We start from the raw sequence: 144,179 nt of genomic DNA on the forward strand, positions 1-144,179 counted from the left end.
CTATTTTAATTAAAATGCCATAGGAGGTTCTCAGGCTGTGCAGCCACTTGTCAACTTCAAGGGGGAAAAGATCAAAAAGAGTCTGGATAAACCCCACCCTGTATTCCAGACAAAGCTTTACAATCCCAGAGCCCTTCACAAGTTATTGAATGCTAGCCAACTGGGGTCTCAGTTTACAAGGCATCCATTGTTATTTGACTTTGTCATTCTCTTCCTTGTCATTCAACTATTTGGTGGCTGGAGCATATCAGACTCAAAAAGGCCTCCATGTTCAAAAAGTCAGGAGCCCTGATCTACCAGGTCAATAAAATCATAAAAAATAAAATGCAACATGTCATCCTCCTTTTTTATATGCCCAACAAAATTAGCTTTCCAGCCCACCCACTCACCCCACCAAAAAGAAAAAAAGAATTTTAAGCTACATTGAGAAGGGCACATGATTTGGAAGTCTGCTCTGGTAACCCAATATCTAGAGTGTTGTATTTAATTCTAGGTATCACATTTTAGGAGGGGTATGGATAAATGGAAAAAATATGCAGAGGTACATGAGGATCCGATCAGTTGAAGAAATAGATATATTTAGCCTGAGAAAGAAAAGGTTTTGGGGTAAGGGGAAAAGCAGATATGATGGTGGTCTCTATGTGCTTGAAAAACTCTTGAGAAAAAGGCATTAAAATTGTTCTGTTTAGCCTTAGATGAGTAGAACTAAGAGTAATTCATGGAAGTTCTAGAGAGTCAGATTCAGACTTGATGAAAGGGAATCCTAACATGAATATATCTCACTTTATTGCATTTCACTATATTTGCTTCACACATAGTGTGTTTCTTACAATCTGAAAGTTTGTGGCAACCCTTCAGTGAGTCCATTGACACATTTTTTTTTTCCAACAGTGTGTGCTCATATCATGTCTCTGGGACATGGGTAATTCTCATTATATTTCAAATTTTTTCATTATTATTATATCTGTTATGGTGATCCGTGACCAATGAACTTTGATATTACTATTATAATTGTTTTGAGGAGCCACTTTGTGTATTCTGACTATTCCACTGGTCACAGTTCCCATCTTTCTCCCTCTCTTCTGGCTTCCCTATTCCCTGAGACACAACAGTATTGAAATTAGGCCAATTAATAACCCTAAAATGGCCTCTAAGGCTTCTAATGAAAGGAAAAGTCAATCAATGAGGTAAACTTCATATTTGTCTTATTTTAAGAAATTGTCATAGCCACCTAAACCTTGAGCACCACCACCCTGATCAATCAGCAACTATCAACAGAGGCAAGATCTTCCCACCAACAAAAAGATCATAACCCTCAAGTCTCAAGGTGTGGTTAAGATTTTTTTAGAAATGTTTTAAAATTTAGGTATGGACATTGGGGTTTTTATAGACATAATACTACTAAACACTTACTAGGCTACACTATAGTGTAAATATAATTTTTATGTGTACTGGGAAACCAAAAAGTGTCTGTGATTGACTTTATTGCAGTAATCTGGAATTAAACCTGCAATATCTCCAAAGTATGTCTACGGTTAAGAGCTATCTAAAAGTGGGAATGGATTATCTTGGGAGGTAGTTGAATCTCACCTAGGCAGGTAGGTGGTATAGTGCAAAGCTTCTTAAATTGTGGATCAAGACTATATGAGGTCATGTAACTGAATTTGGGGATTGCAAAAAATTTGACAACAATAACAGTAAAAGATATCAAATATCCCACCAAAACTTAATTCTTTAGGTAAAAATAAACAAGCACATTCATCTGGTTAGCAAGCAAATTTGCTTTCATCTTTAATAAATGGTAAAATTATTAGTATACCAAAGAATTATTTTATAATAAATTTCTTTATGATATATTATCAGCAAATGTTTGATTTACATACTCCATTTTATATACCAGTATACCCAGAGTTGCATAGAAATTTCTCTGGGAAAAAATGGGACACAGATAGAGAACTATTCCGGAATGAGAAAGACGAGTTAAAATCTGGCTTCAGATACTTACTGGATGGGTGACCCTGAGCAAGAGTCATTTTACCTTTGCCATTGTAAGATAAGGGTTATATAATAATAGCACTGATGTTCCAGAGTTTTTCTGAAGACAAAGTGAGATAATTTGTAGAGTGCTAAGCACATAATAGGCATGATACAAATGTTTATTTCTTTCCTTTCACCTTCTTTTGCAATTAGTCTTCAATAATAAAAACTGAGCTGTCACAGTAAGAACAATAGCTGAAAATTCCCTCCTTTTACCTGGGTTACACTATCCCATGAACATACGATATGAATGGAAAGAATGGACACATACTGGTACAGAATACACTTATTGTGGGGCATATATGTCAGATGGACAAAGCAATCCACAAGTCCAAATATCCATCTCTGCAAAGGCTGTTCCCTTGGTACAGCATCTCTGCCTAGCAAGCCAGTAGCTAGGAACCCTAGTCAGACTTGTGGCTGCCAGGAAGCTTGACTTCTCTTGAATCCAGCGCTGTTTTTTTTCTGCAGTTAAGGATTGGGTGCTTTGTTGATCTCTCCAGTGACTTTCTCAGTTCTCCTAAGGACACCAGGGATGTGATCCATCTTGACCCACCCAATAGCAAGCTGCACTCCGTTCCATTAGGAAAAACTTCACACTTCATAAAGGAGCTCTTAATGCTTATTGTCTCTCTCTGTCCCTTCTGTACATTCACCTACTGGATTAGAATTAATCAATTGATCAGAGGGGCCCTGACTAACTCTTCCTATCTATGAATAAATAAATGCAAAATCCTTTAGGGAAGGGGTTGGGGAAGATGCAACTAATTGGAAGGACCAAGAAAGGCTTCATGGTAAGATGGCACTTGAAGGAAAGGAAGTTGTGAAGGAAACTAGGGGGTTCTAGAAGCTGGGAAATGAGTAGAGAGCAAATTCCAGGCATGGGAGACAGCCTACTTTCCTTCAAAACACCCCAAGCATGACATTTCACATAAAGCATTTCTTACTTCTCCTTCATCTACCTGTGGCTCCCTATAAAATATAATCAACTTCATTCAAGAATTGTGTCAATCTTTGCCTTTGTTTCTGGTACCTAGAACTTGAGGGCTTCATAAATGCTTACTGATTGCTGAATGGTAGGGAGTTCTTTTTTATTCATGTTACATCTTGGAGCAACTAGGTAACATAGTGGATAGACTAGAAGCCTGGAATCAAGAAGATCTGAGTTCAAATACCATCTCAGACATTTACTTTCTGTGTGACCCTGGGCAAGTCATTGAACTTATTTTCCTCAATTTCCTTATCTGTAAAAGGAGTTGGAGTAGGAAATGGCAAACCATTCTAGTATCTTTGCCTTCAATGGGGTCTTGAAGATTCTGACCCAAGTGAACAATAACTGGGACTATGGCTTTCATGCTTATATCCATGCAATGGAAAGACCACAAACCTTCATATTTTTCCTCTAATATTTACTCCCCATTTGTGATTTTGGACAATTCACTTAATCTCTCAGTCCCTGTTTATTCAACTACACAAAAAGGGGATTGGTCTAGTTGACTTTTGAGATCTTTCAACTCTAGCTCTATGATCTTAAAATAATGAGTTGCATATATTAACTAGACTCTTAGAAAATGTCCATTGATTTGAATTCTAGGTATTGAAGTGTAATGCCAGAGAAACTGAGGCAGGAGAGAGATTAGAGAGTTTTCAATATTTTATTAATTGGAGAGTATAATTGACTGGACAGGACTCGCGTCTCAAATTATCCAGTCAGATAAAGATATACTGGGACCACGGAATCCATGTTGGTCCCAGGGCTGGAGGAGACTGTCATAGCCAGTAGCCAGCCTCCAGCAATGAATAGGAGAAACCCAATTTCTTAAATACCTTTTAGAAACAAAGAATAAAAAGGGCGGGAAAGTTACTGTCAGGATAGGGGAGGCCATAAATCCTAAAACCCAGAGACAGGATGTCTGAATACACAGAGATAAAGATGTCAGTGAGGTCTTGAGGGATATTGTAAATTCTTGAGGACAGGGAAAAGTCAGGAGGTCTGCTCTCTTGTTTATCTTGCTAACAATTTATAACCTTGGAGTAAACGGTTCCCAAACTTAATGGACCAGAAGGGGTTTTTACAGTTTTAAGGAATTGAGACAAAGGAAACTAGTGCAGGGAAACCAAGTCAGAACAATTAAAGAGAATATGGCATAACAGAAGTATTCAATATTCCAAGAAAATAATTTTATGATCAGCAGGCTGATTTCAGAAAGGCCTGGAGAGACTTACATGAACTAATGCTAAGTGAAGAAAGTAGAACCAAGAGAACATTGTACACAGCAACAAGAAGATTGTGTGATGATGGACTCTGATATTTGTGGCTCTTCAACAATGAGGTGATTCAGAGTAATTCCAATGGTCTTGTGATGGAGAGTGCCACCTGCATACAGAGACAGGACTATGTGAACTGAGTGTGAATCACAACATAGTATTTTCATCTTTTTGTTGTTGTTGTTGTTGTTTGCTTATTTGCATTTTTCTTATTTTTTCCCTTTTTGAATTGATTTTTCTTGTGCAACATGATAAATGTGGAAATATGTTTAGAAGAATTGCACGAATTTAAGCTATGTTAGATGACTTGCTATCTAGAAAAGGAGGTGGAAAGGAGGGAGGGAGAAAAATTTGGAACATGGAGTTTTGCAAGAGTGAATGTTGAAAACTATTTTTGCATGTATTCTAAAAAATAAAAGGCTATAAAAAATTTTAAAAGAAAACAATTTAAAAAAAAACTATGCAACAAGATAGCAATGTATAGTGGAATGCACATTGGCCATGGATCCAAATACCTGGATTTAAGTCCCAGCTCTAATAGCTGTGTGAGCTTGGGCAAGTTCTTTAACTTTTGAGAACCAACGTGTACTATCTATAAACTAGGTATAATGCTTGCATTACCTTCCTCAGGGGATTGTTATAAGGTTAGAATGAGATAACACATGTAAAGTACATTGCAAACTATGCTCTATAAATGTCAGCTACTATAATTAAAACCAGCCTTCTTCCTCCTCCCCTCCCTCAGGCCCCTAGCCACCACTCTAAGCTGCCTGAAATTGGTATTCTAAGCAGATGCAGCCAGCTGTAGGATGCTGTTATCTGATGGTAGAATCTGGGGAAGGAAGCAGCAAGAGGAAAGCTGCATTTCTGAGACTTATTTTTCCCCTCCCCAGGTTAGCAGAAGAAAATAATGGAATTCAGATTGGAATGACTCTGAGATTGAGCTCCTGCCCATCAGGTGTTTATCCTAGCTCATGAAAACTCTTTTTGAAGTAATGAAAAAACACTCCCTGTTGGGAACAAATGGAAACCACTTGTTTCTGGTTCCATTTGAGGGAAAGTGACAAAATCATATAGTGACCCAAGAAGGGGAGAACATGCAAAAATAGTGATATTCATACAAACAAAATTTAAGTTATCCAACAAACATTTATTAAATGCTTACTATTGGCCAGAAGGCACAGGACATAGAGTACCAAGCCTAAAGTGAGAAAGATTCATCTTCATGAGTTCAAATCCAGACTTAAATACTGCCTAGCTGTGTGACCCTGGGGCAAGTCACTTAACCATGTTTGCCTCAGTTTCCTCATCTGTAAAATGAGCTGGAAAAGGAAATGGCAAACCACTTCAGTATCTTTGCCAAGAAAACCCCCAAATGGAGTCACAAAGAGTCCTAGAGAACTGACAAAATAATGGGCAAGGCACTGTGCTAAATCCTAGGAACACAAAGAAAGGCAAAATCCCTCACACATTCTAATGGGTAAGAAAAAATGCATGCAACTGTCATTCAATCAACAAGCATTTATTAATTTATTACCATACGCCAAACACATACTAAGTGTTGAAAATACAAAAAGCAAAAAAAGACAGTCCCTGGCTTCAAAGAGCTTATATTTAAATGAAGTAGATCCCCCACTACCAACACAATCACACACACACACACACACACACACACACACACGAAAGAAAATGAAAAGGTAGAGAGGGAAAAAGTTTCTGGCACTGGGTCTTTATGGAGGAATCCAGAGTACAGCCTGGTAATAAGTGAATTATGAGCATATAAGATTTAAAAAGAATAAATATAATATGATCTCAGAACAAAGGAACCAGCACATATAGACAGAGGTACATACATCAATACATATAAACATGTATAACAAGAAAATCTATATGTAAGCCTTAGATTTGGAGACAGAGGGCTTGGGTTTAACTCAACCTTGGACAAAACAACTTTACCAGACTGTCCCTCAGTTTCCTTCTAGGGTAATTACAGGAATTCCTTGATTAATTTGTTGATAAATGTGATGCTTTAAAAGTTCAAAAGATATAATTTCTGGGTAATTGATTGTTTGATAAATAATGCTAGCATATTACCAATAAAATGGGTCAGTGATAACTCTCAAATGCCAAAGGTCCCTCATGATGATGGGCTCACAAAATAAAAGGCCTTTATATGCCCTTAGAATAATGGACGCTCTTGAGAATGGCAATCAACTCTGGTTAACATTGAGAGAATATATATTATAAAATAGAGAGAATAGTATAAATAGAAGACCTATTCTAATGAGGAGTTAGGGGACATGCATTTACTTCGAAGTCTTCCCCAGCCTCAGCAAATCTAAATTAAAAAGCTTTATCTCCCCACCCAAATCTAAATAGAACACAATAGACTAGGAGTTTCACCTTAAATTCCTTGAAAGGTTGGGTGAGGTAGTAAATACCTAGATTGAGGAGAATGTTAATCCTACTGAACTTCATCAAGCCTATCCTTTCAAGACTAAGACTTGAAATGAAGGCTTTAGAAAAAGGAGAGACTTCTGGATCTATCCAAATCATTGGTTATTACAATCATTTTTCTCAGAATCTTTGTCAGGGGTAGGGAACATCTGGCCCTCAGGCCATATAAAGCCCTCAAAATAATTTGCTATGGCAGCTGCAAATTATGATGGTCTGAAAGCTAGGTACAACAACTTCCCACTTTTTGAGTTCTATAATTTGATAATCTTGAATGGCCTGTGAATGATGTTATAAATATCCAAATGGCCATTGGTTTATGTCTTTGGAAATATTTTGTCATTTAGGAATGATTTGGCTAACTTGAGCTACTGTAGATCTATGGAGATAAATTGATTGGCTCATTTCATTAATGATGACTCATACCAAAGTTGTACAGAGTCAGCCCTTCAATACCTCCAATTTTTTTTTCTTTCTTTTTTTTTTTTTTAAATTTAATAGCCTTTTATTTACAGGTTATATGCATGGGTAACTTTACAGCATTAACAATTGCCAAACCTCTTGTTCCAATTTTTCACCTCTTACCCCCCCCCTCCCCTAGATGGCAGGATGACCAGTAGATGTTAAATATATTAAAATATAAATTAGATACACAATAAGTATACATGACCAAAACGTTATTTTGCTGTACAAAAAGAATCAGACTCTGAAATATTGTACAATTAGCTTGTGAAGGAAATCAAAAATGCAGGTGTGCATAAATATAGGGATTGGGAATTCAATGTAATGGTTTTTAGTCATCTCCCAGAGTTCTTTTTCTGGGTATAGCTAGTTCAGTTCATTACTGCTCCATTAGAAATGATTTGGTTGATCTCGTTGCTGAGGATGGCCAGGTCCATCAGAACTGGTCATCATATAGTATTGTTGTTGAAGTATATAATGATCTCCTGGTCCTGCTCATTTCACTCAGCATCAGTTCGTGTAAGTCTCTCCAGGCCTTTCTGAAATCATCCTGTTGGTCATTTCTTACAGAACAGTAATATTCCATAATATTCATATACCACAATTTATTCAGCCATTCTCCAACTGATGGACATCCATTCAGTTTCCAGTTTCTAGCCACTACAAAAAGGGCTGCCACAAACATTCGTGCACATACAGGTCCCTTTCCCTTCTTTATAATCTCTTTGGGATATAATCCCAGTAGTAACACTGCTGGATCAAAGGGTATGCACAGTTTGATAACTTTTTGAGCATAGTTCCAAACTACTCTCCAAAATGGTTGGATTCGTTCACAACTCCACCAACAATGCATCAATGTCCCAGTTTTCCCACATCCCCTCCAACAATCATCATTATTTTTTCCTGTCATCTTAGCCAATCTGACAGGTGTGTAGTAATACCTCCAATTTTGAAGAAGAGCCCAAAGAACAACAAAGAACTACCCAAAGGGACAAGTAAAAGCCTCTGCATGACAAATACACATAGAAATTGTGAGGTTCAGACAGCATTTAATTAAAAAAAAGCTGGAGAGATATCTAGAAGTAAAGCAAAATTGATTATATGTTCTCGTGAGAATCGGGCATCCCACCCATCCGAGCAGACAATTGAAGGGAGGAGGCACCTTCGGGGGCAGGGTCAACACTTTTTATCCCTAACGCAAATACCCCCTCCCACCACTGATCCTCATCCTTATTGGCTGAGGATCTTACATTCTAAACAACCAAAAGAAATTGAACTTGACCAATAAGCCCATAGTTGCCCATATTTGACTTAAACAGAAAGACACTGATGTCATAGGAGGATAACTAAGGGGATGCCCTTAGGAGGATAGCATAGAGGGGACTTAAGTATGCCTTTGACTGAATGCTTAAAGTCCTTCAGGCCTACTCAAACTTTGAAATGGATGAAGCCTTACTCGATTTTCACAACTGTCTTGAAAGATCTCACCTCATTATATGTGTCTATACTTTAACATATTTAACATGTATGGGACTACCTGCCATCTAGGGGAAGAAGAAGAGGGAAGGAGGGGAAAAGTTGGAACAGAAGTTTTTGCAAGGATCAGTGTTGAAAAATTATCCATGCATACGTTTTGTCAATAATAAGCTATAATAAAAAAAAAGAAATTCTATGTGTCTTCAACTACATGCCAAATTATAGAATACAGGTATCCAGAAAGATAAGGGGAAGTTTCTAGGCAATGCCAGCTGAGAATTTTTCTTTATAGCAACATCCCCCCCCAACTCACCCATGCCATCCCAGTTCTTGAGTTCTGTTATTCATCGCTCTATAGAGAGAAGAGGAAGATTTGGGGGTGGGGGGCAGTATCCATCTCTTAGAGAGAAATTAATGTTAGGTGGCCTTTAGAATTTAAAAATTGACCTGTTCCAAGACTTAGGCGCAGAATGGGGAAGTCAAAGAACTAAAATTTTCACTCTATTAGCATGAGTTATTTAGACAAAGTAGATCCAAAAGGCAAGAAGGAAGGCTTTCTAAAAACACGGAAAGCAAGTCCTTGAGGAAATGCCATAAAAGTAGATGTCTATATAATAGATGCCTGAAGTAAAAAATGGGGACTCACTGGAATGTTTTCCTCTGGGAATCCTAAATTCATTTACCTTCCAAGGAGAATCCAAGATCCAAAATGGTGCTATGAGTCTGGAGGACTGCATAGGACTCCAGGGAAAAGTAGTATTCATCAGAGAGGAAGAAGAATCATATCAGTTGTTTAGAGGCTACTCAGAGACCATTATGCATTTTCCATGGAACAAATTAAAAACTTTCCTATACTTAATATATGTTTAGCATTATGACCTGTTTTTATTTAGGAAAATTTTATAACTATAGAGAGTTAAATATAAACTATATTTTTATCATTTGCTAAGATGTCCCAAAGGGAACTTGGGGGTGAGAGCATAAAGAGCCAGAATTATAATTCAAAGGAGATGTTCCATCATTAGACACTATCTTTGTTAGTCTAGAGTTTGAAATCCTAAACCACAAGTGCAAGATAAAAGAGAAGATTGGACAAGAAGACCAGATCTAAATCTGGTCCCAAGATCCTAAACACCATCAAGCATTTTTAATACATGCACCTTGAAATGCTCCTCCAAGCAGGTAGTATTTTCCAGATAAAGCTACATGAGGAAGGATAAATTGAACGGATCCCTTAGTAGGTCCATGATTCCGGTGCTAGGGACTGGGGAGGAAATTGAAGAGAGCAGCTATATCACCATAGGCTTCTCTTGGCACTAGGCTATTCCTCAGTTCTGTAGAGAGCTATACCTTTCCCACTTCACAATCAAGTAAACTGATATATAGAATCCTTCCCACAGCAAAAAGCAAAGTTAAATATTGCCGCTAGGACTTGAGGCTAGGGACAGAAGTCCATAGTTGTAAAGTTGACATCAGGGATCCTTTATAGGAAACCCAAAATCTGGGAGTATCAATGTCTTGCTTCTTTGATCATACCAGAAAGTCATTCTAGTCAACTCAGACAGCCACAATTTTTTATATGGAGAGGAGGAAAGCTGCTAATACCAGTCTCCTTCAAAGGGCCATTTATAGGGAAACTGCCTAGAAATGACAGTGTAGCTATAATCAGGCCATTATCTTTCCCTACAAATATTTCACTCCTCTTGTGAGCAACAATGATCCATTCAGCAAACTGTGTGGCTACTTCAGCTGTAATAACAGAGCAGGAGAAACATATAATTGGCTTTCATCAACTAGAGACTATAGGGCAGACTGGCAGATCAAGAATTCAGTCTCTGGCACCATCACCTGCCTATTGTTTGCTCTGCAGGGTCAGACTGAGGTAGGAGTAGGGGGAGGAAATGGGTCCACCTTCAGGGACTGCCCTCTTGGAAGTAGTAATATTAGTAAGACTTACTGATGTTAATATAGTGGTGTAAAATTTGCTGGATCTTTTACACATATTATCTCACTTGAACTTAACAACAACCCTTGAGGTAGGTATTATGTCTGTTTTAGAGATGAAAAAACAGGATAAAGTTACCTGAGATTAAGTCACTTACCCATAATCACTCCACAGTTCAGAGAACAAGGCTACCTAAGAATAAAGGCAACTGAAGAAAAAGAAAGGAATAATTGGAGAAAAGAGGAGCTAGGAGCTGACCTTTGGTGATCCCTTGCAAACAAGTAAAAAATCATTACAAGTCAGTGTCCATCAAGATTGGTTACACTTGAAGTTAAAATAGATGACATCAGATAATTTCACAGATTAATCAGCTCACCTAGATGTCATAACAGAAGGTGCTTATCTTGGTTATTTTCAAAGCTATATTGAAAAGGAAATCCTCACTAATGGCCAATTCTTCCTTACCACTGCCCATGAACTATGAAGCATTTCTATAAGGTCCCGGGGTATTTTAGTGAATAATTTTCCAAGAGTGGGAAAGAAGCTATTGTGGTTCAAAGTTTTAGTTCACTCAATATGAGTGAAGAATGTGATGTGACGCCAAAACATTCATGGAGGTTTGGAGCTACATTTTCTTTTAATAAAGGCGTAGCTTCCAGGAATAAGGAGATAATGAACCCAATGCTCATTTCTAATCAGATCCCAGGTGTGTACTATGTTCAGACCTGTTCATTTACACTTAGGAAGGACTTTGACGAGCTAGAAAATGTCTAAGACAGGGTGGCCAGATTGATGGAGACCCTTGAGTCCATTCCATATAATGATCAACTAAAGAAACTGGGAAGGGAGGGTGGGGAAGAGAGGGAAGCTTGGGGAAGAGAGGGAAGCTTGGGGAAGAGAACATCTGTGGTGGGGACCTAATACCTGTCTTCAAATATTTGAAAGGCTATCATGTAAAATGGGAGTTGATTTGTTTTGCTTGGCCCCAAAAGGCAGAACTTAAAATAATGTGTGAATCCTAGGAAGAGTCAAAAAAATTTAAGTTTTTTTGAAGGAAAAACTACCTAACAGTTATCCAAAAAGTGAGGTGGGCTGCCTTAAGAAGTAATGGGCACCCTGTCTCTAGAAAATTTTGAGCAAAAGCTGGGTGACCATTTGTTAGGTGTATGGTAAGGGAATTTCCTCCTTTCTTTCTTTCTTCTTTTCTTTCTTTTTTTGTACTGGTTGAATTAGATGATCTGTTTGGTCTAAAAAGCTCTTGCAAACATAAGATGCCGTGATCCAGTGGTTTTAGCAATCTGGGAATGTGTTTAACTTTGGAGGAGCTTTCTACTCCACATACACTTTCCTCTTTCCCCATACTCACCAGTCCTCATATACCTAACTAGACATGGAACCATGACTAGAATGGAATCATCACCACAACCAAGTTTCAGGTGGCTTTTTTCCCCTAGGATACTGCTATGGCAATGGGGGAGAGGGAGAGAGGAAGGAGAAGCTTATATACATATATATATATATATATATATATATATATATATATATATATATATATACTCATACCCAGTCTCATATACTTCACTAGCTATGTGACCCTAGGTAAGTCACAACCCTATTTGTTTCAGTTCCCCATCTATAAAATGAATAGAAAAAAAAAAAAAATGGCTAGTCATTCCAGTATCTTTGCCAAGAAAACTCCAAATGGGGGGAGTCAATTTGCAACATATGTGCCACACTAAATGTTAGAAATATAAATATAAAAAAGAAAGATTTTTCTACTTTCAAGGAACTCACACTAAACTGGGGGGAAGAGAAAAAAGGAGAGAGAAATTTGGGGGATGGGACAGTTTGGATATATCCAAGAAGTACAGAGATCCAGAGTACATGTGGAATAATGTGGCGAGTAATGTGGAGACCTGCTTCCAGATAAGATAAGGTAGAAACTCACTAATCAAAGCCTAGAAGTTTACAGGGTCAAATTTAAGGTTTCAGTGGGAGGAGTTTGAGGTGATAAGTAGACATTAGAAACATCAATGAAACCCAGCCTTGGAAGGCTTCAGCTCCATTCCCAACTTCTGAATTAGCTCCAGGTACTAGAATTCCCACTTATGATTCTGAAAGGGATGTAAAATCTAAGATGTGTCTCCGCCGCCCTTAACATTTTAGGTTTTCCCCATAACAACCTTGTGAGTTGGGTAATGCAAGTATGTTTATCCCCACTTTATAGACAGAAAACTAAGACCTAGAGAGACTAAATGAACACATAGCTGCTAAATGTCTGAGTCAAGGCTCTCTGTTGCTCTCATTGCCAGAATCAGATTCTATTTATTTTCTCAGTTTTAGTCCTTACCTCCTTCCAAAAACATTCCTTTTCTCCTCTTTTCCTTCCTCCCTTAAAAAATTACTAACTTCTCTATAAGGCTTAATGAGACAGAAGAAATTAACTTTGATTTCACAATCCCTTGGACCAGACAAAAGACATCTTCCTCCCACATAGAGCCCTCCAGACTTATCCTCCCTGATCATGTGCCTTTTAATTATGGCACAGCCATCCCACACTGGCTGGAAGGGACTAGGGATTAGTGCCTCAGGCCAGCTTGGTTGGATTGTGAGCTTATAAAGCCTGCAGAATAGTCCTCTTCCCAGAAAAGGGAAATTAAACAAGTCAATGGTAGAGAATGAGTCTGACTAGAGGGGAAAAGCACATCTGGTTGCCGGGAAACTGCAGTGTTCAGTATTAAGCACAAGAGGGAGTAGGAGGCATATACAAACAAACAGATATTCTTACACTTGGAGAATGTACACAGTTACAGTTACCTTGCTCTGAAACCAAAGATATTCCCTTTGTGGTCTGCGTCCTGAAAGTGACCCTACCTTTCCCAGGACAAAAGGAGCCTGATTTTCTGGCCTCTGGTTTAGTTGTTTGAATTGTATCCAACTACTCTTGAGCCCATTTGGGGTTTTCTTAACAAGGATACTGCAGTGATTTCCCATTTCCTTCTCCAGCTCATTTTACAGATGAGGAAAATGAGGCAAACAGTTACGTGACTTGCTCAGGATTGAACTTAGGTTTTTTCTGACTCAGACCCTACAACTCTATCCCTTGTGATACCTCAATGCCCAACTCTCTACAGGAGCTCAGAGTAGGTGAGAGTGATTTAAGAAAAATGTAGGACCAGAAAAGGCAGATAAAGGTGAATAAGTAGAAGAGCTGATACTTGAACCTTCAAAAAGAATATCTTTTCCATTCTACCAAGACAAGAATTAAAGGTGCTAATTATAAGGAGCTTTTTTTTAAGCTTTGTAATTTATAAATGTAGAAGAGATATGAAAATAAGTCTGACTGACTTAAGGTGTTATTGTGCTGTTTATACTACATGTACTTATTTGCATTTGTTTCTAAATTTATTGACAAAGTTCTTTTGTAGGGTCCCATTATTCCCATAAAACTGGGTGTTCCTAAGAGCCCAAGTACTTTCTGCTGTTTTTCCTCCCCTAAGGCATAAAACTGAGGTTATAAGATGGAGTATACTATCCCTACTCACTTACTATCCCCTGGAGTGATAAATTAAAAGAGTAACCAGAAAACACCAAGCAGAGTTGATATCATTCATGTTGGGTTCTCCCACACAAGTCCAGGAGGAGACAAGAAGGGAACTCATTGCATAGTCTGGGAAGATTTTGCTTGTTGCTACAAAGGAAACAAGCCCCAGAACTGAACTCCCACTCACTACTTTCAGTGGAGCAAAGGTTGGGTGGAGAGAGGTCTAAGGCAACCAGTGGGGAGGAAAGACTGATTCACCAGGCAGGCTCTCCTGATGATTCAGGAATAGGCAGAAAATAGCCAGGGCTTCTCCCTATTGTCAAGGGATGAGGCACTTCCTCATTCCGCTGCAGAGCAAAATGGGAGGAGAAGGAAATGGAACTTATTTGTATGTAGGCCTATAGATGTACTAATACCTAACCTTACTTATACAAGAAGTCCCCAAAACCTTTTCAGTTTTAAAAACTTTAAACTAAAACATTCCGAACATCCTGTATTTGGACATTTCAATCATTTATTTTTCCCCTTCTTTCTTACTAAACTCTAAGTTTCCTAAAGGCAGGACCATAATATTCATTTTTATATTCCCAATGGCCCCTAGTACAGTATACCTGAGGCTCCAGTCCCTTCTCTGGACCTTCTAACCAGCATGCAAATAGCAAACTAAAGGGTAGAGACGGGTGGCCTCTAATTCTGTCATTCTTCCTTTACCAATTGTACTGCATCCAGAAACATCGAAGAATTAGATAATGAGCAAATGAATTTGCTGTCACCATTAGTCCACCACAAACAAGTTGGCTGTCATGATGCTGAGTAGTTGTTTTGTTTAGTCCTATTAGGTTTACACTAATACTTTCTTTGATGGTCAATAGCATAGACAGGTGAAACACATTTGATGATATAATTTTCCACCATGGAATCTTGAGACTCTGACTTCCATTGTACCTCACTCGTAAAAACAATCTCACTCAAGAAATCTTTCCTCCATTACACAATGTTATTCTTCCAAGCAAGGATTGTGCTGTAGTAGTCCATAAAAAGAAAGGTATACAAATCATTTCTAATGGAGCAGTAATGAACTGAACCAGCTATGCCCAGAGAAAGAACTCTGGGAGATGACTAAAAACCATTACATTGAATTCCCAATCCCTATATTTATGCACACCTGCATTTTTGATTTCCTTCACAAGCTAATTGTACAATATTTCAGAGTCTGATTCTTTTTGTACAGCAAAATAACGTTTTGGTCATGTATACTTATTGTGTATCTAATTTATATTTTAATGTACTTATCATCTACTGGTCATCCTGCCATCTGGGGGAGGGGGTGGAGGGTAAGAGGTGAAAAATTGGAACAAGAGGTTTGGCAATTGTTAATGCTGTAAAGTTACCCATGCATATATCCTGTAAATAAAAGGCTATTAAATAAAAAAAAAAAGAAAGAAAGAAAGAAAGGTATATTGAAGCCTTTGGAGGGCTGATACTATGGAAAAGTGATATGATTTTAAAGGACATCTAAGGTCTTTTTGATCTACAGGTTCCTTAGCATAGCTTCAAGGGGGAGGAGTTAGAATGGTAAAAGTCTAGGAGAGGCAAATTTCAAGATATGGAAATTTATCATAAGGATAGATAAGAGCTAGAAGGAACAATACAGATCATCCAATACATTTCTCCCACTTTAAAAGTGAAGAAACCAGAAGTCATCCTCCTCCATGTCCAAACTGTTGCCAAGGCTTGTCAGTTTTACTTTTGCCATGTCTTTCAGATTCACCTCCTTCTCTCACTGATGCTGCTATTTGGTCATTATTTTCCAGTCACTTCCTACTTCTCATGACCCTGTTTGGGATTTTCTCGACAAAGATACTGGGAGTGATGCACCATTTTCTTCTACAACTCATTTTTACAATAAAGAAACTGAGGCAAATTGGATTAAGTGACTTGCCCTGGATGGTAGAACTACTAAGTGTCAGAAGTCAAATTCGAACTTCTTAAAAGCAGTTTTCCAGACTCCAGGTACTCTATTTTGTCACCTAGCCACCATTGCAACTTATGCCTGGACTATTGAAATACCCTGATGGTGAGTCAGCCTACCTCTTTTCTCCCTCTCCCATCTGTCTAAAGTTCATCTGCTAAAGTACATTTCTTTAAGAAAATTGTATTGTATGCCTATGCATCTCATTGTCCAAAAGAGTTTGGTAAGATGTGTCATTAAATTTTGAGTTCCAGAAGGAAGAAAAAAAGGGGGTATCAAGGTGACTCTCAATATTGAAATTTTTCTGCAAGTGGGGGGTATGAAATTGGTATGTATTTATATTATAGATTGTAGGTTGAGCTTGGTTCATGAGGAAAGTCTACTGTTGGAATCTGTTCCTACTAACATGACTGTTAAATTTTCAATGTGAACATTAATACCTCAGAAATCAGTAAATTTTTAGAAATCAAAAAAAAAAAAAAAAAAAGAAAATTGTATTGTAACAGTTCCAATTGATCAGTAATGAACAGAACCAGCTACACCAAGCAAAAAAACACTGGGAAATGGGTGTGGACCACAACATTGCATTTACACTCTTTCTGCTATTGCTTGCTTGCATTTTTGTTTTTCTTCCCAGGTTATTTTTACCTTCTTCCTAAATCCGATTTTTTTTTGTGCAACAAGATAACTATAAATATGTATACATATATTGCATTCAACATATACTTTAACATATTTAACATGTATGGGACTACTTGCCATCTAGGGGAGGGGTGGAGGGAAGGAGGGGAAAAGTTGGAACAGAAGTTTTTGCAAGGGTCAATGTTAAAAAAAATTACCCATGCCTATGTTTTATCAATAAAAAGATATAATTTAAAAAAAGGAAATTGTATTTTAAATACAATTCTAATCATATCATTCACCTACTCAATTAACTACAGTGGTTTTCTATTACCTGTAGAGTCAAATTCAAAATCTTCTGTCTGGCATTCAAAATCCTTTATAACCTACATCCCCGCTCCCATACACATATATATACAAACACACCCTTCCAATCTTCTTACAACTTGTAACTCCTCTTTGTACTTTCCTTTCTAGTGACTGTTCTCTGATTCTTCCAAAAGGCATTCAATTCCTTAACTCAGAATTTTCACTGGCTGTCCCCCATGCCCAAAAGTTCTCCCTCTTCATTTCTGCCTCCTGGCTTCCCTGCTGGCTAAAATCACACTTTCTACAGGGAACCTTTCCCAATCCTTCTTAATTCTTAGTCTTCCCTCTATTGGTTAATTCCTATTCACCATACCATGTGTATACATACACACATGTGTATGCATATATATGACCTGTACATATATCTTGTTCTTGCATCGTTGCTAGCAGTTTGCACCTATGGCATTGAGTTCCACATTGGGATGAGTAAAAAGGTTTCAGCGACGTTGTTTCTGGGTACTTTGATCATTTTACTAATAAGGCCTGTAGTGTTACTAATGAATAAAAAGATCATTTGACTGTGGCTCTTAGAACAAAGACAGTGATGAAGGAGGGCTCATGATTTAGATACCTTTTCCAAGAGTAGGTGCTCAGGGAGTGGCTGGTGGGAGAAACTCTCTCCGTACTCAGACCACCCCCAGCCTTGGGCTATCTAGACAAGGATCAAGCTTGAGCAGAACATAAAAGGAAGGTTTCCCCTTCTCAGTTTAAGTTCCTTATAATTTTGGGTTGGGAGTCTGATCCAGATCAAGGAGAGCCAATTCAATCTGATTAGGATTCAGGAGAATGTCTTTAAAACCAGGACTGTGGAAGTAGAGTTTCCCCAAGATATTGGGGGAAACGGCCCCCAACACATAACAGCTATAGTGTGATTCCATGTACCCCTGCACACAGACGTGTGTAAGACACACAGGCTCGCACTCTGCACACGCCATCCCGTCAGAGCTTGGGCTCAAGAGCAGGGATCGCTTCTGCGTCCCTGCTGTCTGACCCAGCGCCCGGCACAGAGTTGGCATCTGATCAGCGGCTCCCACTGACTACTTGCAAACCTGAGCGCCCCCCCCCCCCCCGGGGGCTTGCTCGCCGGCAAGGTGCGTTTCACTAGACGGCGGCCGCCGGGCTGCAGGCCCGCCCCACGGTGACCCGTTTCCTCACGCGTGGGGACGGGTCGGAGCAGGTGATCGGGGCCAGGAGAGAAGGGCCGTCGGTGGGCCAGCGCCCCGCCCCCCGGGGAGCCAGGGACAAAGAGGGCTCCTCGTTTGTGACCGAGCACTACGGGGTCCCAAACGGGACGGAACGTCAGCGGACTCGGCGACGGGACACAGATTCTAAAGCCCGGCCCGCACGGGCAGAACGAGAGCCGCAGTGCGCCGTCCCGGGACGGACGCCCACGGCGCCGGCTCGCCGAGCACCGGACGGAGGCATTCACGCCGAGCCGCCAGCGGGCCAGCGGGCCAGCAGCAGGAGCCCGGCAGGATCCGGGCGCGAGAGCGGACCCGCGCGCCAGGCGGGGAGGACTTCCCGCCGGAAGTGACGCGAGCTCAATCCCAGCCCGGCTCTCCCCAAACAAAAGGGATCTTGGGGCCCCGGGAGGAGCCTGAATGACATTGGAGAAGCCCCGCCTTCCGGCGGCGCTGATTGGCCAGAGAGCCGCGAGGCTGAAGTGACAATTGGCTCGGAAGGCTGTCAGGGCACGGACCCGGCGGGGGAGGAGGAGAAGAGGCTCGAGCCTGTGGATGGGGAGCGGGAGGCGGAGGCGGCGGCGGGGAGCGGAGCCCGGAGCGCCGGGAAAAGGTAGGAGCGGCTGGGCCGGGAACTCGGGGACTGTTTACGGGGAGACCGGGGTCTCGGAGAAAGGTGAGGGCGGGACTGCCGACCGCCCCCGAGGTCCCCGGCACCCTCTTCCCCGAGGGGGCGGGGCCCCTCCTCCTCCTCCTCCTCCTCCGCTGCCCGTGCCCCCTATTCCCGGAGGAGGCGGCGCCCCAACCTTTGAGGGGATCCCGGGTCCCGCCCCAACTCCGGTTGGGCCGCAGACCCCTTCCCCCGCGCCCCACCCACCCGCCGAGGAAACCCTCCCCTCCGCGCCCCCCTTGTGGAGAGGGGCTCCCCCCGTCCCCGCCCCTCGCCCCCTTCGGCCTCTACAGCTCCCCCTCCCTCCCCGCCACCTGCCCCGTCTCGCTGGGACTGCGCTGGAGGGGTGGCTCGGTTTCTATTGCCGGGGCTTCTCTCGGTGCCCCCTCCCCATTCCCATTGGTACGCTCACACCCCCTAGCATCCCTAAATGAAAGGGCCTCCGGGTCCGGTCCCAGCTCCTTCCCACTCCCCGCGCCTCCCCCATAGTCGGCCCCGGACGCCTCTGGTCTTCCTCCCCTTTCTGCGAGAGCCGCGAGGCTGGACCGTGGAGGAAGCCCATCTGGCTGGCTTGCACCAGCAGACAGACGGTCTCCCCTGCTTCAGCGCCGGCCTCTCTACCCCGTTCTCAGGTTTGGGGGAGCCCGGCTTGGTCCCTAGGGTACGCTTTTGTACGACTCGCTTCTTTCGCCAGCAGCCCTGCTCTCTCCCCGACTCCCCGGGGAACTTGAGATTTGGCTCCCGTTTCTGAGAACCTGACTGCTGCCCAAGTTGGCTAATTGATGAACTTGACCGAGTGTGTAGAATATAAACAGGCAATGAATAACTTAGGATCCTTCGGGGGGGATGCTCCATAGAAATGTAAATAAGGAGCATTAATCTAGTGACCGTAGGTTGGCTGGTTGGCTGGTTACTCTGGGAGACTTGAATAACCTTGAAAGGTGTAAATCTTAAAATAAGAGGCAGGAAGTGTTTGAAGGAAATCCCGGGTCCCTTAGTCGGTGGGTTTATGATTAATCTGGTTTAATGGCTTTTCGTTCCTTTCTTCTCAGTCCACTCCCCACTATAAAATGCTGTAGGTCTTTGCTATAGTTTAAAATATTAGTAGGTAAACTACTTGCAGTTTTGGTTTTTACAGGAATAGTAACATCTGCAGAATCGAGAAGGCAAAGTAGTTGACTAAGGTAAAACTGCATGGGCCACAGCTGTAACTAAGCTGGAGGATATTCCTCGTATAAGGAAGCAAGCATTTATTTATTAAGCAGGTACTCTATGCCAGCAAGCACTGTGCTAAACAATTTACAATTATCTTTCTCACAAAGATCTAGAAGGGAAGTGCTATTATTATTCCCTTCTTACATTTGAGGAAATTGAGGGGTAGACAGTGATGAAGTGATTTACTTAAAATCACTGAGCTAGTATTTATTTGTCAAAAGGATTTTCTGAATTGAAGTCTTTTAGACTTCAAATTCAAATTCACTTGCCAGCCCCTATTTCCTTGCATATTAGCTTTGGGAGGATCCTTAAGAGATTTCCTAGTATGATCCCTCATTTTACTGTGTGGTTCAGTGACTTCTCTATAATAGAACATAGCTTAAATGACTCAATTTCAGGCCTTTTCACTACTAATTCAGTGTTCTCCATTCACTGTATTCGAATTAGCATGAATGCCATTGAATTGCCAATAAACGTCCAGTGGTGTAATACTTTATTTATATAAAAATTCTTCATATGTTTTAATAACACTTCCTTCATTCTCATTAAATCATCCTTAATGTTGATGTAGTATTGAAGTGGTGTTCATTGTGACAAAATGCTTAGAATTAGTCATCAAGGGTGTACATTCTAAGGAGATATAAACTATTGCTTTTACTTCCAAGTCGATAAGCATTATTAAGTACCTAGTAGATGTTAATAATGGGCAGCTATGTGTGGAAATGGATTGAGTGCCAAGTTTGAAATCGTGAAGATCAGAATTCAAATGTGACCTCACACACTAGCCCCATTTGCCTCAGTTTCCTTATCTGTAAAATGAGCTAGAAAAGGAAATAGCAAACTACTCCAGTATCTTTGCCCAAAAAACCCGAAATGGGATCACAAAGAGTAAGGCACAACTGAACAACAAGTAACAATAGCAAGCAATTCTATGGCACCTAAAGATTGACAAAAACACATTACAGGTGTTATCTTTTGACCCTCACTGCAAATTGTTCCTGTAGGTGCTATTATTATGCCCATTTTACAGATGAGAAAACATACAAAGCAAAGTTTTGGAGATACTAAGAAAGGCAGTTTCAATTACAAAGTATATCTCTAAGTCCCCAAGGGTAATGATTTGTAAATTGTAGATCTGGATCTTTTCATCCTTCCACTGAGATCTTTTTAAAGGTCATTTTCCTGGAAGACCAAAAAGAATCGAGACCGTTGGAAGAACTTGGAGGGTTATATACTATCTATATGGAGCTATTAACCCGTAGTCTCCTCAACCAGAACTACAAAAACTAAAAGAGAATGGTTAGGATGGAGAACGGAATATAAAGTTAACTTAAATATAACCAAAGAAATTAATTGCCAAGCCCCATCTTCTCTCCATGATATCTTATTTGAGCAAAGTAAATTAAACTGGCCTTTCATGTAGCTTGGTCATCATTACAGCACCAGTTTGAGCTTGTTAATCTCAGAGCAAGATTGTGAAGCTGTTACCTTGGTGTAGACCTACAAAGATAACTCTTTGATAAGACCAGGCCTATCATGATGCTATAAACAACTCAGTCCTCCCATTACCCAACATTTACTTTTACTTTCCTTATCTGGTCTGCCTAAAGGAACTTGTTGGTCCTAATCACCACAGGTGATTGAGATATCCACAAAAACATTTTTTGCTTGTCAGAGTGTCTCAGTTTTCTCTATGTATGTATTTCTGTCTCTCTGTCTCTCTGTGTGTGTGTCTCTTTAAACTAAATATAATTATATCTCAGAACCTGGGAAGAACTTAAAAATATAAACCATTGCTAATCATTTCAGGATTTCCTTTCACTTTTCTGAGAATCTGATGTGATTATGAATTTAGAAAAGTATTTCAGACGTTGAGTATCTTGGCTTATTTCATTACTTAAGAATGTTTCTTGGATGTTTTACTTTTAGGTTTCCGTAGTTTCTTTTCCTCCTTTATTTCTTTTTAATGCATCTTCAAATGTGCTTGAAGGGTATTCATAGAACAGCGGTTGAATTTCTGAGTAAAATAGACTCTAGTTCACACAAGCTGATCACAGAAGTTCTGACATGCTCAGCTTACAATGAGCTTGTGTGTTGGCTGAATCAAATTTGCGGTACTGCCAATTAATTTGCAGAGCAAAATTGGAATTCATTCTGTGTAAAATCTTGGCTTTTCAGAGTGGAACAGAGTGATACTTCTAGGTATTGCCAGTAAACTGGTTGGTGGACATATAGTATGAGACAAGGAACACAAATTTATTTCTAAAGGAAAGTAGACTTTTCTGTGGAAGCTGACCCCAGAAATGACTTGTCAGCCTGTTTTATAACACATTTGTTTCTGTTTCCTGAAGATTTGGTGCTGACTGGATAGATTCCAATTCAAAGCATCTCAGTTTAAAAATGGCTTATTTGTCAATTTGCCTATGAATTTTTAGGTTAGATAATGGAAGGGTTAACTATAAATATTCCAGCCTTTATCTTTAGACATTTAGAAAAAAGAAGAGGTAAAAACTAGTAAGGAAATGATGAACATACTTTTTTACATATATCAATGAATATAAGCCAAGATAGCAAATGGGAGAGAGAAACTACAAGCAACATCTTCCATTTGTATGTATTCTACTATATCACATAAGGACCTGAAAAGGGGATCCACTGTTAAGACATTTGATCCTGGTTTTAATAGGTTTATTTGTTTGTAGTAATTAGAATTTGAAGGGTTTTTGTCTTTTAGAGTACTTTCTTTTTTGAATTATTCTCCATTATGGAAGAAGGAATCTCATTCTGCTATTCATATTCCTGCATCTCCCAAACCCTTACATCTTAGTTTTATAATTAGGTTCTGTGGAATCTGATTCTTTGGTTTTTAACCAGAGCATTCTGGCTTGACTAATTACATTTGGTAAGCCACTTGTAGCTTCAGTAAATTCAAGTCCTTTTTCTGCTGGATCTAAAGGAAATACAGTCTGATTGATAGTGTTTTTGCTTGAGAAAAGGGTTGTCTTCAGTCCAGTTCCTCTGGTTCCAAATTTCTGTCCTGAGCCCAGCACCATCTTGAGCTTTGGGTTTGGAAGCTATCAATACTTATAGGAAAGAATAACATCATTGATTGAAGGATGTGAGATGAGAGAAACAGTCTGAGGAATAGATGAGAAGTGTATCTCTGCTTAATGGATCACCAGATTGGGCGTTCATTCAAAGTACTTTTCACTTTGGGCATAGGTTAATACCTGGAGCTAGAAAAACATGCTGCAGTCACTCGGATTCTTCTTTTGGTTGTAGCGAAGAGGGAACTTATGAATGGCGGGAAGGAGGAAGGTGAACAAGTTCAGGACCTTATCTCATCACTCAGGAACTATTTCAGTGGCTTCTCCGCTCTATCAAGTCTGCCCACCCACCTCCATGCATGGGAAAGTTGCCAGATTAATCTGCCTCAAACACTGCTTTCATCATTTCATTCCTTTGCTCAGATATCTTCCATGGCAACTCACAGGATAAAGTCTAAACTCTACACTAGCCTTCAGAGCCCCCACAGTCTGGCCACAACCTGTTTCTAGCCGTCTCAACCCCGGCTACTTTTCTTCTTCACTTCTCTCCTCTGCCTGTCACTTAGCTTGTAATGTTACCAGTTTTTATGGAATGATTCCAGCAGCCTGAAGAAAGTGCCCTTCCTCTTTGGTTTACCTTATATTAAATTTTTGTCTTAGTCATATCTTTTCTGCCCCTCAGTATTCTCCCCCCATCCCCATTTCCCCTATAAAAATAAATGCCTCTAAGGCTGGGACTGGGATTTTTGGTTTTTTTGTTTCCCTTTGGTATTCATTGCCAGGGGCTAGTGCTGTGCCTTTCTCAGAATCTCAGATGATTAATATATGTTTATTGAATTGAATTCCTTTATCTTTTCCTTGCCTCTGCCAGTTTATGCTCTGCCTGGCCAATAGATCCTAGAACTGGGGTCCTTCTCCCACTTCCATCCAGTGACACCATGAAGTCTTGCCTAACTAACAACCCCACCTCCCCATCAGTATCTCAATCTTTCATGCCAGTATTTGAACAATCCTATGCAACATGTTAACATTTTTCCTCATGAAACTTTTTGGCTTTTTATTTTACTTTTTTTCAAAACTATTTTAGTTTTCCAAATACATGTAAAGATAGTTTTAAGCATTTATTTTTGTAAGAGTATGTTCTAAATTTTCTCTCTCCGTCCCTTATCTCCCCTGACCCTAAGACAGCAATCTAATATAGTTTATACAAGCACAATAATTTTAAACATATTTTCCATGTTGTATAAGAAAATCTTATGCTTTAATTCACATTAATGTCCATAGTTCTTTCTGGATATAACCGGCATTTGCCATCCCAAGTCCATTGGACTTGCCTTGAATCAACAGTTGACCATCACATAATCTTGTTATTGTGTCCATTGTTTTCCTGACTCTGCTCACTTCATCAGTATCAGTTTTTGTAGGACTTTCCCAGGATTTTCTGAAATCATCATGGTTGTTATTTCTTATAAAACAATAATGTAAAGGTATTACCTTTACATACCGTAACTTTATTCAGCCATTCCCCAATTGATGGGCATCCACTCAATTTCCAGTTCCTTGACACTACAAAAAGGGCTGCTATAAACGTTTTAGCACATATGGATCCTTTTCCCTTTTTTATGATCTCTTTAGGATATAGACTCAATAATGAGACTGCTGGATCAAAGGCTGTGCTTCGTTTTAAACTGTGCTTATATACTGTGCACATATTTCAGTTGAGGCAAAAAAGAAAGCATTTTCAGCTGGAGGGATAGAGAAAGACTATGCAGAACTCTACTGAGGGCAGGGGACTGGTTGTGGGTGCTTTAATTTTTGTATCCCCAACACTTAACATAGTGGCTTGCATTTGGTAAGTACTTAATATAAATGTCATGAATATTTTCAGATGAGGACTGCCTTAAATTTATTTAAATTTCCCAAAGTTCCTAGCACAATGTCTTCAGCATAATAGATACTCAAGAAATAATTGTTCACTTTTATTCACTCAAGTCAGACTACTATTATTTCCTATTTAGAGCATAGAATATCATTGAATCTGGCCATCCTTGGCTCAGATGCTTTTAAAAAAAAAAAAGCTTAATTACAAAAATCTTACCTTCTACAGGAAGCCTTCTCTAACTCCTCTTAATTTCATTGCCATCCTTCTGTTAATTATTTCCTATTTATCTTGATTTGTATATATTTGTTTGGATGTTGTCTCCCCCGTTAGATTTCTTTTTTTTTTTTTTTTTTTTTTTTTTTTTACTTTTTTTGGTGAGGCAATTGGGGTTAAGTGATTTGCCCAGGGTCACACAACTAGCTTCTGAATAGACTTTTGAACTCAGGTCCTCCTGCCTTCAAGGCTAGTGCTCTATCCAATATACTACCTAGTTTCCTTCTTCCCTGCTCCCACCCCCTCTTAGATTTTGTTCTCCTTAAGGACATACTTTTTTCTTTTTTGTATCTCCAGCTTTTAGCAGCTTCTGGTACATCCTTTATTGAATTGTTTATCAAGTTGAATTTTAGAATTGAATTTTTTGGTATCGACTATAAATTTAAGGTAGACATTTAATATATAGAACATTTTTCTTCTCACATCCATTATGCGTTTGGTATAATATAGTAAAATAGATTTCCAAAAATATTTCAGCTATTTCTCAAACAACATCTGACTTGATTAGAAATTTAGCTGAAAGACAGTAATGTTGTGTAAAAGAAAAGAAGGCCTGACAGAAAGTAGCCATTTCTCTCCTCTAGTATTATGTAAAGTATTCAGACCATAAATTATCACGTGTATACTTATGTGAACATACTGCCTGGACTTCCTGGGGCAATGCTAATTTCAAATATCCTCTTTACTAAACCATGGAAATATTGCCCAAAGTCCCAATTGTTTGGTAAATGGTATCTAAATGAATCAAGTTATTACAATGTAAAAATAGGTCATAAAAGATTAAACCAAAATATGGAGACTCATAGACTAAAGAAATATGAATATAATTACAAAACTATTTGCATAAAAAATACCAGATCAAATATCTGTAATTATGTATAAAAGGTCCATTTGTATTATCACTGGCAACATTAAGTTGCCAAGAGTTCAGGAAGACTACTTTTGTACACTCCCCTCTTTTTTTTTTTTTTTTTGGAAGTAGGATGGACATAGTGTTACAGATAAAATAAAATCCTTTTGAAACTTTTCCCATTGTCTTGTTCTTCCCCTTCTCTCTTCTAGGTTCTGAAACTGCCCTACTAAAAAGGTCAGAGTAATCTTCGATAGAAAATTTAGTTATATCACTAATCTGCAGTAGAATTTGGCTTGGGAAACATTTGATTTACATAATAGTTAAGGTAACAGAATCTATGATTCTCTGATTAATCTGCCAGTTTAGAAGCAATAATCTTTAAAACTGGCTGCACAGTCTGAGGGCTCTAAATTAGCCATTGTCGCAGTAACTCATTGCTAAGAGTAACAGTAACTTCATTGTTATTTTATTGAGGATGGGGAGGGGAGAATTTTTGACCAAATACCTCCCCCCCCCAAAAAAAAAAAAAAAACCCTTAGCCTTAGATTGTTATGTAGTTTTGGTTTGGTTTGATTTTTGCTGAGGCAATTGGGGTTAAGTGACTTGCCCAGGGTCACACAGCCAGAAAGTGTTAAGTGTCTGAAAGCAGATTTGAACTCAGGGCCCACATTCTATCCACTGCACCACCTAGCTGTCCCTCGTAATTTACATAGACCTCAGTAACATGAACTTCTGTGCCTTCTAACCAGATTGCAAAGGAGTATTACCACAGCTTCCCTTTGTTTCCAAGTTGCCCAAAAAGGGGGGAAATAGAAATTATCTTCCAATCCATATTTGACTATCTTTTAGACTTCCTGAATAGTTATTAGATGAGTCTCTTCACTGTTTGAAACATTGATCCTTAAAAGGATTTTATACCCTTTTATGAAAACCTGCTGGAAGCAGTGACTTCATCCTATATTAGGATTGGAAAGTCTTTTATATTCCAGACTGCCTCTAGAATCACGGATCATGAATCATTTTACTGGAAATGAAAGGCATCTAAAATCAATTTACATGTTCTGTTTAACTCAATATACTTACAATGATGTTTCACAAATCATAACACTCTTACTTTAGAAAGTCTTGAATTCAGGAAATAGAAGTCCATTTGAGATTGTTATAATAAATTGGTGTAGTTGCATAAGACTGATTTCATTTAAATTGGATGAAGACAAATGAAATTTTATAAAAATAATCAGAGCAGGTCAAACAACATGGAGTAGTAGAAAGAACATTGAACTGGAAATCAAGATGGATTTCACTTCAGTCCTAGCTACTATAAAACTACCAGGTTTTATAACCTGGGAAAAATCATCAAGCCTTTCTTCCTATTGGGTTATGATGATAATCTGTGTGTGTGCACATGCACGTGCATATATATGTGCAAATACATATGTATATAAAATTTTAATGAGGACTGTTTTTTAATTATCCTAAATACCATGGCTCATTAATAACCATTCCAGCAATATAACTAGTATTCCTCTAGTCTGATCTTTTTCAAGTAAGATTACCATAAAGACTAAATTGATATCTAAGTAGATAGACTTGTATTTGATGTTTTGCTGTTTCCCTAATTGGGAGGGAAATGTTTACAATTCCCTTTCTTTCTCCTTCAGTACACAAACACTTCCTTCTGGTATCAATACTAGAGAGAGAGACTGAAGTTTTTAAAGTCCATAAGTGCATTGGACTGGAGAAAGGAAATCTGGTTTAAGTCCTTCCTCCAGTTCAGCCTTTCCTCTCATCTATCTATATGACAAAGTTGGGCAGACAATTTCTAAGGAAGGTCCCTTCAAACTCTAATTGTTTATGACCTCTACCTCTGGGAATATTGATGGGGAATTAGCAAGTTTTTGTGTAGTTTTCCTCCTTGTCATCTTTTATTTAGCATATAAGAATCTAATCCTTTTGGTCAATTGAATCAAGTTAGCTCAGTTCTCTCCTTGATTCCTAGAGCTACTAAAAAACAAAATGAGAAGAGTGCAAGTGGCTTGAAGGTTTATTTTTTTTTTCTTTTTTTCTTTTTTGGCTTAGGCAATTGGGGGTGACTTGCCCAGGGTCACACAGCTAGGAAGTGTTAAGTGTCTGATACCAGATTCAAACTCAGGTCCTCCTGACTTCAGAACGTTGCTCTAAACCAGTGGTTCTCAAACTTTTGTTTTCAGTATCTTTATCCTATTAAAAATTATTGAGGATCTCTCCAAAGCATTTTTGTTTATCTGGATTATATTTATAGACATTTACCATATTGGAAATAAAAACTATTTTTGAATTTGTAGACTCTCTCAGAGATCCCCAGGATTCTCTAGACCATACTTTGAGAACCACTGCTCTAAACACTGTGCCACCTAGGTGTCCCTTGAAGTTTTCTTAGAAAATATGCTACAAAGACATTTGTTGATATTATAATTTTATATTATCTTTTCCTCTTCTGGGAATGAATATATATCTAGAGACTAGGACACCTTCTTTCATGGTTATTGAATAGAGTAGAACAACATTAAAATAATGATCTTTAAAAATACTTAGATTATATACTTACTATTACATATTATTATTTAGATTATATATTGACAATATTGGGTAAACAGACATACTTTTCTTAGTACCATTATATTTGTTTGTAACAGCATTGTTGCTATGAGATTCTACAATTGACTCAGAGTATCCTCCTTTAAGACTGTCCTTAAAATGTCATGAAATTTATGGCTTTCAAAATAATTATTCAAAATTGTTCTATTTCATATCATACATTATAACCTAGATTTAAATTTAGATTTAAGTAATAAAAAGCAAGTTTGTATTACATTGTTTTGACAGTAAAGTGAAAGATTAGATTGAAGATTAGTAGATCTTAAAATTATCTGTTAATTAAGCATATGACAGTAGTATCCCCAGTATACTATTTATTCCATTTCAGAAAAGGTTGGTTTGAAAGTAGTAATTCTAAGTTTCATTGCTAGATGTTTGTAGGGGAGTTTGTAACTACAAAGTTAATTTTGTGCCTTGATTTTCCTAGAAAACAACATGAGTTGAAATGCCTTTCTTTTGGAAATTAAAGAACTGCTCACTCTAGACTCTTGTCACAAAATAGAGGTTTTGTTAACATTTTAAACTATTTCTTTATCCTTACCATCTTCAAAGCAGAACTTAATGGCTAATTAGGGTTAAGTTTAAAAGTCTGCCATTTAGAGAGCAACTTAATGGCTTGCCTGTAATGTCCAAATGACCCTTATTGGGATCTAGAAAGTGTTAAAGGACAAAACATCTGAGACTTTTTGATCGTGGAAGTAATGGTTTTGATAATAACTCACATTTATGTGACATGTTATATAGATAGTCACTAGCATGAACAAATGAAAAACCATTTATTAATCACTTGCTATGTACAGAGTAACTACTGCGCTAAGTTATGGTGATACAAATGAAAAGTAAGATAGCTCCAGCTGTAAAAGAGCTCACATTCTGTAGGGGACACAGCTGCTGCTAGTCAGATGGAAAGGTTCAGTAGTCCTTAGGGAGCAACAGCAAAGCAGATTGTAATGCCTTTTCTTTAGAGTCATTTCAACATATAAAATCATAGCAATTTCTGATATTGAATCATGTGACAGTGCCAAGGACTTAGGTAGTGAGAACTTTGTTTTCTCAGGCATAAACAGATATCAGACAGCATCTTCATGGGGGTTTCCTCTTAGAGTATGGCTGTAGGACCTGGGTGGGAAGAATCCTCAAATGATGGCTTTAGGGCTATAGGGTGGAACCTAGGCCAGCAGTCTTGGGCACACTGCTATTCCAGAGGCTCTTGGTTCTGAGTGTCTGCCTGTGGTTCCAAGGAAAGGTGGTAAGAGTAGTGTTACAAGTGTCTCTCTCATCATGTCTGGTGCCTTGCACCTTCAGTGGCTGGTTTGCCTGCTCCATAGGTAGCTGGTGGTCCTTTTTCCACCAGGAGTGGCTATGGGAATTGGATTGGAGTTCCCAGATTTATCTGTCAGTTGGTGGCAGTTGTTTGTCCTTTGTTCTCAAAGAGGACCATGATATCAGGGAGGTGGTGCCATGATATGGATTTAAATGAGGGAGGGCTGTGCAGAGTTACCAGCCACACTCTCCTCCAAAGTCATCAGGATTCAAATAAGGACCAGAACTACTGGAGAAGGCTGTGGGAGACTTTGGCCTCTGATACTTAAGATCTTTAACAGGTCTCCATTTGTCTGAGATAATGCCCATTGGGTGATTAAGGCTAGAGAAGAATTGAGGCAAAGGATAGCCTCTTTTACCTGGTCCCCCCCTCAATTAAAAAAAAAAAATCCAATCTAGGAGGGGAAGACTGGCCAAAACTGAAACATTTCCTATTTATCTTCATTCCAGTTAATTAGGACCCACACAATAATCCATGGAGGATTGGCCTGGGATGGATTGTTGGTCAATCAACGAGAGTCAGAGCACCTCCTAAGATATCTTAGGTTTAAGCCATTCTCCAATTGATAAATGGTCAAAGGATATGAACAGACAATTTTCAGATGATGAAATTGAAATTATTACCACTCATATGAAAGAGTGTTCCAAATCATTATTAATCAGAGAAATGCAAATTAAGACAACTCTGAGATACCACTACACACCTGTCAGATTGGCTAAGATGACAGGAAAAAATAATGATGATTGTTGGAGGGGATGCGGGAAAACTGGGACACTGATACATTGTTGGTGGAGCTGTGAACGAATCCAACCATTCTGGAGAGCAATCTGGAGTTATGCCCAAAAAGTTATCAAACTGTGCATATCCTTTGATCCAGCAGTGTTTCTATTGGGCTTATACCCCAAGGAGATACTAAAGAAGGGAAAGGGGCCTGTATGTGCCAAAATGTTTGTGGCAGCCCTGTTTGTAGTGGCTAGAAGCTGGAAACTGAGTGGATGCCCATCAATTGGAGAATGGTTGGGTAAATTGTGGTATATGAATGTTATGGAATATTATTGTTCTGTAAGAAATGACCAGCAGGATGAATACAGAGAGGCTTAGAGAGAATTACATGAACTGATGCTAAGTGAAATGAGCAGAACCAAGAGATCATTATATATGTCAACAACGATACTGTATGAAGATGTAATCTGATGGCAGTGGATTTCTTTGACAAAGAGACCTAATTCAGTTTCAATTGATCAATGATGGACAGAAGCAGCTACACCCAAAGAAAAAACACTGGGAAATGAATGTAAACTGTTTGCATTTTTGTTTTTCTTCCTGGGTTATTTTTACCTTCTGAATCCAATTCTCCCTGTGCAACAAGAAAACTGTTTGGATCTGCACACATACATTGTATCTAGGATATACCAGGACATATTCAACATATATAGGACTGCTTGCCATCTAGGAGAGAGGGGGTGGAGGGTGGGAGGGAAAAATCGGAACAGAAGTGAGTGCAAGGGATAATGTAAAAAAATTACCCTGGCATGGATCCTGTCAATAAAAATGACTATAATAATAAAAATAAAAAAATAAAAAAGATACCTTAGGTTTTACTGACTAGATGTCTTTTTTTCTTAAGGGGGCAGTTAGTTATCAGTTGGCAGAGAATTGGGGATACTGGAGGTCCCTTCTCACAGGGTTTGCTCCCCTCCACTCTGAGGCTGTTCTTAGTACTTAAGACCATCAGCCCTAATCAGTTATTAAGCACAACAATATACTGCTTGAGTGAACATTCATGATATCTAGGTTACATACTATTCATAAATTAAGATTATCTCTTTTCTGTTATTCTGTTTTTCTCATAGAAACAAGTTATTTAACTTTGTAAAAAATTCAGATTTTATAATATATAGGTAAATAATGATTTTTACATTTTCAGAATTGGCTAATATTCAGTGTTTGGATTTTGTTCGTTAAATGGTCTGTGGCCGTTTTTCCTATGTCATGGAGAAATGGTTAGTTTTTGAATGAACTGGCTTTTCCTAAATTTTGCAACCCTTTTCAATTACTAGTAATAAATATTTGCTATATGTTCACAGTTTCAGTTTAGGCAGTTATAACTCAGAATGACTTTCCTAAATTTATCTGAATATGTATTACGGGGCAAATTTAACAATTCTAGATCTGTTAATTATCTGGTTTATGCTCTGTAATAGAGGTAATAATACTTTTGAAAGATCCAACTGATAGTTTTTTTTTCCTAGATCTTTGTAGGTTCTCTTGAATTACTCTTAAGCTTTGCAGAAGCAATAATTCTGTCTAGACTTTTTCTCCTAGTTGGAAGGGGAGGGGCAAGGTGGGGAGGCAAGCCATGGGAAGAAGCTAAGAGCAGAAGAGGGAGGAAAGGCCTATGCTTCTCTAGCTGAACACACCCAGATACCACTCACCAAGACATATAATCTTACCTGTACTCCACCCTGTCTCACCCTCCTTTAGTCAGACTTTGCTATTGTTTGGGGTGTTTCCTTTTTTGCTGCTCAAACTCCCTCTGGTCTGAGCAGACCAGTAAACCTGGCCAAAGTGGGTCAGTACCTCACTCAGTGGTAGGGCTCCCTATTATCCCCCCCAGGAAGCATAAAAGAAACCATGGGCAGGAACGAGGAGAGCTTGTTAACCCTCCAGATTTGACTTTCTTCCCTCTCTACATGTTCTGTCTTGGTGATTTCATCAGCTCCCATGGATTCGCCTCTTGCTCTGTATAAATGACCCCCAAATTTGTATATCCAGTCCTAAAGTTTCTTGAACTTCAGTCTCATGTTACCAAATTCCTGCTGCACATCTCTTCCTGCATATCCTATAGGCATCTCAGACCAGAGACTCATTATATTTCCTGTTTCAGATCCATTCCTTTGTGAAGTTTTCCATTTCTTCTGAGGGTATCATCCTCGACGCTTTCATTTTCCTAGCCCCATATCCAATTTTTTACATAGTTCCCAAAAATAATTTCCTTGACATTTTATTCTCTATGCAGTCAATACCAGAGTCATACTATTACCCTAGGAGCAAATACACACTTCTGTGTTTGGCATTTATTTTGTTTTCTGACTGCAGCATATCTTTCCGGTCTTTCTTATTACTTATTACTCCTTTTTCATACATTCTACTCTTTGCTGTTCCTAAAACACAACATTCGTTCGCTCTCATCTCTGGGCCTTTGCAGAAACTCTCCCCTATGCCTGAATGTACACTCACTTCATCTAATACCTCTTAGAATTTTCTGCCAAGATTGAATTCTAGTGCCTTTCCATGAGCCACACTGCACCCTTACTCTTTTTTCCCTCCCTCCTAAATTCCTAGAGCTTTTCCCACCAAAATGATTTTGTATTCATTTTATAGATACCTGGTTATGAACATGCTGTGTTCCCTGTAGAAGAAGGACAAAAACTATTTTGTATTCTTAGTGTTTTGCCCAGTGCCTGAAGCTTAGAAGATGCTTAATGTTTTTCCATCTTATCTGCCACATCTCTTACATCCATTCCTTTTTTATATATATTTTTATGCCCTCTAACCTTATCATATCTTTTTCCTGCATTATCGAAGTAGTTTTCTAATTGGTTTCCTTGCTTCCAATCTCTCTCCTTGCCAATCTAAATTCCACATAGCTACTAAGTTGATATTTGGGAGACATGATAAAGATTACAGATTTAGAGCTGGAAGAAATCTCATCTAATGCAACTTCTTTATTTTATAAAAGAAAAGAACTCTTATAAAGTTTTTTATATTTTTTCTTTTATAGAACTCTTCCTTTTTCCTTTTCCTCCCCCTTCTAAACACATAGTATCTATACAACCTACAATGACTTTTTATTACCTCTAGGATAAAAGACAAAATACTCTTAACTTCTATCCATCTTTCCAGTCTTCTAATTGCTTCTCTTTACCCACATTCTTTTCTGGTAAAATGGTACCTTCCCTTACATTCCATCTCCATGTCTGAAGACATGTCTCCATAGCATCTTGTGCAGAGTAGTCACTGGTTAAATATTTCTTGATTTCAAAATCTGAATTTAATCTTTTTTAAAATGTATAACTTCCCCACTGCCTAATACTTGTTGACATACTGGAGGTACTTTAATTTAGATGTTTGTTGAATGAATGATCTATTCTGCCCTTTTTCTTTCTCATTCAATGAGCAGTGAAGAACTATTCACAACAAAAGCAGCTTTGGTATTCTAGGAATAGCCTGGTGCTATTAGTCTTGGTATGTAAGAACTTAAAACTCCCAGCTTGAGACATACTTTAGAAGGTGCTTCTACAGCCTGTCTTGCTGTTGGCCCTGGCTTGGTGGGAGGTATGCTTGTCAGTAAAAGGAGCATGCCATTAAAGCTCATTTTTAGAAACTACATGTGGAGAAGTCAAACTGTTCATACTTAGTCCTTAAATGGATACAATACCCTAAGATATTAAGATATAGCTACTTAAAAAAAAAAAAGATTATGTAGTTAGCTTGATTTTTCATGGAAATATATCAGGTTGAATGTAGCTATAGCTCTATTACATACACAGCACTGACTAGGGCAGTACATGCAGGCAACAAAATGGTTAGAACTATAATCTAGACTCTTCGGAGGATTGAGGAACCTTAGCTCTCAAGAACGTATGGAGACTTGGGACAAAGACCCCGTCCTTAACTAGCTAGACTTCACTTTTAAAGATAACAGTGAATGATAAGTCACTACCCTAAGCTAAACCATATCTATTTTTTGACTGTTCTAATTGTTAGTACATAACTCATGTTGAGCCAAAGTCTATATATTTTTTTCCACTCACTGATTTTAATTTTGTTCTTTAGCCCCAAGAAGGACAAGACTTAATGTTTCATCCCTATGATAACCTTCCCGATATTTGAATACAGTAGTAATGTGCCTCCTTCCCCCAGTCTTCTCTTCTCCAGACTAAAACCACCCAGTTCTTTCAACCAGCTCTCAAGCCAAAATAATCTTCCTGTTTCACAGGCTTGACCATATTACTCCCCTGCTCAATGACTCTCAGGAACTTCCTATGGCCTAAAGAATTAAATTTAAACCAGTTAATCTAGAATCTAAAGACCTTCCTTAACTTGCTTCCATCTTCATTTCCATTCTTATTTCTTAATATTCTTTTTCAAAAATCTATATTGTGATATAGCTGTAGCCAAACTAGACTAATAACTTCCTAAATTTGATATTCTACCTCTTGCCTTTATTCCTTCACACAAGATATTCCATATACTTAAAATATAGTTTCTCCTTATCTTGCTTGTCAGGATCCTTGTCTTTTTTAAAAAGTTATTTTATTTTTATATTATTTAATATTATTATTAATAATAATTTATTATTGTTATATTTATTTGCAAACAAAAAGTCTTTTCTTCTTTCCAGAGTCTTCTCTCTTGCTTCCTTCCATTGAGAAAGTAAGGGGAAAAAAAAAAAAGCATGTATACTCAAGCAAAACAAAATTCCACCATGTCCAAGAGAAAAGGTCTTGATCTATATGGATTTATGCTTTGTGAACTTTTAGAAATGTTTCAATGGCCTTACTCTTTTTCTTTTTCTTTTCTTCTTTTTTGAGGGGGAGTAAGTATCCCCATTATTACTCTTTCCTATCCTTCCCAAACAATTAAAAACATAAAGGGGGAAAGATCTTTTGTAAAAAATAATCATAGTCAAGCAAAATAAATTCACCTATCCAAGAATATGTCTCCCTCCATATCTTAACTATCAGCTCTCTTAGTAAATAGATAATGTGCTTCATTGGAGGGTCTCTGGAGATGTTGTTGATCATTGATTGCTAATGTGCTTCATTGGAGGGTCTCTGGAGATGTTGTTGATCATTGATTGCTTTGATAATAGTTTAGTCTTTCAAAATTGTTTTTCTCCACAATGTTATTATTCTTGTATTAATTGTTCTCCTAGTTTTGCTTACTTCACTCTGCATCAGGTCATGCTCTCTAGGGTTCTCTAACATAATCTCTTTCAAATTCTTAAAAGTACAATAATATTTTATTACATACATATACCACATGTATTTGTTCAACCATTACCTGGTTGATGAGAACACTCTAAATTTCCTTGTATTTCTTTTCTCCTTTAAATATTCTCTTCAAGATCAAAGAGTTAATTTTGCTTATGACTGAATAATAGTCATATTATTGACTCCCAGAATTATAGTCCCTCTTAACTAACATCCTCTGTGCCATTTTTTCCTGTTGAATTTGGTGTGTTTCTACACCTCATTCTTAGCATCTGTGTTCAACCTTCTTTTGCCTGGTTCAGTTAAAGGATGAAGTTCTTCTGATACCAACTCTCTTACACTTCTTCCATATATGTATACTTTTCTCATACAGGAGTTCCAATTCCCCTTTTTAACATTCTACACAAGCATATTCCTTTTTAAGCTCCCTTTTATTTCCCTTCATAACTCCCCCTTTTCCAAGTCCTCTGTTTTTCTTATTTAGCTCTCTTCATATCCTTTGAAGATATAAAACCCTTGTTTCTACTTCCCCACTAGATTGTTAGCAATATATCATCAGAATGCTAAGCATCTCAGTGACTTGTGTGCTTGGGTGTCCTGGTATGATCATTGCCAGGAATATAGGCATTGCTGAATTGTTCTTATTCCCTGTTACTCCCATTTAAAAAGTTTAAGAGACATAATTTCTGGATAATTAACGATCATTTTATTAATTATAGCTGGCAGGTAATTTATAAAAGAGTCATTTGGCTATCTCTCCTAAACCTAAGACCCTTTATGGAACCTATTCAGTACTTATATGTTTTTGGAAGAATGGGTATTCCTGAGGGTAGAAATCAACTCTGATGGGTTCACAAGTAATGAGGGAATGAATATTATAATGAGAGATGGGTTTATTCTAATGAGGGGGGGGGGGAGATGACTGATCACTCAGGACAGAGACTTATCTGTACATACATAGCACCACCTTTTAGGATAATCTAAACAACAGGAGGAATACATTTCCACCTCAGTCTTGTCTGACTTAAAACCACGAGCAGCAATTTACCTAGACTAGAATTTCGTTACCTTTTGAACAGATCCAACTTTTTCCTGTTTGAATAAGTTTCACCCAAGATATCATTGCATTATCAGCCTTGCACTCCAAGAGCTGTCCAAATAACCTGAATTGGGAAATAGAAAGAGGGAAAAACTTTATCCTAATTCAGTTATTAATATAAGAAATAATCCTTTCTCTCACTGTCTTTCTTCCATAATGTGGAGCCTTCCACTCTTTTTGCCTCTAGATAACAGAGCCTTGAAGGTATGGGTCTCCAACTTGTTTGTCTGAGCTAAGTCCCTTGCTTTTCTAGAAGATCTTGTTTCCTCTTGCTCATGGGCAACTAATCTAACTTTTTGTATAGTTCTGGTCTAGAGTAAGTAATTGACTGAAGCTGATTGTTGAATTTTTCCATCATTACATCTGATGTCTTTTTTTTTTTTTTTTTAAAGATTGCTGGAATAAAGGTGTAGGAGCTATTCAGTTAGCCATCTTAGCCAGACATCCTACCATGTCTTGCATGTGTGGCTACCATTTCAAATGTTCCACAAGGAGGGGATGTTAGTTCTGTTTTTGTCAAATTACCCAATACAAAGATGATCATGGAAATCATACCTCTCTTGATCCTTGATGAACATTTAAAAAGGCAGCCTGTGGCAGCTACCAGAGGAGCCACCTCATTAACCATAATGAAAGGTTCTTATCTTTTTGTTCATTTTCACATTTGAGTTGTGTCCTTCTCCATCTTCCTCCACCTGTAACACTTCTTCCTTGTATACATGATCCAAAACTTTGAATTCTCAGTCATTCATATATCTGTGGCCAGAAAAATGGCCAAATGACAATGTGATTTTTTTCCTTTGAAGCCTTATATTCATTCCCTGGGCCAAGTTCATATCCTACCTTTGGAACTTACTGGCTTTGTGTCTCCTGACACAAGTCCGTTAGACTCTGTGTACCTCAGACAACTAAGCCTTTAGGATTTAGTCTCAAAAATGTAGATGGTTTGCAGTCTTTATCAGTGGAGGTACTACTAACACTGGGATTTCTTCACACAAATTTTTTTTACAGGATCCTAGAATCTTTGTTTTCATCTTAAATTGACCTTTTTTTTTATCTCTTCCTATAATATTTTAAAATTTTGAATTTGTCAGTGAGCTACCTGTTGAAACACTATTCTTCTTGGATAACTTGAACTTTTCTTCTTGCATTCTAATCTAGAAAGCCTTCCATTCCCCTTGAGTCAACTCAAAGATCTAGGATCTTACCAATATAATTTCTGAACCCTTAAACTCTACACTATGAATAGCAGACTAGAATGTCACGTTCTTTTCTGTCCCTCGCTAAATTAATTACATGCTAAACTTTGGGGACACAAAGACAAAGACTACACTTTTTTTCTAAGAGATTAAATGTTTATCCATAAAACCATGACCAACTTAGAACAGTGGCTCTTATAGCTAAGTCAAACAAATTTTGATGGCAGCTACAATTTTTTTCCCCTTTCAGCACTTTTTTTAGCCTATTAGATATACAACTTCAAATATATGTTATTTTAATTGATTTTTAATTTCACTCCTAAAATTTAGATTGCAGTTGGTAAGCTTAAAGGTTCAAAGAATTTTTAAAAATTTATTTAACATGCTATTTTGTCTTAGTATACTTTGTTTTAAAAAACCAGGGAAAAAAAAGTAAAATTCAGCACTTACATTTGAAAAAAAATAATTGGGGATAGTTGTTGACTCAGCAGCAGCAGTCAAAACTGAGAAGTTGAGAATGGATTTTTTTTGAGGGAGTGTTTTTGGTTTGGAGTTTTTGGTGTTTGTGTTTGTGTGCGTATGCATGTGTGTGTGTGTGTTTAATAAGAATTTTCCATACACTAATTTGGTGGTCTCAAAAATTCCCTTATAGCTATGGTATTTTTGTTCCTGAAACTTATCACACAGAATTATGATCACTCAAACAAAAGTACATTTATTCATTCAGGATATAACTTCTGCCCTTGGTTTGTTCACTTTTATTTAAATTTTAAAGTGTTTTTTAATGGTACTGGTGGTTATTTTGAAATCAGAGTGGTTTAAAAAAACAATTCCTACCTGACTATAGCTGTCAAAGAGAAAATAATCCTTTAGGTATTTGTCAGTCAATAAATCATTAAACATTTTTTAAGCACTTGGCTGTGCATTTGGCTCTGGGCAATGAAAATATGATCCTCCTGCCCCTCCCCCCCCAAAAAATAAACCAGTCCCTGTCATCAAGAAGCGGAAAATCTAACGGAAAAGACCACAAACAAATATGGGTAGGATAAATAGAAAATAATTAACAGAAAGAAGTCTCTGAAATTTGGAAAATCTTAAAGAAATGACTTTTTCATGGAGTTTAGTCACAAAAGGTAGAAGAGAAATAGGATGATAGTTGGCATGAAAGCATTATATTTAACCTTAGTCTGTTTCTAATAGGTTGATTTCTAAGTCTGGTTGATTTCTTATTTCCTGTCAAGATGAAAACTATAGTTTTCCCAATGAATTAGAAATAATGAAATCCAGTGTTTAACATATATGCCAGTTTTTGTTTGGTATAGTTATGTGAATAATAAAATTAAAGTGTTGAACTTATAACCATGCTGGGAATCTTTTTTTTTTTTTTTTTTAAATAGCCCATTTTCCTTGAATTTGAACCAAAACCACATGAGTTTACATTTCCCCTTTAGGAGCTTTTGTTTAGTTTTGTTTTGTTTTCATCTGTAAGGCTTTGCCAATTATTGGGTTTAATACCCAAGCCAAGAATACCATTGCTTTCCTGAAAGTTTCATTTTATATTTTTACTATTTTTTCATTTTTTTAAGCAGAACATAAATATTAATGTAGAACTACAATATGTTCATATTGGAGACATAGATACAGTATTCTGTGAAGGTACAAAACCCATACTTTTGAAATGAAGTTTTACAGTTTCAATTTGTATAAAGGGAAAGGAAATACAAAACTATAGTAGAAGTCTGATGATTCTTGATTTTATTTTACACCATGTTCCTTTAAGAAACTGAGTTCTTAACCAGTTAGAGCTATTCTAGTGGTGGAATATTTAAGTCAAAGAGGTAATGTGTGTCTCACTCATTGAAGGGTTTCCAGCAAAGACTGAGGGACCACTTGTCAGCTGTGTTATATAGAGGGAATTCTTATGAAGGTATGCTTTGGTCTCAGAAGTTCTTTCCAACACAGAATTTTTGTGATTCCTCCTATGTTATATTTCAATTACATTTTCTTTGTATACATACTAAGATCAAATGAGGTCACTTTGAGTTGTAGCAAAGTGTTCCAGATGTTGAAATTTGTACACATAAGGGATCTATGCAATGTACAGATAACAAGTACAATTATTGTCATCTTTGTCCTTCTACTAAGATTATTATTCTTTCTAGCAGTACTGGTTTATGACTCTAGAGACTATAACAAATGTACTTCTTCCTTTTGGAAAAGTAAAAATGAAACATCTTTGATATATTTGTGATCTGAGTTCTTTGTAAATTCTGAACTCTGGCAAATTATATTTTATCCATATGTAATTGAAAAATAATTTTTTAATTTGGAAGAGACTTTAGAGTTCATCATTACCACTTTAATCTTGCAGATAAGGAAACTGAGATACTGAGAGGTTGTGTGACATACCCAAGTTAGTAACACAGCCTACACTACTACCCAGATCCCCCAACTCCTAGTATACCAAGTGCCACCTTCTGGTAAAGGGGTTCATAGAAAGAATAACAGATTACATTATATACTACTTTACACTTTACAACACACTTTCTTCACAACAACTCTCAGAGATAAGTACCGTAGGGAGTTTTGTTATCTTTGTTTTACAGGTTAAGAATATTAAACCCAAAGGAGCAGCTAGTTGGAGTGGATAGAGTACCGGCCCTGAAGTCAGGAGAGCCTGAGTTCAAATCTTGCCTTAGATACATAACACTTCCAAGTTGTGTGAGCCTGGAAAAGAAAAGAAATTAAACCCAGAGAGTTGAGTTACATGCTTATAATCACAAATTCACACATAGATTTTTCTCTTAAATCTAGTCTCATTTGATAATGGTCACTGCATGGAGAAAGCAGTGATTACTTGATATGATCCTCTTGCTTTTGTACTTATCTAATACATGACCAATCAGTGGACATATAGTGATTGTTCCACAAATCCATTCCAAAATCTGAGATTCCAGCCTCCTCCCTCTTGACGTTGATATTATTGGTAAAATAAGATATATCCATATATGTAAAAGTACATAATGGTGGCTCCATTGTTTTACGGTATTCAGTGTAGTTTGCTTCCAGTCCTTTCCATATGTGGTTTTTAACCACACAAAGATCAATAGAAGCTCATTCTTGGGACATAGATCTCATCTCCCCCACTCTTGTTATGATTTACTTAGGAGTCAGCATAATGTATTGGACTCCCACCCTTGCCACACACTATCTGTGTAACTGTAGGTGAGTCTTTTGACCACTTATCTGAATACTTTTAAAAACTTTTTAATACCTTTTTAAAACTCAGAAAGACTTTGGTGACTTATCTAAGACCACACAACTAACAGCAGGCTAGCAAGCACTTAGCCCAGATCTTTGGATTTCCAGTTCTTTTGTTTTCTGTTTGAAGTCTGCACCTATGATGTACACTATCCTCTCGTGTAGTGTCTAACATACCAAGACTCTGTGTTTCTTACAAATTTTATATAAATTGATGCTTCATTCATTCATGTTCTCCTGACCTAATGTCGAGTCATATTAAAGAATCGGCTAATATTTGTGAATCTCTTTGTGCACATTAGGATGCAGCTGAAGTAGTTGTGTTGTAGTTTAAAGCCAACTATTTTGGAAAAGTCAATTAAGTATTCTTAAAAGGAGAGTGAAGAAGAAAACAGACAGAATTTACACTTCGACCTCCTGAAATAATTTTTTTAACCTAAAAAATGGTCCTTCACAAAGTGTGTTGCAGTCTGTATGTAATTTGTGAGAAGTTAATCTTGTAGAAAGTATTGGATATCCTGCCTTACAAGAATGTTGCTCATCATGTTTCAAAAGTTGTAAAGTAGTAAAGGGATGTGTTTAGTTGTCAAATAAATGGTATTGGTCATAGAAAGTCACTTGAAAGCATAAGCATTGTATATTCCTTTATGCCTATGATTAAGTATTTGTTGCTGTATCCAGTTTTTTTGTTTGTTTGTTTGTTTTTTAGTCCTCTGGCTTTTTAGACTCTCTATGACCCCATTTAGGGTTTTATTTGCAAAGATACTGACATGGTTTACTATTTTCTTCTTTAGCTTATTTTACAGATGAGGAAACTGAGGCAGACAGGGTCTTGCCCCAGAGTCATATAAGTATCTGAGGCTGGATTCTAATTCATGAATTAGAGATGGCTTCCTGACTCCAAGCCAAATACTCTATACACTTCACCACCCAGCTGTCCCAGTTCTATGATATAATATTTGGCAGGTGCCCCAAATTCATAGATAGTTTGAAAAAGTAGATGGAGTTGGCCCTTCTCCTTGCCAAGATCAGCCCTTCTACATGCATTCTTGATCATATCTCTCCTATTCCCTACAGTAGATTGACCTCCTTGTCATCCCCACTCTTTAATAATCAGTTTCTCTCCATCTTTCCTTGCTGCCTCCACATATGTCCAATCTTCTCCCCATTCTTAAAAAACCCTCATTTGAGCCTACCATCCCTCCTAGCAATTATCCTATATGTCTCCTCCACTTGGCTAACCTTCTTGGAAAAGCTATCAAGTAGGTACTATATCCTTGAAAGTTCCTCTATTTCCTCTCTTCTCACTCTTTTCTAAACTCTCTTGAGTTCTTACCACCACATACAATTGAAACTCTTCAACAATCTCAACATCTAAAGGCCCTTCTCAATCCTTAGCCTTCTTGCCTTCTTTGAATTCATTGACTTTCTCCTGAATACTCTTTCCTCTAAGTTTCCATTACAAAGCCCTCTCATTTTCCTTTTGTCAGAATGTTCTTTCTTAGTCTCCTTTCCTAGATAATTCATTTGTGTCATGCCCACTACCTTTGGGCATCCCCAAGGTTCTGTCTTGGGTCCTCTTCTCATTTCTCCTTAGAGTCACTCACTTAGCAATCTCATCCACTCCTTTCTGTGCAGATGATTCCTAGAGTTACATATATAGCCCAATTCTCTCCCCTCAGCTCCAGAACTGAATCATTTATTGAATAATGTCTTATTGATCACACATTGGACATTTCAAAAAATGTTTTAGGTATCAAATTCTGAATGGATAAAATTGATATTTCCTCATGGAAGACCTGTCCTCCAAGTCACTTAGTCTCACAACCTCAGTATCATCTCAACTCCTCACTCTGTATACCAATCATTTACCAAACTTTGTAATTTCTTCCTAAATATCTTCATTCCTGTAATGTCCACATTAGCACCCTGAATACTTTAGAATCAGATGGAGTAAGGATAAGCAATCTTTATTCTTTTTCAGAGCCAGAGGAGAGAGCGTGGACACAGGAATCTCCTCTTTCTTCTCCCCAACCGACCCACCACACTTGTCCTTTTCCACCCTCTAAATCCTGCCTCAGTCTCCCTAAAGCCAAACAGATCAAACCTTCACAGAGTAATGGGCAGGGTCATTCTTTCTCCAAGCATATGCTAATAGAGTATTGGCCAATTGGTAATTAGCCTTAAGTGCTCAACTCACTTTCAGCCCATTAACATCTCCCGCTTTCTTTTGTTTTAGAATACTGATGGTCACACAGTCCCTGACCTCTCAGGGAGGTGAGAGCCCCCAAGGGGAGGTGATCACCACTCCTGACTTCTCAGGAAAGGAGGTGAAAACACCAAAAAAGGAGGTGATCATACCCCCCTGACTTCTCAGGAAGGGAGGTGAAAACACTAAAAAGGAGGTGATCACGTCCTCCCTGACATCTCAGGAAGGGAGATGAAAAGCACCAAAGGGAAGAGGGGATTGCTAACAGGTTTCTGGGCTGAAGGGTCTTATTAGAAATAGGTATGCACAAACCCATCAGCATGGGAGGTATTACATAAGCACATAGCAATAACACACAAGCTATTAGTGATGACTTTCCCCACAATCAGTTCAGGCATGATGTGGTATAACAAGCATGAATTGTACATGCAAATAGTGATATAACAAAGAATATGAATCAACATGGTGTTGTAAAAAATTTCCAGAAGTCCTAGAAGGAGGGTATGTAAACAATAGTCACACATATGCCTTCTTCAGCAGCCAAGAGATAGTCGAAAACCAATCTATTGTCCATTGCTTCACGTGTCAGGGAATCCAATGATCCCTGCAAGTTTTTGAAGTCCTGCATGCAACAGTCTTATGTCTCAGAGAATCCAATGATTCTTGAGGATTTTCAAGTTCTACAACAGTCTTATCATGTCTCAGAGAATCCATTGATTCCTGAGAGTTTTCAAGTCCAGTAAGTCTTCTTATGTCTCAGAGAATCCAATGATTCTTGAGGATTTTCAAGTTCTACAACAGTCTTATGTCTCAGAGAATCCATTGATTCCTGAGAGTTTTCAAGTCCAGTAAGTCTTCTTATGTCTCAGAGAATCCAGTGATTATTGAGGGTTTTCAAGTCCTACAACAGTCTTATCATGTCTCAGAGAATCCATTGATTCCTGAGAGTTTTCAAGTCCTGTAACAGTCTTCTTATGTCTCAGAGAATCCAGTGATTCTTGAGGGTTTTCAAGTCCTACAACAGACTTATCATGTCTCAGAGAATCCAATGATTCCTGAGGGTTTTCAAGTCCTACAACAGTCTTATGTTTCAGAGAATGCTATGATTTCCTGAGGGTTTTCAAGTCCAACAATTTTTGATGTTCATGATTCAAACGCAGTAACTGCCATGCTCTTTCAGTGATGGGCTCAGTCAGCAAGGGACCACCCAATGTTTCTTGGGTCTTTTCCTTTATTTCAAGGGTCTGCTCCATCTCTCTCTGATGGGCAAGACGAATATGTCTCATTGGCACCCATCTGTAGAGATACAAGCAAACCCTCTCCCCCAAGCAGTTAACCTATCTGGTACCTTCCATTCACCATTTTCTGGGTGTCTCCACATCACCTGGCAATTATCTAAAGAGAATGGAGCTGCTCGCACTGGACACTGTCCTTCTGGTGGATTATAAAACCTGTTTGCTGGAGCCAGTGCATCTTAGTCAAAAATCAAGAAGTAATAAATATAAAGGGCTAGATTTAGAAGTTCTCTATAGTTACCTGTGACTCCTCCTTTCTTTTGTTTTTGGAGGAGCTTCTTAATGTCTCTGTTTCTCCTCTTTACTATTGCCTGTCCTTGAGGATTAAAAGGTAATGCCAGTGGTATGTAAAATCTTAAACTGTGCACAAGTGTGCAAAATGTTTAGAAGTATATGCAGGTTCATTATCTGTTTTTATGGCTTGTGGTACACCCATAATTACAAATGCTTGTATAAGGAATTCAGTGACCCCTCGGGCTGTCTCTTTTGCTGCTGGTATTGCAAAAGTGAATCCTGAAAAGATGTCTACCACAACATGGATAAAAGACAGGCGACCAAAAGATTTATAATGGATCACATCCATTTGCAAAATTTCATTGGTCTCAAACCACGAGAGTTCTTCCCTGGAGGCAGTGTAGGAGCGTGGAAAGAAAGGCAAGCTGTACAGGCTTTTACTATGCTCCTTGCTTCCTCACTTGTTATTCCAAATTGCAAACATAAAGCTCAAGCAGCCTGATGATATTTAGAATGAGATTCCTGGGCTTCTTGAAATAAAGGAGTATTGACCAACATAATTAGAAGGCTATCTGCCTTTGAATTACCATCAAAAATAGGACCTGGAAGTCCACTATGAGAGTGGACATGCAAAATATAACTCTTACCTGGATGCTTTCTCACTTGCTCTTGAAGTTTCTTAAAGAGCTGATATATATATTAGAGGCTACAAATTTTATTTGGGCTGTGGCAGTTCTTTGTTCCACACCTAGGCCGAATCAGATCTTATATTTATATCTCCCAGATAATAAGTAAGAGCTAGAATGATTGCATACAATTCATTCTGCTGAGTGGATTGAAAAGGAGTTCTGACTACTCTCTTTATAGTTAAGTCACGAGAGTATACAACATAAATATTATGTTTGGATGCATCTCTAAAGATAGTTAGTCCTTTAAGAGGAACTTTAGAAACCTTTTCTTCAAGAATCTATCACCAAGAACTCTGGGAGATGACTAAAAACCATTACATTGAATTCCCAATCCCTATATTTATGCACACCTGCATTTTTGACTTCCTTCACAAGCTAATTGTACAATAATTCAGAGTCTGATTCTTTTTGTACAGCAAAATAATGTTTTGGTCATGCATACTTATTGTGTATCTAAGTTATATTTTAATATATTTAACATCTACTGGTCATCCTGCCATCTAAGGGAGGGGGTAGGGGGAAGGAGGGGAAAAATTGGAACAAAAGGTTTGGCAATTGTCAATGTTGTAAAATTACCCATACATATAACTTGTAAATAAAAGGCTATTAAAAAAAAAAAAAAAAAAAAAGAAAAAAAAAAGAAAATTATAGACCAATTTCCCTAATGAATATTGATGCAAAAATCTTAAATAAAATATTAGCAAAGAGAAAAAAAAAATCTATCACCAATTATGTAATAGTCTAGTTATCTTTAATGGAGACCCATGTGTAAAATTTGGAGCTGTGGCCAATAAAATTTGCCACTCTGGGATGGGTTCATAGCATACATTAATTTGTGCATTAATATAAAAGATGTATATCTTGTCAGGTCTTATCCCAGATTATTGTACTGCTCACTTAATGGCCTTTAATAAAATTCTAGCCACAAGCACTGGGTAAGGAGTAAGACTTTGTTCTGGTTGTGTGGGGAGTTTCACCCACTCTATCACACTGTCTCCTTGATGAAGGACTGCTGTGAGTGCCTCTTGTGTAGCAAAAACTGATATTTCCAAGGGTTTTTTAGTGACTCTTTCAACCACATTGGATAAAGCCAGTTCAGCTTCTCTCAAAGCCTTTTGAGCTTCTTCTGTAAGCTGACGTGGTGATTTTAAAGCACTGTCTCCCCTTAAAATGTCATATAATGGTTGCAATTGATAGGTAGTCAAGCCTAACACCGGTTGCATCCATTGGATATCTCCTCTCAATTTCTGAAAGTCATTTAAGGTGTTTAGCTTCTCTGTTCTTAAGGACAGTTTTTGTACTGTAAGCACCTTAGGGTATACTTCATATCCTAAATATTGAAAAGGAGCATGAATTTTTTCTGGAGCTATGTGCAGTTTGTAATTCCTTAGTGTTTCTATGGTCTTTTGTAGACATGCTTCTAACATTTGTTCCTCAGGTGCACATCCCAATATATCGTCCATATAATGTAATAGCATAACTTTTGGAAATGCTTTTCTTACTGGAGTAAGAGCAGGAGCAATATACTTTTGACCTGTAGTAGGGCTGTTTTTATTCCCTGTGGCAAAACTGTCCATTCATATCTTTTATAAGGCTCAGCTAAGTTAACGCTGGGCACTGAAAAGGCAAATCTGTTCATATCTTCCTTATCTAGAGGGATAGAATAGAAACAATCCTTAATGTCTATAACCCAAAGAGGCCATTCTCTAGGCAACTGAGTAGGAGATGGAAGTCCAGGCTGAAGAGTTCCCATAGTTTCCATCTATTCATTTACCTTTCTTGTATCAGTCAACATCCTCCATTGTCCAGATTTCTTTCTTACAACAAATACTGGGGAATTCCAAGGACTTAAAGAAGGTTGTAAATGTCCTTGGTCAAGTTGCTCCTGTATTATATCTAATAAGGCCTGAATTTTATCGCTACCTAAGGGCCACTATTCTATCCACACTGGTGTATCAGTTTTCCATTGGATAGGTACAGGTGAAAGTGTTGGCAGGCCTTCAACAGCAGCCCTGCCTAAAAAACCGAAGTACTCATTTTTAACCCTAATTGTTGTAAAATGTCTCTTCCCCACAGATTGATGGGGATTTTTTCAACCATAAAAAGAGTAAAAACTCCTGTTTCACCTTCAAAAGTCCATCTCAAAGGGGTAGCACTAACTTCAGCTGCTATTGATCCTCCTATGCCAGACATGTAGGTGTCTGCCTTCACCTTTGGCCAGTGACTGGGCTAGTTGGCACCTCTAATGACTGTACAATCTGCACTAGTGTCTACCAATCCTTCTAATGGTATGCCATTTATATAGATAATGAGCATAGGTTGGTCAGCCATCACAGCTGCTGTCCAGTATATTCCTAGATTTTGTTGCTTGGAGTCAGAATCTGGGTGATTATTACCAGGTTGCTTATTAGGAGTCTATATCAGTAAACCTGATGCTACTACTTCTCCTGGGTGATAAGTCACACATTGTCTACCTGTATTAGTGACTGGAATATTAGCTACACATTCCCCAGTTTCCTACATCAGTGTATGGATGGACACTGTTTTGTATGTGCTCTCAGGAGGTGAAATGGTGAAGCTTACTGTGCCTGGAGGCAAGAGATCTATAGGCTGGAGAGGAACAGATTTCACCTCTCCAGGGGGTGTATCTCAGTTGTACCAGCTGCATACAACTCTATTGTCCCCAATTATAATCCCTTTCTCCCATCAGATGGCTTCCTGGCTGATTGGTCATGTCTGAGTATTGGACTTCTATGCACTCTCTGAGTGCACCATCAGTTGCCATCATGCCCCAAGTGTTTTTTGCCTTGGGCCCCTCATCCCGTTTTCCTGAATCAGTCTACATGCCCAATGGAGCCTCTGTTGCATTTTGGACATGGGGTATTGGGTCTTGTTCTCCCACCCATTTTTTCTCATTCTGTCTTACCAACATTGAACTTTCAGATGCCCTACTTTATCACATTGAAAGCATTGACGAGTACCTCTGGAAGTCCCTTGCCAGAAGGGACCCTGTCTTCCCATGTTAGGATCTTGGGAAGTCTGCATCATAACCTGGCTATAAAAGGCATTTGTGCCCACTGTGGCACAGCGTCTTATGATCTCATCTAAAGGAGCATCCTTGTGTAGTCCTAGTATAATTCTTCTATAAACCTCATTAGCATTTTCTTTAGCAAGATGCCTTATCAAAATGTCTGTTACTGAATTTTCACCATTAAGTTCGTATAACAGCTGTCTGCAAGCATCCCGCAAAATCAGCAAAGAGTTCATTTGGCCCTTGTGATATTTTGTGAAGGCTTCACCCTTGTTGTTTTAACCAGGGAGAAAAGTCCATGCTTTGATAGCAGCAGCAGCAATTTGCTCATATGCTGTTATGGAGTAATTAATTTGTACTGCAATGTCTGCATAAGAACCTACCCCTGTTAGTTGGTCATGGGTGATTGGAATATTAACTCCACTTTGACTATTTCATTGGGCTTGTATCCTACAGATTTCACTGTATTTAGAAAGCCATAACAAGTTTTGTCCAGGTTTTAAGCATGTCCTTGCTATAGATTTCCAGTCCCTGGGGGTTACTTCATAAGCCAAATTCTGTAATAACATCTTAATATAAGCTGATGTAGCCCCATAAAGAGTGAGGATTTCTATATCAAAGGGAGCCATATTTTCTACTTTCTTGACCTGAAGAGTTAAACTATTGAATTACCGGATGCATACCCAGTTTCAGATCACCTATATCCCTCCCTTCTTCAGTGGTTTTAAGTACTGTCTTTTGCAATCTACTCATAGGAAGGGGTGATTGCTGGGGGAGGAAGTGTTGGTGGCATCACTGCCCCTCCCATTACTACTCCTCCCTCCCTCCTGGAAGGTGGAGTTGATGGAGGAGAGTCAATTATCTGCTCCATAGGCTGGGTTGAAGCTTCCTGATGGGATGGTAAGTCACCACAACCTTGAATCTCACTTAAATCTTCATGCCCTGTGGGGATATGATCATTAATCTCTTCTTTGTCTTCCTCTTTTTCCTCAGACTTCCTCATCTTTCTGTTCCTGGAACTTTTCTTTTTTCTATAACTTGCAGGATTCTTAGAATGCTTCAATGGAAATTGAGCAAGGACCTTTATCATTGTATTTTTCACATAGTTGTTGGTCCTACAAGCTTCCAAATATCTGGCGTAATTTGTTCTTCCTCTGAGAACCAAGGGGACATGCATTCTAATGTACCCAAGAGTCTAGCGATCTGTTCCCAAGTTATAATTAAGCCTTGTCCCTTAATCAAGTTAAGCATGCTTTCTATAGCACCCCTTCGGGGTGGGGCTGGAGTTAAGAATCTTTTCCCAATATCTGTTCCATTTCAGCCAGAAAAGGTTACTAGTTTAGCCCTTAACAAAGTAAATTCCCTGTTTGTCTATTAAAATACTCACCTAATTTCCTGGTCACTGGACACTTCTTCAGTGAAAGTAGGGTCCTTGGTTCCACAATGGGCGCCAAGTGTGTGATGACCGTGTTAGCATCCTGGATACTTTAAAATCAGCCGGAATCAGGATCAGCAATCTTTATTCTTTTTCAAAGCCAGAGGAGAGAGCATGGACACAGGAATCTCCTCTTTCTTCTCCCCCTCTGATCCACCACACTTGTCTTACTCCACCCTCGAAATCAGGGGCCCTCAAACTTTTTAAATAGGGGGCCAGTTCACTGTCCCTCAGACTGTTGGAGGGCCGGACTATAGTAAAAACAAAAACTTTGTTTTGTGGGCCTACCTCAGCTGCCGCATCTGGCCCGCAGGGTGTAGTTTGAGGACCCATGCTCTAAATCCTGCCTCAATCTCTTGGATGTGCCAGACAGATCAAACCTGCACAGAGTAGTGGGCAGGGCCATTCTTTCTCCAACCATATGCTAATAGAGTATTGTCCAATTGGTAATTAGCCTTAAGTACTCTGACCTCAGTGCATCAACTCAGTTTCAGCCCATTACAATTCCCATTTCTTAGTGCACACAGACACAACCATAATTCAGGTCCTCATAACCTCTTATCTGGTTATATTGCAGTAGCTTCATAATTGATCTTCTTTCTTAAGTCTCTCCCAATTGCAAATAATAGTCCAGCTGCCAAAATAAATGAAGATCTGATCATGTCATTTCCCTATTCAGTAAACTTCTGTAACTCTTTACTTTTAGCAACAAATGTAAAGTCCTTTTTTTGGCATTTAAAATTCTTCACAATCTGAATTTTTCCTTCTTTGCCTATCTTGTTATCTCCTGCTGTCCTCTAGACTCTATCATCTAATCTTACTGATCTCCCTGTTTTTCCTTGCACATAGCCCTCCAAGTCCCATCTCCATATATTTGTATTAGCTATACCCCGTGCTTGGAATGCTTTCCTTCCTAATTTCTACCTCTTAGAAGAATACTGCCTTCTTTCAAGATTTAGCTCAAAAACCACCTTCTGTAGGAGGCCTTTCCTTTTTCTCTTAAAAGTTGCCTTTCCTCTGCCTTGAAGGTATCTTTCATGTACCTATTTATGTAACTTTTGCATTAAAAATGTAGGCTTCTGAAGGGCAGAGATTTTGTTTTGTTTTGTTTTGTTTGGGGTTGGATTTTTTTCCTTTTTGATTGTTTGGGTTTAGGGGGCTTTTGTTGTTGCCTTGCCTAGGGTCACACAGCCAAGATATATTAAGTGTTTTATGTTGGATTTGAACTCAGACTCCAGGACCCAATGCTCTATCTATTGTGCCATCTAGCTGCCCCTTGATTGTTTTTTGTCAGAGAACATCTATAATCCAATTTCCATCACTCGAGTTTCATCCTATCCAGACATTACTTAAAATTAATAGATAATAGACCATTATCTGTAGTGTTCATCTTTTCTAAAATACAATCGTTCTCTGGGAGCAGATTTCCTGGGGAGCTTCTGGAGGCAGCCTTAGTTTCAGTTCCAAGTAATAATCACCCCAAATGTATCCAGCTGTTAAAATACAATCCTTTATTGTCTCCTTCAAACTAGCCTGGTTAGCTTTCTTAGAGGCCTTCCAAGAGCTCTTACAGATTGTCCTTTGCCTCTGCCAGCTTCAGCCTCCAGCTCTCTCTGAATCTTGGTTCTACTGACTTATGATTTTCAGTCTCCTCAACTGACTCTTGACTGAGGCTCTTCCTTTTATATGCTCTTTTAGAGGTGTGAACTCAAAGGTTGACTCTTCCTCTGAGAGTGGGATTGTGGGTTCCAGACTTGTGAACTTTAATGTGTGAACTCTCAAAGGTGTAAACTTAAGCATTGTTTCTATCAATTCCACTTAAGCATTGTTTCTATCGATTCCAGTGAGTTAATTAACACTTTGTAAGGATTCTAACATCTCCTCCTTTCTTTTGATTTAGAACATAAAGTGATCATGATCTCCCTGACTTCTCAAGGAGGTGAGAACCCCAAAAAAGAAGGTGATCACGCCTTCCCTGACTGCTCAAAAAAAGGGAGTGAAAACACCATAAAAAGAAGGTGGTCATACCCTCTCTGACTTCTCAGGAAGGGAGATGAAAACACCAAAGGAAATGGGAAATCAAATCTGATTAGTGGGTTTCTGAAGGGGCTCACTTGAAACAGGTATACATAAATGCATCAATATTGGAGATTTTACACATAATTGCATAAATTACATAAGCAACATAAAACAGGCTAGTAGTGATGTAACAAATAACATGAATCAACATGAGAATTTATACATGTCCATAAGTCATAGAAATAGTCCAAAAGGAATCTATTGTCCATTAGTTCATGTGCCAGGAATCCAATAATTCTTGGAAGTTTTGAAGTCCTGCAATAGTCTCATCAACAGTTTTTCATCTCAAGGAATCCAATGATTCCTGCTGGTTTTCAAGAAAAAACAGTCTCATCTTGTGTTAGGAAATCCAGTGATTCCAGAAGATTTTAAAGTTTTTAACAGTCTCATTGTCAGCTATTATTCTTCAACGTCAGATACTTTTTAGATCTTCTTTGTTTTGAGGTTTTTCTCTTTTTCTGTCTCTCTCCAGGTGCTCATTGCCACCTGTTTCCTTCTCTATCTGTTTGCTGGTTTTCAAGCCCTTGAAACGGTCTTTAAAGCTTAAAATCACCTCTAGAAATTTTCCCCTTAGTACCTACCCAGACCCTCTAAGATGTATATCTGGATAGTCTTCAATTAAAACCAGAAACTATTCATTGCTATTTCCAAATTAAATAAACTTTTTCCCCCTTAAAGCACTTTACATCATTGTTATTTTTAGGGTTTGTTTGTTTTTACCATGCTATTGATTACTCTATTGATTGTCTTTATTTCAGGCATTCAGGATGAATCTGGAAAAACTCAGCAAGCCGGAGCTCCTGACCCTCTTCAGCATTCTAGAAGGCGAACTAGAAGCAAGGGATCTTGTTATTGAAGCTTTAAAGGTATGATTTGACCACTGAAGGGATTTTTCCTGGCTGGTCCAGTGTAGTGATCTACTTAAGCCAAATATTTGCATGTTGCAGAGCCCCCAGGGAAGTTAATGGTGGGGAAAAGAGGACACATGGCCATTTCTGGGATGGGACCCAAGAAATGCCTCTCATCATCCCACCCATTCCTTTTCCTACTCTATGATAATTTTTGAAATTCTGCCCTAGAGCTTCATTCCTTTATTTAAAATTTGATTCCTACTAAAAAGGTCTCTCCACCTGGGAGGAGACAATATCTTAGTTTGTTGTTAATCATTTATGTCCTGTCAGTGAATATTACATATTTTCTGAGCCTATGTTTATATACTAGTATGTAGAAGACTTGTATGAATGAGATAATTACCCATAGGCAAGTGGATAAGAAGCAGTAAGTCAAGGAAAAGTCGAAAAAGGGAAATAAGATAGGGATGCTAAAGACAAACACTTCCTAGTTTGTTATGCTTTCCTCTACCAGTGTCCTTTACAGAGGGAGAAGAGGAGGCAACAAGCATCATTAAGCACCTATCTTGTGCCAGGTGCTGTGTTAAGTGCTTTATAAGTGTTTGTCATTTGACTTAAATGTTTATCTCTTTTATTTCAAAGCCACCCTGGCCAAGTAGGTATAAAAATATTCCCATCTTACAGTTAAGGAAACTGAGGTAAACAGAGATGAAATTTATTGCCCAAGAACTGGTAAATTCCAGCTCCTTCTTGCTCCAGGTTCAGCCTTTTATCCATTGTGGCACAAGCTGCTTCAGTGGTATAGTTTGTTTTCTTGAGTCATACAAACACTGGTTATTGAGTCCCAGTTCTTTGGGAGCATTGTTACAGTAGAAGTTCAACATTAGGAGAAGGGACTGGATATATAGACCAAGGTCCTCCTGAACTTGGATTCCAGATTATCCAGACTCAGACCAGGAAAGGACATCTGAGCCAGTGTTCCTTGTTTTAAAGTGGAGAAAACTGGAGGGGAGGTCACACGACTTGCCCAAGGTCACATAGGTATAGGTTACATAGCAGTAATAGCATTTGAACCTGGGTCTTTGACTCGAAATCTAGCATTCCCTTCCCAGTTCTAAATCATGTGAAATTTGTAATGACTTGGATCTTTCTTTACATTACTATTAAAAGCTCTATAAAAGTCAGATTGTCACAATGCTGCAGTTATTTTTAATATAGCAAAAATTCCTTTATATTCTTAAATGGAAGTCTTTCACATATATTCACATCTCACTATCCTTTCACAAATCTTTTAGAGTAACATGAACCACTCCCTCTCTTGCCTGAGTAAGAAGCACTGGTCACGAAGTATGAGACCATATCCCAAACAGTAGTGCTGTTTTTCCTTAACCTCCCACATTGGATGCTTTAGGATTAAGGATTACAGTTTAGCCATGATCATCTAATCCTTTCCTGAATTTCTCTAAAATTACAAGTGTGATAAAAAAATAAAATCCCATTTCTATACTTGTATTTTGAAATATTTGGAGTGAGTTATTAATTTATGGCTTTTCAGATTGAGTGGAAATACCTATAGGCAGTTATTATTGCAAGTCTAAAAACTTAATAGTGATTCTGAGCAATTTCATTGGCAATTAGATGCCTTTCAGTGTTGCTAATTATTGCAAAATATTGCTCCCTCTTTATTTTCATATTTATTTGTATAATTGTTTTTATAGTAATTCATCTTAGTTTCATTTCTGTACAAGTTCATGCAGCAATGTTTTAATTGCTAGCACTTTTTAAAAAGTAATTAATCAGTTTTAGAAAATTGGTGTTTCTTTTCCTTCTCTGCCTCTATGTACATTTAGTCATATTCCTATGACTTCACTTTGAATTATATTGATGAGTTTTCATTTTGATCCATGCTATTCTTATTGATCTTCGTAACAACCTTGAGGAGGAGGAGCTGCCATTATCTTCATTTTACAGATGAGAAAACTGATATAAACAATAGTTAAGATGATTTGTCCAAGGTCATGCTGCTAGTTGAGAGTCCAAGGCTGATTTTGAGTTCAGCTGTTCCTGACCCAGGCCTGGCACTCTCTCTCTACATCACCAGCTGCCCCCATTATTTGAACTGATCCTCCTTCCCCTTAGATGTTCATTATCAACTACAGCATAGCTTGTATCTATTAAGAAGAGCACTGAGTCAGGAGAACTGGTTTCCTTTCTGTGTTCTGCTTACATGTCATATCAGGTAGGGCCCAGCTCTCCCAGGCTATTTAGTGTGAGGCAAGTCCTCCTCCAACTCTGGCCTGGGTTTCTTCATCAGTAAAATAAATTTAGGTGGTAGGACCTTTCCAGCCCACATGGCCCAAGGGCAAGCATACAGCCTGCTATTCTCTTTGTATCCCCCTTCCTGCCCCCCACACACACACACACACACAGCCTCACAAAGTGCTCTGTGTCCAGTGGGCACTTAATCAGTGTCTCTGATTCACTGATACCTGGCAAAAACTTTATTTAGAAAGGCAGCTCAGGACACAGCTACCCTGCTCTGCTTCCCTCTGGGCCCCCTCATCCCAGATCACTACCTACCTCCAGGCCACTGCCACCTGATGCCATCCCACCCCTTTCTCTGAGGCCCTCATAGTCTCCCCACATTCCTCCACCCACACTGTTTTTCTTACACAGGAACATAGTTAATAGTTGGGATCAGCAGTGACTTAAAGGAAAAAGGGATGAAGAGAGTTAAGTTTTTATCTGCCATGTCCCATTTCTCAAATTCTGTCCTGCTGGAGCTGCTGTTCAGTATCAGGAGCCAGCACTAGTGGCTTAGAGCTTGGGGGATGTCCAAATGAACACTACAGCAGAGGTTCCTGTTCCTTTTCTCCCACCCCTCTTCTCCCAGCCCAAGTCTAAATTGGGGCTTATTTACTTATTTTCCCATAAAAACATTGTTATACAAAGTGGGTAAGTTCGAATACAATTCAAGTACAATTACATATTAAGTAGGTTTGTGTAGTCTGGCCTGGCAATGTAACCACAGCATTTATAACATTATTTCTGTTGCAAAACTGAAATCTTATTTCAAACAACTAAGTTACAAATGAACTTTTCCATGGCAATCTCCTTAAGTTGTAGCCTACCTTCACTTAGGCAATATAAAGGATGAGTTTGCTTTTATTAAAACGATTCTCATGGTAACTTAACCTAAAAAGCCATGGCAAATAAGAGTGTATTTGTCTACTTTCAATAAAGCCTGCTCTTCAAGACTTATGAAGTATTAAGTTTTATAGCCTGTTCTTATATGTTGTGCCATACTCCATCTTTTGGTTCTGATACTATTTTAATAAGCTAAGTTGCTTATTATGAATGTTTTTCAAAAATTGATTGGGCATGGAGAGTGAAGTACATGAATCTAGTTTTTATTTACTATAGACAACTTCTAACAAGTTGATAGAACAACTAGAGAAGCCGTAGCTATAATTAAGAGAACATTTTGCTCCAAGATAACATTCAGTAGTGCACCCAAGTGGTGTATTTAGTCTTCACTTGCTGCTTGGAAGTGATAACTTTATCTTTCCAGGCTTAAACTGTATTCACTAGAGGCGAAATGAATAGCTTTACAGAAGGGGCCCATCTTGAAACACTATTATTAGATAAAACAACGAACAACTGGATTCTAAATTTCAATCTCAGCAGAAAGACAACTGCCATCTCAGATTCTTTGAGTTGAAAATGAGAGCTGACTTAATTTTTTGCCATGTTTATTCCTCAGTCCATTCCTACTGATTTTTGTTGAACTTTTCTAGAATCTTTGTGGTTCTTTACTCTTTAATTTCTTTTTTGACATTCTCTTTCAATTCTATATGAAGGTTACTTGCTAAAAATCTTTCTTCATCCTGCATATCTATGACTACTTTTTCTTACATGAGGAGACCATGGGATTTATTTTTTCCTCCTTACTTTCAACCTGATTTTTCCAAGTGTGGAATCTATTCCCCAGTTGTCTTCCAACTCTGAACAAAACTACTGTTAGAGACCAGACTGTTCTGTTGATTCTATCTGAATAATGAGCCACATTGGGAAGGCTTGAATTTACCAGAAGCAGTTTATGAAGTTACCACAGCATGCAAGTAGAACCCTAACTACAAAGTTCCATTTGTAAAATGACTTCATTCATTTCCCCAGATTCCTGGGTAGTGCCAGATCTCATCTACCCTCTTTCCCTAACCCCTACAGCTTTGTTCTTTTTCTCTTCAAGATAGGACAAAAATGTTCTTACTCTTCTGTTGCAATCATCACTGCTTTGGCAGCTTTCTTTGAATGAAACTTAGGAAACAGAGAAAAGTCCATCATTTTTCTCATTGTCAAAAATCTTAACTGTTCCATTGGCTATAGGTTTTATATCCATAATTGAACTGTTGGGCATTTTTCTTATAAAGAAGTGTTATTCTATTTTGCAAGAAATGGAGCAGAAGGCTGGTCAAAAAAAAAAATGTTGTTAAACCCAACAAATTTCTACCATAGACTGGCATATGCTTTGCAGAAAGATGAAAAAATTTCCAAGAAATCAGTGTTATTTTCAAGTTAGGAGGAGCAAGTGCACTTAACAATTTATAGAAATCATGTTAAGTAATTTCTTTTTACCTGCCTTGATCGTGTATTAGATTTTTTTGCTCTTTAAAACTGTGACGCAGAACCACTTGGAATATATAAAGTGGCCTCCATACCAGTTACCAAATCACTTAAGAAAAATTCTCTTGAATTACTTCTTTAACAGTAGACAGAAAAATATTGCAATCTTTGAAATGACATTAATTAACATAGCCCTAAATTCCTTTCTTCTGATGCATTAGCAATAATACAAGTATTAATTATCCTCCTTTAAATCAAAACATTGTTGCTTTTGATCAAAAGCTGGCTCTTACAAAGCTTCTAAAAGAGAGGATAGGTAATGTTTTAAAAAAAAATAAGGAATTAGATAAAAATGTTAAAATGAGTGAGTGTGAACATGTTTAACAGTTCAAGAAATCAGTATCAAAATAATATATGCCTTTATGTTTATGTAATTAGAGTCTAAAATAACTATTTCAGATTTTTGAGACAGTGCAAAGGAGACTATATACTCTTTGTTTGACAGCAGGAAACTTGCCCTTTGCAGTGGTTGTTGATTCCCTCTTCTGTGCCTTTCTGGATAGTGAGGCTAGCTGACCTTTCACCTTGCAGCTTGCAAAGTACTTTAAAGGTAGTAGAAGTAATATTACCCCCATTTTACAGTTGCTTTTTAAAAAACAAATTTCCTGAAATCCTAACCCTAAAAAGAACACGAGATGTGAGTCAAAGGTTTGAGCTCAAGACCCCGTTCCATCACTTACTAATTTACTCAACACAAAACAATAAATCCTTCAACCAGGGTCACACAAGAAGTAAGTGGCCAAAATATAACTCCAAGTCTTCTGTCCCAACCTTAGTGTTCTTTCCAGGATATCACAAAAAAATTTCTGGAATTGTTCCAGACACATTCACTCAAGAAACTTATAAATATAGTGATTGGAACAAAAGAATCTAGAGAGACATTCTTTTCTATTCATGAGCACTGTCCCCAGGCATAGATCTGGTAGTATCACAGCTTTATCCAAGATGTCTACTCTCTGAAATGATAGATTTTTGCTTTGTTATCAAAGAATTTTTGAACAGTGAGGCAGCTGCTAGTGGAGTCAGAAACATTTCTTTTTTTTTTTTCATAGCTTTTTTATTTATAAGTTATATGTATGGGTAATTTTACAACATTGACAATTGCCAAACCTTTTGTTCCAATTTTTCCCCTCCTTCTCCCCACCCCTTCCCCTAGATGGCAGGATGACCAGTAGATATTAAATATATTAGAGTATAAATTAGATACACAATAAGTATACATGGCCAAACAGTTATTTTGCTGTACAAAAAGAATTGGACTCTGAAATATTGTACAATTAGCCTGTGAAGGAAATCCAAAATGCACTTAGTCATCTCCCAGAGTTCTTTCGCTGGGTGTAGCTGGTTCAGTTCATTACTGCTCCATTGGAACTGATTTGGTTCATCTCATTGCTGAAGATGGCCAGGTCCATCAGAATTGATCATCATATAGTATTGTTGTTGAAGTATAGAAGGATCTCCTGGCCCTGCTCGTTTCACTCAGCATCAGTTCGTGTAAGTCTCTCCAGCCCTTTCTGAAATCATCCTGCTGGTCGTTTCTTACAGAACAATAATATTCCATAATATTCATATACCACAGTTTATTCAGCCATTCTTCAATTGATGGGCATCCACTCAGTTTACAGTTGAGTTAGAAACATTTCACCACAGTTCCCAGATTTTTACTGAATGTGGCATGTGTCATTCCTACCCTCTATAAGGAAACATTTTAAAAATATGAATTTTATGGCAAGAATTTTCCTTCAAGAATCTTTGATACAAGTATATAAAGAACCAGCCTTCGAATCAATAGGTTGGACAAGCCAACCTCCCAGGTAACCTTGTTTTACTCTTAAGATACAGATGAGTTACTGATCTGCAATGATGGAAGAAATTTTCCTGTCCAAGAGTTCCCCACACAGATAAAATCATAGGTGCAGGCCCAAAAAAATTAGGGGGGGAAAAACCTACACACATGCATATATACATACTTATCTATAGAGTTCCTTCATTTATCAAACTTCCAAGTAGATGTACAATAATAGAAGCAACATAATACTCTGTTCTTCATTAAAAGGACAAGTACTTGGAGTTGTCTTATACTGGTAGTGGATTTGAGTTCACCCATCATTCCCTCTGCAGCCTTCCTTGTAATCAAAAGCAAATAAACATAAATGTATTGTGTGTGTATGTGTGTGTGTGTGAGAGAGAGAGAGAGAGAGAGAAATTAAGAACGCTGTTTTTAGAGTTGAGTGCAGTCTGTGACCATGAAACAGATGTTACAATAGATTTTTTTCTTAAAAAACAGGAAATTCTAAGGACAGTAAAAAAACTTTTTCAGTAGAATTTTTTTTTCTCCCTTTGTATTGCCTATCAGAGAACTTGAACATCTTTCCTTTCCCAACTGGCTTTTCCAAGAACAGATGCTACAATGTAGTGGGTCTTCCAGCTGCATTTTGCAACTTGTTGCTAGAAGAGTGATTCTGTGCCATATTATTGGTTTGGCATTTGTGTTGACAGGCATGCAGACTTCTTATATAGGCTGTTATGTTTGTTTGAAGAAAATAAATTTCAAAAAGTTGGAAAGTTGGAAAAGTTGGAAAAGCATTTCAAAGTTGGAAACTATTTGAGAAGCAGAACATTTATGATTAAAACTGAAGCAGAAACTGGTTCTCAGGCAGAAAAATTTCTTTTTTTTTTTTTTTCCAATTTTTCACCTCTTACCCCCCCCCCCTAAATGGCAGGATTACCAGTAGATGTTAAATATATTAAAATATAACTTAGATACACAATAAGTATACATGACCAAAACGTTATTTTGCTGTACAAAAAGAATCAGACTCTGAATTATTGTACAATTAGCTTGTGAAGGAAATCAAAAATGCAGGTGTACATAAATATAGGGATTGGGAATTCAATGTAATGGTTTTTAGTCATCTCCCAGAGTTCTTTTTCTGGGTATAGCTAGTTCAGTTCATTACTGCTCCATTAGAAATGATTTGGTTGATCTCGTTGCTGAGGATGGCCTGATCCATCAGAACTGGTCATCATCTAGTATTTGTTGAAGTATATAATGATCTCCTGGTCCTGCTCATTTCACTCAGCATCAGTTCAGTGAAGTCTCTCCAGGCCTTTCTGAAATCATCCTGTTGGTCATTTCTTACAGAACAGTAATATTCCATAATTTTCATATACCACAATTTATTCAGCCATTCTCCAACTGATGGACATCCATTCAGTTTCCAGTTTTAGCCACTACAAAAGGGCTGCCACAAACATTCGTGACATACAGGTCCCTTTCCTTCTTTATAATCTCTTTGGGATATAATCCCAGTAGTAACACTGCTGGATCAAAGGGTATGCACAGTTTGATAACTTTTGAGCATAGTTCCAAACTACTCTCCAAAATGGTTGGATTCGTTCACAACTCCACCAACAATGAATCAATGTCCCAGTTTTCCCACATCCCCTCCAACAATCATCATTATTTTTTCCTGTCATCTTAGCCAATCTGACAGGTGTGTAGTGGTATCTTAGAGTTGTCTTAATTTGAATTTCTCTGATTAATAATGTCTTGGAGCATCTTTTCATATGACTAGAAATAGTTTCAATTTCTTCATCTGAGAATTGTCTGTTCATATCCTTTGACCATTTTTCAATTGGAGAATGGCTTGATTTTTTATAAATTAGAGTTAATTCTCTATATATTTTGGAAATGAGGCCTTTATCAGAACCTTTGACTGTAAAAATATTTTCCCAGTTTATTGCTTCCCTTCTAATCTTGTCAGGCAGAAAAATTTTCAACTAATAATATGTATCTTTAAAATTTTCTCATTACTCATTATTTTAGATATTCCTTATATTCCTCAATTCTTGTCATTTGAGTTTTTCTTACCGAAATAAAACATTCAATTGCAGTTATTTAAGAGTATTTTTCCAGTGTCGTTTGCTAAAATATTTTGTTAAACATGAAAATGTAAAAATAAATTATAGATCCTATTTTGCTTTTAAGATGATTTCAACAGCTTTAATCTCACTATTCCATTTTTATAATATCGTTTCCATCAGAAAAGAAGGCAGGCATTATATATATTTTTTTTTTTTTTTTTTTGGTTAAAATAATATATCTCTAAGATGAATAATGTAAAGGACTGGTTTTTATACTGAATGAATGAAACCTCTTAAATTGAATTTTAAAAAACAAATATACCTGGAATCCTAGAATGTTATAGCAACAAAAGAGAGGATCCTAGTGTTGATCTAATACAGCCCTTAAGTTTTTCAGATGAGAAACCTGAGTCTTAGAAACTATAATAGGAAAAGAATTGGTTAAAGGAAAAAGGTTTGAGCTCAAGGCCCTGATCCATCACTTACTAATTTATTTGATAAACATTTACTAAATACCTTCTGTGTACCAGATACTTGGCTGAGGCTGAAAATACAGCAGCATCCCTCCCTATCCCTGAGGAACTGACATTTTATTGGATACTAGCTGGGTTCATGTTGATAAACATGTACAAGATAAGAACAAAGGTTGTATATCTGTTGAATGAGACTATCTTGTGAAATTGTGTGTATATAGGTGTGTCACCTAAAGTCTGTTTCATCATCTGATAAATTGAGATAATAGCCCTATATACCATCATTTGTCACACAGATGCTATGAGGAAAACACTTTGTAAAACTTAAAATGATAGTAGCTTAATAAGTTGTTTTTATTATCATTGCCCAAAGTCCCACGGTGAATTTCTGGCAGAATCTTCCTATCAGAGAGACTGTAAAAAGAAGTCTTAACTAAATGAAAATAGAGTAGGATGACCACTAAAGTTCCATCCAACCTAGAACTCTTAATGATTATTCTTTTATAATCCTTAATAATTTGTCAGCATTGATCAAAATATGCTGGCTTCTTGCTTAGGAAATTCTATTTTTTTTTCAGCATGTTATTCTGAGCATCATCAGTACAAGGAGGGCTTGGAAAGATGGTGTGGTAGAAAGGATGCAGAATCTTTGAAATTCAAGTGACCCAACTGACAGCTCATTTCAACTCACTAAACTTTGTTTTCCTGATTTGTAAAAATAAGAAGGGTAATCTGTGTACTACATTTCTCACAGAGTTAATAGGAAAATACTTTCTAAACCTTAAAACTTTTGTCTTATTTCTAATTTTACATCAGATATTCTATTCTGAGCCTCTCTAAACATAAAATTGTATAATCACAAAAACCGTGGGAGACAAAACACCTTTTAACACTGCCTCGTGCATTTTGCTGCTCTTGTTCCCTGTCAGACACTATTTAGTAATGTTTACACAATTTAACTAAATTGAGTGCTTGGTCTTTATGTGATACTTTGAAAGATGATTTGACTAAAAAGTCTTAAAAATAAACTAAAGCTATTTTTACCCTATAGAGGCTGGCATGTCACTGTTCTTAAACTAATCACCATTTTCATTTCCAAAAACAGGAACATAGAATCCAAAATGTAAAAAATAATATTTTCTTTAAAAATCTAAAAGTGAAATTTATTTGCCTCTAAAAACAAGTCTATATTTTACAGACTGCCTATACCTAGTATGTGGTAGTAACGATAGGATTATGTATATGTGGGAAGATTGGAAAAGGGTGCTGTTGACTTCCTGAATATTTCTTCCAAAAAATATATGGTATATTTGTTCCATTGAACTTGTTCCTTCATCAGCAGCCTTTTATTGAAGAGAAAGAAAGTGGCTATAGTCTCTAACATCTTGTAAATGCTGACAAAATCCCATTTTATAGTAAAGGTTTTCTAATAGATCATTTCCATTTTCCAGAATATGGCCCACAGTAACATAGTTATACTGATCTGGTTATAGAAAATCCTGTCAAAAAAATAATCCTGTACAGCAATGGTTTTTCAGGTCCAATTAAATGGTATTTCTATCATGGGAGGCACAGTAAAGCTAACCTGAGCTACAGTTGGGTTCTTTATGTTGGGGTTTATTCCGCCATCAAGTTGAAAGTATTATTTTCTTCTCAGACAACTAAATGCTATCCTGGTAATTTTACCCAAATTTACCTGAACTTGCAGACAAAATGACAGATGAGAAGATCTAGGGGTTTGGAAGAAAAGAGTGAAGTCATAAGATCTTAAAATTAGAGCTGAAAGGAACCTGAGAGGCCTGCTCCAAACCCTATATTCACAGATGGAGAACTAAGTGGTTGAAGTTATTTACCCAAGGCCACAGAGGCAGTTGGGAACTGCTTCAGTACTTGAAGCAGCATCCTCTTTAACTCCAAACTCAACGCTTTCTTGCCAGTTGAAAATGTTACTATAGGCACAAGCTTTTTTTTTTCTCCAAATCTTACAGGGTATTTCCATCAGAGTACTCTTTATAACCAAACTACATTATAAAAAAACAATTTCAATATTGGATAGAGTTACAGGAAGATTTTACTGTTTCTTTGTAAGTTGGCTGGTTTAGAACTCATATTTTGCCACAGACAGTTTTATAAAGGTTAACTTCTTAAGAGTAAATCAAATGGGGTTATTTAACCAATAACAGCAAAATTGTAGAGCTTAAACACTGTTTATATTGTCTATAGGGAAAATGCATTCTGAGTTCCAACTAGCAATAGTAAGAACATTTTTTTTCTTTCCTCCCTCCCTCCATCTCAGACAGGCCTGGCTTCCTTAGAGTTAGGGTATCTTGGTAATGAGAATAAGCATTTGGGGAGGTCAGCTGGCAGCTTCCTGGAGGTTAGGGGAACAGGTGGGAAGTAAAGATACTTGAAAATGCCAAGAAATCAAGTCTGTTATACAGTCAGGAGTCTTTGAAGACTCTAGCAACCCAGGAAAATAGAAGGACTTTTGGGGAAAGGGAAGCAGAAGACATCAAAAGAGGAAACAGCTTTTAGATATACAAGTCACTTGTAAATCAGGTGTTTAATAAGTAGTGGACTTCCTAATAGGATTTTATTTATGTTTATGAATTTTTATTATTTCTGGATGCAGATCAGCTGCCAGTATCTCTCCAAACAAGCCAGGTTTAATACTCATATTTTATAGTTCAAGAATTTGTGTGTGCTGTGAGATCCTTGATAACAAAGTCTGGTATTTGCCTTTCTTTGTATCCCCAAGAACTTGGCACAGTGCCTGGCATGTAGTAAGTGCTTTATAAGTGCTTGTTGGTTTGACCTATTCGGGCATTAAACTAATTTTGAAAGAAAAATGCAATGGACCCCATGTATGATAGCTATTTTGTAAAAATAATCATTTAGATGATTTATATCACAAATTGCTACAGAGGGGAGGGAAAAGGAGCAGGGACTCACAGGGAGTAAAGATACCAAGAAAGTAAGCAAATCCTTTATTTAACTGATATCTGCCTGTTAGTTCTGCCTTTCTAAAGTCTGTTGGGAAAGAAAAGAGAAGCTTGATTTGCAGAATGATAGCTATTTAAAGAACATACAGTTCTCCAAAAATTGAAGAGAAGCCGTAGTGTGGATCATGCTAGTGGGGAGTTTTTTCATTTATTCAGTTGGAAACTAAAACAGTTTAAAAAGGGAAATGGTTTATTCCTCTTCTTCTCATTTCCTCTTTTGACTTATATCTTCCTGACATTTTTAGTCTTGTGATTTAGGCTTACTCAGAGATTACTTGTCTCCCCCACCCCATAAAGAAAAGAATTATAAAGGAAAGCTACGGTTGCTTCAAAAATCCTAGCCAGTAAAACCTTCCATCATGTTTCAGTAAAGCCAGTTGTTGAGGATGGTTTGGAGGACAGGAGGAAATGCCTTATGTTATTGCCTAAACCTTTTAGTGAAAGGAGGCATTTAGAAAAGTAAGCCAGAATGTTCATGTGTGGGAAATACTCAGCATAGAAAAGACCTTACTTAGCAGTCCCAAGAAAACACGAGTTTTTCCTCAGTAGAAAGGTACTTTGTCTGCTTATCCTTGATTCTTCCCTACTCTAATTAAATGTCTCGCAACTTCCAATAGAAATTATCATACAGAAAAGCTAAATTATTCTCTTTCGAAACAGACTTTCAGTCATCACTGATGCAAATTGAACAAAGCAGGCCAGTTAGAGTATATGCTTGAGCAACTATGAAATAGAAAATAAAGAGGGTTTTATTGTCACACAAAAGCAGAGAACCCTTCTAAATACTTCTGCCATTGTTAGTTTGGTTTCTCTTTCCATAATTTCCTTCATCTTACTTAAATGTATTTTTCTTCCTCATAAAATCATCTCCAGGTAATGAACTTTAAAATGTGTAAATATTAAGGAAAATCTGGATTCATTTTTTTAAAACTTGATTATAGAATGGGAAAGATGTGGTTAGACAGGATTTCATGTGAATCAGATGAGAGGAGAGTGAGAGGAATAGTTAATAGTTGACAGAATATTCGATATGAGTCAAGAGTATGCTGTCACTGCCAAAAAGATTATTGTGATATTAAACCATACATTAATAGAAGAATAGGGCAACTAGGTGGTGCAGTGAGTGAGTAGTGGTACAAGACTTGACACCAGAAATTAGGAACTCTTCCTGAGTTCAAATTTGACCACAGACACTACTTGTGTCAACCTGGACAAGTCATTTAAACTTGTTTGCCTCAGTTTCCTCATCTGCAAAATGAAGAAGAAAATGCCAAGCCACTCTAGTATCTTTGCCAAGAAAATCCCAAATGGGGTCACAAAAAGTTGGATATGACTGAATAACAACAAAATTTTTAAAACAAGGAAGTTGTTCCTCCCACGCTATTTTAGTATTCCATTCTATGGATAACATTTAAAGACATTGATTAGCCAAAACTATCAGTAGAGCAACAGAAGAGGGCTCCCAGGATGGTGAAGGGATCAGAATTCAAGCTATTATCTAAATGTTGCCTAAAAGAACTGGGAGTGTTTAACTTGTAGAAGAGGATAATGAGACATGATGCATGTCTTCAAATATTTGAACTGTTATTTTGTAAGAGATAGCTTAGACTCATTTTCCATTGCTCCATAGGAGAAAACTAAGACCAACGTGTAAAAGTTAAAGAAGCCTATTTTAGTTAATTGTGGAAAAGAGTTTGTAAACGATTAGACCTTGTTCAACAGTGGATTGTGCTGCATGAGGTAATGACTATCCTGTCACTGAAAGTGTAGATGACTCTCAGTAGGAGATACTGTTATCTAGAAGTTCTTAAAATTTTTGAGGATTTTGGACATCTTTGGTAGATTAGGGAAGTCTCTGGATTCCTTCTTTCAGAAGAATGTTTTAAATGAAAAAATGAAATACATAGAATTTCAAAGGAAATCATTTATATAGAAATAGTTATTTTAAAAAATTTTAAAGAAACAAATTCAGGGATGCCAAGTTAAGAACCTTTATTGTAGAAATTTGTCTTCCAGGCAAGAGTTAAACTAGATAATATCTGAGGATTTTTCCCCCCAGTTGTAGGATTCAGTAATTCTGATCCTAGCGTTTTATTACTGAAATTAGACAGGGCTTTTTGTTTTGTTTTGTTTTGTTGTTTTTTTGTTCCAGACCTATAATTTTATCACTCTTAGAAACTCCTCCAACAATGCAGGTCAGCAGTTCATCTCTAACTGAATCTTAGAAAGTTGCCTGGGATGCTGAAAAGTTAAGTAATTTGCCCAGGCAGTGTGAGTCAGGAGTAGGAGATGGCTACACTATGGTCTTCCTACCCCTCCTAGACTTAGCTTGATAGTAATTGTTGATTAAAGGGCAAAATCTATAGGACAAATTGGTATGTGTTTTCAGATTTCCCTCCTGATTGATTCATGCCAGAAGTCTGAATTTTTGTTGATAGCAAATACAACAGATTTATCCTTTTTGATATATTACTTGGTTTTTGGTCACTTCACCATCCTGGGAGCCTTTCCCAGATTGTCTTTCCTAGATTGATAATGGTATAACTTAAAAATCTTCATAAAAATTTGTAGACTCACAGTTTATTTGTTTTTCTTCCTTTTTTTTTTTAAAGTTTTCTTAGTGTATGGTACTCGAATGTGGTGAAGCTTAATGTCTTAGATATACACAAATAAATGGAGACTGTAAATTTAAAGTTAGAAAGGATTGTAGAGGTCATCTGGTTACTTTTTATGGAAGTCATTTTTACAAATGTAGAAATTGAGGCCCAGATAGATTCAGTGGCTTGCAGAAGGTCATATCAGTTGTATAAACAGAGAGCAGTGATTCCAAACCATCAGATCCTCTGCTTTCAAATCCAGCACTGACATATTTGATAACTATTTCTTTTATTGTTTATCATTCAGAATCAGTGATGACACTTTTTACTACCAAGTCCAAGAAAGAACAATTTGTTCTTCAGGCAGGAAATTTCTGTTTTGTCTTTGTTTCAACAGTTGTAGTGTGCTGATGCCAAAGAGCTGGATACGTGGCTTGGTTCACTGTGCCTGCATTCATCCTCAAAATCAAAGACCATACCGTTTGCCTTGCAAATGATGACCTTATACTTCCTTACCTTGGATGCTTGCCAGAAATATAACTATTGGCCAGTTCCTGATCCCTTTCCCTCTTGCAGCCTCATTTATCCCTGTCATTAGTAATTTTAACTCCTACATGAACTATTGAATATGTACAATAGGGGGCTACATACCATACCGTCAAAAACCAATGGAAATCTTTTTCATAATAATACAAATGACTGGGCAAGAATCAACTTTTTAAGAGACCCTTCATCCTTTTGTTCCTGTCCTTGGCCTTATTAAAACTAATTTCCTTAACTGTATTGCAACTACTTCATGGAAAAGGGAGAATACCAAATTTTCCTAATTTCTCTTCTGTTCCACCCCTAATTCTTCTTCTTTATCCTTATCTGAAATCCAGCACATATTCACAAGTAGATTGGTTCTCTTTTTTGCTATAAAGTTGAGGGAAATCTAAGATGGAGATTATTTAGACCAAAAGTCAACCTAGCAGAATGGATAGTGATGGATTTAGAGTCAGGAAAGCCAGAGTTCTTGCCTCCAACACGTTCCATCTCTTGAATTAAGCAAGTCTCTTCATCTCTGAATGTTTGCTCATCAAGAAAAGATATTTGTAGGAACTACCTCATGGCATCATCAATCTACAGCTGGAAAGGGAATCCAGAGACCATCTAATGCAGTCATTGAATTAAATAATGTATGTTAAGTGCCCTGTAAATTTTAAATCAGTATAAATGCAGTAATTGGTGTTATTATCACTATTATTGTGATTATAGTTAATGGTGGCATTAGTCAAGTTCAGCTTATCCAAGTTCATAGTGTTGAGATAGCTGAAATAACATTTTTCTTTCACTTACTTTTGGACTGAGCCAGTATAATAAAAATAATAATAATCTCATGACCAAGATTAGGGAAAAAGAGAAAATGAACTTCCCTTCCTTCATTGGATGAGTCGGGAACTATAGGTGTGGATAATTGAATATTGTCTATCCCAGTTGATGGCTTGGTTAGCTTCAGGATACTGCTTTTCTTATCTCTTTTTTTATTCTTTGTTACAAGGGATGAATAAAGGAAGCTGGTCAGATATATATGTAAATGAGAATTGTAAAAACAAAATATATTGATTAAAATAGGAAAAAAAATTAGTGGGAAAATAGATCTGTGAAACAGAGTAGAGAAGCAAGAATCAGAAACAATCCAGCTTAATAAACTAGTGCTTGATAAACCTGAGGAATATCTTGGGGAAAACACTCCCTATTTTAAAGAATTGATGAGAAAATGAGAATAATTTGGCAGGAATTAGGTTTAGACCAAGAGCTTTGTATCACAATAAGCTCAGTGAATATGCAACCTGAATATAAAAGGCCACATTATTAAAAAAAGAAAAATAGGTTAGGAGATCAGGTTTCTTTTATAGCTGTGGCTAGGGGGAGATCTCCAAACACTATATAGACATAATAAAAGACAAAATAAATTGTTTTGATTACATTAAATTGAAAAGCTTTTGCACAAATAAGATCGATGCAATTGAGGATAAAAAGGGAAATTCAACAAAGGGAATAAAAGTCAGTATCATATCTCTGATAAGAATCTGATAACCAAGATTTTTAAAGGATTAACAAAATATAAGGCCAAGAGCCATTTTTAGAAAGTCATATCCAGAGGATATGAATAAAAAGTTCTCGAGAAGAACTGCAAACTATAATAAACTATACAAAAGATGGCCACACATCATTAATGAAAAATGCAAATTGAAACAATTCTAATGTTTCACCTCACATTCAGCAAATTCATAACAATAACCAAAAATAGAAATGATTATTGTTGGAGAGGGTATGAAAATACTAAGCAGTAGTCAGCATTTATTAAGTACTTGCTATGTGACTGGCACTGTGCCTAAGCCCTTGGATTATAATGAAAGGCAAGAGACAGTCCCTGTTCTCAAGAAGTTCACAGTCAAATGGGATTCACACCATCCAAACAACTAAGGATAGACAAAATTTATACAGGACAAATAAATTGGATTAATCAACAAAGGGAAGACACGAGTTAAGGAGGATCAGGAAAGACTTCTTATAGAAGGTAGGAAGGAAACCAGGAGGCAGACATGAAGAGGGAGAGAATTCCAGTCATAAGGGATGGTCATTATAAATGTTTAGAATCCAGAAATGTAATGTATTGTGTAAGAAACAGCAAGGAAACCAATGTCACTGTATCTCAGAGTACATGGGATGGGGAAGACTGCAAAAGGAAGAGGTATCACCATGTTGTAAAGGACTTTGGATGGAAATTATATTTGTTCCTGAGAGTGATAGGGAGCCAGTAGAGCTTATTGAATACTGGGATTTAGTCTTTAAGGATCCAAAAATTGAATAGGATGCTTAAGGTAATACTGGTCTTTCCCAACTGTAGATTTCTAAGCAGTCTATATGGCCATTTGTTGGGTACAATAAAGAAGATTCTTGTTTTGGAATAAATTGGGCTATATTGGCTCTAGAGTACTTTCCAGCTCCAATGAGACTTGCTTCTACACTATTTAAATAAACCAACTTGATTATTTCTGTTGAAGATATTTCAAAAATTATTACTCCAAATATTAGACATTGTCTAAATTAGTGGGTTGATACTCTTTAATACTCAACTTAATTGTTTGAGTTATTTGGTTGTTTTCCCCTTCTTGTATCTGTACCCACAATCAACTTTGTGGTGTTTCCTGTGATTCATTAAACTGCTGATAATCTTATTTATCCACTACAACCCACCCACTTCCAGGGTTAGCCTTTTCCTTCCTTTTCCTTATATATGTAAGGAACTCGACTTTGAAATTTCTGATCAAGTAAGTTGTGTTTAGTTTTGCCCTAAACTTTGATATAATGGTTTAGAAAATGGTTATATAAGCATAGGTTATTTTCCTCATTCCTTGCTGTAAGGATGATCTCAAATACTGTGTACCCATAAACCAAATATTCCTAAAATACTTTCCTTTCCAGAACTCTACAGAATTTATTTTGCTTGTAAAACATTGTGGGTGATAGTTTTCTTTTTTAAAATATGGGGTATTTATTTGATTTGAGATCCTATAGTTGTCTCTGTGAGATATTAGTCATTTATTTTACTTTGGGGGAAAAGTACAAACCAATGTTAGTGCTAATCACTCACCTTCTCTTAAAGAGTCTGCTTGTATATCAAATTTATTTTTTTATGAGTGTTTCTAAAAAGTTGCATAATAGGTAAATATTTATCAAATAATCAAATTGTAGATCCTGACTGTCTTTTATCATACTTTCAAGAATATTTTTTGTGAGGACAAAAAATGAGGGAGAGGAACTCTTGTGGCAGAATCATTCTTAGAAATCCTAACTTCTTCTTAAAGGGAAGCAAGCTCTGCCTTTGGTTATTTACCAGACCTCACCAGAAAGAAAAATAAAAGAATTTCATGATAAGAGAAGGTTCAACTAGATGATCTTTCAAGTGAGTCCTAACTCTGAATCGTAGGATTCTGATCTGTTAAGAGCATATATACACATATGTTCACCTTTCTATTCCATTAGGTATTCTTACTGATTCTGTGAACCTTGAATACTTAATAAAAATAACAATAATAGTAACTAGCATTTAGGTAGATAGAACTATCAGGTTTACAAAACATTTCATTATAAGTCTCATTTGAATATCACAAAAACCCTGTGAGGAAGGAGGTACTGTTGTTATCCCTATTTTAAATATACAGATTAAGAGAAGTACAATGACTTTACCTCATGAAGTTATTACTGAGGTATACTTTGAACTCGAGTCTAACTGACTGCAGCTCTAGACTGCTCTCTACCATCTAATTCCTTGCCTCCAGCAACCATGTTGTTTCAGACCTTTAGCTAGTGTAGTCATGAGAAGAAATTTGGGTTGAATTCACCATTTCAAAAGTACCATATAACCCTTAACTATTATAAACATTATTTAGTAGACTATTATTATTGGGATTTAAGTAAGCTATTATATTTTTGTTCTTAAGTCAAACAGTAGCTTAGAAAGCATTTGCCACATACTGACCCCAGAAGGGGTGTCTATGGATCATGCTTTACTTTTTAAAGTCTCACTTTAAACTATCCAGATATATTTGCTAAATGAATAACAAATTACCAACATTAAAGTAAACTCCTGTTGATAATTACTGCTTCCCTATGTGGAATGTGCTGTCCTGGTGTGAAAGCTTGGGGAAAGTGTTAGGGGAAAAAAGAGATCAATTAAAGAATGCCTATGATATGCAAAATCTTAAGGTATTTATTGAAAAAGATAGAGCACAGTAGACTTAGAGGAGATCCTCCCCAGGGAACTTAGGATAGAGATAAGATCCACATAGATATCAGAAAAGTTAAATAATACAAAAAGCAGTGAAAGAAATATCACTAAGGCAGTATATTATTAATGAATGGATACAGACTATACCATTCAACATAAGCATTCTTTAAAGTTATAGTTTGTAGATCATCATCTAAACCTTATTCCATACTCTTTACCACCTCGTACTTCATTCCCATCCCCCTCAACCTTCTCATCCCAACTCTGCTAGCCCTTTCACTGTGCCTCTGGAAATGTCTGTTCCTTAGGCAACAAATTTCCATTTATTTTGAGTCTTCCTCATCCAGTCCTCCTCCTACTAACTCTTCCTGAAACTTGACTTCCTCCTGATAACATAGCCTCCCTGGGTCCCTTTCATTCTGGCTGTACTTTCTCTCATCCTTCTCAGCTCACTTAGTTGAAGTGGATGAGTTGGAATGCTCCTTGCTCCCCATTGGCACTTTCAGGCCCTTCTCCTTCTTCCTTTAGTTAGGAACTTCTCTTCCTTTGAGATTCATGCTATTCATATCTACCTCCCAGTCATAACTCTGGTTGCTATTGTCTACAGATCCTCTTCCTTCCTCAGAGATAAGACTTAGAATTTTTCTCTCCTCCTTAATTCCTGTTCTCATACTAGGGAACTCCAACATATATGTTGATTCTCTCTATAATACTCTAACACTCACTCAACTTACCTTCCATGAGCCACTCTTCCACCCACCCTCAGCCACACACAAAAATACATAGACCCTTGACCCTGTTATCACCTAAAAATGTGACATCTCCACATTCAGGAATTCCAAGATCCCTTTATCCAATCCTAACCTAGTAACTTTTCACCCTTCCCTCTGTCTTCCCTTATGTAACCCTACTCTTCATCTTCTCTATGACCTCCGGTCCCTTGACCCTTCAGTTCTCTCCCAGGCCACCTCCCCTTCATTAGCCACTCTCTCCTCTTCTCTTTGGTGAACAAATTCACCTCTACACAACCTTCTCGGGAATCCCTTAATCCTTTATCATGCCTTTATCATGCTGAATATGCCCAGCCAGGCCACCTCGGCTCACTCCTCTGTATGGAAATCAGGACAAGAATATCTAGGAGTAGGTTTTTTTTTTTTAAACTGAAGAAAGAATGGCCGGGGCATTTGTTTACATGATTTTAATTTTATATTAAAATAGATGACTTTGGACAAGAATTTTGACCTCTCTTGGCTCCAATAGTCTCTTAGAGTCTCTTCCACCTTTAGGTCTATGCTATTTTGGTATCATTGTAGAACTCTTCATTAGAACCCTAAGGTGCTATATGAAAATAGAGATCCCTAGAGAAAATGTATAGCTATTATATAGTGTATATTATATTTTATATGTTGCATCATGTATTTCAAAGAACTGTTACATAGAAATTCAATAAAAATGGAATAGAATAGAGAATTCAGAAAGGGGAGAATCGATTAAGTCACGATTCTGTGGAAAATAAATGTGGAGAAAGAATGGATTATATAGAAAACAGTATGGTCAATGAACAGGTGAAGTCCTATCTTCACCATATCCTATATATATATACGGAGTGCATTCATACAAGGCAAAAAGACCATAAGCTACACATAGAGTATTCATTTAACTGTAGAATACTACTCTCAAAGGTCTCCTAAAAAAGTGGCATACAAGACAAGGAGTGGCAGATTGGCATGGTTGGCAGAGATCTGGCCTCGGAATCAGGAAGAATCACATTCCAATCTAACCTCTGAAACCTAATGACTGAGGGATCAGGGACTACTCTCTAGGTTGCACATCTCTATTGTCCATCTCTATTGGTAGAGATTTTCTAAGTGGAAGTGTCAAGGGACGTGTCTGATCAGAAAACAAGCTGGAGAGAGATCAGATAGATATCCCACATGCAATACCAATGTTAACAAAATATTATAAAGAAAATAGAAAAGCCTCTTTTATTAGTGGTTACTCTATTAAACTGTTTCAGGAAAACATGGACAAGAATCCCACAGGACAGGCATAGAGAGGTTGTCATGTCTGTGGGCAGAAGGAATACCCACACTAAAAGAGGTCACAGATCCACTGAAATACTTAAGATTTCTTAGACATATATTTTTAATTGTATTAAAAATCTTTTCCACTTGTCAGCTTTATACTATCTTTGTATGTTTTGTGAGCATTTTCATGGGTATGAGGGAAAAGGACAATTGAAAGGTACTGACTTTTCCAGTTGTCATCATTGTTAAGCATGAAAACCCACTACCTTTTTTTTTTATATAATAAAAGACTTTCAATAACAAATGCTGTTTTCATGACATTATTGCCATCTTTATTCAGAGTAATTGCATTGTTCATTTTTTGAGATAGCTATTTATGGTTTATCAGAGATGCCAGAGAGTAAATTACTTAACAATGAATGAATTATCTGTGGATTTAATAGCCTGTGGTTACAAAACAAAAATAAACCTGGGTAACGTACAATTTTGGCCCCTAGATTAAAGACAGTTTAGCTGTTTAGCTGAAGTTTGAGAGAGCCCACGGTATTTATTTTGTTGATGTGATATTTTTATAGGTAACTTCATCTTAGAATCATTTCATAAATGGCAAAGCTCCACCCTAACCACATTTATGGTAGCCTAATTTCCTAAAAACGAACGTTGCATGATCTACCATCTTTAATTCAATGTTTTCTCCAGTAGAATAAGTGTTGACTGTACCTCTTTGAATTTGAAATCATACACACCTTTTTTTTTTTGTTTACTTAAAAGATAAAAGTACTTTTTTTTTCTTGCTGTAAGATTGGAATACATGCTCTTTGTGTGATATTACATAGAAAAGTGTCCTTAAGACTTTCTTCCATAGTTAGTAATATCAGTCTTAAAACGGCTAGATAGCTGGCCTACCAGATGCAAAATCTTAACACATAATATCCTTGGATGGGATGTAGAATGATTTTTGTTAAAGCTTTCATCAGTAGCATATTTCATTCAGTTCATGACAGAAAAAGAAATGAGTAATAGATGATTAGCGTGTGTTGTCTGCCATAGTAATACCCCTCTCTTTGAAACTCCAACCAGCCAATTATTTTTCTCTTGTCTGAAATTAAGGATTATTCTTGTTTTCTGACAAGTTATATATTTCTTTTTCAGCTATATTGTAAATTAGCATTGAGATGAAAGTAAAATATAGCAAGAAGTCAGTTTAACTTCATTACTAAAACAGTGGGAAAAAAATCCAAAGCTACTGAAAATACTTCCTATTGATAAAAAAGCAAAAAGAAAAATAAAAAATCATTAAAACTTGAATCTTGAAGTCTTGAATATAAGCTCCTGAACTTTCTTTTAAATTTGACCTGAGATGATAGTGGGTAGTAATGGATAGCATAATTACAAAATAATATCAGCTAACATTTATAGAATGCTTTTTAGGTTGACAATGTACTATGAAATTATCGTCTCAATTGATCTTCACAGCAACCCCATGAGGATAGTGTCATTATTATCCCTGTTTTACAGAATGGGAAAGCTGGAAAGAAAACCCTAGAGAATCATATAGTCTAATGATTTTTTTTTTTAAATGAGAATATTCAAAGTCAGAGCTGTGAAGTTACTTGTTCAGAATCAAAAATCAATAAGTGATAGAATCAGGACAATTGAATAATCTAGAGCTCTCCACTATATCAGATTTTCTTATCAAGACGATGATTATGTCCTGCTACTAAACTGATCATTTTCTACTGACTTGATTTGGTTTTGCTCTGTAAATGATCTGATTTGTAAAAATTGTAAATTAAAAAAACCCATACCTATATTATTGTTCAATCTGTTGTTTTCATTTTACCATTCTTGTCTTGGATCTGAGGGTGTATTCAAAATGATTTAAGTTTTTTATGGAATGAAACCCCAAGAATGAAAATCCTACAAGTATTTCTTAGATTCTTTCTACAGGTTCTTTTTCATTTATATGCAAAGCCAGCAATTTCATGTAACTTGTAATTACTATGCAAGTGATTTATCTAATTACTGTGTAAGTACTCTAAGATAAAACAGACAACCTAACAATAGAGAGTTCCCAGAGAAGCTTCTCTTCATATATTACTGGTAATGCCATGATGCTTATTAAATTATACAATTGGTTTTTAAAGTTGTACATACACGCAAAACTGAGAGACAACTTTTCTGTCGATCTAGTATCAGATATCCTGTGGGATATACTTTACTCTGAAAAAAATCCAGGATTTCCCAACAAATTAGCACATCCTTGCCAGTTCATCCCAGATGTGGAGTGACTTTTTCACAAATTAGGAAAATGAGTTGGTTAAACTCTCTTCCTTTTATAAAATTTCTTTCCTATCTACAGTGCCTACTTATGGCCATAAAGTGCCCCTTAATTCTCAGTGGTTGCGGCAGTTATGTTCTAAGAGTATATGATAACCAAGGAACAGCTCTTTGTACTGGAGAGAAGTAGTTCTGCAAGATGAGGTGACATAGGCAGGGAGTGATCAGCCCTTTGGGAAAACATGCTTGCATGGAAAAAATAGAAACAGTGTTGGTTTGCTTTAGAGGCAGGGACTTGAATTTGAATTCCTGATCTAGCGACTGTGTACTGGACCTCAGTTTATTAATCTGATTAATGAAGCCATTAATTATGAGTGGAACTTCAGCCTTAAATCTTTGACTCATCAGAGAGTCAAAGGCCTCATCTACAAAGAGAATATCATTCTTAGAATTAAGATCGTTTTCAGTACCACTGCTTTCAAGGAAAATTCTCTATAAGATAACACAGTTGACAAGATAATCTTGCTTCTGCCTCAGAAGACACATACTCACTTTCAGCAGTTTATGTGCTTGCAAGCTTCCATTTGTCCAATTATGGGTTGTTGATCTAGTACTTTGCTATCTCTCTTGAAAAGATCTGAAATGATGATGTTGAAAAATAAGAAGCCAGTTGACCGGTAAGCAAACTAGAAGAGTTAAGAACTTTTCTGATCCAGTTCTTATATCGCTTAGAAGGGCTTCTTTTATATAGGGAGAAAACACATTACCCTTGGTAGCTAACTTGGGTGCGTGTGTGTGTGTGTGTGTGTGTGTGTCTGCTTTTTTTTATTTTCTCCTTCATCTCTCACCCCATGTATCTGTGTGTGTTTCTTTGACAATGATTGTAGATAATTGTTGGAGTTTGCCTGTGTAATTTGTAACTGGAAAAGAGATATCCTATCTTGCTCTTTGCAGTGCCAGGATCTGTTTTCTCTTTTTCTAAAAATATACCCATTTAAGTTAAAGTTAAAAAGATGATTATTCAATTCTGATGGATGTGGCTCTTTTCACCAATGAGATGATTGTTGAATCGTGAATGATTCCCATTGTGATGAAGACAGCCATCTACACCCAGAGAAAGTACTGTGGGAACTGAGTGTGGTTCACAACATAGTATTTTCACTTTTTTTGTTGTTTATTTGCATTTTGTTTTCTTTCTCATTTTTTTTCCTTTTTGATCTGATTTTTCTTGTGCAGCATGAGAGTTATAGAAAAATTGCACATGTTTAACATATATTGAATTACTTACCATCTTGGGGTAGGGAGTGTGGGAGGAAAGGAGGAAAAATTTGGAGCACAAGGTTTTGCAAGGGTTAATGTTGAAAATTTATCTCTGCCTATGTTTTGAAAATAAAAAGCTTTAATTTTTAAAAATTAACTGGAAGGGGAGGGAAGATGATAATTAACATTCTATTCTCCAAATCTCTGGTAAAAGAAATTACATGGGTAAGATAATCATATTATTCAAAGATTTCTAATAATATGGTCATGTAAGCATATGGAAGTCAGAATTCTTAAGTTCTATTCATCTACTCTAAAGGCATCATCACAAATTGTGGAATGGAATTAACTTGTCCCTCAGACCAAAATTTGGTCAGGTTATTGGATACAATGCCTCATGTTTTTCACCATGGCTCTTAATCTTCTGATTGATTTTTACTGTCTTATAGCATACTCATTACCAGTCAACAGTGTGGCTGCTGACAGAGCTGATGCTGTCTTAGGCTATATGAAGAAAAGCATTGTTTCCAGTATAGAGGAAGTAATTCCTTTTTATGCTCGGGTCCAGTCATCCTGGAGTACAGTCTACAGTTTACAGGCATCACATTTGGAAAAATACATAGGCTAGTATAAACTTATCTAGAGCAGGGTTCCCAAGATGATGAAAGGACTGGAAAACTTGTCATAGTAGAATCATTTGAAGGAACTGAGGCTATTTAGCATGGAGAAAAGTTAAAGAAAAACTTCCTAACAATTAGCACCTTCCAAAAATAAACTAGGATCCCTTGGGAAGAGGTGGGTTCCATTTAAGTAAAAGTAAAGGAGCCTTTTATAAAAGCAGCTTTTAAAAACTCTGATTAGTTCTTTGGGGGAAGGAGCTAATTCCCCAATGAGTCCAGATTAGTCATAGTTTACTTTATAATTGTCAAAAGGTATCTTCATAGAGGACCTGCCTCTCTTTAAGTACAAGAAAAATTTTAGGTAGCATTTTGGTCACACTATTTGCAATCAATATATAAATGTACTTTTGTTCTTCAAATATGTAGAGGCTACACAAATGGTTGTAAAACTATTGCAAGAAATGTGTCATGTTTGTTTTATTTTCCGGGCGGGGGGGGGAGGGGGAGGCGACAAAGAAGGGAGGATTGGTTTTCATTAAAATCTCATCATAGCTTTTTAGTTGTGGATTTCCCCTTCTTACAAATGGTTTCCTGTTTGTGGGCAGTGGTATAAAGATATGGTAAATTCTGGTGAAATAGAGAAATGGACAAGAATTTTTATAATTGAACATTGATGACTGTCTTCTACAGCAAAGCTTATTGCTATGATTTTTGTTTTTCCAGAACCATATTTTAACTTTGTGCTTTTTCTGAAATGCCCTAAAAAATTATTATTGCTTTTCATCATATGATGATGTTATAATTTTAAAATTGATTGTTAGTTTTCTTTGTTCTGTGTTTCTTCAATGTGAATTCAGTTCATTTAAAAATATAAGGATATATGCATATGTATAAATATAGAAGAAGATAGAATGATAGGAGTAAAATCAGCATCCCTGGTGAAAATGAGAATTCAGTTCAACAAGCACTTAGTACATTTCTCCTGTGCCAGACACTGTGCATAACTACACAAATAACTGTAAGGCAGAACAGAACCCAAGTGCCCCAAGAGAGGCCTTTGAGACTAATCTGCCCTCATTTTACAAATGAAGAAATTAAAGCCCAGAAATATCAGATGATTTGTCCATATTGCAAGCAAGGAAATAGGAAAGAGCTGGAATTTGAACCCAGAAAGTCTGACTTTAAGTCATTACATTCATGAACAATAAATAGCTTCTATTTTTACAGATTTCCACAATTAACAAAGCACTTTTCTCACAGTACCCATGTAAGATAGGCTGTTCAGATGTTATCTCCCTTTAGAGATCGGGAAAGTGGGGCTGATGGAAGTGAAAAGTTGAGCCCAAAGTCATATAGGAAGAAAGGGGCCGTCTGTTTTCAGATATCTATATTTAAATAGCCTCATCTGATTCTTAATAAACAGGTCCATAGCACCCACTATTTATATAATTTCAACCTGACTGACATCCATTTTAAACTGGATTATTATTGCTTTACGTTTTTAAGCAAACATTTAGTGATTTTCTGTGTATATGTGTTTCTGTTTTTCTTAGGCTCAACACAGAGATACTTTTATTGAAGAGCGCTATGGGAAATACAACATCAGTGATCCTTTGATGGCTCTACAGAGAGACTTTGAAACACTCAAAGAGGAAAATCATGGTGATAAGCAACCTGTAAGCCCTCACCCCCTGTCTGTTCTGAAGGCGGTGATGAAGCAATGCAGAAACATGCAAGAACGCATGCTGTCCCAGCTGGCCGCCGCCGAAAGTCGACACCGCAAGGTGGGTTCTTTTGGGTTATCTGGTGACGTTGAAATCCAGCTGGCACCCTCTCAATATTGCCCTATACACTCTGGTTGCAGCTCAGCATCCTTAGAGGTGGCTAGAAGAATTTCAGTTTACTAGAGCAGGAATCCTTAACCTCCTTTGTGTCATAGTACCTTTGGTAGCTTGATGAAAACAATAGATCCTGTCTTAGAGTAGCATTTGTTACCTTCTCTTCATGATTGAAAGAAATCCTAAATTTCAGTTAGAGGTTAGTATAAATAAAGGTGTAATTTTTTTTTTCCAACCAAATTCATGGTCTTCCTGAAATCTGAAATAGGTTGTAGAACTTTTGAGTTTGGGGTGGTGAGGATTCTCTTATTCCAAATATGAAATTTGAGAGTGTGCTGGACCTGTTCATTCAGTTATCATTCCTTCTTGTGATACTAGAATGCTGTTTGTCCAGCTCTTGATGCAGTCTGAGCTTTGGCAGCCCACTGAGACTAGACGGAGTTTGTAAGTGAGCAGAATGTTCTCTGTTTGCTTACTTAAATGATAACTATGCATGGTTTACAGATATTTGAGGAAAGTTGTGGCCAATAAAATCCATGAGTAGTCACCTAAATACAAACATACATGAGTGCACACACATTCCCTCATAGATTATTTTCCTTTATTCCCTATTTTGAATTTAATCGTATTTTCCTGCTTATAAAACCATAAAGAGTGCCTAGTAACAGTTACCTTAGGGCAATTCCAGCCTGTTAGAAATGACTTTTTCTCCCCAAGTTGTATGGACTGCCTGCCATAAAAGCAAACCTGTGCTTTCCCTGACCTCATCCCATTGGAATCCTGGGGCCTGTGGGCTGATTCCCTGTCTGTTGTCATTGGCTGCTCAGTTGCCCGTACTGGCAGGAGTCGGTATTTCCTCAGTATCATTCTGGCTTTAGACCAACATAGGGAGGCATGGGGTAGAGGGGGAGATCATTGGACCTGGAGAAATCACTTTAGTGACTCAAAGCTCAGGAATCCCAGGATCACTGTGACGGTCCCTGCCTTAAACTCCTTCACTGCCACATTTGGTCTTATCCAAGCTGGTCTTCTTCCTTTTTCCTTGGATCTAGCTACAAAGGCAAATTTAAAAACACCTAAAAAGATGAAGGCTGCACTATAGGGCAGGTGGTGCTGGGCGTGACCTGTCTGGAGCTGAATTTGTATGGTGTTTTTATTTCATTTTGTAATAAGACCTTCATAGTCCCTAGTAGGAAGGCACAACAAATGGTATCATCTTCACTTGACAACCAAGAAAATGAGTAGCTCCAGATTGACATATATTCAAGGAAGTGGCACTAGAAATATTTGCTGCTCCTTTTCTATGTGTGTAGGGAGGAGGTGGGGGTAGGGGATAACTGTGTCTAAAATTAACATCAAATTCCAAAATATCATATTTCAGTGTAAGAAATACAGTGTTAAATCTGGTTTTTAAAGGACACTTGAAATCTAAAGGCATGTATTGGGCCCTATTAAGTGAAAGCAGTTAAGCTCTTCCAACTACACTTTAGTTATAGTATAGCCACCAAAGCAGCTGTGCTAGTCTCTAAGCCCTCCTTGGAGCCATGCTCCATGAATTTTATTCTCTTATCAGGAAAACTGTTAGTTAAGAAAACAGGAAATGGGCAGTACAAAATATGAAGAGAGGCGGCATGCTAAAACACAGGCATCAGAAACATCAGCTGTGTTTCTGTACTGGATATTTAATGCCATGGAGAAAGGATCCTTTTCTGACCAGAATATTATACAGTAAAATCTAGATATCGCCTTAAAATTTCATTTTCCCTTATAATTTCGGTTGAAGCCTATGACATTTTTAAAAATATATTTTTATTAACATCATTTGATTTTACATCACCTTCATTTCCACTGTATCACTCCCTCTCAGAGAAGCCATCCCTTATATTAAAATTATTTTTTAGAAAGGAAGGAAAAAAAGTTAAGTAAAACTGATATTAAAAAATCTGATATTCTTTATAATTTTCCATATCTCACTGTAGTAGGCCCCAGGCCTGACTTTCAGGTTTAGGATTAAAATGAATGAGATACCTAGAGATCTTCTACTCATTAAAACAAAAAGGTTGGAGTCAAAGTCAAGATGATAGTGTTGTTGGGAACCAGTGTAGTGAGTTGCCCTTCCCCAGTCTCCTCTGAATAGACTGAAAAAATACACTAGATGAAATCCTTATAGGGAAAATCAGAAAAAGCTTTTGTCGAGTCCAGATAAGCATCAGAAGACAGAAAGGAAGTCTGCAGACACTGAGGATAAGGTTCGATTATGTGAGTGAGGTCCCGCTGTGCACAAGGGCAGAAGGGGGGCTAAGGCCAACTTGCCCTCTCCTCAGAGTTCCCTATCACAGTTTCAATTGTGAAATGAAAAGGGAACCAGTGTAAAGAAGTAGCACTCCCAGATAGAGAGGCCTTAGACCAAATACAAGAGAAAGAAGAAAGTTCAGATTGGAGTGCAGCCATCGCTCTGCTCTCGGGAACACTGAAAGCTTACAGGTTCCCCATCCTAATATCCTGAAATAACACAACACTCACTACCCCAAAAAAGCAGCAGCAAGATTAGCCCAGGCCTTCCCTACAGAAGCATGGCAGATCCCAGCCCTGATATTAAGTACAGTTTCAGGGAGTAGGCTAAAAAAATAGGCACCACGGTGAGCTTGGATGGAGCAGGCACGGTCAAGACATAAACAGAAGAGAGAATGACTCTAAAACATCTGTAAGCAAAATCTCTGAGAAAAGCGCTTGTATATAAACTCAGTTGGGATTACTAGAAGAGATTTTATAAATGGAATAAGAGTACTTCAAGAATAAAATGGAAAAGAAATAAGAGATATAGAAGAAAGAATTGGAAAAGGAACTAACAACTTCGTCTAATATCCTAAAATCTTTCCCAAGCAACAAATTCCCTGAAAATTAGAATGGACCAAAAAGAAGTTAATGACTATATGAGGCAATAGAAAATATTAAATCAGAGTGAAAAGACTGAAAAAAAATATGTAGAAGAAACTTTAAAGTTCAAACATAGGAGTGAAAAAAGCATAAAAAAGTTAACATGAATGTAAGGTGATAAAGGGCTAAACAAGGATAAACTGTATACATTCAGATATATGGAGATGATGGTTCTTAGAAAGAATCCAATTAGACAAGACCTGGGAATAATTCTACTATGTTTTGATGATCTTAAGAGAAGAATGGAAAGAGAGAGGAAGAGAAATACTCGAGGTAGAAAGGGAGGGAAGAGAAAATTATCTCACTTTATCAGAATGCATGGGTAAAACATCCATACAAAAAAGGAGGGAGCAGGAGAACTGAACTTCGCTCTCATCTGAATTTGTCAAAGAAGGAAAAATACATACAGACAAAATACATTTTACTCAACAGAAAAATAGGAGGGAAAGAAAGGATGGAGGAATCAAAAGAAGAGTAGAATGATTAATTCCTAAATAAAGCAAATTCTAATGCTATTTTTGAATAGTGTTAACTATTATTAACTAACACTCTTTTTGAAGTGACAAAGAATGGGATTCTGAGGAAGTGTTCATAAATTGGAGAATAGATGAACAAATTATTGTATATAAATGTAATGGAATACTATTGTGCTGAACTCTTATCAGCCTAATGACTAACCAGGATTTCAGAGGACACATGATGAAATCTGCTCCTCATTTCCTCCTGATAAAGGAAGAACTCAGAATGCAAGCGACAATTACTTCTGAACATGGCCGATGTGGACATTTGTTTCGATTGAAAATATGTGTTTATGCTGGATTTTGGTTTTCCTGTGTTCTCAAGTAGGAGGTTAGAAGTGGGTGGGAGGGTGAGAGAGTAGATCTTGACTGATTGAAACAAATTAAATGTTTAAGAAAAGGTTTATTTAACAGTAGCATGGAAAAGCTATTGAAGAAGTTCATCATATCTTCCTGGGCTCTCTGTGGTCAAGCCAAAGGAAGGAGCTCCTCACTCTTCCAAGTTGGCCTTTGTACTTAAGCTACCAGAAAACTCTTTTAGCACTTTAAGTCTTATTCCTCTGGGCCAGTTTGAGACTCAAGGATGACTTCATTACCTTTTAGAGAAAAACTGACCTTGTCTACATGGTGTACATTATGGAGCACTTCTTAATTGCTCCTATTACTAATCTATGCACAAAAAGGAGACAACTCTTTTCATATCTCTTTTGGAGGCAAGCTTGAGCATTCTTATTTTGCAGCATTCAGATTATATGTTGGCAGTGTCCTGGGTTTTAAGGCTGTATGTTCATTTATGCCTCCTGCTGAAACTACTGAACACATACTTTACTTTTGGCAGGAAGTCTTAATATAACTAGATGACAGATTATCCCCCCAAAAAAAATTTTTTTTGTTTGACTAGAAAATTGAACTGGATCTAATAGGATGAAATTTTGTAAAGCATTGTACATGGGTTTTTAAAAAAAAAAGTTTGTGAAGTTTAAAATGAAAAACACATGGCTAAACATGTTATATAAGCCTATATAAGTTATGTAGAATTTGGGAGATGCAAATATGATGGGAAGTTAACAATGGACTAAGACTCAGTTGAGCTGGTTTTGGATTCCATTTGGGCTGCATGCTTAGTGTGTGACCTTGGACGAATGTAATCCTCTTATGTATAAAATGAGAGCTTTGTTTTAAATTAGATCTAAATTCCCTTTCAACTTTTAATATATGATAATTAAGCAGACTACTTAGGTAAAGAAGTCATCTATTTTAGTTATCATAGTCCACTCTGCCATTTTGGGTACTGGATTGACTTGGATTTTGAGGTAAATACTCTCAAAAGACGTGACCACTACATTTTAGGATATTCTGTGGAAAAGAATAAGAAAGCTACACATGTTGAGTTTGATATACACTGTGGATTTAGGAACATCCAAGGTCAAAGGGTTCAGATGAAGGAAAATTAGCATTTTGTGAACAAATTCTATAAAATCATCAAAGGAAAGACAGCAAGCCTTCAAGAAGGAATTGCTGATTAGGCAAAGAAAGGGAAACAGCTCCATCAGAGAAAAGGAGTAGTTCTAAGGAGGCCAGTGTGAATACAAAGGAAAATTTCTCAACCAACTCAGATTTTAAAATATATTTATATTGAAGGACAATAAGAAGAGATTTTTAATCATAATGGTGAAAAGAGGCTTACAACAAGGATAAGGCCATTGGGATCAAACAAGCAAAACATGATGGAGAAAAGACAGAACTACTGAACACATACTTTACTTCTTTTTTTTTTTTCTTTTCCTGAGGCAATTGGGGTTAAGTGACTTGCCCAGGGTCAACACAGGTAGGAAGTGTTAAGTGTCTGAGGCCAAATTTGAATTCACGTCCTTCTGATTTCAGGGCTAGTACTCTATCCATTACGCTACCTAGCTGCCTCTTTACCTCATTTTTTTAGTGAAGGAGATTAATCTTTGGACTAGAAAGGATAAAGAGAAATAGCTAACAGGGAGTTGATAATCATAAGTAGGAAGATAGTAAAAGAACGCCTTAAAGAGTTCAAGTAGCTCTATCTCAAGGATCTTCAGAAATGCCAGATATGATTCTTGAGCCACAGTTAGTGGTTTTTGAAAAATCATGGAATCAAAAAGATACATAAAACAGGAAAAGGGCAGGTGCTTCCTTTTCAAAAGAAGAAATGGAATAGAATTTACAAACTAAAAGGCAATAGACAGTTTCACTATCTGGCAAAATTTTAGGTTTTTTTTAAAGAGGTGGTCTTAAAAAGGAAGTGGCGAGAGAGTAGCACAGTTTGGTCAAATGTAGTTCATAACAACCAGACTAACATCACTTCCTTTTTTGACAGTGTTAATGCATTGCTAGATCAGAAGATTGCCGTAGATAAGAGTTTGCCAGGATTTTAGCAAAGAATTTCGCAAAGCCTGTCTTCTTATTTTGTAGACTAGATATATTTAGGCTAGCTAATGATACAATTAATTGGATTCAGAACTGGCTGGTGTCTAGACCCATAGAGTAGTCATAATGGCTCAGTGTCAATTTGTAATGAAACCTGTAGTGAAATTTAAGGTCCTTGAGATCCTTGTCAATTTTGTCTTGTATTCCTAGGGCAACTACCTTGCATGTAGATGATATTTAATAAATGATGTTTGAGCTAGAAAGGGATTTAAGCTTGGCTCTGTGCAGTTTAATATTTTTACCTGTAACTTGGATTAAACACATGATCACATCAACAAGCCTTTAATATGCACTTATTATGTGTCATCAGTTATGCTAAGTGCTGCGAATACAAATACAAGCAAAAAGAAAGACAATCCCTGCCTGCCAGGAGGTTTTATTCTAATGGGTGAAAACAACACATAAAAGAAAGCTGAGAAAGTGTGTAGATCAAGGTACTGAGTAAGGAAATGTTGGAGAAAGAAGTCCAGAGAGCCAGAATAAAGGAGTTAGCATGGCTGTCCTGGCATTTCCTTCAGGTTCTGGGAAGAACTGACCAATCAGCGGAAGATGTTACCAGGATGACAAGACTTCTTTTGGGGGAAGGGTGGAAAAAGAAGTCTGGAAATTCAGGAGACAAGCCCCAAGAGGAAGGAAGAAGCATAAATGGCATATTTTTCTATTTTTCAAATGAAGCAAAGCTGGCAGGAAGTGTTAAGATAACTAGATGACAGATTATCTCTCCCCCCCCCCAAAAAAAAAATTTTTTTTTTTGTTTGGCTAGAAAATTGAACTGGATCTAATAGGATGAAATTTTGTAAAGCATTGTACATGGGTTTTTAAAAAAAAGTTTGTGAAGTTTAAAATGAAAAACACATGGCTAAACAGCCATTCACCCGAAAAAGATTGGTGGATGTTAGTGGATTACAAGCTCAGTGTGAACCAAAAGTCTGATAGTGCATTCACAAATGCTCATAATTAGGCTTCATAACACCGAGGAAGTAAGAACTCACTTAATTCTACCATCATCAGCCCACATCTGAAGTATCATCTTTTGACCCAGTTGCCATATTTTAAGAAAGGTATGAACAAACTAATGCTTCACTTAAAAAAACAAAGGGATCATGGAGGACATGATAGCTGTCTTCAAATATTTGAAAGGTTATCATTGTGGGAGAAGGGATTAGCTATGCTCTGTTTACTCCAGAAGCTGCCAGAATTATGAGCAATTCATCAAACATTAACAAAGAAGTAGATTTAGTCTTAATGTAAACACACATACTTTTCAAAATTTAAAAATAACCATTCCTAAAAACCAAGTATCTGAAAGTGGAATGGGCTCTCTTTGGAGGCAGTAGATTCTTCCTTACCCCAGAGGTCTTCAAGCAAATGATGGAAGGTCATTTCTTAGATATATAGATATAGATATAGATATATAATATATAAATATATATTTGTTATACAAAAGGGATTGATTTAGATAATCTCTGAAATTTCTTTTAACTCTAATATTATGTGATGTTCAGTATTTAATCTTACATGACCACCAATTTTTGATTAAATGATAAGAAAACATGATGCACTTTGATATTTAAAGATGACTTGGTTGTGATATGTTTGCACTTGGAAGGTGATCTTGGATCTAGAGGAAGAAAGACAAAGACATGCACAGGACACAGCTGAAGGTGATGACGTCACATACATGTTGGAGAAGGAGCGAGAGCGGCTGACGCAGCAGGTGCGCCCAGACCCTAGGGGTATCCACTTGGGGACTTCACATGCACACAGGATTTAGTCATAGTTGTGTTAAAAATAACTTTGATGATGTTGGATTTGGAATGGACCTTAAAGTCATTGATTCGAACTTATTTAAAAAAAAAAAAAAAACTGATGAGGAAATTGAAGTTTATCAGGATTAGTGACTTGCTTGAGGTCACCCAGGAAGGTTGCTGGCTTAGAACCCATATCCTCACAGTCCAGGCCCAGAGACCTTTACACTGTACACTGTATGCTGCTACTGCTCAGCTAAAGTCAACTGTTTTTTGTTTGTTTATGTCTAAGAGCTGCTGACATTTGTTGCTCTTTTAAATCATGTGTTCCCATTTTAAAGATATCCTGGTCTTAGAGTTTTAAGGCCCGAGTTTAAGTCTTAACTTCAGCACCTACTCCCTCCCTGACTCCTGGAAATCACCGAATCTCTGTTCTCATAAGGTGGGGGAGGGGAACCTTTTTTCTGCCAACGACCATTGGATATTTATAACATCATGGCCCATTTGAAATGATCTACTTAAAAACTCAAGTCCAGCAAGGCCTCTTACCTAGCTTGGGAGGGTCAGACCAATAAGGGATAATATGTGGTAATAATACCAACCACATATCTCCCAGGTTGATATGAAGAAACCACTTTCTAAGCTTTGAAGAGCAATATGAATTGAGTGACCGTTTATCACCTACATTGTTTATCGTCCTTTCCTCTGGGGACTGGATTCAATCCACTCTGCTGTGTAGGGTCACCCATGTGATCCTGGACAAGTTAAGTCGTTTCTCCAGGCCACCACTAGGCAAGATGATTGGTCTCTAAGATTCATCCATTTTTCCCTTCTATGATCTTGTGCCTTCACTCTTCTTCGGTCCTAGAGTATTTAGTCTTAGGGGACGACCTTGATTTGGGTAATAAGAAATCTTTATTAGCAACCTATTTATATTATAGTGATAATTGATGCTCTTACTGCTGACCCTTAGTGTAAGGTCTAGAAGTATCTTCTGAATCACCAGGGAAAAAAATTAATTCCTTTGAATTTCCATTTCCTATTAAATGTGTTTTAATTTATGTGAAAAGTTATGCTCCATGGTAACTCTCATTCAGAATGTCGAATCCATTGTCTGGCCCCCAAGCACAAAGGGGTCGGTCAACAGGCTTTCCTCTCCATTCTAATTAAGCTGTTTGTGGTCTTTTTTTCAGCTGGAATTTGAGAAGTCCCAAGTGAAGAAGTTTGAGAAGGAGCAGAAGAAGCTCTCGAGCCAGTTGGAGGAAGAGAGGTCGCGCCACAAACAGCTGTCTTCCATGCTAGTGATGGAGTGCAAGAAGGCTACCAGCAAGGCCGCCGAGGAGGGCCAGAAAGCGGGCGAGCTGAGCCTGAGGCTGGAGAAGGAGAAGAGTCGGGCCAGCCAGCTGGAGGAGGAGCTGGCAGCCGAGCGCAGGCGGGGCCTGCAGACCGAGGCCCAGGTGGAGAAGCAGCTGTCCGAGTTTGACATCGAGCGTGAGCAGCTGCGCGCCAAGCTGAGGCGGGAGGAGAGCCGCACCCAGACACTCCGGGAGGAGATGGAGAGCCTGAGGAGGGCCGTGCGGGAGCTGGAGGCCTCTCAGCTGGGCGGCCCCGAGGAGCGTGTGGCCTCCAGCACCGCCTCCAGAGGCACCGCCACCGACCCTCCGCACCTGGTGTCTGTGTTTTGCCAAACCGAGAACCTTCTGGCAGAAAGAACCCATGGGAGCAGTGCAGCCAAGGTGGCGGCAGCCGGGTCACCCGGCACACACTCATATGCAAAAACCAATGGCTACTGCGACATGGAAATGCAAACTAGCAGGGATTTGTTACCAGGCGGCGGGGCAGACGGCGCGCCACCACGAGAGAGCCCTGCCATCGAGAATGGTGGTTCTCCTCCGGGGACGGAGTCTCCGGCCCCCCTTGCCACCCCACTCCCCGCCGCGGGGAGCTCCCCCTCTCCAAACAGCACCGCTGCCTCCTCTCTGACCTCCTCCCCTTGTTCATCGCCCGTCCTGACCAAGCGCCTGATGGGGTCCGCGGGCAATAGCCCCGGCTACCAGTCGTCATACCAAGTGGGAATCAACCAGCGCTTTCACGCAGCGCGACACAAATTCCAGGCCCAGGCCGACCAGGACCAGCAGGCCAGTGGCCTGCAGAGCCCCCCCTCCAGAGATCTGTCCCCGACCCTTGTGGACAACTCTGCTGCCAAGCAGCTGGCCCGAAACACCGTCACGCAAGTGCTCTCCAGGTTCACCAGCCAGCAGGGGCCCATCAAGCCCGTCTCTCCCAACAGCTCTCCCTTTGGCACAGATTATCGCAATCTGGCCAATACCAGCAGCCCAAGAGGCGATCCCAGCCATTCACCCACTCCGGGGAAAGTCTCCAGCCCTCTGAGCCCCCTGTCTCCTGGGATCAAATCACCCACCATCCCCAGAGCCGAGAGAGGGAACCCTCCACCCATCCCTCCTAAAAAGCCCGGCCTTGCCCCCGCACCGTCCCCCACCACTCCATTGACCAAAAGCCCTTCCCCGGCAACCTCTTTAGCCACCAGCGATGACCTTTCCGGTAGCTGCTCTGCCAACGCCGTTGTAGCCAATGGCAAAGACATCGAGATCCTCCTGCCTACCAGCAGCTAGTCCCTGGGACGCTCCACATTTGACATTCCATTGCATCTTGTCCAAGAGCTTAAAGACAGACCATTGGGTCACATCATGTTATTTATTTTGATAATGGTGGAAATTTGCTTTGATACATTTTAGTGTATTTTCACCCTTTTTTGTATTTTTTTTTTTTAAAGTAAAAACTGGGTAGTTTGGGTTTTTGTGTCTCAAATCTTTGTACTGAAGCTGGAAAAGGCACCTCAAAGATGTCTCCAGGCTGAACAATCACCATCATGTCGTGATGGAGAAGAGCTTTTTATGGACCAGGTGGCAGCTTGTTCTCTATTCTGGGATGGGAAACATTCACTTTAAATTATGCAGAAATGACTCGTGCAGATTTTTATTCCAGATGAACATGTATAAAAAGTGCCTGAAATAAGACTGCCTGCCATATGACTGTGGCTCTGTGGCAAAATACATGAAAAGGGGTCATCTCCCAACAGAAAATGAGACCTTCCATGACTCCAGAATGTTCCAAATCAACACTGCTTTTAATCCTTTTAGAGTGTTCTTAATACAGACTGTTCTGAAACAAGGCTGCATTAGTCAAAACAAAAACCTTTTCCAGGTGAGTATGAACATAAGCTGAGAGCTTTAGCAAGCCCCTGCCAAGCCCTCCTGAGCAGTAAGCTCATCTTTCTGTGACTTTGAAGTAACTTCTGGCATCAATTCTTAAATGAAATGAAATTGCTAAAGGTCAAATCCTTTCCTCTCTCCATTGCCCCCCAAAAATGTTCTTCAAGCATCTATTGTTATGTGTAGAACTGCTGAGTCCAAAATCTTACTATTACTTGAAAAGGAAAATTGTAAAACATTTTGTATAAATTATCTTGTGACAGAATGATGGGGATCTTATTTACTATGTAATCAAAAAGCAATAACTTAAAAGTTACTCATTTTGTAATTTTTTAAGTCCAAATTACACAGATTTTACTGAATGGTCACAAGTGCTATCCCAGCCTACCAACCTATGGTGACTGTTACTTGGGAACCAAATGGATATTTGCCTAGATAGATACATATCATATATCAGTATAGATTCACATTCATGTACATGTTAACATACACACACCTACCACATGCATATAGAATATAAATTTTAGTGTGATTATATTCTTGGAGTTTCCAGTATTGCATAAAGAAAAAGTAGAAGTGCACATTAAGATTACCTACCAAAGTAGCCAGCTTGCTTTCAGTTTGTGCTGCTGGGCCCCAGTTAGGCATTGGGAGGAATTCTCCATAGAGCAGTGGATAGAGCTGTTCCCTTGCTCTTTGAATTTCAAAGCTGACTCCAAATCCCTTGTCATCCTGGGTTATGTTCCTGGAAGAAGAATAAAATAATTGGGCTTTTTCTCATTTTAGCAACTTCTCTCTCAGTAGAATTTCTTTACCATTTTCCAGATGACCTATTGGAAAATACAAATATACAATATGAACACTTGGAAGGGGGGCCAAAGCCAGATGATTTCTTAAATCTGCATAAACTTGTCAAGGTGGCCTGATTCTCCAAAAAGGGTAGGGTCAACCCTCTCATTGCAGTCAGGATTGCTCTTAACCCAGCCCAGACAGATGAATGTTTTTTCCCTTCATAAATGGCTATTCAGAGAATAGGAATCCCAATATGCTTTCCTGAAGGGACACATTTTAATATTTAATAAGAGTTTGAAAGTCTTTCAGATGTATAATCAATTATTTCCTGCAATTTTAAATCTGTTCCCTCTATTTGGTATTAGTTCATGGGGAAAACAAGCCACTGAATAGAAATCATTCTGTAAATCATTTTATTTTTTAATTGGCACAAATTCACAAGGTTTATGGTTTGATTGAGTGGTGATCCATGTGCCACCAGGAGAAAAATAGCAATGCTACCAATTACTGCCCCAAGATAGCTGCTTAATGATATATTTTAGGGGGGAGGGAGGGCATTTTAAATTGTCCAAAGCCATTACTGTGCACTGATTTTCATCTTCATACTTGGCACAAATTAACGTGTAAGATAAATGGCTAAACTTTCTTAACTAGAGAGGGGGGTCTGCAGCTCTTAATATGTTTATTACCTCTCTTATAATGGTAATCTTAAAAGTTGCATTATGCTCTTTCTTTATGGCATAGATATATAGAGAGATATATACTATAATGAAGTTTATTTCTTAGGAAATGCACTGAATAATGTATTTCTTCTACAGTGTAATATAGGGTGGGGAAATGCAAAAGAAAATGTGTATTTTTGCAAGTAGTCTATCTTCTGAAACAAATAAGCACAAATATTGCAATGGATCCAACTAATCCAGTTAGGTTTTATAGATGTAGTATTTAAGTTTTGCTGTAGATTGTGTGTTAATAAGTAAAAAAAAAAAAAAGTATGATTCACATGTTGATTATTAATAATCAAATTGTTGCAAAGCTTTGTCACTGGTTATGAAGTCCAGACACTTAACAGTAGCATTAATTAATTGTTCATTAATACTTGTAAAGCCAAATGTTTCATGGGGTATTTTTTTTTTTTACAGCAGAGACAACATTAAAACCTGTTAAATAATATTGTCAAGAAAACTTATCTTGTACTAAAAGAAAAATGTGCAATAAGGTGCATTTTATTTAGAGTAGAAGGGAGGGGAGGGAGGAAAAGACAAGTAGTCCTGGCTTAAAAAAATAAACTAATGGAGATGTGCACATAGTGTGCATCCATGTATACACTCACTTTATAAGAGTACAAAATACTTTAAAACCAGAAGATTCGGGATGGACACCAATTGTGTAATCAACAACCAGATTATATTAGCATGGGAAGAGGCTTTTAAAATTGTCATTTTGTAGATAGAGGAAACAGCCCCAAAATCAAGGCTGCCCCACTTGGTTTTAGTAAATCCAGTCCTCAAAATCAGGTTCCCCAATTCAAGTTCGACAACTTTTCTGTCCTGCTGCATGTTGGGGTCTGGCCTTTGTGACTAGAATGAGGGCTGTGGAATGCATGACCCCAGACTCGCCCCTTCAGGTCCGAGAGCCTGGGATCCCTTGAAAAGCACCCCTGGCCTACAGGAGGGCAGAAGTTTGTGTCCAGTTTCCAGGGCTTGGGAGTCAGTTCACCCAGAGGATAACTGGAGAGAGTTTCATATGGCAGCAGTGGATTTGTGTTGTGACTCCAGCTTTCCCTGTTCCCATATTTCTTCCCCCTTTTCCTCCCTCCCCAAATGTACTTTGTAAAGAGTGCCTGGAATACTTAATCCTTCCAAATTAAACAGAACTTCAAGTGTTTTTTGAAACTCTGGCTTGTAAACATGATCCTGTTTTTGTAAAGATGAGTCAGTGGTGGATAATGAACATAGTTCCATGGGAGCAATTTTTAATTTAATTGCCATAAAACAACAAGCAGAACTTGAAAGTATTATTCACCTGTTCTCATCAGTGATTCATGCATAGAGCTTTTTAAGTGAACATATATGTAAAAGCCACATGGCATGGTAGAATTAGGTTTGGACTCTGGAGAGCCTCAGTTCAAAGTCATCCTTTAATACTTTGTGACCACAGACAAATCATCCAATCCTTCAGAATTTCAGGTGAGCAAGAGTTGTCTGCTAAGTCATAACTAGTACAATCTTCACCAATGCAAAGAATTCCCACAAAGATCCTTGCCCATTGACATCTCCATAAGGTTGGACTTCTCCCAAACACATCTTCACTTCAGTCATTTGCTGTCTCCTTCAGGCCCAAACAGCCTTGGGTTATTTCAAGAACTGCGATGACCGCTAGTAAAAAATGTATTTCTGAATTTAGCTAGGCTGATCCAGGAGGTATCAGACTCATACTCCAAAGCCTCTCCAACTTAGCAGGATATGCCAGAATTTGTAGTCAGGTGACATAAGCTTCAGGAACCCAAGATCACCTCCGCGACATGATGAGGCCCCAGAGTTTTGATGTTGGCTTATCCTGGAAGGAAAAAAATTCTCTTTGCTCCTTGCAATCAAATTAAGCTCCTATTTCCTAGACACTGAGAGATTGGAAAGAATAAAAAGTCCTCAGGTAGCTAAGGCTTCTTCTCTTAAAGAGACAGAAGATTAAATAAATGTTCACAAAACAATGTCTCAGAGCAGTACATAATGACAAGTGAATGGTGTGGACATAGTGCTGTAGAGGTTTAAAGGAAGCAGAAGTGCTGTGGTCAGAGATTTCCTCAGAGAAGCAAGCTCTGATCTTTTTCAAACCATTCCTTATCCCCAGTCCCTTAGGTCATCTATGCTATTTCACTGGACTGGATTTATGGCCCAACTGGAACTAAAGAATATCCATAGATTGGAACCCTGTTTTTAAGTGGCCTAGTGGTGCACAGCTAAATCACAGAATCTAGAGGTGGAAGGAGTCTACAAAAAGTGGTCAAACAGTTCTTTTTGTGATTACACCCTTCAAAATCCTCAGCAACTAGTATTTATCCAGATTTTTTTGCCTGATGATCTCTAGAAATTACAAAGCAGCTAGGATCTTTGAATGAAAATTTTTAGAACAGATGTGAGGAGGGCTTATGGGTGTTCTTAATATACTCTAGAAAATGACCTAGGGACGATCTAAGGGTATCCAGAAGGCAAATATGGGGAGCTGATTCTCAAATCATTGAACGAGACCCTCTTTCCAGGATCCTGTAAGCCTACACACTCCATTCCAACTTACAAGTAGCAAGAAAACTTTGGAAATAGTCACTCCCCAATGATGTGCTCCTGTAAAAGGAGGTTGAAGTCCCATTTCTCGTCCTATCCAGTCCCTTTCCTTTCTCTATAGATTAATATTTGCATAATAATTACATTATTCTTCATTGAGAATCTGTAAGGGGGAATCATCTAAGGAAATCTAAAATGGAGCAAAATGTTTGGCTGAAATATCTTATAAAATTTGAATATAAAGGAGTTTTGAGACACACCCCCCAGATTCATCTTCCCTTCGTTTTATAGATGAGGGAATTAAGCACAGGAAAGTTGACTTGCACACAGCTGGAGGTAGACTTTGAAACCAATTCTGTCTGACTCGGTCCAGACCTCTTATCCCAGTGTCTCAAGATTGACCTATAAAAATATAGGTCCAATATATATTGGATAGAATAGCCCAGTGTGACTCAAGAAGAATAACGAAAAAACCCACCTTAGGAAAAAAAATGCCTCCCCTATAGTTGTCAAATCAGCTGAAATCCCAAGGTCAGAGTTTTATCCCTATGTGGTAATTATACCTGCATTTTACTCTTAAAAGTGAGGGTGAGAAGATTTTAATTGTTCTACTTCAGTTTGAATTACCTTGACACTTCAAAAACCTACTAGCTGAAAACAGAGGGCCAGGTCTAGAGTGCGGAGAAGAAATCTCCGTGAGTTCAAATCCAGTTCAGACACTAGCTGTGTGGCTCAGTTTCCTCATTTGTAAAATGAACTGGAGAAGAAAATGGCAAATCATTCCAGTGTCTTGGCCAAGAAAACCTCAAATAGGGTCATAGAGTCAGACATAATTGTAGGGCATAAATATGTAGTAATTTGGAAAGGAAATTTAAGTCAGATAAAGTCATTGATCCCATGGTAAATAACCAATTGCATGTCCAGATGCTGGGAGTTCAAAGTCAAAAACAGCCATTCCTGCCCTCAAGCAGCTTCATTTTACTGGGGGTAGGACAAAAGATAAATCCTTTCAGACAATTACCAATAATCACATTTTATGCTAAGTATTAGAGGAAGTTTAAAGGAGATCAGACTAAACAAGTGACTCATTACTGGGGCACTGTCCAAGGAGAACATTACTGGATAGAATGCCGAAGTGGGCAGCAAGACCTTGAGCCAGAAGTGGGAGAAGGGGAGCAAAAAGTCAAGCTGGGGTACTTTGCAGCATTACCTGAAGCCCACCCTATCAGACTGACGACAGCAGTCTTCCTCAAGCTTTGAGCCCTGCTTAATGAGAGAGACATAAATTGGACAGATTTTGCCTTCCATTTTTCAGACACTCCTATGATAATGAAGCACGATGGGGGAGAGTGCTGTGAGCATTCAGCTGCATTTTGAGGTACCAGGTTATGTCAAATTAGCCTCCCACACTCCCAGTTCCTTTCTGGTCAGGCAAGTGTTTTCAGGGAGTTGTCCCAAGTCTAGTTGATTCTCAGCTTCCCCTGACTGAACCTCCAGCCCCTCCTTCCTCCATTAACCTACTTCCTTCTCAGGGTGTCTGGGATTTGATCTTACCCACCTAGACTGGCTCACATTCCAGCTCCTGGCCCCTACCTCTAGTCCTTGACACAGAGATTCTGTCCTCACATCCCTGGACTGGTTTGACCACTGGGGTGGGGAAGGTAAGAGAAGTATCGTGTACCAAGCTCTGGCTCAGTCTTTATGGGCTTTGGAAAACAGTGGTTCACAAGGTGTGTTCTGCTTCTTTAGGGTGTGGAAGATGAAAGAATTGGAAAACCAGTCCCGTCCCCTCCTCTCCTTCCCTTGCATTCTAGGATCCTAGAAAACCCCTCAGAAGAAATGATCTAGAGTGATCAAGAATATACCCTTTCTCCAACAGATGGTCCTCCAGCTTCCACATAGAGATATCCAGTGAGCATCCCATTATTATGGATCAGACAATCCTTCTATTAAGCTGAAACCTGCCGATCCACATCTTCCACTCAATACTTTTGGTTCTCTTTCCCTGGGCCAACCAGAAAAAGTCTAAATATATGACAGCCTCTCAGAAATATTAAAGGAAAAACATTTTATATCTTTTCTCCTCACAGTAGGCTTGAATAAGTCCCTCCATCCTTCAACTCTGGAGTCAGGAAGATCGGAGTTCAAATTCAGCCTCAGAAACCAGACTCTGTCAACATGGGCAAGTCACTTAACCTCAATTGCTTCCAATAAACAAATTTATTTGGGTTCTAAAAGAAACCAATTATTGTAAAAATATTCTCTGGACCTCTCCCCTTGCCACAACTTTGGTTGTGATGGTTGTGTCTTGAGGGTCACAATGCAGAGACCTCAAGGAATTTTGCGATGTGGAATGTCTTCACTGCCTCAGTTCATCAGCTGTGGTAAATCAGTCAATAAGAAAGCATTGGAGCAGCTAGGTGGTGCAGTGGGTAAAGCACCAGCCCTGTAGTCAGGAGGACCTGAGTTCAAATCTAGCCTCAGACACTTAACACTTCCTAGCTATGTGACCCTGGACAACTCACTTAACCCCAATTCCCTCAGCAAAAAAAAAAAAAAGAAGAAGAAGAAAGCATTAATTAGTTGTAAGGAAACTTAAAAGTCATCAAGTCTAATTTCATTTTATAGATGAGAATACTGAGGGCAAGATTTATACTCAAATCCTCTAACACCAAGTCAAATCTTGAGTTGGAAGTGAAAGGACCTGAATTAAAATGCAAATTTTAGCACTAGTTGTGTGACCTTGGGTCATGTTACCATTCTGTAGCTCAGTTTCTTTATCTATAAAGTGGGATTAAAAATAGCTATAGTACCTACTTCATAGCACTGTTGCAAGGATTCAATGAAATAATACATGGAATGTACTTTGAAAGCCATTTCTTTTTCTTTTGATCGGCATGGGGAAGTCCTAGTATGGAAAAGTCCACAAGCAATTCATTTGTAAATTGCAACCTTAGAGACTTAGAGATGGGAAAAGTGAAAAGCCTTGGGTGGGCACAGGCTGGGTCAAAGGCAGACCTCATGCTGGGCCCTTTATCCACCACACTCTTTTTCTGTAGTCCGAGTGTCATCTGTTAATTATTGCCCCAAAACAAAGTCTTCCAGAACTGTGAGCCCTTCCTGAAGCTATTCTTCTCATCCCCCAAATCCTCCCCCTGACTCCCAGCTCTGCACACATTCAGTCACACACACAGCCTTCACTTGGGATGATGGGAAATGGACCAGAAAACAAACAGGCCTTTTCTTCATCCCCCGAGTGTTTTCTCTCTCAGTCTCAGTGAGACTCCTTGTAGAAGCACAGACAAGGCTCCCATTGAGGAGTCATTTTTCTTGTAGCTCCCTCAGATCTTGATCTTGCTGTCTCTCTGATTCTGTGTATGGATGCCGCTCTTCCTTTTCTTCTTTTTCTCTCTCCCTCTCCCTCTCTCTCTGTCTCTGCTGTCTCTGTCCCTCTCTCTCTCCATCCTCTCTGTGTGTCTCTGTCTCTGTGTGTGTGTCTGTTCTACACCACGACCCAATCCTGCATATCCAACATAGATATTCACCTACAGAATGAACACAGAGAAAGCAAAATAGAAGAGTTAAACCCTAAATTTAGTTTTTTCATTCAGCAGTTGCTAAGAACTGAATTTGTGCAAAGCATCCTGAAACAGTGAAAAGCATGATGGGTTTGGGGGAAGGCAAGTAACCTAAATTATCTGGGCCCAATTTCTAGCAAGTTACCACAGCTTTACAATTTACATCTTTTATACATTTATCTCACTTTTCCCTTACAACAACCTTTAAAAACAATACCTCCTGGGTATTGTTTATTGCCCTATTACAGATAAAGCAACTGAGGCTCAAACAAATCGTACCACAAGGAAGGTAAGAAGATAGGATTTTAACTCAAACAAAGTTGAAAACAAGTGGTCTGGATGGTCCTTTGAGAATGGACCTGGTCACCATCTGGGGGGGGGGGGGAAATTGGAAGATAAGGTTTTGCAAGGGTCAATATTGAAAATTTATTCGTGCATATGTTTTGAAAATAAAAATCTTTAATTAAAAAGAAAGAATATAAACCTTGTGAAAGGAAAAACAATAACAGAATGGACCTCATTCAGGGATCAGGTATCAAGGATGGTGTCCACAGCTTGTTTGGGGACTCTGGGAAGAGAAGACAGCCACCCATGGAACAACTGAGTTCCATGGCCAAAGGCCAGGGGGAAAGACTTGGAATCAGGAGAACCGAGATGAGAGCCCGCTTCAGACACTAGCTGTGTGACCCTCGGCAAGTCCTTCACCCTGCCTGACTCAGTTTCCTCTATAAAGCAGGGCTTATATATTGTTGTTCAACTCTTCATAATCCCATTTGGAGTTTTCTTGGCAGAAACCCTGGAGAGGTCTGCCATTTCCTTCTCCAGCTCATTTTACAGAGGAGGAAACTGAGGCAGACGGTAATGTGACTTGCCCAGAGTCACACAGCTACTGTCTGAGGCTGGACTCTCTAGTCCAGTTGCACCACGTTTTAGAACAGCACCTCCCGAACAGGGTTATTTGTGAGGATCAAATGAGACAGCAGGTAAATAGGCTTCCCCGAAGCTTCAAGTGCCGCGGAAGTGCTCGGGACCAGAGCCTCCCTCCCCAGCAAAGTGAAGAAAAAGCGATCTGGAACCCCTGAGTGTGCTCAGGGAACGTTGTCATTATTGCTGTTCTCAGAATTCGGGGCAAGAGCAGCCAGTTTCCAGGAATAGGGAAGTGACCGTCATCCTCCCTTCCCCCCAACCTCCTCCCTCCTCCCTCCTCCCCCCCGCCCCGTCCTCCCCCCCGCAGACCTAAATGGGAGGATTGTGTGAGTTCTGGGGGGCTTCTCGGGCCGCGGCACAGTGAGGAGGGAGCGGGCCGGGAAGGGGGCGACGGTGGAAGAAGCAGTGGGGGCGGGGGAGGGGGGTGAGGGATGGGGGGACGTGACCGCTGTGTTCGTGCATTCGCAGCTTGTCCTGAGGGAGACGGCTCCCTGGCTGGCTGGCCCGGACGGAGGAAGCAGGAGGAGGGAGGGAGGCTGTGGGGCTCAGTGGAGGCTCTGTTCAGGCTAAGCCCCCAACAGCTGAAGTGGGACGGGCACAGGGCCTTCGCCGTGGCCGTCGGAGAAGCACTAGATGGCCACGGGGAGGGGAGGGGGGGAGAGAACACACCTACACAGAGAGACCCAGACCGAGACCAGACAGAGAGGACGGACCGGTGAGAAGTTCGCACTCAGGTCCTGAGATTTGGACTCTGAGCCTGAGGGTGGGCTCGAGGAAGGCTTCCTGGGGATGGGGAGAGGAGGCAGGATGGTGAGAAGGGAAAGGATATTAGCGTGGAAGCCAGGAAACCGGTTTGTTTTCTTTCCTTCCTTCTCTTCCTCTCCCTCTCCTCTCTCTCTTTTTGTGTCTCAGTCTCTCTATCTCTGTGTCTCTGTCTTTCTGTCTCTCTCTTTTTGTCTCTATCTCTGTGTGTGTATCTGCTCACCTCCATTTCTCTCCCTGCCTTGAACACAACATTGCATCTTGCATCTCTCTATCTCTGTCTGTCTCTTTCTCCCTCCCTCCCTCCCACCCTCCCTCTCTTTCTGTGTGTGTCTCTCTGTCTCTCTGTCTCTGTCTCTCACAATCTCTTCACTGCCAATTCTCAGGATCCCTTTTTTCCCACCACCCACCTAGCACCACTTTCCATATGAAACCCTGGCAGATCCCCCCAGCAATGTGTCCCCTTCCATCGACTTTGCATTGGTCCTTTTTATAATTATTCTCTGGGTGTGGATATGTACTTCTTGTCTTTCCCATTAATCTCTGAGCTCCCGAGAAGCTCCTTTCATTCATTTCATTTATTGGATTGCACCCCCCACCCCCCCAAGCACAGTCCCTGGCACATAGAAGACACAAATAAACACTTGCCAATTGATTGATCCATAAAATGAGAAAGCTGGATGAAATCATCACCCACCTTGGATTTCAGTGAGTGAGTGGCTTGAAAGGTCAGGAGCTTTTTCCAGCAGAGTGGGGTCATGTCTGTCTGTGGTTTCATTAGTGAGCAGAGAATTCTGGGTGTGGAAAACTCCCTTGATGGTCTGTAATTTAAAGAGCTGCCTGGGGCACCGAGAGATTAAATGACTTAAATAGTATTTGAACTTCTATGGCATTTAAAGAGCCACTTTGAGGTTTTTGGAAAGCACTATACCTAGAGTTTTGTGAGGGACGTGCTATTATTATCCCTTTTTATAGATGTGGACGCTGAAGCAGACAGAGATTGTGACAAGCCAAGGGTCATACAGCTAGTAAGTGTCTGAGGCAGAATCTGAATTCAGGTATTGCTGACCCCCAAGTCCAGGGCTCTGTGCTCTTAAGTGTTGTCCTTCCATCCCTTGTACCACACACTGTGTCCCGACCAGAGTTCTTAGAGAAAGATTCTTTATTGGAAATGTTCTATTAAGCAATAAGCACTTATTAAGTGCCAAGTATGCTCCAGACACTGCATCCATATAAAAATAATAGTGAAATGGTCCCTCTTCTTGTAGGGATTACATTTTAATGGAGGAGACAGCTTATACATGGATCATTAATTCCAAGCTAGTGAAAACACATGTATTTTGCTGATAGATGAAATATCTTAATGGAGTAATAGCAAAGAGGCTAGGAAGAGGGAGAATGAGAAGAAAGGACAGAGAAAATTATTTCACACCAACAGGGTGTAGAAGTAGATCTCTACCTCAGACACTTAACACTTCCTAGCTGTGTGACCCTGGGCAAGTCACTTAACCCCTCAGCAAAAAAATAAAAAATAAATAGACCTCTAAGCAAACAAAGAGGGAGCTAGGGATTGATACACGAACATCACTTTTCTCTGAATTAATCAGAAGAGGGAAGAAAATACAGAGACAGCTGGGTTCCGAAATACATTTCACTAAGATCTTAGACGACTTGGATGGGTGTAAGATAGAACTAAGGGAGAGCTCAGGTTATGAAGTGCTTTAAAAACTAAACAGATGGTTTTATAGTTGATCCTGGAGATAATAGGGAGGTATTGGAGTTTATTGAATGGATGGGATAACAGAAAAATTGATCTGACAATTGACACAGATAAATGACAGAGTGGACATTTAAATCAATCCTCTAACACCAAAATCCTCATTCTTTTCATTGTATTACATTACAAATGTAATGATATACTTAACTAGATTTCCTCCCATCTCTGAAATTCTATAAGAACTGGGATCAAAGCCGAATCTGGAAATGGATGAGTTCTGGTAGAAGAAGGGTGTGGGGATGGGAGGTGGCAGAAAAAAGTTTGACCAAGGAGCTGTCAGATAATTTATACTAATTGAAACAGGGAAGAATTCAGAGAGGTTGGGAACCTTTAACATACAGGACTGAGCTCTCAATAAATTCTAATTCGTTCACCGTCTAATTGAATTTGGAGTTGGAGAGGGTGGGGAGGGAAAATGGAGAGAGACTGTCCACAGTGGATTTTCTATGGTCTACTCATACTTGTAAGCATATTTATGTCGCTGGAAATGATCATTTAGTTCTAGGGAAATCTAAGGAACCAGTGCCCCCTAGTGGTTCATCATTTGAAATTGAGTCCTTGGATCCAAATCCCCACAATTCAAACTCCTAGGATATGGTTCATTATATTCCTCTCTTAGGGCAATGGACTTCAGAGTCCAACTCCTTCATTCTGAATATGGAGAAGGAGCCACTGAGCACCTATTGTTTGCTCTCTACAATACCATGCTGCTTCCAAATTTAGGCAGAAATGGCATCCTATTTTCTCCTTCCTTCCTTCCTTCCTTCCTTCCTTCCTTCCTTCCTTCCTTCCTTCCTTCCTTCCTTCCTTCCTTCCTTCCGCAGTTGGGGTTAGATAACTTGCCCAGGGTCACACAGCCAGTAAGTGTGTAATGTGTGAGGCCAGATTTGAATTTAGGTCCTCCTGACTTCAAGGCCCCCTTTCTACCCCCATATTTACCTCCCTTTTCTAGATTCTTATATTCAGTTAGTTCTTAGCTAAAATTTCTACAGTTTCACCTAAAATTTCTTACTCTTATGCTTCTTGTCCTTGTTCTCTCATAAATCTGCTAGGTGATTAGTTTTCCTGCCATTATCTGTTGAATCTAACTTGTTTTCACAGAACTGTTTGCCTGTTGGTTCTCCCACTAGACGGTAAGCTCCTGGAGGAAAGGGACTGCCGTTAGCCTCTTTTTGTATCCCCAGCCCTTAGTACAGTCACTTAATAAATGCTTTTTGACTGAGTACCACTGGAACATAAGGGACCATTCATCAATAATCCCTCATTTTAACCTAGTTCCTTTTCCAGACGTATCTCATAATTTCACTTGTGTTGCTTCTATTATACAAATCTTGGTTACAATTCAGTATAAAACTTAAAGCATCGAGACAGCTAGATGGCAATAGTGGATAGAGTATCAGCCCTGAAGTCAGGAGGACCTGAATTCAAATGTGACCTCAGATACATAACACTTCCTAGCTGTGCGACCCTGGGCAAGTCACCTAACCCCAATTGCCTCAGCAAAAAAAATAAACTTAAAGCACCAATGAAATTTCTAAAATTAATTTCATTTATTTTTAAAATATTTTAATATTAATTTTTACTTTAACTATATAATATAATTAATATTTTAATATTTTTAACATTTTTTATTTTTCCAGTTACATGTAAAACAGTTTTTTACATTTGCTTTTAAAATTTTGAGTTCCATATTCCCTCTCTTCCTTCCAACTTCCACTCCTCTTTTAACACTAAATTTTTTAAAAAGAATAGTTAACTTTTTTGTAGTATTTTAGAGCTCACAAAATACTTTTTGCATAATTATCTCATTGGAACCTCACCTTAACTCTATAAGGAAGACAGTTAAAATATTCTTCTCTTCAGTTCTGGCTAAAGAGATAGAATGATTGGGAGCAGAATAGCTCATCTTTCACATAATTATTTTAAGGGAAAGGGGGGGAAATAGAGATATGAAATATAGAGAAATGATCAACTAATCCAAGAAAAAGAGGCAGAGCCTAGATGACAGTGATAGGAAGCATTGCAGTAGATTCCCCTCTATACATTCCTCTAAAAAGATCGAGAAGATGAATAAGACCAAATGCTGATGGGGAAATCCAGAAAAAGTCACAATAAATCATTTGACTAATACAGTTTGGCATAAGAAGTCAGATGGAGAGATATAGAAACACTGAAGACATGGCATAAGTAGAGGAGATCCCAGACTATATCAGGGTTTCACCAGACCAAAAACTGGATATAATGATAGGGACAGACGACAACTGGCAGGGTTTTTTTGCCTGTTCCTCGGTTCCATATTACAGGTCCAATGAGGAAAGAGAAAAGGACCTTGAGAGAAATGACATTTCCAGATGGAGAGGCAAAAAAGGAAGTTTAGAAATTAGCAAAAGCAGTGGCGTGGCTCAGACCCCAAGCCCAGGGCAGGCTCTTCAAGTATCTAGTCCAGCTTTCAGAAAAATAACCAAGACAGGAATCCAAGCAAACTGGGGCCTACTGCTCTCCCCCTTTGAACCAACAGAGTTTTCCAGATGGCTGATGGAAACAGAGTGCAGCAGCAGACTATTCTTGCAAGACACAAATCCAAAACAGTCAAGAACTTGCAGAGTTCAGACTGGGGGATGGCCATCACTCTGCTCTCAGGAGCTTTGAAAGCTTGCAGGTTCCTCAGCCTCTCCCTGAGATTTTGGAATATCACAACACTCGTTAACCCCCCCCCCCCCAAAAAAAAAAAAGCAGCAACAGGATTAGCTCAAAACTTCCCTATAGAAGTATAGCAAATCCCATTCCTAATATGAAGTATAATGTGAGGAAGTAGGCTAGAAGAATGGGAAGAAAAAAAAAAAAACCCACCATAATGAACTAGGATAATGGCAAGCAAATTCAAAACATAAATACAGAAGAGAATGTCTCCAAAACATCTATAAGCAAAATCTCAGAGAAAATCCTTTGTATACAAACTCAATTAAGATTCCTAGAAGAGATGAGGCAAGAGTTTTTCTAAAAAGCTAAAAATATTGTTATAAATGGAATGAGAGCACTTCAGGAATAAAATGGAAAAGAAATGAGAGCTATAGAATTGGGAAAGGAATTAACAGCTCAGCCCAAAAGGAACAAAATCTTGCCCAAGTAACAAATTCCCTGAAAATCAGAGTGGATCAAATGGAAATTAGTGACTTCAGAAGGAAACAAAAAATATTAAAATCAAAGGGCTGAAAAAAATAGCACGAAGTGTAAGACATAACAACTAACCTACGAAACAGATCAAGGAAAAAACTTTTAAGAATCACTGGACATCTCTGAACATCATGACCAAAAGAAGAGCAGAGATTATCATATTTCAAGAAAACTGCCCAGAACTAGAGGGCAAAGTGGAAATAGAAAGAATCTAGCAGTCACCTCCTGAAAGAAACCCTAAAATGAAAATTCCCAGGAACATCATAATTAAAACTCAAATTAAAAATCAAAAACTTCCAGATCAAAGTAAAAAATACAGCCAAAAAATAAAATTTCAAATATTGAGCAATCACAATCAGTATCACATATAATTTGGCATTCACCATGATAAAGGAGCAGAGAATTTGGAATATATTTCAGGAAGCAAGGATATTGGCTCACCACCAAGGATAACTTACCCAATGAAACTAAATATAATATGACAGGGGGAAAAGAATTTTTAATGAAATAAAGGACTTTCAAACATTCAAACACACACATAAAAAATATAGGAATCAATAATTTAAAAAAGAACAAACAAAGAGGCAGTGGTTGGAGTACTGGGCCTGGAGTAATAAAGACCCCAATTGTGTGACCTTGCACAAATCACTTAGCCCTGTTGCCTTAATCTGCTGGAGAAGGAAATGGAAAACCTCTGATTCCTATTCTTTCTCATTTTTTCACCTATTCCTATTATCATCAGGGTTCATAGAAAGAATCCAATTAGATAAAATTTGGGAGTGGTTCTATTAGATCTTGATAATCTTGACAAAAGAATGAAAATAAGAGAACAAGAAATCCAGTGGGGGGAAGGAAAAGCAAGGATTGGGGAAAATTATCTCATATTTTAGCATGTATAAGCGTACAAGTAAACAGCCATACAAGGAGAATGGGTGGGAGAATTGGTTGACAATTGAACTTCATCTTATCTGAACTGGTCAAATGAAGGAAAAATGTGGACACACACAGTTTTTTAACAGAAATACATCTTATTCAACCAGAAAATAAAAAAGAAAGTGGAGGAGGGAAAGGGAATTAAGGAAAGGGCAATTAATTTGAGAGATTAGTTCTAAACAAAACAATTCTAACTATGTACAAAAATAGTCAAAATTCTTTTTGATGTGGTAAACAATTAGAATCTGAGGAGGTGCTCATAAATTGGTGAATGAAATAACAACTTTTGTTTTATACATATGATGGAATACTTTTATTAGCATTTAATTAATCAGTATCCCAAAGGACTGATGATGCTACCTACTTCCTAATAGAGAGGTGAAGGTCTCAGAATTCACATAAATATATTTCTAGGACATAACTAATGCAAAAATCTATATTTTTTGACTATACGTTTGTATAATGAGTTTTGTTTTTGTGTGTTCTCATTTGGGAAGGAGAGCTAAGGTGAAAAAATGAGAAAGTAGATTTTGGCTGATAAAAATGAATAAAATATTTTCTTAAAGAAAATGTCCATTTTTTTCACTTACTACTATTTTTTCCAATTATATGTAAATATAGTTTTCAACATTCATTTTTGCAAGATTTTGAGCTCCAAATTTTTCTCCCTTGCTCCTTTATCTTTCTCTTCCCCAAAATAGAAAGCAATCTGATATAGGTTATACATGTACAATCATGTTAAATATATTTTCACATTAGTCATGTTGTAAAAAAAAAAAAATCAAAACAAAAGGGGAAAACCATGAATAATCTATTCAGCAAAACTGAGTGTAATTTCACAGAAGGAAAAAATGAATTTTAATGAAATAGAGGGCTTCCAAGCATTCCTGATGAAAAGAACAGAGGTGACTAGAACATTTGAAATATAAGCAAAGGAGAATCATGAGAAACATAAAAAGACAAATGAGTAAGAAATCATTAAACAACTAATCAAAGTTAAAATATTTATATTATGTAATGGGGTGATAATATTTGTATTCCTTTAGACTTTTACATCACTACGGGTCATAGAGGGACTCTAATTAGAGCGAGAGTCTGATTGTGACTCTGTTGTGTTTGGATGATCTATAAAGAAAAATGGAATGGATAGAAAGAGAGATGCACTAGGAGAATGGGAAAGAGAGAGAAAGAATAAAGAATAATGTTTAAGTGTAGTGTGTGAAGAGTTTATATAACAAGGGATCAAAAAAAGGAGAAGCAGGTAATATTTGAACCTCACTCTCATTTGAATTGTTTAAAAACAGGGAACTATACACATACAGCTGGGTACAGTTGGGTATAGAAATATATCCTACCCTACAGAGATATAAGAAAGAAAAGAGTTGAGAAGAGAGAGAATAGTGAAAGTAGATTATGGGAAAAACTAGCCAAAAGCAAAACACACTCTAAAATATTGTAGAAAGAAAAAAAGAGAAGGATAAGTATAAGAAAGCAGGAAGAAGAGAAATATACAAGTAGCAATCATAATGCTGAGTATGAATGGAAGAAATTCACCCATAAGATAAATGGGGATAGCCAGAATGAATTAGAAACCAGAATACAAGAAGACTATGTTTTTACAAGAAACACACATGAAACAGAAAGATGCATGCAGAATTAAAATAAGGGACTAGAGCAAATCTATTATGTTTCAGCTGAAGTTTAAAAACAAAAAAAAAAAAGCAAAGCGATCATTATCTCAGACAAAGCAAAAAGAAATAAACAGGGAAAATACATTTTGCAAAAAGGGTATCCTAAACAATGAATTAAGCTCTATAGTAAACATATATGTATCCAATGGCATAACACTTAAATTTTTAAAAGAAGAGTTAAATGAATTAAAGGAAGAAATAGTAAGACTGTAATAATGAAGAAATTCAATTTGCCCCCTTTTAGAACTAAACAAAATGTAGCAAAAAAAAAAAAAAAAGAATGAATTTAAAAATCTAAGTGAATTCTAGGGAAATTGGATAAAATAGATCTCTGGAGATCTCTTTATTGGGAATAGAAAAGAATATGCTTATATCTCAACTGGTATTGCACTGTCACAAAATCATAAAAACGATCAATAAAGATAATAACAAAACAACATGCCAAAATTTGAGAAATGCAACCAAAATAATACTTAGAGGAAATTTTATAATTATACATGCTTACAGCAGTAAAAGAGAAAAAGAGCAAATGAACAAATTGGGCATACAACTACAAAATCCTAGGAAATCAACAAATAAACTCCTAATTAAACACCAACATAGAAATCCTCATAAAGGATTTCTAAGGAAAGTAAGTCAAATTTACAAGAATAAGAACTTATTTTCCAATTGATAAGTACTCAAAGGATATGAATAGGCAGTTTTCAGAAAAAGAAATCCAAACTATCAATAGTCATATAAAAATGTTTTCAATCATTAATAAAAAGAGAAATGCATATTTAAATAACTCTGAAGTACTACCTCATACCACTCAGATTGGCTTAAAATGATTAAAAAAAAGAAAAGAAAAAGAAAAAGAAAAAAATGATAAATGGGAATATGGGGGAAACAAGTAGATTGATTCATTATAGATGAAATGATGAATTAACTCAACCTTTCTGGAAAACAATTTGGAACTATGACTCAAAAAAAAAAAAAAAAGCTTAAAAATTATGTTACTTTTTTATCCAGTGATACTATTACTAAGTATCACTTACTACCTAAGTCTATACCATAAAGAGATTACAAAAAGAGGGAAAGGACCCAAATGTTAAAATATTTATAGTGGTTCTTTTTGTAATAACAAAAAGTTGAAAACCAAGGGAATTCTCTCAATTGGGGAATGGATGAGTAAGTTATAGTATATGAATTTGATGGAATACTATTGTACTATATAAAAGTTTGAAGAGGATGATTTCAGAAAAACCTGGAATGACATATGAATTGATGCAAAAAGAATTGTGCAAAAATAGAAGAACAATTTATACAATAAAAACAATATCATAAAGATAACTTTGAAAGATTACTAATTCTGATCAAATACAATGATTAATCACAATCCAAAGGATGCATGATGAAATATGCATCCATCTCTAGACAGATTAAAGCCTATTTTCTTCTCTTTTCCTTTTTTCTTATTATTTGAACACGGCTAATGTAGGGGTTTTTTTAATTGCTTTACAGGTTTGTAAAGGATTTTTGTTTTCCCTGTTTCTTAGTGGGTAAAAGTTAGGAAATGGAGGGAAAAAGAGAATTTGGAGCTGAAAATAAAATAAAATTGGATTCAAAAAAAGAAAAAAAATTCTTGCCATAAAAATTTTAATTGGAGACTAAATAACTTAATTCTAAGGACTAGTAGGTAAAGGAATAAATCACAGGGGAAAAAAAGATAATTTTATCAAAGAAACTGACAACAGGAAGTCAACACATCAAAACTTTGGGATGCAGGTAAAACAGTTCTTAGAGGAAAATGCATATCTGTAAAATTTTTCATAAACAGAAGACAGAAGGAAAAGAATAATTAATTAGGCATATACCTAAAAAAATTATAAAAGTAACAAATCAGAAATTTCAATTAAACACCACAAAAGACCCTTCAACACTAAAAAAGAAGATATTAAAAACTGACATTTTTAAAATCCCATGTAATAGATGAATAAAACTAGGAATTAGATTTTTTAAAGGGGAAAAACAATAAACAGATAACTTATGAGCTAATATGATTTTTTAAATGGAGAAAGGAAAATCAAATTGCTAATATCAAAAATTTTAAAAGAATTCACAAAAATGGAAAAGAAATAAAGGAAATTTAAAAGCAACTACTTTGCTCAATTATAGGCAACAAAACTGCAACCTAAATTAAATGGATGGATATCTACAAAAACATAAAATATCCAGATCCATCAAGAAAGAAATTGAAATTTTAAATGACTGGATAGTCTAATAAAAAAAATTGAATAAGCCACAAAAAATAAAAGAAAAAAAAAAACCTCAGGACCAGATAGATTTACAAGTGAATTCTATTAAATATTTAAAGAAGAATTAATTACAATATTATGTAAACAGTTTGCAAAAAGGAGGAATCCTACCAAACTCCTTTTATGATACAAATGTCTTTGATAGCTAAATTAGAGAAAGACAAAATGAAGAAAGAAAATTATAGACCCATATCCAGTAATGAATATTGATGCAAAAATTTTTTATATAAAATATTAGTAAGAGGCTACAGCAACATATCAGAAAGATTACACATTAAGATAAGAAATGCAGAGTTAGTTCAAAATCAGGGAATCTATAAACATAATAGATCATATTGTTAACAAAAACACTAACAATCACATGAATGTATCAATAAATGAAGAAAAAACATTTGACAAAATAGAACACCCCTTTCTTAAAAAAAAAATAGTAATAAAAATTTTTTAAAGCTCAGGAATAAATGGATCATGTCTTAATATGGTAAATAGTAGCTATGTAAAATGAAGAGCCACTGGGAAGAGTTCATGACCAAACAAGGGATAGAGAGGAACACAGGAAATAAAAGAGACAATTTTGATTACATCAAATTAAAAAAAGATTTTACACAAATAAATCCAACCCAGCTATGATTAGAAAGGAAACAGTTAACTGTTTCCAACTGTTGCAAACAAAAAAAAAAAAAAAATGCAGCAAGTTTCTCTGATAAAGGTCTCATTTCTAGGATATATAAGGAATTAATTCAAATTTATAAGAGTAAGACTCATTCTCCAATTGATAGTCAAAGAATATGAACAAGTAAATCTCAAAGGAAGAAATACAGGTCATTTGTGGCCACATTTAAAAATATTCCAAAACAGTAATAATTAGAAAAATTAAAATTAAAATTTTGAAATTCTACCATTCCTTTCCCAGCCTATTTATGACTCCCAGATTTCTAAATCTTGCGACATCTTCTGGAAACTTCCATCAGCTACTGGAGTCACCTCATCCTAGTACAAACTATTACCCTGAACTTTCTCAGCATGGTAAATGTAATCCCTACCTCTCCACCCTTTTTCCCCACTGTTGAGTTTCTCCTGATTCTTTATTTTGTGGAGTGGCCTTAGTGATCCTCATTCTGCCTACCCTAAAGTCTTTTCCTGACTTCCAGGCTTCAAATATATGCCTCCAAGCTGGGTGATTTGGGTCCATCTCCAGTCATCCTGATCTATAACCGGTCACTGGATCCAGATGACTTCAGAGAAGACTTTGGTGACTTTGCCCAGCCTTCCCTCTTAAATCCATTTCACTTACACATCATGCCATCACCTCCTTGATGTCATGTTCCTCTTCAAGATCAAGGACAAGCAACAACAATAATCAAACTGCATACCTTCATCCCTCCCAACTTTTCCATTCTAATTCATGTGTTGTCTTGAATTAAAAAGTTTGGTAGATATGAGTGGAAAGGAAAGAAAATAAACAAACATTTATTAAGTATTTACTATAGTAAATATTTAATAAATGCATTTTCTTTTGCTTTACCACTCATATCTACCAGATAGGCAGCAAAACTTTTGAAAAAAAAGTTTTTAAAAAGTTTGGAGGGATTGGGAGAAAACAGATACATCGGTACACTGATGGTAGAACTGTCATAGGTATATTATAGTCACTCTGAAAAACAATTTGGAGCTATACCCCCAAAATGTCAAATGGCCTAATGATACCATTATTAGTCCTATATCCCAAAGAGATCAAAGAAAGAGGAAAGCATCTTATACATACAAACATATTCATTAGAGTTCTTTTTGTGATGATAAAGAACCAGAAACAAAAAGAACTGCCTGTGAATTGGGGAATGGCATATGGATGGAATGGAAAATGGTTCTGTAGTAATAAATGACAAGCAGGAAAGTCACAGAGAAACCTCAGGAGACTTATCTAAACTGATGCAGGCTGATGATGATGTAGGACGATAATTTATACAATGACAACATCATAAAGAAAAAATAATTTTGAAAGACATAAAAACTTTGATTAATGCAATGACTAACTTTAATTTCTGAGGACTGATGAAGTCAGATGACCACCACCTGCCAGAAGGCTGATGGACTTGAAATGCAGTGTATAAGCATTTTAGGACATGGCCATGTGTAATTTTGCTTGATTATACTTCTTATTTTTTAAATTTTCTATAAGGATAGGATGGGAAAGGGGGATCCAAATCCAGATCTCCAGTATACTATACCCACTGCTTTGACCAGAAAAGAAAAAAGCAAGAGTTAGTGAGACTGGGGTGAAATCTCCCTTCATGCACTTACTATATGATGATACTATGCAAGCTACTCAAACTTACTATATGATGATACTATGCAAGCTACTCAACCTCAGTTTCTTTATCTATAAAATGGGGATTAGTAATAGTATCTACTTTACCGAGTTGTTGCCAGGATCAAGTGAGAAAGTGTGTGAAGTGCTTTGTGAAACTGGAAGTGCTACATAAAATGTTGTTTTGTTGTTATTTCATGTCTCCATGTAACAGTTAAAATAAGATAAACTGAGGCACAAAGTTCCAAGCATGATCATTTTATGAGTAAAGTGTGAATTTATCAATAAATAGAATTTCAGCTTCCCTGATTAACTAAGTGTGTGTGTGTGTGTGTGTGTGGAGAGAGAGAGAGAGAGAGAGAGAGAGAGAGAGAGAGAGAGAGAGATTGAAGAGGCAGACAGACAGACAGACAAAGAGAGATTGAGGTTTGGGGGAATATAGAAAAAAGAACAAAACAAGGTAGATGGCATCATAGAATTGAAGATAAAATGGTTACATAACTGAAGAGTGGGAATTGAGAGGCTACAAACAACTCCCTTCCCTTTCCTCCTGTGACTTAAGAAATGTTCATTGCTTGAATCTATCTGCAAGGTTAAAAGATAGGGGACCTGACCTCTGTGGATAACAAACCAGACATCCTTGAAAGATAGCTTGGTGGTGTAAAGACAGCAGAGCAGGCTGGTCTGGTGTTCACCCACATCCCCCAAGGGTAGCAGTCAAGAATAGAACAGTTATTAGAGAGAGAATTGGATTTAACTCTACCAGCTGAATTTCTGAACTGAATTCAGAGACAAAGAACCATGACTTAAGCAGTTCTGTGACAAAATCAATTAACTGTAAATATGATCAACAACAACAAAAAAATTGGTATAAATTAGACCCTGCTCTGGACCTTAAACAATTTTCATTTTAGTTGAGTAGACAAGATGGACATATGTTAAACAAACAAGTAAAAAAAAAAAAAAACTAATTCTATAATGCCAGATTATAGCAAATGCTCCTGAAGTTCAACAGGCTGGAAAAATCATTGGGGGCTGTGTGATTTCAGATGGAAGCAGGGTTCAGTGCTGAAGGATGAGTAGTATTCAAAGAAATGTCTTCTTGAATGTCACGCTGGAGGAAGGATGGTCAAGTGGTAGGGAAATGCAGGGTAAGTGCTATTAAGAGCACATCTGTTGGTATTCAGATACTGTCTCTCTCAAACTTCAAATAAGATCTTTCTCCATCCCCACTCTCATTTCTCCCCACATCTTAAGTATGGTGAAATGCTTACATATTTCAGCTAGGACATGTGCTTGTTTGGATGAGTCCAAGAATGGATTTTAAGTCCCTGTTGCAATGCGGAAAGAAGCTGATCCTGAAGTCAGGGAAGAAGTGAATTCAAATCCAGTCTCAGGTCCTCAATTAGGAAAGTTACTTAATCTAACTTAAATTGGGAACAATAATAGCCCCTATCTCACAGAATTGTTGTAAAGATCAAATGAAATGATAATTATAAAGCAGTTAATATAGTGCCTGGAATGGAATAAGCACTATACAAATCCTTCTTCCTTCTCACCTTTCTTCTTTCTTTCCTTCCTTCCTCCCTTCCTTTTTCTCTTCTTTCCTCCTTTCTTTGCTCCTTCTTTCCTCCCTTCTTTCCTCTTTATTTTTTTCCTTTCCTTCCTTTCTTCTACTTTGTGATTCTTCCTCTGAACACAGAAATCTAAGATGAAGGCTTCTAATCTTATGTGTTCAATAGTATAGGAGGTGATCTCTGCAATGAGTTCTCCAGGAGAGAAAATGACTACCACTAGGAAATTATTAAAGATGAAAAACAAAAACAAAAAACTAAGAAAAAGTAAGCCAGATTTATGTTGATTGCACACGTCAGAGATGAAAGTTAAATAATGAAAACTCTTCAATAATCCTACAAATTTCCTAGGAATCCTTCTTCATTGGAGTTTATAGTAGGAGTGACAGGTTGTTGTATCATGTTTTAATCATTCATCAATGATTATGAGTTAGAAGAAATAACCATCTTATGTCCATTTTTTAAAATTTTTTACAAATGGAAATATGGATATAATATAGAATTCAATATGAAACAATCTGTTTATCTAGATCAGAGATAGCAAACATGCTGCCAGCAGTGCCATATAAATCAGATTCAAATCCAGACTGTGAAATGAACCAGATTAAAATGCAATTAGAAAATATTTGATCAAATAAATAAAAATACAATAAAACAAAATATAATATTACATTTTAAAACTAAGTCAATCTATGACCTGCAGGGATTCTTATGTAAGATTTAGTGGGCCCCATTTTATTTGAATTTGACATCACTACTTTACATCAGAAGACCATGCAATGGCAAATAGTGAATGTTAAGGTTAGAAGAGTAATTGGAGACCAGATTGTGCAGCATCTTTGAAAATGAAGAAATGTGGGCTTTGTTTTATAGACAAAGGGAACCTCTGAATGGTTATGAGGCAAAGTTATACCTTGAAAACAATATTTTAGCAAGATAAATATGGCAGTAGTGTATGAGATCAGATTGGAGATGGATATACTCCAAGATAAAGATCTGGAGTAGGGACATGGTAAATGAGAATGGAAGGGAAGATGGGAGGTCAGGAATAAGCATTTGTTAAGTAACTACTATGGCTTAAGCAATTTACAAATACTATCTCATTTGATTCTCATAACAGTCCTGCAAAATGAACTCATTTTATGGATAAGGAAATTGAGATAAACAGAGTCTATCTACTGTATCCTCTAGCTGCTTCAAAATTCATGACATATTGATCCTTTCTAAATTAGCTACCAGTATATGTTCAAATCACCACCTTGTTAGAGAAAAGATTAATATCCAGACCAAACTAATAAAAAAGTCAACATTTAGAAGATATGGCATGAAACTGATGCAATCCTAATTCAACCTATTTAAAATGGTGAAAACGGGGAAATAGCTAAAAGAATGTTGTTTGGTCACTTTTTTTCAATCGTGTCCGACTCTGGGTGACCCCTTTGTGATTTTCTTGGCAAAGATACTGGAGTGGTTTGCCATTTCCTTCTCCAGTTCATTTTATAGATGAGGAAACTGAGGAAAACGGGGTTAAATTACTTGTCCAGGGTCATAAGTATCTTGAAGACAGATTTGAACACAGGAAGATAAATCTTCCTGACTCCAGGCTCTGTGGCTCTACCTAGCTGCCAAAAAAGAATCGCAGTTGACATAAATTTTAACCATTTTCTAAGGGAAAGGAAACTCCCTCGATTAATGCAGAGCAGCATTTTTCCTACAATTTACCATCTTTAGAAAGCTGTCAAAACTAAAACTGAGAAATTCAATGTCTTGTCCATAGTTACACAATCACTATGTATCAGCAACAGGATTTAAATCTGGGTCTTCCTGTCATAAAAATTAAAAGATATCTTGCAACTGAATAGACAATGCATAGCACTAGTATGTGTGTGTATTTTGGACAAACACTGATTATAATAATTACGGTGGACTGAGAAATTGAAACTGGCACAGTGGGTAGGGTGCTTGATATGGAGTCAGGAAGGTTCATTCTCCTGAGTTCAAATCTGGACACAGCTATGTGACCTTGAGCAATTCACTTAACTCTATTTGTCTCAGTTTCCTCATCTGTAAAATGAACTGGAGAAGAAAATGGCCAACTGGCCCAGTATCTTTGTGAAGAAAACTCCAATTGGGGTCATTTGAAGAGCCAGACATGACTGAAACACAATAAACAGAACTGAAAAGGAAGAGGTTTCTAGATTTCTTTTGGAAAACTTCATATGTTTTGTATGATATCAAGTTCATTCCTTTTAACATTAATATTCTTATAATATGAATAGATAGGTAAATAGAGTAAGTTGACAAAAAATAGGTTGGAAAAAATGGGTTCAGGATAAAAATGAGAGAGGCCAAAGAATTATAAACTACACAGAAGCTTCCTGCCTATAAATCATGAATACTTTCTTGGCAAAAAAAAAAGAAGAATCGGTGAACACTAAAAAATGATTTAGTGAATATCAAAAAAGTGAAATTGATTATATTTTTAAGAAATAGGAAAGGGCTCATTATTTATGTGGAATTGTTCCTGAATCAGCTATGTTCCATCAGGCCACCAATTTAATAGAGCAAAGATCAGAATTATTATAAAACTAGGAAAATAACAAAAATGAGAAAAAGACATGGCATGCAGTTAAAATAACTCCACCCTGATTCAGCAAAATGTTATTGAAGATAGAGTCAAGCTAAGTCATCCACAATTATTTATTAAGTACCTATAATTAAGTGCCCATATTCCCATTTTCTCCAGGAGGAATTCCAGGACTTTTTTCACCATGCCCCAGAAATGTCTTCATCTTGGAAGCTCTCCAGAGCCCTGAAATTCACACAGTGGAAGTAAGTTCTACTGCTTTAGCATGTCATTCTTCTTGGATGGCTCTTCCTAGAGCTTCCACTTAAGGAGGGTGTCCCAGGCCAACCATATCTCATTTCTCTCCAGACTGTAGTCTAAATAACTTTGTCTTTCCCCTCCCCTAGCCCCTTTTCAGCTTGAAGTGTTGCCTTCCCTTATTAGAAAGTAAGCTCTGGCTCTACTGAACAATGTGATGATTCAAGACAATTCCAATAGACTTAGGATGGAAAAGGCCAGTTATATCCAGAGAGGGGGACTATGGAGCCTGAATGTGGATAAAGCACAGTATTATCACTTTTTTGTTTGTTTCTCATGGTTTTTTTTTTTCCTTTTTGTTCTGATTTTTCTTACAGAAGGTGACAAATATATGTTAAGGACCATGCCTATGTGAAGGGGCAGGTCAGTTCTCTGAAAGCCTTCCCAGCTGTGAATCACAACACTTGAAAGAGTTACAAAGCAGCCTTTACTAACGCAGATGTTCCTTGTGGATTGGGAATGAAATAAATTGGAGGCAAGAGGGAAGAGGATCCTGAGAGACAGACAATGCAACTGCCTCTCGGTCCCCTTGTATCATCTTCATCCTCTCACATAAAGAGATCCATTCTGCTGGTCTGAGTCAGATCTCCAGCAGCCACTGGTAGGTGGTTCTCATATAACAACAAATATGGAAATATGTTTAAAAGGACTGCATATATTTAATCCATATCGAATTGCTTGCTGTCTTGGGTACGGGGGAGGAGGAAAAGGAGGAAGAAAAATTTAGAACAAAAAGTTTTACAAAAATGAATGTTGAAAACTATCTTTACATGTGTTTGAAATAATAAAATACTATTGGGGAAAGATGAAGAAAGCAAGCTTTTTAACAGTAGGGAATACTTTTCTTTCTGTTTGTATTTGTATTCCCAATGGTTAGCATAGTGCCTGGCACATAGTAAATGCTTAATAAATACTTGACTATAACATGCCAGACTGTGCTCAGTATTGGGAAATTTAAAAAAGCAAAGATGGTCCCTATCTCCCAAGGGGAAATAACAGGCATGGAGTCTGTTGGTAAATGTTTAACAACAATCTCTCAATAGTATTTTATTTTTCAAATATATGTAAAGATAGTTTTCAACATTAATTTTTGTAAGATTTTGAATTCCAAATTTTATTCTCTCTCCTTCATTTACCTCTCTTTCCCCAAGATAGCAAGCAATCTGATAGTTTATACATGTACAATCCTTTTAAACATAATAACAATTGACTCTCAAAAATGTATTTTTAACATTTAAGTTTAATCTGCATTATCAACCTTTCCCACATCACTTCAAGTCCTTCTTAAGCTTTAACTCTTGCTTTATAATATTTGCCAATTTCCAAGTTGTAAATCATGCTGAAAATTTAACAATAAGGCTCCAGCACAGCCCTAGCTATATATACAATACATAGAAGATATATATACATACATATATAAAGAGAGAGAATGCATTGGTACATGTAGGTACATATAGGATAAATAGGAGGAAAAGCACTAACATTAAGGAGGAATGGGAAAGGCTTCTTGTGGAAAGTAGGATTTTAGCAGAGACTGGAAGAAATCCAGGGAAGCTAGGAGACAGAGATAAGGAAGGTTAGAGTGCAAGGTATGTATTAAAAGCCATGAAAATGCAAGAAGTTTGGAGATGGAGGATCTTGTTAGAACAATAGGGAAGTCAGAATCACTGGATCCCAGAATGGCATAAGGTATAAGATTAGTAGGTAAGTAGGAAGGGCTCAATGAACAGTTTTAAAAACCAAACAGGATGTTCTATTTGATTTGTTGTTGTTCAGTCATGACCCCATTTGGGGTTTTCTTGGCAAAGATACTAGAGTGATTTACTGTTTCCTCCTTCAACTCATTTTATAGATGAGAAAATTGAGGCAAACAGGTTTAAGTGACTAATCCAGTGCTTGAGGACTAGTAAGTGCTAATAAGTGCTTGAGGCTGGATTTGAACTATTAATGGTCCATCCACTCTACCACATAGCTGCCTCATTGTAATTTAATATTGGAGACTATATGGAGCTACGAGAGTTTTATAAATAGGGATTGACATGGTTAGGCCTGTGCTTTGGAAAGATTACTTTGATAACTGAGTGGAGAATGGATGGAGGAAGGCTGGAGGCAGAGAAGTCAACCAGAAAATACTGTAATGAGTAGAACAAAAAACATAGAAACCAATTACAATAATTACATATGGAAGTTTAACTAATATAAATCAATTGTCAAAATAACATCAAAAAACCTAAAAGGGAAATTAGTCAGCAAATATTTGACTAACTGGCCAAGTACAGAGCTACAGTAGCCAAGGTCAACAATGGCTAAAATATGAACTTTTTTATAAAACTTTATAGAGGATAATAGCAAAAGATAATGAGTATTTTTGCCTCATAAAACTAATTTGAAGAAAGTTTGGCAAGAGACCCAACTAAGCAAAGTCATCAATAGAATTTAAGGATGAAACTAAAAGAAAAACAACAAACACAAGAAAGAGAAAGTTTTTATAACCAGGTCTTTCCCCCATCCAACTCTTTTCATCCACAAGGGAAGCTTTCACTCTTGAACTCTCCCATCATAATCAGGAAGATATGTTTAGAAGAGGTAGAAATGGCAGCTACTCTAGACCAAATAAACACAGAGGAGATTCATGTGGAAGGAGACACAAATGGGAAGGTGTTGAAAGATTGATTTACAAGGTAACTGAAGAAGGGAAGCTATCAAAGAGATGGGGGAAAATATCTCTGACCTTACCAAAAAGGCAATCAAGAGAAAGAATACCTCCAATCCCTACCAACTCATGCTACCTTTCCTTTTATGCAAAAAAAAAAAAAATAGTACTTACATTTATTTAAGTTATACTGCTTACAGGCATATTACTGAACAAAATTGGATTGCAAACAAATATACAAATATCATAGCAAGCATTATCAAATAACATACCTGCTACTAGTATTCTAAGAACATTAATGAAACTGGTAAGGAAGAATCATGGAGGGCAAAATTTTTATAAGAATTATACACATTCATACTGAAAGCCCAAGAAAGTTTTTTCAAGCAATATTCTGCAACATTCTTACTACAATTGACCAAAAGATGCAGAGCAAAACTTTTTTTCCCCTACTAGGTGACATAGTGGATAGAATGCTGGCCTTGGAATTCAGTTCTAGCCTCAGATATTTACTAGCTGTGTGATTGTGATAGCAAATCATTTAATTTCTGTCTGCTTCAGTTTCCACAAATGTAAAAAGGGAATAACAGTAGCATCTTCTTTCTTGGGTTGTTGTGAGAAACAAATGAAATAATATTTGAAAACACATAGTAGGTGCTTAATAAATGTTTATTTCTTTACTCATTCTTTTTTTTTTTTTTTTTTGTGGCACAAGGCCCTTTGGCAATCTGAGACAGATCCTTTTCCAGAATAAAATGTTTAAATATATACAACTAAGTACATAGGATTGCAAGTGAAATTATATGGAATTATTGAATTGTTTCAATTATATTGAAATACAGTATTATGTGTATGTGAAATTGATTGTTGATAATGAGTTTAAAGTTTTAGCAATCAGACCAAATGGAATGGAACATGATATTCCAAAGAGCAAAGGAGGTGAGTTTGCAACCAAGAATAACTCATTCACATGGCAAAGCTGGGTGTAATCCTTCATGGAAAAAAAATTAGGTATTTAATGAATTAAAGGACTGTCGAGAATTCATGAGGAGGAGACCAGAACTGAACAGAAAAGTTGACCTACAAGAATTGAAAGAAAAAAAAAAAAAAGAAGAAGATAAACATGAAAGACCAATTATAAGGGATTTAGTAAGGTTAAACTGTTTACTTTTTGTATGGAAAAATGTAATTTGTAACTCTTATGAATGTTATCATTACCAGGGTGGTTTGAAAGAACATACTTAGATAGATGGCTTGGGGTTCAGTTGAGTATAATGAGATGATCCTCAAAAATAAAACTGGGTATGGAAAGGCGAAATGGAGCAACTATCTCATATAAATGAGGCATGAATGGAAAAATCATTACTTAGATAGGAGAGGGTGAAGGACTAGTAATGCTAGAACCTTACTTTCATCAGAACTTGATTTAAAAAGGAATAACACATATATCTAGATGTAAGGGAATGACTTTTAGAAGGATATGTAGATCAAGAAATAGGAGGATAAGAATAGATTCATAGAAGGAGTGCAAATTAGGGAGGCAGTGATTAGAAGTATTTAGACATCTGAGAAGGAATAGGGGGAAAAGAAATGGAGAAAAGGAAAGGGATAGCAAAATGAATCAAAGAACTAGAATCCAACAATATGTTGTTTATAAGAGACACATTTTAAAATAAGAGATACACATAGGACAAAAATAAAGTACTAGGATAGAATTTATGCTATAGCTAATGCAAAAACAAACAAAAAATCCAGAGGTAGCAATCATGATCTCAGACAAAGTTAAAGTTAAAATAAATTTAATTAAAAGAGATAAACAGGGAAACTACATTATGGATTTTTTTTAAATGCCACAGATAAGGAAGTAATATCAATACTAAACATTTGTACCAAATGCCATGGCATCCAAATTTTTAAAGGAAAAGCTAAATAAATTGCAGGTGGAAATAGATAGTAAAACTATAATGGGGGACTTCTATCTTCCCTCTCTCAGAACCAAATAAATATAACAAAAAAAAAAAAAAGTTAAAGAGATAAATAGATTCTTAGATAAGCCAGATAATAGATATCTGAAGGGAATTAAATGGAAATAGAAAGGAACATACATTTTTCTCAGTGATATATGTACCTTTACAAAAATTGACCACATAGTAAGGTATAAAAATTTTATGTTACATGCAGAAAAGCAAAAATAATAAATGCATCCTTTTCAGATCATAACACAATAAGATTATGTGTGTGCATATATGTGTATATATATATATATATTAAAGATCATGAAAACATGAATTAAAGATCAATTGGAGACTAAATAACTTTAAAGAATAAATGGATTAAGGAACAAGTCAAATAATAATAATATAATAATAATTTAAATAGAATGATAATAACGAAACATGACAAAACCTATATAATGCAACTAAAGCAGCAATCAAAGGGAAATTTCCATCTCTACATGTTTATATCAATAAGAGCAGATCAATGAACTGGGTATGAAACTCAAAATTTTTAAATCCTCAATTAAACACCAAATTGGAAGCCCTAAAAATTAAAGATTAGATTAATTTTTTAAATTGAATTCAAGAAAACCATTAAAACAAAAAGAGTTGGTTTACTGGGGGGGAAACAACAAAATTGGTAAACCTTTGGTTAATGTGGTTTTAAAAACTAAATCACTAGTTTAGAGGGTGATTATACTACTAATCAAAATGAAATCAAAGCAATTTTTTAAAGTTTTTTTTCCAGTTATGTAACAATAAATTTAACAATTTAAGTAAAATGGAAGAATACTTACAAAAATATAAACTGTTTCAATTAACAAAAGAGGAAATGGGATATCTAAATAAACCTATTTTAGAAAAAAATGAACAGGTTATAAATGAGCTTCCTATGAAAAAGCATAAGAACCAGATGGATTTATAGAAGAATTCTACCAAACATTTAAAAATAAGTTAATTCCAATACAAAATAAATTATTTGGAATAATGAGCAAAGAAGGAGTCTTACAAAACTCTTTTTATGAAATAAATATGATGTTTGATACCTAACTCAAGAGGAGCAAAAAAGAAAGAAAGAAAATGACAAGTTTCACTAATAAACATGGATGCAAAAAAATCATAATGAAAATATTAGCTAAGATAATACAACAATATATCATAAAGATTATACACAGTGACCAATACAGGGGATACATTGTAAGAATGCAAGGATGGCTTACCCTAAAGAAAACTATTAACATAATTGAGTCCGCCAATAACAGAAGTTAACAAAAATTGTTTGATTATATTAATAGATGCAGGGGAAAAAAAACTTTTGACAAAATACAATATTCATTCCTATTTTAAAAAACTGAAAGCAGAAGTATAGATGGATTTTCCTTTTTAAATGATAAGAAGTATCTACCTAAAACCATCAGCAAACATTATTTGTGATGGGAACAAGCTAGAAGTTTTTCCAGAGAGATCAAGAGTGAAACTAGATATTATATTAGAAATGCTAGCAATAATAAAAGAAAAAGAAATTAAAGGAATCAGAATGGACAGTGAGGTAATATTACTATCCTTTTTTGCAAATAAGATTTATATTCGGAAAATTCTAGAGATTGAACTAAAAAGCTAGTTGAAAAAATTAATAATTTTAGCAAAGTAGCAGAATACAAAATACATCCATATAAATCATCAGCAATCTTATATATTATCAACAAACACCTGTAGGAAGAGATAATAAGAGACAACTACTTAAAATAACTGTAGATGGGGAACTAGTTGGTGTAATGGATAGAGCACCAGCCCTGAAGTCAGGAAGATCTGACTTCAAATCTGGACTCAAACACTTAACACTTCCTAGCTGTGTGACCCTGGGCAAGTTACTTAACCCCAATTGCCTTAGCAAACATAAATAAATAAATGTAGAAAACATAAAATAACTAGGAATATGACTGCCAAGACAAACCCAGGAACTACCTAAACATAATTACAAAGCATTTTTTAATTCAAAAAAGTCAGATTTAAATAATTGAAGAAATAGTAATTGTTCATGGGTGGGTAGAGCCAACATAATAAAATGACAGTTCTACCTAAAGTAATCTACTTATTTAATCATCACAATAAAATTTCCAAATAAATTATTTTATTGAGCTAGAAAAAATAGCAATTCATTTGGAATAACAAATGGTCAAAAATATCAAAGGAAATAATGGGGGGAAATATAATGGAAGGGAGCTTAGCAGTACCAGATCTTAAATTATATTATAAGGCAATAATTATCAAAACTATCTGGTACTAAGAAATAGAAAAGTGGATCAGTAGAACAAAATAAACATACAATACGCATAATTATAGTAACCATGCATTTGACAAATGTAAAGATTTAAGCATTGGGGATAAGAATTCACTGGTTGGTTAAAAAAAAATTGTTGGGGAAAGTAGAAAGCATTATGGCAGAAATTAAGTATGAACCAATATTACACTATTTCTTAAGATAAGGTCAAAATGGATACATGACCTAGATGTCATGTATAAATCAATTTGAAGAACATGAAACACGTTACCTATCAGATTATAGATAAGAGAAGAATTTATCAAGAAACAAAAGATGGAGAGCATTGTGAGATATAAGATGGATGATTTTGATTACATTAAATTAAAAACGTTGTCCTCTTCCTAGCTGTGTGACCCTGTACAAGTAACTTAACCCCAATTACCTCAGCAAAAAAAAAAAGTTGTCCAAATAAAACCAACATAGCCAAGATTAGAAGGAAAGAAGAAAATTTGGGGAAAATATTTAAAGACAGTTTCTCAAATAAAGGTCTCATATCTCAAATAAGTAGAGAACATTGTCAGATTTATAAGAATATGAAGCATTGCCTAATTAATAAATGATCAAAAGATATGAATAGGCAGTTTTTCAATGTAGAAATCAAAGCTACATATAATCATATGAAAAAAGGTTCTAAATCACTATTAGAGAAATGTAGACTAAAATAACTTTAATATATCATCTCATACCTATCAGATTAACTAGAATGATAGAAGAGGAAAATGACGAAGATTGGCAAGGATGTGGAAAATTGCTACACTAATACACTGTTGTTAGGACTGAGAATTGATCTAATTGTGTCCCCAAAAGTTATAAAACTGTGTATACTGAAGTATTTATAGCAGCTCTCTTTGTGGTGATAAAGAACTTGAAATTGAGGGGATATCCATCAATTGGGGGATGATTAAAGAAGCAGCAGTACAAATGTGATGGAAAATTCCTATGTAGGTTGATTTTAGGAAAAAAATATGGAAAGACTTACATGAAATAATGAAGAGTAAAATAAGCAGAACCAAGAGAATGTTGTATATTATATAGCAATATTGTTTGAAGGATAACTATGAATTAAGCTATTCTGAATATTACAAATAATCAAATCAACTACAAATGACCTATGAAAGAAGATTCTATCTTCAGAGAAATAACTGATAAATAGAAGCATGCATGGTATGGTTTTACGTGTGCGTGTGAGAGTGTGTGTGTGTGTGTGTGTGTGTGTGTGTGTGTTCTGTGTCAAATGGTGACTTTCTCTAGTGTGGAGTGGGGTTACATAATGTCAGCTGATGTCAACTAAACTAAGATTGTGATTAGTCTCTAATTATGCTGACTTTCAATAGGGGGGATGGTCTCCAGAACTCTTAGTAACAGGAAAAACAGAGAGTTGGACATCCTCTGGAAAGTCCCCAATCCATTACCCCTGTACCAGACAAATCCACTGCTAGGAAAAACATCTCCTGATTACACATGGGGTCATGAAGAATTAGACCTGATTTAAAAAACAACTTTGCCCCATCACTCTCTTGTCATTACTTTGAGGTAAGAACTAAAACAAGGAGACATATTCACCAAACGTTTTGCCACAATGGAAGGCAGATCCAGCAGAGTCCAAGTAAAAGGTAAATTACCTGGGTAGAGGGAGATCCTCCAAAAGCCCCTGTTTGCAAATAACATTATGTCCTAGAACATGGAAGAATTTCTTGGAAGAGAGCTTTTAACCTAAGTATCCACAAAGTAAAAACCAAGTAGATGAAGAATGCTTATTATCCAGATTATGGCATGCAGTTATTTAGACAGACAAATTCTAGAATGCATCCATTAGGATATCTATGTATATGTTTGTTTTCTTTTGGTGTTTTGGCCCAGGGCAATGATTTCATTGGAACAGGGAAATTTCACTGAGGAAACTTCCTCTGTCAATGAAGATTTACATCTACATTACAATTTATAATTATAAAGAGTTGCCTGAAACTTTGTCTAAGCTTTTAAGGTCACAGAACCAGGTTGTTTCAGAATCCAAGGCATTCCTGCCTCAGAAGTTGACTTTTGATTCTTTAAGCCACAATATTTCTTACAAGAACACACACACACACACACACACACACACACAGTGGACAGAGTATATAGTACATATGCCAGTTTGTTGATTGACTATGAAACATGGGATGCAGTAATCTCTGAAAAAATGAAAAATGAACCCCACCCAGAAGGCATAAAGAAGTACAAGGTGGGTATCAATAGGCATCATATAACTAGTGAAGAATTTTAAAGAACAGAAGTAAAAGATATTATCAAGGAAATATATGAGAAAAGAGAAAAGAAACAAGTCACATGACAAAGACCCAGGATAACTATCGAACAGTCTGAGTGGGGCACTATCCTCCCAATGGCAAGATAGTACTCATGGAAGGATATGGGTAAGTTCTTCCTAGGTTGGGCAGGGATAGATGATCTGTGACTACATCACTAGAGGGAATATCCAAATCGATGACCTATAATGTATATAGAAAGGAAGAAAGAAATACATATACATACATATGTGTATGTATATATGTATCTCTGTGTATGCAACATGTATTTTGAACAGTCATTAGCGATGAACAAATTAAGCCCAAGAATTCATGAAGAGAAAGAAAACAGGCTGAATCATTCGTGGGAATACAAAGACCCAAAATGGGCAGACACCGGTGGGTTGTGATCCCATCACTAATGGATTTTATTTATTTATATGGACATTTTGAGAACAATAATCCTAGAACTCATGTGGCACTTTAAGATTTATAAAGCCTTTCTCATGTTATCTCATTTGATCTGAAGTAAGTACTGTTGTTATCTGCATTTTACACTTGAACAAATTGAGGCAAACAGAGATTGACTTACTGAGAGTCAACTGGGGTATCAATCCAATGCCAAGATAGCTATAGGAAGGCCCCAGTGAGTGTCGGGACAATAATGCATTGTTGGTGGAGTTGTGAATGAATCCAACCATTTTGGAGAGTAGTTTGGAACTATGCTCAAAAAGTTATCAAGCTGTGCATACCCTTTGATCCAGCAGTGTTACTACTGGGATTATATCCCAAAGAGATTATAAAGAAGGGAAAGGGACCTGTATGTGCACGAATGTTTGTGGCAGCCCTTTTGTAGTGGCTAAAACTGAAACTGAATGGATGTCCATCAGTTGGAGAATGGTTGAATAAATTGTGGTATATGAAAATTATGGAATATTACTGTTCTGTAAGAAATGACCAACAGGATAATTTCAGAAAGGCCTGGAGAGACTTACATGAACTGATGCTGAGTGAAGTGAGCAGGACCAGGAGATCATTATATAATTCATCAACAATACTATATGATGACCAGTTCTGATGGATCAGGCCACCCTCAGCAACGAGATCAACCAAATCATTTCTAATGGAGCAGTAATGAACTGAACTAGCTTTGCCCAGAAAAAGAACTCTGGGAAATGACTAAAAACCATTACATTGAATTCCAATCCCTATATTTATGCACACCTGCATTTTTGATTTCCTTCACAAGCTAATTGTACAATATTTCAGAGTCTGATTCTTTTTCTACAGCAAAATAACGTTTTGGTCAGGTATACTTATTGTGTGTCTAATTTATATTTTAATATATTTAGCATCTACTGGTCATCCTGCCATCTTGGGGGGGGTAAGAGGTGAAAAATTGGAACAAGAGGTTTGGCAATTGTTAATGCTGTAAAGTTACCCATGTATATATCCTGTAAATAAAAGGCTATTAAATAAAAAAAATAAATTTAAAAAAAAAAAAAAAAAAAAAAAGGAAGGCCCCAGTGAGTGTCTGTGGCTATATTTGAACTCAGATCTTCCTGACTCCAGGTCCAGAGTTCTAGTCACTGTGCCACCCAGGTGCCTTGTATACAATGATGCTTTAGTGCTGAGAATTGTGTCTTTGAAGAATTAAAGTTGAGGGTCACCTAGAGAGAACTGGAGAAGCACATGCAGCCCTACAATAATAGACAAATGAAGGAGTGAGCTAGGAAAGCAGCAGGAAGAATGCCTATTTCAAAAACAATTAGGAGGAAGAGCAGCTAGATGGAGCAGTGGATTCCCAAGTTCAAATTCAACCTCAGATACATACTAACTATGTGACTCTAAGCAAGTCACTTAACCACAATTTCCTTAAAAAAAAAAAAAAAAAAAAAGGAGATAGGAAACTCAATGGGCATATGGAGACACTGGAGGATGGCTCACTGATAAAAGGATCTCCACTTCACTGGGGCACAGTGAAGAGATTTATAGGGAGACCCCCAATATATTGAGAGGTGGATCCTCAAGAAGGATTCAGAAGAGCATAAGCATGAGAGTCACCCAAAACAAAAGATCATGAAATATGGATCATAATTCTATGTCATAAAAGGCAATAGACACATTGAGGAAATGAGAAAACAAGAGTAAAGTATCAAAATCTCACGTCAGTTCAGATTCCATCATGGACATAACTAGTGGTATGATATGACCTGGACAAGTCCCTTGAATTCTTGGAGTCTTCATTTTCCCATCAGTACAAAGGGTCCAATCAAATGGATCTGTGATATCATTTATATGAATATTCCCTTCAACAATGCAGACCTAAAATCATCTCTGCCTGCCCCTTCTGTTTAACTCTTATATGTGTCTTTGAATAAATTCACCAGAAGATGAACTGGGATGACAGTCTTCCTTATTCTTTCTTGATATGAGAATGTTACGGGAGTGATCAGAGAAGATGACAGCCAAAGAAATATGTAAAACATTTAAATAATTGCATAAATAAATATAGACATAGATAGAAAGAGAAAGAAAGAAAGAAAAGGAGGGAGGGAAGGGGGAAGGAAGGAAGAAAAGGAGGGAGGGAGGGAAGGGGGAAGGAAGGAAGGAAGAAAAGGAGGGGGGAAGGGGGAAGGAAGGAAGGAAGAAAAGAAGGAAGAGGGAAGGAAGGGAGGGAGGGAGGAAGGGAGGAAAAAACTAGATAATAAATATTGGTATGGGGCAGATAGGTGTCACCTGGCTGCAGCACTAGATCTGGAGCAGAAAGACTCATCTCCCTGAATTAAAATCCAGCCATTAGCTGTATGACCCTGAGCAAGTCATTCCGTTCTGTTTGCCTTGGTTTTCTCATTTCTCTGCCAAGAAAATCCCCAAAATGGGGTGACAAAAAGTTGGACACAACTGAAAAATGATTGTATAGACACACTCACATACATACACACTCACAAATGAATTGGAAATAATACACAAGCATCAAGGGGGACTCAGGAAAGGCTTTTTGTAGAAGGCAGGATTTTAACTGAAACTCAAAGGAAAGCAGGAAAGCCAGAAACTAGAGATGAAGAGGGAGAATTTTTGATTTGTTCTTCCAAGCAGCTTACTCATCCCTGCCATTTGCCTCTTCATTATCTTCTTAATGGTACTTACTCTTCCTTAATTCTTAGAAGGCTGTAGCTTCCCATGACTCATCATCATCCAACAAAGTGGGGATGAGACATATTTTTTTTACTCAACCTGGGAATTTAGTAGTCTACTAAGCCACAGGTGCTTCGAAACTTCTTCTCTTAGGGAGCCTACACCCAGGCACTGACACCCTAAATAATTTCCCCAGGGACATGCGGCCAGTAGTTAAGAATGGGACTTGAGCCCAGTTTGTCCTGGTTCCACGCTCAGTTTCCTCCCCACTAAGGAAAGGGATTGGTTAATGCAATGGAAAGTAGGGCTCTGGAATGAGAAGCTGTGGTGGTTGTTTTTTATGACGCCGGTTTTATCTTTCAAAATACATGTAAAGATAATTTTCAGCATCCACCCTTGCAAAACCCCGAGTTCCACATTCTTCTCCCTCCGTCTCATCCCTCCTCCCCATCCCTCCTCCCCCCTAGACACCTAGTCACCCAATATAGGCTAAACACGCGCAATTCTTCCAAACATTGTTCTATTTATCATGCTGCACAAGAAAAATCAGATCAAAGGGGGAGGAGGGGGGGAGGAGGAGGGGAAGGAAGAGCAGCTAGGTGGCGCAGCGGGTACGGCACCAGCCGTGACGTCAGGAGGATCCGGGTTCAAATTTTACCTCCCACGCCTAACACTCCCTAGCTGCGTGACCCTGGGTGAGTTACTTAACCCTGTCTCAGAAAAAAAAAAAAAAGGGGTGGGAGAGCAGCTAGATGGCGCAGTGGATACAGCACCAGCCGTGACGTCAAGAGGATCCGGGTTCAAATTTTACGTCCGACGCTTAACACTCCCTAGCTGCGTGACCCTGGGTGAGTTACTTAACCCTAACTGTCTCAAAAAAAAAAAAAAAAAAAAGGGGTGGGGAGAGCAGCTAGGTGGCGCAGTGGATACAGCACCAGCCGTGACGTCAGGAGGATCCGGGTTCAAATTTTACCTCCGACGCCTAACACTCCCTAGCTGCGTGACCCTGGGTGAGTTACTTAACCCTGTCTCAGAAAAAAAAAAAAAAAAAAAAAGGGTGGGGAGAGCAGCTAGATGGCGCAGTGGATACAGCACCAGCCGTGACGTCAGGAGGATCCGGGTTCAAATTTTACGTCCGACGCTTAACACTCCCTAGCTGCGTGACCCTGGGTGAGTTACTTAACCCTAACTGTCTCAAAAAAAAAAAAAAAAAAGAGTGGGGAGAGCAGCTAGATGGCGCAGTGGATACAGCACCAGCCGTGACGTCAAGAGGATCCGAGTTCAAATTTTACCTCCCACGCCTAACACTCCCTAGCTGCGTGACCCTGGGTGAGTTACTTAACCCTGTCTCAGAAAAAAAAAAAAAAGGGGTGGGGAGAGCAGCTAGGTGGCGCAGCGGGTACGGCACCAGCCGTGACGTCAGGAGGATCCGGGTTCAAATTTTACCTCCGACGCTTAACATTCCCTAGCTGCGTGACCCTGGGTGAGTTACTTAACCCTGTCTCAGAAAAAAAAAAGAAAAAAAAGGGGGAGGGGGGAATGAGAGAAAAAATACAGCGTCAAAGATAAGAATACTCTGTGGTGTTCCGCGCCCAGTCCCCGTAATTCTCCCTCTGCACGCATCTCTCCATCACCAACCGACTGGAATTGAAGCCTTGGGTTTTAACCTCTGGTCCTTAAGCAAGTCACAAACCTCCCGGGGCGTCAGTCTTCTCAGCTGGGCAATGGGGAGATGGGGCTGGGTCGCTTTCCTGCGCTTCTCACTGATAACGGAAGCGATTTGCCCATCACCGCCTGAGTGCTGAGGCGGGCTCTGGAGCCGGGCCCTCCCGTTTCCAATTCTTGCTCTATCTGTGCCCTCCCCTCCTTAGCAGGTCGTTAGGGAGGGATTTCTTGGCCGACTGGGAAGCTCCCTCTAAGCGGGAGCATACGCGTTACTAGGCAGGGACCACATCTCCCCGCCCCTCCCCCCTCTGGTCCTTAAGCAAGTCACCCGCGCTTCCTTAGCGCCCCCTCCCGGCCCGGACGCGGCCGTGGGTCCCGGAAGGACCGGGGGGACGCGACTCCCCAGGCTGGCCGGAGGGGGGCGCGTTAGCGCCGGCTCACGTCGAGCCTCGGGTCTCCCTGCCGCGTGGGGGTCTGGGAGGCAAGGCTACCCGGGCGCCCCGACGCTGTTGGGGTCTGCCCGGCAGCTCGGCGCGCTCACCGCGAGAGGGCGCGCGGCCCCCGCAGCGCCGTCGGCGCGCGGCCGGGCCTCGGAGACGCGGCGGCCGCTGGGAGCAGGTAGCCGGACCACACTCCCGGCCGGGGCTCTGCTCGCTCAGCCGCTCCGGCCGCAGAGCGGGAATGACTCATTCAGCTGACGATCTGGGAAAGGCGCCCGGCGGCCTAGCTCCCGGCCTGACCCTGTTGTCGGCGAGCCCGGGACCCCGGCCCGCCCCCCCGCCCCCATCCCGCCGCTTGTGACCGGCCGCCCGGTGGGGCCCCGGCCCACATCTGGCAGGCAGGTGTGAGCCCGGAGCGGCGAGGGGCGGGGGCGCGGGCAGGGACTCGCGGCCGCCGCGGCGAGGGCTGCCGCCGCGGGGAGAAGGCGGGAGCGAGCCGCCTTCCCCAGTCGCAGACCCTGCTCGCCCCTCTGCCCGTCAGGTGCGGGCCCGGCTCCCCTTCCAGTCGCAGACCTCGGCGCCCAAGCACCGAGGCTGCTCCGGCCCCCTTCCTCCCGGGCTCCGTGACAGACAGGGATAAACGGCTGCAGCTGGGGGCCGGGCTAATTGAGGCAATAAGTTCTGTAATTGCCTCGAAAAGAAGGTAATGATTTGGCTCGGGGAATGCTTTGATCTTATCAGCCGGGAGAGATGCTCCCTTGAAGCAGAGGGGGGCGTCGGACGGGGCTCGTCCCCGAGACCAAGGGGAGCAGGGGAGCGGTCTGTTCTCCTGGGGATGCCCTCCCACGCTTCTCTTCCCTGTGCCCCGGGTTTTGTGGGTGCAGGGAAGGGGAGGCGAGGGAGCAGGGAGCATTCGCACTGTCACCTCTAGAATATCTGCTCCAAGAGAGCAAAGACTGTGTCTGGTTGGGAGTCAGCCTTTTCGGGAACAGGGGTACATGGAGGATGACTCAGAAGTTTGGGAGTGAGGTTTCCGAGAAAAATAGGGAAGGAGATGGATCCTACTTTAACCCCAGCCTGGAGTCTCGCAAGTGAGGCCGGTGGTCAGAAGAAGAAGGTGGTGGGGAAAAGAGGGGGTTCTGTGAGGGGAAAGAGGGCCTTTGCTGCCCTCCCCCAAGAATCTTCTCCCCTCCCTTTCCCTTCTCTCCCAGTGCAGCTCTGTGGGTGTCCCTGCCTGGCAGAGGCCCCAGCACAGAGAGGATTAGAGAGATGAGCTAATCTGGTTTGCATCCCAGACATGGCCCCAGAAGGGAACCCAGTTCACCTTCATGTGGAAGGGGGCAGGAATTAGAGGCTCGTCCCTGGGGGCCATGACCATGCCAAGGAACCTCTTAACAGAAAGATGTGCTACAGAGGCATAGAAACGGGACCTCAAAGGTAGCTTCAGAGTGATTGATGGCATTGATGTGTCGGGTAAGTAAAAATAAGAAGAACAAAAGACAGGAAAAAGTTAAGAAAACAGAAACGGAGACTGGAATCACAGAATGTCAGAGGTAGAAGGGAATGGAGAGTTCACTGAGTCCAATTTACAGATGAAGAAAACTGAGGCCCAAGTCCTGAGGTCTGGAAGTTAATTAGTAGGATTGGAACTGAAACAGGGAGGCAGAAAAGGTTTGGAGTACTTCTGTTAAATTTTAATTATTCCATGCCCCTAGGTTGTTGCTATCTCTAAGTTTGACTTCTAGGTTAGTTTAGAGTCTGTGACAGGTGGGGACAGGATGTAAAGAAAGAGGAACCCGTAGGGACCCACGGGATGGGAGAATAACATTCTCTCTTGGGAAAGGAACCGATCAGTGACCACCCAGTATTCCTGAGTCATGCCCATTCAAACTCACACATAGTCCCCGGAGCCCGTGGAAGTCAGCCCAGGACAGCTGCAGCCAAAGTGTTAACAGGCTCCAGATCTTCCTTTTCTCTCCCCCAACTCCTTCCCCAATATGGTCCCTCCTCTACCCTCTCTCCCCATCTCCCTTTCTTTGTTTGCCTCCTCTTTCTCTCCATATTGTCCTTCCCACAATAATTTCTCTACATCTCCATTCCTCTTCCCCACCTCCTTTTCTCCCCAACCCCTGTGGTTATAGTTGCTACAATAAATAAGCTTGTAATTAGTAGAAGATCCTAATTCAGAGATTCCTCTGCCTCAATTTTCTTATCCTACTGTTGGGGTTAGCCACATCTTCCCAAAAAATTCGTCAAGCCTCTCTCTCCCTGTCTTTGTCTCTTTCTCACTCTTCTCCTTTCTCCTCTTCTTCTTTCTCTTCTTTTGTCTTCTCATTCTTCACTTCTTTTCTTCTTCTCCTCTTCTTTTTGTCTTCTCATTCTTCCTTTCTTCTTCTAGTTCTTCTTCTTGTCCCCTCCCTTCCTTCTCCATCCCCCATCCACATGTGTCTCTCCCATTCACAATATCCTGAGAATCTCATTGTGTAGGGCTAACCAGGCTGAAATGCACATCATTGGCCCCATGTCTCCAGAAGTCTCTCGTGGTTCCTGATCCATGAGGTGACAGAGGTGGGACAAATATTTATTGTAATAGATCTTTGAATTCACATAAAAACCGAGTATTGTCATTTTCAACTTTATTTGAGACCTCACACAAATTACTATGTTTTCAAAAACTTGCAAATATTGTTATGATTAATATATAATCCTTGGCCACAGCCCTCAGACTCTGGGTTTACCTAGACAAACTTCAATCTTGAGAGCTAATCCAAATATCAGGGTCTGTCACTAGTATTGTCCTTCAGAATTCCTACAGGAAATTTCAAAGTACAGTTTATGTCTAAGACCCCCCCCCCATGTGTTAAAAAAAAAAAAAACTTTCAAGGATAAAATGAACATATCAAATGTAGATCAGCCTTTATTTCATTCCTCAGAAAATGAACAAGACACAAAGGACTTTCATAAATAAACTAATCAACATTTATTAAGCATCTACTATATGCTAAACACTAGGAATACAAAATCAATAGTAAAACAATCCCTCCTTTAGAGTAAAGTGTGTGTTTTTACAAAATAAATATATGCCAGGCATTTTTGGAAGAGAGGGCACTACTAGGAAATCTGGATGGTCTTCATGTAGAATGGTAGTATCAAAAGATATCAAAGTGCTATCATAAGGATTCTTGGAGGATGCATATTGACTTTGAAAACCATACATTAACATATCTACGTTTTGTTGCATTCTCATTTATTTTGCTATTTTACATTTTAATCTGGTTCCTGCCACACTCTAGAGTGTTGTGGGCCACATAACATACTTAGATCTGTGTTAAGGAAAATCCCTTTGGCCACAGTGTGAAGGATTCATTGGAATAATTCTTTGCATTGGAATAATTAGTTGTATTTGAGATATCTATGGGCCATCTTGTCTGAAATATCCAACAAGAAGTTGATAATGAAGAACTCGGGAGAAAGTCTGAGACTGAATGTACAAGTCTGTTACTCATCTCCATAAGTGTTACAATTAAACCCATCAGAACTGTTGAGATCACCCATAAGTGTCCAGAATTGTACATGCACAATTAAGGTGGTATAATAGGGATGAAGAGCCAGCAAAAGAGACTGAAGAGGATTGGTCAGATGGTAAGAGGAAAACCAGGGAAGGGGTCTGGGTGAGGGAGAGGAAGGAAGATTGTCAGAAAAAACAGACATAGGAGGAAATTATGGTCAAGAGTAGCCAGTGCTAGGGACAGCTAGGTGGCAGTGGATAGAATGCCAGTTCTGAAGTCAGGAGGACCTGAGTTCAAATTTAGCCTCAGATACTTCCTAGCTGTGTGACCCTGGGCAAGTCACTTAACCCCAATTGCTTCAGCAAAACAAAATAAGAAATATATGTATGTATTTCAGTCCTAAAATTAGGAGGACCTGAGTTCAAATCTGGCCTCAGACATTTAATACTTCCTGGCTGTGTGACCCTGGGCAAGTAACAACCCCAACTGCCTCAGGAAAAAAAAAAAAAAAAAAAAAAAAAAGAGTATCCAGTGCTGCAGAATGGTCAAGATGAATGAGGACTGAGAAAAGAAAACCAGATCTGGCAGCTTAAGAAACCACTGCTGTTTTTGGAAATCAGTTTCTATTGAGTGATGAGGTCAAACACCAGTCTGCAAAATGAAAAAAAAAAAAAAAAAAAAAAAAAAACACTTGTTAAGTGCTAACTATGAGCCGAGCTCTTGGACTACATATGGAAAATGGAGACACTTTCTATTCTCAAAAAACTCATATTCTAATTGAGGGAGGTAACTGTATATTCAGCTTCAGGGTGGATGACTTTCCCTAGAAGTCTAGAAGGCAGGGTAGTTTAAAGATAGGTCTCCCAAATTCATCTCTATCCCCATCTCCCTTTCCTTGTTTGCCTTCTCTTTCTCTCCATATTGTCCTTTCCCCAATAATTTCTTGACATTTCCATTCCCCCTCCCCACCTCCTTTTCTCCTCTTCATTGTCTTTTCTCCCTGACCCTTGTGGTCATAGTTGCTACAATAGAGAGAGATAGGTCACATGATAAGACTTATTGATCCTTCATCTTACTAGAAAGATTGAAATTGATAACTCCTCAGATCTAAAAGGTGTGAATAGTCAAATTCTTCCTACAGCCAGCTGCCTAGAGGAGCTCCAGTTTATGACTGTTGGGCAAAGGAGATGTTGGTGGGATTTGGGAAGGTAGGGATTCAGAATTCAGATTCAATTCAGAAAAAATGGATGCAGAATTATGAGTCATCTAGAGAGCAATGAGGAGCTAAATGGTCGCAGCATGTTATCAACACATAACTATGCAAAAAAAATTGCATAAAAAATTATCCAATGTCCACCAATTGGAAAATGGCTGAATAAATTGTGGTAAATAAATGTAATGGAACACTAGTGTGCAAGAAGAAATGATGAGCAGAGAGATTTCAGAAAAAACTAGAAAGACCTGTACAAACTGATGCAAAATAAAATGAGCAGAACCTAGAAAAGGTTGCACATGGTAAAGGCAACATTATTGCTGATGACCTGGCTCTTCCCGGCAATATAATGATCCAAGACAGTTACAAAAGATTCATGGTGGAAAATGCTGACCACGGCTAGATAAAGAACTGGTAGACTCTGAATGCAGATCAAAGCATACTATTTTCACTTTTTTTTTTACTGGTGTTTTTTTTTTTTTTTTTGGTCTGTTTCTTCTTTCATAACTGTGACTAATATGGACATATGTTTTACATGATTGCACATATATAAGCTGTATCAAATTGCTTACCATTTTAGGAAGAGGGGAAGGAAGGGGAGGAGGAAGAAAAAAATTGGAACTCAGAATCTTATAAAAATGAATGTTAAATATTTTCTATGTATAATTGAAAAAATACTATTAAAAATAAACAAACAGCACATTATCCAAGAAATGTGTGACTGGAAAAGGAGGTGGGCCAATAAGTTAGGGAGATTAAGAGATACTAAATAGTCAGCCTACCTGCCCACATTGGCATTCAGTGACAAGGAACTTGGAAGAAGTTCCCTAATTTATTGGATGAACCTCCTCTATGGAAGATTTAGAAAAGACATGGACAAGGGACATAATTGATAATAAGGTATGGATGGGTTGTGATGTGTACCATTGGAAGGAATGTTCAAATCCACAAAACCACTGACCCATTGAAGTACTGAGACATGAAAAATTGAATTCATAGCAGTTTTTCATCATCATACATTTTCTCACTCGATATTAATAGTGTAACTTCTATCATGGTATGGGGGGGGGCGGTATGTGAATTTTAGTAACATTTTAAGATGGGATTCTCATTCTCAAAAAGTTTGGGAATCACTGGCCTAGGTTCTTCCTAAATCCCTTCTGCTGCTTCTGACATGAGACTGAATAAACAGGGAAGGGGTTGGGTGGGGTTGGTGTTGTTTCTATTGAAACCTTTTCTGGTTTGCAAAGAAATCCCTGGAAAGTCTCAAGGAACCTGTATGAGCAGCAGGCTCAGGAATTCCTTGAATCACATCCAATCCTCCCCCCAATCCCTACTGGGCCCTTCCCATTTCTTGGATACCACCTCCTTCTCCCCTCCTCCCTGAGGGAGGAAGGTCATAACTGAGAGAGGGGCCCCTTAAGTAAGGTCATCTCAGAGCAAAGTAAGGAGCTGCTAAGACCACCACCCCCCTCCTCCTCCTTCCCCACACAAGCTCCAGCAAAAATCCAGAAGCTTTCAGACACACCACACAACTGAGATTGGAGCAAGGAAAAGAAAAATGAATTTTAAGCTGAAGGGACTGAGGTTAGACTTCAGGAATGATAATATCTTATAATATGAGGGTTTAAGGTTTACAAAGCCCTTTCCTCATATTCAGTTGGCAAAGGAACTTTTCTGAAGAGAAAACAAAGGTTTAGAATGAAGTCATTTACCCAAAGTGACATAGGGTTTCATAGTAGGGATTCACATTCAGTCCTTTCCCCTGCACTATTGCCCTGTAAACTCTAAGCATTTCCTGAGGGATGAAAGAGATGGATTGTGAAACCATCTTCCTGAATAGGAGGTATTGCTGCGCCTGACCTGGGTTAGAGGACTGTCCTGTCCAAAGGCAATAATAAAAGACCTCAATAGAACCTTCAAATGGGAGTCTGGGATTCTTTTTTCTCTATGTCAGTCCAAGTTCAGACCACACAATCTAGCACTTGCTTAAGGTACTATCTAGTACTGTTCTCTAATTGTCTCATTACCTCTAGGGTCTAATAATAATAATTCCTTGAATTTCCGTAGCACTTTCCATCTATGACCTCATTTGACTCTCACAATGTCTCTGTATTTCTGTGCTTTAAAAAATGCCTGGTACATAGTACGCACTTAATAAATGTTCATTCATAATGCCTGACATATAATAGGTGCCTAATAAATGCTTTTTTGAATGGATTAGAATCAGCATAATAGGAGGTATATCTCACCTCGTCAATTAAATCATGAAGGCAAGAGGCCTAAATTTTCTGATTCCTTTATTTTTCCTTCCATTAAATAATGTAGTTCTGGGAGGACAACAGGTGTGTAATGGGTGCCAAACAGTATTTGATGTGATTCTAGGCAAAAAGCAAAATTGTAGTAGTGGGAGAATCAAAGTCCCTTATAGCAAGACTGCCTAACTTCCCCAAGGCTCCAGTTCTCCTGTACCTGGAATACCCTCTTTCTATAGAAATCCTCTTCCTTCAAATTAGGGGCTTTGTTGTCACTTCCTCTGTGACACCTTCCATGACCTACTCCCTCATATCCTCCAGCTGAAAACTTCTCCTTCACAACATTTTCCTTGAACACGATCCCAGATCTCTCCTTTGCCTCAGTCTAGTTACCTGTATACATCAGGTTCTTTTCTTCCTGTTCCAAAAGCTCTTTGACAGTCAGCATGGTTGTCTGTCATCAGTCCCAGGGACTAACACAAAGCCTTGCCCATAGTGGGCACTTAATAAATGTGGAATGTAATTAAATCTCAGTAATTTCCAGTAGACTGGTGTTTAGCTTTCTATTTCTTATGACTAGGAGTTATATTGGGCTTGGAGGTGGAAAGCAAAGAAAGGATGGGAGAACAGTTAACCATGTGCTAGGTATACACACATATATTTACAATTTTTTGTTTTACAATTTTATTTCTGTATGTATATATATATATATATACACATAAAACAAGAGTTTTGCAATTATGATCTCATTTGATCCTCACAACAAGATAGGAGTTATCCCCATTTGAGGAGGAGGAAACTGAGGCAGAATTAAGGGATTTGCCCACAGTCACACAGCTAGTCAGATTTGAAGGGTAGAGTAGAGCTTTGATAAGGGGCTCAGGGGAATGACAACCAAATTAACCAATGGAAGGGCTTAATTAAGCCGGGGGTCCCCAATCTAGAAGAAACCCCAATGCGTGGAGTCTTTTTTTTTTTCTGGCGGGTGTGGGGCAGACCAGAGACGAGCCAACGTCCCTGGCAGAGACCCTCTTTGCGTGAGGAGCTTAGGCTGCAAGTTTATTTTCAGAGTTGAAGCTCCGAAGTGGCAGATCCCAGAAACCCTCTTCTCCGGCCGAGTATTTGGGTTCTCTTTAAGTGGCTGAGTACAGCTCCTTCAGCCAGCCCGGCTCCTCCATTATGGGGTCCCAGCTGGGGAGCCGGGACTGAGGGCAGGGGAGGGGGTGGGAGCGGACACTGACTTCGGGGTTATTCCCTCAGTCGGAATGGCAAGGCAAATCTTTGCAAAGCGAGGTGAACCTCCCCCGCTACAGGTATATAGGTCCCTTTTGGCTAGCGATGTAGCCGGGCCGTGTAGACAGCCAGAAGCGAAGGGGTTTTTCACCAGTGCACTGTTAGTCGGTCAGTGTGGATGGGGCCAGCCCAAGGTTAGGGCTGATGTGATCATCGGCAGCCCCCACCCCCACCCAAGTGCAGAAACGAAGCGGATAGCTCCAGGGTCACACCCAGTTCTGACCACATGGGGTGAGTGTGGGAAAGGCAGCCAGGAGCCTGGAGATGCATGCTGCGTGTCCCGCCAGGGGCTGCAAGGGGGGGAAGGGGAGAGGAAGGAAAGGATGGGAACTAGAGCTGTACTCGAGGAAAATGACAAGGACCCTAACAGGGATCCCCAACCGCCTCAGGGGAGCGAAAACGGTAGCTAAAGTAGGGATGAGGTGGGGCGCAGGATTGTCCCCGAAGCCACTGACCAAGTCCTAACTCGGAGGGGTAGAGAAAGAGGCAGTTCGATGCGCTCTGGAGGACTCCTACTTCACCTTCCTATTTCAGTCTCTCCTCTGCTCCCTTCCCTACCCCACCCCGCAACAGGGTCTTCTGGGTACAGCGTCCGAGCTGAGATTGGAACTGAGTGAGGGTGGGGTCAGCCCCTAGGGGAGCGAGGAAAAGGTCAGTGGGCTTCTGAGCCCCTCCCCACATCATCCCGCTCCGCCTCTGCCCGGGGCGGCTTCAGCCTTGCTCTGGGCCAGCTGCTCCCCGTCGGTTCACACCCGTGCTGGTCCCCACGGCCCCCCACACCCGCGGAGCCTCTTTGGGGTGAGGGGCCAGCAGAGTTGGGGAGAAGGAGGACCCGCCGGGGTGCATTGTTTACAACAGGACATTTATAGGGGAGATAAATCATGAGTCCTGAGCTGCGGCTGACCGGGGAAGGGGGGCGGGGACGGGAGCAAGGTACATCACGGAGAGCAAGGGAGAAACTGAGGCTCGGGAGGGGGGAAGGGTCGGCTCCCGGCAAGTCAGAAACCGAGTCTTCTAGAAGCTCAGAGCTAAAGAAGACTTAGGAGGAGGGGAGAAGGGAGCGTTTTTCTGCCTGGGACCTCCCGGCGATTCCATAAGCCAGGAGGACCCGCTTCTCCCTCTCTCTGCCTCAGGCCACGGGAGTAACCGGTGTGCGTGGGCAAGCTCCCCGGGTGCAGGGCACTGCGGGGGAGCGATCTCTGGGACCCTCTTTCACCGGGACCCCGACCCGGACTCCAGTGGAGGGGAAAGCCGCCCAGCTGTTTCTGATTCATTCACACTCAGCGTAGCTCCGCCCGAGGGGGTGAGGGAGAACCCAGTGGGGAGAGCTAAGAGAAAGTGAGAGCCGCTAATCCTGAAGATAGAGGAGGAGAGATCTCTGGCTCCTCCAGAAACTGCGCTGTCTGCCCCCCGCCCCGTTCCCCGTTAGACATCATCGTTCCCACTCGTGGTACCCCGTCCCCATCTCCCCTGGCCGGAGCTCGAGCCCTTCCTGGGTCCCCCGCTTCCCCAGCGCGCGGGTCACAGTTGTAGCCCTGGCACAGCCGGGGGCTGGGAGCGGGGAGAGTCAGTGGAAGAGGAGGAAAGGGATGGCGAGACAGCCCCTTTTCGACGGCCTCCGGGAGTCTTAGGAGTCACTCAGCGGGCTCGGGAGCCGGAGAGACAGTGGTTCTGAAGCAAAGTGGAGGGACCTTGGGAGCCCAGGGTGCGGATTAGGGGTGCTGAGACTGCCCCGGCAAGAGCGCCCCTGTTGGCAGGACTGAACTCGATTTTCCGCATCCGTCCCCACTGTGTGTGTGTGGGGGAGGGAGGAGAGAAGAGCCTGCGAGTTCTGACCATGTTCCCCTTTTCCTCGCTAGTTGTGCGGAGACTTGGGGGTCGCGGGGGAAAGCCCGCAGCCCGCGCTCGGCCCCCCCTCCAAGCGGGCACTGCTCCCCGCAGGAGCAGATTTGGGAGGGAGGGGCGCTAGGACCCGGGGACGCGGCGTCCACCCGGCCCGGGCGCTCGGGGCGCATGGAGCGAGCTGCACCGCCCCGTCCCGTCTCGCCCGAGCAGGTGGGGGGCACCGCGCCGAGGGGGAGGGGGAGGGAGGGAGGGGCGGGGGCGACGGCAACGGCGACACCTGGGGTGGTGGAGCGCGCCGCTGCTCGGGGCCCCAGGCGGGGCCGCCCAGAGGGCCGCGCGTGTCCCTGGCCGCGGCCCCGCCCGGCGCCGTCCAATGAGAGCCCGCGGCCAGAGGGTTGTCCGCACCGCCCGGCCCCGCAGCCCCACTCGGCGCAGAGCCGCCGACCCCCGGACACCGCACCCTGGCTAGAGCGCGCCGCCAGCCGCGGCCGGCTCCCCGCCTCCGGGCCCGGACAGCGCGCCCCAAGCCAGCCGCCCGCGCCGCGCCGCCGACCCCCGACTCCGTCCCCAGCCCGGTGGGCGCCGCCGTCCCGGGCCCGCGAAGCCCCGATAACCGGCGCCCGCCCGGGCGCCCCCCTGTCGGAGCGGTCCATGGGCCCCTGCCGGGGGGAGGTTGGGACAGCTTGAGGGTCACCCCCGCTGGGTCCGGTCCCCGCGCGCCCCCGCCCCACCCCGGGACGCGCAGGGGGCGAGCCCTCGGGGAGCTATGCTGAGCCGGGGCGGCACGGAGGAAGCCGCCCGGCTGCCTGTTCCCGCCCCCGGCCCGGCGCCCAGACACCCGGCCCGGGCAGCGGCACCCGACGGCCCCGGAGTCCCTGCCCGCTTCGGCCTCGCCTGCCTGCTGCTGCTGCTGCTGACGCTGCCGCCCCGCGTCGATGCGTCCTGGTGGTGAGTGTTGGCGCGGAGGGAAGTGAGACCAGGTGGGGCGGGGACCGCTCGGGCCCCTCGGGCTCGGGCCGGCCCCTGGGAGCGGACCGCGCTCGGCTTTACTGGCCCCAGAGCTTTTCCCCGGGGCAACCGGTCTCCGGGGCTCACGCAGTCTGGTGGCCCGAGGACTCCCGGAGCTTTGCCGGGGCAGAGCGAGGGGGCCCGGGCCGGGTTGCCAGTTTCCCTCAGGGGCAACGGGAGAAGGGAAAAGCTGGGCAACTCCCCGTCTCCTTCATCAGCATCCCCCCACTTTATAAAAGAAACCCTCCCGAGTAAGGCAGCTGCCCTCGATCAATTGCGTGAGTGAGGAGAAATTAACCGGAATCAAAATTATGTACTTAAAGTTTGGGGGTTTTGTTTTTTTTTTATAATTTTGGTTTGCATAACCCGCGAACCTGATTCAGTCCTTCCGGAAAGGATAGTTGTTGAGAGTATCCCATCCATTTCCTTTTTTCTTTTACTCCTTCCCCTCCCACCCCTGTTCCCCACTCCTCTAGGGCAGAGGTCGCTGTCTCGTCCCTGGGAAAACTGTGGTCCATCTCTTCTGGCTCCCCCCGACCTCCGTCCCATTCTCTCATACCATAAGGGGCACAATCCCTTTAAAAATCAATGAGAGGTCCACTTTTCCACCTTCTTCTCCCTCCAACACGCGTCTCTAATGGAGCTGTGTTGG

General features: G+C 38.7%; 2 protein-coding genes across 3 annotated transcripts in view; both read left to right on the forward strand.

Moving 5' to 3' along the window:
* The first annotated feature begins 18,334 nt into the window (after positions 1-18,334).
* On the forward strand, positions 18,335-93,893 carry CTTNBP2NL (CTTNBP2 N-terminal like). 2 transcript variants are annotated; one of them, XM_031967301.1, is made up of 5 exons: positions 18,335-18,942; positions 53,519-53,626; positions 80,751-80,981; positions 88,557-88,664; positions 89,889-93,893. In XM_031967301.1, exons 2-5 carry the CDS (start codon positions 53,528-53,530, stop codon positions 91,326-91,328), a joined length of 1,878 nt encoding a protein of 625 aa, XP_031823161.1. In that variant the 5' UTR covers positions 18,335-18,942; positions 53,519-53,527; the 3' UTR covers positions 91,329-93,893. The 2 variants fall into 2 exon arrangements, with proteins under 2 accessions (XP_031823161.1, XP_023359230.2); XM_023503462.2 differs by lacking the exon at positions 18,335-18,942 and adding an exon at positions 52,600-52,620.
* Positions 93,894-143,156: 49,263 nt separating this feature from the next.
* Positions 143,157-144,179, forward strand: part of WNT2B (Wnt family member 2B) — a 13,086-nt gene continuing 12,063 nt past the window's right edge. Inside the window, exon 1 of the mRNA XM_031967302.1 lies at positions 143,157-143,467. Within this exon, the coding sequence (XP_031823162.1) occupies positions 143,286-143,467 (182 nt within the window). The 5' untranslated portion in view covers positions 143,157-143,285. The remainder of the gene's footprint in view (positions 143,468-144,179) is intronic.

This window comes from Sarcophilus harrisii, chromosome 4 (assembly GCF_902635505.1).
Source record: "Sarcophilus harrisii chromosome 4, mSarHar1.11, whole genome shotgun sequence".
NCBI classification, from domain to species: Eukaryota; Metazoa; Chordata; class Mammalia; order Dasyuromorphia; family Dasyuridae; genus Sarcophilus; species Sarcophilus harrisii.

What these genes read in the sequence shown, in the direction of transcription:
- CTTNBP2NL (XM_031967301.1), top strand. Translation starts at nt 53,528, where the DNA reads ATGAATCTGGAAAAACTCAGCAAGCCGGAGCTCCTGACCCTCTTCAGC. An exon ending in TTGTTATTGAAGCTTTAAAG is followed by an intron (nt 53,627 to 80,750) that starts GTATGATTTGAC and finishes TGTTTTTCTTAG; the next exon opens with GCTCAACACAGAGATACTTT. An exon ending in CCGAAAGTCGACACCGCAAG is followed by an intron (nt 80,982 to 88,556) that starts GTGGGTTCTTTT and finishes TGCACTTGGAAG; the next exon opens with GTGATCTTGGATCTAGAGGA.